Here is a 114,779-nt window from a genome sequence, read left to right on the forward strand (position 1 = left end):
CACCGCCGCCTCCCCCACCCTCGCTCTGCCCACTCCCACTGCAGGCCGCGGCTCCCGGCCCTCTGCGCTGCCATGAGGCCCGCACTTTGCAGGGCTGAAGTCCAAAGTCCAGGCCCTTCGCTAAGCACACGGATGAATATGAACCTTGGAGAATTTCCCCAGCTCCAATGTAAACAGAGCGGGCAGGGGCCCTGATTCACTGGCCGCTGGGGCCAGGGTTGGGGGTTGGGGGTGCCCACAGGGCTTGGCTAGTGGGGTTTGGGGGGGTCGTGGGTGCAAGGAGCCTGGTCTGTGCCTGCCTGCTGGCCGGCGGGCAAGGAGACAGCCCACGCGGGGGAGGCGGCCAGCTCGGTGGCCCCGGGCCGCGTGGTCCAGCGGCAGAGGAGCCATGGTTTCTAAGCTGAGCCAGCTGCAGACGGAGCTCCTGGCGGCCCTGCTCGAGTCGGGCCTGAGCAAGGAGGCGCTGATCCAGGCCTTGGGGGAGCCGGGGCCCTACCTTCTGGCTGGGGATGGCCCCCTGGACAAGGGGGAGTCCTGTGGCGGCGGCGCCGGCGGCGGCCGAGGGGAGCTGGCCGAGCTGCCCAATGGGCTGGGGGAAACGAGGGGCTCCGAGGACGAGACGGACGACGATGGGGAAGACTTCACGCCGCCCATCCTCAAAGAGCTGGAGAACCTCAGCCCCGAGGAGGCGGCCCACCAGAAAGCCGTGGTGGAGACCCTGCTGCAGTAAGGCCCCTTCCCTGTGCCCGGCTCCCCAGGGGCCCACCCGCTGCTCCTGGCCGGGCCTTCTGAGGCCAGAGTTCCACGAGTGTGGCCTCGAGCCTAGTTGTCAGGAAGGGGACAGGGCCCAGGAGAGCTTGCGTGGGTGGGGGGTCCTTGCTTGAGGTTGGAGCCTCCAGGCCCGACCTGGCCTCTGCAGAGTCTGAGTCCCCACGAGCCGCGGCTTTCAGCCCAGTGCCTGGGAAGTGGGGACATGCCCCAGGGGAGCTCCGAGACGGGGAAAAGAGGGAGAATCCACATTCAAGTGCCTGGAGAACCGGGGTGGGGGGTGGAATTTTTAGCTACCACGGCCATTTCCACTCCCGAAACCCTAACTGCCCTGCTAAGCGACAGGATGCACCGCTGGGGAGGAGGGGCTGAGGCTGGGGTTTTGGGGACTCCCCAACCACCCGGCGACTCAAGCATTCAGCCAGGAAAGCCCAGATCTTTCTTACCTGAGGGAGATGGAGCCTTGGGGTGGGGGCTGCTCCTCTTTCCTGCACAGCCTCAGGCGCCATTAGAGTCCTCCCCGTTCTGTACCCCCATCCATTGGCTGGCTCCCCATCTCCCAGAGAACTGGGTGGGTCTGAGCCAGATGCTTCCCCTCTCCTCAGCAGAGCTAACCTGGTTACTAATTACCCGCAAGCTTTATTATTTCTCTTTTGTTTTATAAATTTATAAACAGCAAAAGGCTCTGATAAGGCCTGTGATCATTAACTTGGAGGGATGGTGGCCTGGGGAGCCCTGGGCCAACCAACCTCCCACTCAGTGGGGGTGGGGGATGGGGAGTGTGGGGGTGGAGGGAGGGGGGCCTGGGGGCTCAGGGACCGCCCCTCCCCAAAGGCTCCCTAACCTCCATCCTAACAGCGGGACGCTGTGCTGAAGTTTCACATGTATCATTTTGGATAATGTTGAGGTGAACCCTGGGAGGAAGCTATGGATAACTCTGCTTCGCAGACGAGGAAACTGAGGCCCGGAGAGGGGAAGCAGCTTGACTAAGGCCACCCAGCTGGGACTTCACACCCACTCTGCTTGGTGCTCTCAGTTGCCATGACTGGGGGCCAGGGACCGGCCGGGGGTGGCTGGGGGAGCTGTCTGAGGAAGAGGCCTCTCCAGGGGACCACGTCTTTTCTGTCCAAGGTCCTGATCCCAGCTTGGGGTGGGGGAGGGCTGGATCCCGCCTCAGGGAGCCCTCAGGGTCTGCCAGGCCTCGTGAGGGCCCGGGCAGCGGGCAGGGGAGCAGCCAGGGCCCCCTGACTTGGCAGGAAGAGGAGGGCAAAGGGCCCCGCTGGGCTGCAGGGGAGGGGCAAAGAGTCAGGCATCGCCAGACCTGGGACGAGGGCCACCGGGACAGGGTGGGGCTGGGCCAGACTGGCTCCGGGCCCTAGCCGGGATTGGGGGCTCTTGAGTGGGAGCGGAGGCAGAGGGTCCAAGGGCCTTTCTTACCTGGCGGGGTGGGGCCTCTTGATCAGCAGCCCCTGTGGTGGGATGGTGGGTGAGGGGGGAGGCTGGATCCACAGCGCTTGAGGGGGGAGCAGAGGTCAGAGTGCTCCCTGGGGACCAGCAGAGACCTGGAACCTGAGGGAGAGAGGGGAGGCAGGGAGGAAGAGAGAGGATGTCGGGCGAGATGGAGAGAGAGGCCTGGAGTGGCAGAGCTGAGCAGAGCAGCGGGAGGGGAGAGGGGCTCGCACCCAGCTGGGAGAAGGGGCTCGGGAGAGACTGAGGCGCCCCAAGCTGAGAGGAGGCTGGAGTGCTTCCCGCCCGCCCCGATTGGGTTTTCTTTAATGCTAACAGCATGCTATTTACTTTCCATTTAAATTTGAGATGTTGCTATAAATTATCAACCAGCTCCTTGTTCCTGCGGAGTTTATAACTAACTACCTGGGTTACTTATTGTTCAGGTAACAAAAGGGATCTGAGAACGCCTCGAGGGAGAAAAGTGGGGCCTCTAGCCTCGGGGCACCAGAAGGAGAGGGGTGGAGGACCCTCGATGAAGGCCTGGGCACTGAGGAAGGTTAAGGCTGGAAGGGATGATGCAGAGGCAGGACTGCCAGTGGAAGCCATTTCTCTGCAGAAAGTGTCTGGGAAGAGGCAGGGGTGGGTCTGGATTCCAGGCCTCCCCAGGGTGCCCCGTGCTTGAGGCCACAGCAGGAATCTGAGCTCTTCCCTTAGATTGCCACCCTTAGTTCACCCTGTGACCTTAGGCAAGTTTCTTCGCCACCTTCTGCCTCAGTTTCCCTACCTGGACAGTGAATAAAATTCAAATTCCCTGCCCTGGTTCCCTGACCTCGTTCTGAGGGACCTCCCTGCCTCACTCTCTTTCCATCAATTACACTGACTTTGCTGATTCCCACCTCAGGGCCTTTGCATGTGCTGTTCCTTCTGCCTGGAACCCTCTTTCCAGATCTTCCCATGGCTGATTTCTTCTCCTCCTTTTGCTCAAATGTCACCTCCTCAGGGAGGCCTTCCCCAACTACCCCATCTAAAGGTAGGCCCACCCCCGTCACTCTCTCGTCCACTACTTTCATTGACTTTCTCCTGTCCCTTATCATTATGTAGGATGATCTGATTTGTTTATCTGTTCATTTTCTATCTCCTGCTATGAAAATAGAAGTTCTTCAAGAGCAGGGCCCTTGTTCACCTCTCCTACCCCGATACCCAGCCCAGTGGCTGACACACAGCATGAATGAATGAATGACTAGGATTCTCTGAGGCCCTGGGGACATCTGCTGCTATGGTGGAAGGAACCTGTACCCCGGGCTCCTTCCTGGGAGTCCTCCTAGGGCCTCCCTGTCCCTCAGCAGCTCAAACCTCAACCCTGAGGTTCTCTGATCCTCCCCTTCAGGCACTGAGACCCAGGAGGACAGTGGCCAAGATGGGACAATCTGACATCCCTGACTGAGGCCAGCCTGCCTGGGTCGGATCCCAGCTCTGCCCTATTCTAGCTCGGGCTAGGATTTCACTTTTCTGAGCCCCTGTGTCCTCTGCAAGGTGGAGGTGATAATTAACACTTACCCACAGTATTAGCACGTAAGTGTGATAAACGGTTGCTATTATCAGTGGTCCCGTTTTACAGAGGAGCAGACTAAGGCTAGGAGGGACAAAGCGACTCGCCCAAGGTGCCTCTTACAAAGTAATAAGACCAGGACTTGGATGCGGGTCGTCCTGATCCCACAGTCTGCACGGTGCCCTTGAGATTGCATGCCCGTCCTTGATACGTTTATCTCCCCGGTTAGCCTCCCCAGTCCTTCGTGCTGTTGATTTCATCATCAACTCACTTCTGCGCAGGGCTCTAGAGCTGACGAAGGGCCTGCAAGTGCATTCAACTAGTTTTCTCCTCCTGACAACCTCTGAAATATTGCTAGCCCCACCTCACAGTTGAGGAAACTGAGGCACGGGGAGGTTAAGCAATTTCCCAGGGCCACCTGGATAGGGAGCGGCGAGCTGGGGTTCCAATGGAGATGGGAAGGCCCCACACTAAGAACTCGGCTCCCCCTCCAGATGAGGCCCTGGAGGCTGGTCTCCCAGCTCCACGCCCATGGACCCCCTGAAACCCCAGGGGCCAGTGAGCAAAAGGCTCAAACCTGCACCTCTGATTTGACTCCAGAACGGGTAGGAGGCGGGAGGAGGGGGATGTAGGCAGATTTTCCCCTCTCCTGGGCCCCCTTCCCTCTGCTGTGGGGCTGGGGGTCCCAGGACCACATCGTGGATGATGATGAGGATGATGGTGATGATGGTGATGGTGATGATGATGGTGATGATGGTGGTGATGGTGATGATGGTGGTGGTGATGGTGATGGTGGTGGTGGTGATGATGATGATGGTGATGATGATGGTGATGGTGATGGTGATGATGGTGGTGGTGGTGGTGATGATGGTGATGGTGATGATGATGGTGATGGTGATGATGATGGTGATGGTGATGATGGTGGTGGTGATGGTGATGGTGGCGGTGGTGATGATGATGGTGATGATGATGATGGTGATGATGATGGTGATGGTGATGATGTGATGGTGATGGTGATGGTGATGGTGATGGTGATGATGATGGTGGTGATGATGGTGGTGGTGATGATGGTGGTGGTGATGATGGTGGTGATGATGATGGGGTGGTGATGATGATGATGATGGTGATGATGATGGGGTGGTGATGATGATGGGGTGGTGGTGATGATGATGGTGGTGATGATGATGGTGATGATGATGGTGATGACAATATTGTTCCACTCACTGAGCAGTTACTGGGTGCCAGGCCCTGGGCTATTTTCACCCCTATTTGAAGCTCATTCATTCTCCCAATAGCACTGCAAGGCAGGCGTGGGTTTACCGCCGTGTTACAGGGAAGTTGTGGGGTTTGCACACATCAGGTGTGAGGTCGCAGTGGTGGGATTTGAACCTAGGTCGGTTTGACTCTCAAACCCACTAGAGTGGAAGCAGGAGATACCTGGAGACGTGGCCTCTGAGTTCTGAGTTGGGGAAACTGTCTTGAAAAGAATCTGGTGCTTGGAGACTGAGTGTGTGTGTGTGTGTGGTGAGGGGCGAGTGGGAGAAAGAGACAGAGCGAACAAGAGACACACACACACACACACACACATGCACACACACAGAGGCAGAGAAAGAGAAACCACGGCAGATAGACAGACACAGAGAGACACCCGGACTCAGAGGGACGGTGACAGATGGTGAATCTTTAGTCTGAGCCAGGAGAGGCCCTGCTGAGAGGCAGACTGAGCTCATTGTCTCTGGAGAAGAGAGATGGAAGGTAGGGAGGATTGCTCCCGAGGGTGACGGCTGCAGTCAAGGGAGGGGGGCGGCCATCGGGCGGCCCGGCTCCAGGATCAGATAAACATGTTTGCCACGAAGCACAAGGCTGGACTTTGTACTGCCCTTCCCTCCTCGCTCTGACTGGCACCCAGGGAGCGGGGGAGGGGGAGAGGAGAGAGGATCCTGGGAGCCCTTGAAAGCAGAAGAGAGAGGAGCTCGGGGAAAGGTCTGGGGGGCCTGGGCAAAGTGAAAGATTCTTGAGTCCCAGCCAGGTCACCTTGGAGCAGGGCTCACCTTTCTGAGCCTCAGTTTTCTCCCCTGTGAAATGGGCATACAGGTAGTACCTCCTTCCTAGGGTTATTGTAAGATTTATGTGACCAGCCTGTAGCACAGTGCCTGGCTCACGTAAACACTCAGGAAACATTCATCCTCACGGCCCACACTGTTGCACCAGTGGGACTTGGCTGTACTGACTGCTGACCATATAAATGTATGTGTCCCCACCCTCTGTCCCTCCCTGCTTGTAAGGGAACTGCTGATAAAAAAGGAGGAAGTCAGAGGGCCGAAGCTGGTGAAAGCTCCGTGCATGCCCTTGTGTCCTAGAAGAGCACTGTCGGGGGCAACGCAAGGCTGGTTCTCTGGGGAGGCAGAGAAAGGCCGGGGGAAGGCAGTGCGGGGAGCTTCAGAGCACTGGGGGGTTATTTGCTTTTAGTGTTTTACAATTCAGTTTTAAATATTACATATGCATATGTAGTGTATTATATAATATTATGCTATATTACATCATTTAAAAAGTGTAGAAAACTAACAGAGATCACTGTCTCTCTCACCTTGTCCCCAGCACCTAATTCCCCTCTTGAGGCAGCGTCGCCAATTCCTTCTGTCCTTCTGACATTTCATGGGAACACAAGCAAAGACGTAGAAATCTTCTTTTAACCCACTTTAAATTTTATGCAAATAGCAGCACAGCAAACCCCCAGACAAACTCGGTTCTGTCTGGGCGCACGCGGAGCTTCTCAGTGGGTTTTCACGGCTGCATCGTACGGAGCCACCGCAATTTAGTTATCAGCGTCCTTTCGCTGGACACTTAGGTTGTTTCCAGTCTTTTGCTGGGGCAAGCAACATGGCACGAATCACCTCCTCCAAGTGCCACTTGTCCCACATGCCAATATCGGAAGGCTCAAATTCTAGAAGCAAATTGCTGAGTCGAGGGGGTGAGAACACAGGGTCTGGAATTGTGCAGACGTGGGTTCAAATCCCAGTTCTGCCTGTTTCAGCGCTGTTGTATCAAGCTGCATTTATCTGACACACATTTGTACTATAAACAGGAGAGGATGGGGAATACAGGGTTGAGACAGAGCAGGAGAGGGACAGAGAGAAGAGTTTATATAGTACAGGCAATCTGACCCCACAGCGAGCAGAGGACAGGATATGAATGTGGATGTACCCAGGTCCCTGAGTCTCTCTAGTGAGAGACTTTCAGCCCAGAGTGGGATTCTGGGGCTCAAACACTCACGTATTTCGTACAACAAAGCCTCTGAATGCCAACCCCTAAGCCCTTCACCTGGGACTTCACCTGGTTGAAAAACCAGCCGCCTGCCCCAGTGCTGTGGGGAAGCTGGTGGGGCCACTGCCCAGGGTTCAGTGTGGATTTTCAGGAGGCGTTTTGACCCTCAGTGATTTTTGCCTGATAGGCTGGCTTAGCACTGAATCCCTCAGGTGGATGGGGCTCTGCTGGGCTGGGTATGTGACCTTGGGCAAGAGATACAATGCAAACACTCTTAGCCTCAGTGGCCCCGGTAAAGTGGGAGAATCATGTTTCTCTCCTTGTTTTCAGACTCAACTTTTTTTCCAGTAGGTCTCCCTCATCCATTCACCCTACCATCCATCCATCCAACCATCCATCTACTCATCCATCATCTACCATCTACCATCCTATTTATCCATCCATCCCTCCATCATCCATCCATCCATCCATCCATCCATCATCCATGCACCCACCCACCCACCTATCCATCCACCCTACCATCCATCCATCCACCATCTACCATCCTATTTATCCATCCATCCATCCACCTGCCCACCTACCCATCCACCCTATCATCCATCCATCCACTCATTCATCCATCCTTTCCATCCATCCGTCCACCCACCCACCTACCCATCCACTCTACCATCCATCCATCCACTCATTCATTCGTGCATTCTTCAAGGGCGTACTCTATGTCAGGGCTAATTTGGGTGCTGAGAACCACACAATTCCTGCCCTCAAGGTGTTCACAGTCTCTCACAGTGGCTATGACGTAGCTACAAATAACATTTCCAGGTAGGATGAGGGGAGGATCTTTACAGGAGGCACAAAGGTGAGGACCCTCCCCATCTGGCTTCTGCAGCTTCCAGTGGGAGTCTGTTCATGTCTACATCTGTGTCCATATGTCTGTGTGTCCATGTGTCTAAACTTTTATCTGTTCCTATGTCTGTGTGGGACTGGTTGGGGCCTGTGACCACATGTCCGCCATGTGTCTATAAGTTTCTGTCCCCACATCCATGTGTCTGCATCCCGTGTCCTGGCATGAGTGCCCATACCTCCCTGTCCCTGAGCAAGGGGCAGGCCCCCGGGCTCCACACCCACTTTCATCTGCAATCCCCACCCCCAGGGGGGGACAGGGCTCGCAGCACCTGGGCACCCTGGCCCTGCCTGAGCAAGCCCTGTCCTTGTCCCCTCCCAGGGAGGACCCGTGGCGCGTGGCGAAGATGGTCAAGTCCTACCTGCAGCAGCACAACATCCCCCAGCGGGAGGTGGTCGACACCACCGGCCTCAACCAGTCCCACCTGTCCCAGCACCTCAACAAGGGCACCCCCATGAAGACGCAGAAGCGAGCCGCCCTGTACACTTGGTATGTCCGCAAGCAGCGAGAGGTGGCCCAGCGTAAGTAATGACCCACTGCAGCCCCGTCTTCCCTGGCGGGGCTCGGGGCTCTGCGGCCAGAGGGTGGGGGCTGGAAGCTTTGCCACCCCATTACTCGGATGGGCAGACTGAGAGGAAGTCAGCGGGATTCAGCCAGCATTTATTATCTTTGATGCCCCAGGCACTCTGGAGGGGAGGGCTGGTCCTGGGCATCCAGAGATGGACGAACTGGGCCCCTGCCTTCCAAGAGCTCTCTGTGTAGAGGGGGAGCAGGAGAAAAAATCATTAGGATACAATGAGACGTGCATGATAATGTGATAACAACAACAACAAGAGCTAGTGTTTGTGGAGCACTCACTGTGTGCAGGCCCAGTGCAGCGTACTACATAAAGTCTTTCAAAGTGTTGAGCTGGCGGCAGAGGAGAGAGTGATCTACTCTTCCTCAGGGAGACAAGGGCATCTGGAAGGATCACACTAGAAGAACGTATGACCTTTTGACTAAGTCTTAAAGTGTGAGTCAAATTTTGACCCACGGAGATGCAGGGAAGGGTGTTTCAGGCAGAAAGAACAGCATGAGTAAAGGCTGAGAGGCGAGGTGGACGCTCAGGGAATCCTCCACTGCAGACCCGGGAAGACCTGGAAACCCACTATTATTTGGGGAATGGTGGGTTTCCTTACTCAGGCCTCGCACCCCACAAAATCCCAAGGGCACGTTCACACTTTTGAGCCTATGTATAAAAATTTTTTTGCTATTTCTTTTATGAATTATCCAGGTTTAAAAAACAGCAATATATACTTAGTTAAAAAAAATAGAAGAAAATAAAGATTTTACAATAAAACTTAGGTGTCCTTCTCCTAAAGCAGCCACTTGGTATTCCCAATCACGTATGAATCCTTTCAGAGATATTTTATGCATGTACTAGCAATATATAATATATATATTTTCCCTTGCTTTTGGAAGGGCTGCTAGCTATTCTGTTATTCGGAGGCACCGTTATTTGTTTAACTGGCCCCCTACTGAAGCACTTCTAGGCTTTTTCCAATCTTCTGTTATAACCAGCTGCTTCAAAGGACATCCTTCTCTGGATATGTTTGTGCTCACATGAGGGTGTGTGTATAGGATCAATTCCTAGAAGTGGAATTCTGGGTCACACAGTAGCTGCTTTAAAATCTTTGATAGATCTTCCCATCTTTGTTCCCACTACAAAGATGTGGTGACAATTTACACTCCCACTAACAGTAAAAATCACTGTTGAAAAAAAATAATGCACGCAATAGACATCTCTAATCCTGACTCCACACCTAGTCCTCACCCCAATGATGGAGATGTTCACTTCCTACTGGACTGAAATACACTCTTGGAAAAAACTTACAAAAAAAGTTCACTTCTGTACTGATTTAATTTGTATGAGAACATTAAAGATTTATTTTGAAAATCTGTTGGAACTAGGTTTAGTTTCTGAGGGGACTGTCTCCTCCCCAAACCATCACTGGAAGATTGTATAATATTAAATGAAATGCATATGTATTATTGAGAGAACTGTAAGGAATGTCATCAAGGATTTCAGCCTAGAGCTGGGAATACAGAAGCAAACTGTGGCCCAAAGAGCCTTCCCCCGAGAATTTTTAACTTTACAGGAGACATTGGAGAAGTTGAGATGCAGAGCATTCAAGATATGACTGAAGTATTAGCACTGTTTGGTAACAAGGGACAGAACTCCAACTCAGACTGATATAAGCAAAAAAGGGAACTTACTGGCTCATGGATATGAAGAGTCCATGGCTGTTTCAGGTATAGCTGGATCCAGCATCTCTTGGCTCTATTTTCTTCTATGTTGGCTTCATTCTCAGACAAGCTCTCCTCACATAGGCAAAGACAGCCCTGGGAGCTCTGGGCTGCCATCCTGCCAGCTTAGCAACCTCAGAGGGAAAAGTGCACCTCTTTTTAGCTATTTCTGGCTGAATGACTCTTTTTTTTTAAATAATGTAAACTTTTAAATGATGTATAACATATCAAAAGTGCACAAATCCTAAGGATACAGCTCAGTGGATTTTCACAAATTACCAGCTGCCCAGAAGCCCCCCTCCCACTGGCAAGAATAATCACTATCCTGACTTCTAGCCCCGTAGGCTAATTATGGCTGTTTTTGAAGTTTATATAAATTGAATCATACAGTCATACAGTGCCTTCTTGCATTTAACACTATGTTTGTGTGATTCATCTGTGTGGTTCCATGTCATTGTAGACTGGCCATTCTCATTGCTGTATGTGAATATTCCATTGTGCGAATACAATGTATGTATGCTTTCTTCTTTGATGGACGTTTGGATTGCTTCTGAGTTTTTGCTATTGCCAACAGTGCTGCTGTGAACATTTCAGTATGTGTCTTTCACTCGATGTGTATATACATTTCTGTTGGGTGTGAATCACTGAATCAAAGAATAGACATAAGTTCGGCTTTAGTAGGTGCTGCCAAATAGTCATCAATTTGCACTCCCACCAGCAGTGCTGGAGCATTCCAGGTGCTCTGCTTCTTTGTCAGCACTTGATAATGTCAGTCATTTTTATTTTAGCCATGGTGGATGTGTGGCGCTATTGCATTGTGGTTCTAATTTTTATTTCCTTGATGACTCCTTATGTTGAGCATCTTTTCGTATGGTTACTGGACATTTGGAAACCCTCTTTAAGAAGTGCCTATGCAAGAAGGTCACCCATTTTTCTTTCGGATTGTCTGCTTTTTTCTTATTGATTTGTAGGAGTTTTAAAAAATATACCCTGACTATAAGTCCTTTTTCAAATATATGTACTGTAAATATATTTTCCCACACTGTGGATTGCCTTATACATTCTAAATGATGTCTTCTTTTTTATGGTTTTATATTCTTTGGTGAAATTATGTCTTGTTTTTCAGTTATCTTATTGTGGTCATATTGGTTTATAACATTGTATAATTTCAGGTGTACATTATTATATCTCAGTTTCTGTATAGACTGCATCTTGCTCACCACCAATAGTCTGGTTTTTATCTGTCACCATATATATGTGCCCCTTTACCCCTTTCACCTAACCCCAACTCCCTTCCTCTCTGGTAACTACTAATCTGTTCTCTTTATCCATGTGTTTGTTTATCTTCCACACATGAGTGAAATCATGTGGTGTTTATCTTTTTCTGTCTGGCTTATTTTGCTTAACATAATACCCTCAAGGTTAAATGATGTCTTTTGATGAACAGAAGTTCTTAATTTTTTTCCTTATGATTAGTGCTTTTTGTGTCCTATTTAAGAAATCTTTGTCTAATCCAGGGTCATGAACATATTCTCCTATATTTTGTTCTAATAGCTTTGTTTTACTTTCCACATTTAGGGCTGCAGTCCAGCTGAAATTGATTTTTGTGTATGGCATGAAGTAAAGAGTCAGGATTCTTTTTTTTTTTTTTTTGGTGAGGAAGATTGGCCCTGAGTTAACATCTGTTGCCTTTCTTCCCCTTTTTCTTGAGGTAGATTGTCCCTGAGCTAACAGCTGTGCCCATCTTCCTCTATTTTGTATATGGGAGGCCACCACAGCATGGCTTGATGAGCTGTGTGTAGCTCTGCACCTGGGATCTGAACCTGCGTACCCCAGGCCGCTGAGTGTAAACTTAACCACTACGCCACTGGGCTGCCCCCTACCCCACCTTTTTTACAAGTTGCTTTGGCCTCAGTTTACAGATGGAGATACTAGTGCCCAGATTCATTTCTTCTCTTGTGTTAATTGACTACCAAACACCATTTATTGAAAGATGATCCATGAACCAATCACAGTGGCCAGGGGTATGTGGTGTTCTTGTTGGCCACAGAGAGGTCGCCCCACCTTAACCAGATGGGCTGAGAAGAGGGGAGAGGGACCCCCAAGGAGAATCAGTGTGCTGTTTCCGAAGGAGGAAAGGATGCTATGCAGGCAAAGCAGGTACCTACCGCTGGGGAGTTCTCGGAGAATGAACAGACGTTTGACTGAATGAGTGGGGCCCTAGTCGAGAAGGAGCAGGTGTGATAAACACTCCCCACTTGTGAGAGGCAGTGCGGTACAGTGGCTAAGTGCAGGGTTCTGGAGCCACACTGCCTGGGTTCAAATCCTGGCTCTGCCACTTGTCAGCTGTGTGGCCTTGGGAAAGTTGTTTACCCTTCTTGTGACTGTTTCCCCATCTATATAATGGAGATAAAATACCATCTACCTTGTGGAGCTGCCCTGAAGGTGAAATTTGTAGAAATGCCTGGCATTTAGGAAGCAAAAGCATCAGGTGCTGTTGTTATATGTAATTTTCCTGCCAAGTGTTCTCTGAACTCCTCCTGTCCAATCCCCAATGGGGTAAGTAATCTCCTTTGCATGTTTGGCAATTAAAAAAATAAACTTTTGGGCCGGCCCCGTGGCTTAGCGGTTAAGTGCGTGCTCCACTACTGGTAGCCCAGGTTCGGATCCCGGGCGCGCACCGATGCACCGCTTCTCCGGCCATGCTGAGGCTGTGTCCCACATACAGCAACTAGAAGGATGTGCAACTATGACATACAACTATCTACTGGGGCTTTTTGGGGGGGGTGGAAAGGAGGAGGATTGGCAATAGATGTTAGCTCAGAGCCGGTCTTCCTCAGCAAAAAAAGGGGAGGATTAGCACAGATGTTAGCTCAGGGCTGATCTTTCTCACACACACACAAAATAAATAAATTAAAAAAAATAAAAAAATAAACTCTTAACTTTAGAATAAATCTAGGTTTTCAGGACTACTGGGCAGATAGTACAGAGAATTCCCATATACCCCAGACCTAGTTTTCCCTATTATTAATATTAGTATGGTACCCCCATTGATACACTACTGTTACTAAGTAAAGTCCATACTTTATTCAGATTTCCTCAGTTTTCCCCTAATGGCCTTTTCTGGTCCAGGATCCCATCCAGTTGTAGACATATTACATTTAATTGTCATGCCTCCTTAGGATCTTCTTGGTTGTGACAGTTTCTCAGATTTTCCTTATTTTTCATGACATTGACAGGGTAATTTTTTTAAGCTGAAATATTTTAGTTTTTTGGGCCAAGTCATAATGTCCTGTACTCCAGATCTTGGGACAGTCCTCTGCCAGGCAAGATGGCCAACGGAGGGTCAGTGTGAGTGGGTACTCAAGCCACAGCTGCTGAGAATGATGGAATCTGAGCCAAGTGGGCTTCTAGTGGCTTCTAGGTTTGGCTTTTGATGGGTCTAACCCCACCTCTCCCTGGAGCACTGGCATCTGCTTCTGCCTCTTGGCACTCAGATGGTAAGGACACTCCCGCTGCTGTGCCCCTGACTCAGAATCTTCCTTCTGTTCTGGCACTTGTCTGTCCCATACCCTAGGTGGCCTGCTCAGAGATAATCTGATAGACTAGTTTCCATAAAAGTGGAACCAGCTGACCAGGGCTAGCTGGGTCTCGTCTCTCCTGGCTAACACTTACACTTTAAGCTTGATTTCCAAGTCTGGAATGTTGAAAATAGCTCTGAATCTACTCAGGAGATATGGTTCAAGTTTCTGCTCTACTATGTGACCCTGGAAAAATATTTAACCTCTCTGAACCTCAGCTTCCTCATCTGTAAAAGGGGATGACATATGTGTCAAATGTGAACAAATGCTGATGCTTACCTGGAGCCTTGTATTGAGAAGGATTGTCAGTTTATATCTTGGCTCAGTAGAAAAGTGTGCAGGGGTTGATTAGTGATGTCTGCCTTGGACACAGGTTAAGAAAGGGGTGGCACGTGTGCTGTGTGTTTGTCATTACTGGATTAGATGATTTTGAAGTTCTAGCTGTAAGCTCCTCTGGCTCAGCACCCTGGGAATGAGGAAGAATCAGGGGCATGGTCAGGTGAACTGATGTGGGAAGGTGGGAGTGGCTGAGGCCCTGCTCATGGTTCTCTGTGCCTACAGAGTTCACCCACGCAGGGCAAGGGGGGCTGATTGAAGAGCCCACGGGCGATGAGCTACCAACCAAGAAGGGGCGGAGAAACCGTTTCAAATGGGGCCCAGCATCCCAGCAGATCCTGTTCCAGGCCTACGAGAGGCAGAAGAACCCCAGCAAGGAGGAGCGAGAGGCGTTGGTGGAAGAGTGCAATCGGTAGATCAGCTGGCGGTGGCAGGGCTGGTTTGGTCTGGGGTTGGGCCAGGCTGGGGAAGGGGAGGGTGGCTCTGGGTCCTGAGGGAGGCTCCTCAGTCCTTGAGAGCTCCTGCTGTTGGCCCAGGAGTTCTCAACTCCTGCTCAGGGTCTGGAACCCAGCTCCATTCCTGGCACCCACGCCCCACCGACCCAAGCAACCCTTGAGTGGCTGCTCATCTCTTTCATCCTCACTACAACCCTATGACTATTTTGCTCACTTTGTGACTGGAGAGACTAAGAGAGGCTAAGTCACCCACTCAAGGTCACACAGCAGAACTGGGATTGGAACCCAGGTCTGCCTCCTCAAACACTCAGGTGGAGCCCGACTTCTCAGAACCCTCCCCGCAGCCCCCGGAGAGGGTTCCACTGTGCCTGGCCTGGAGGCTCACGAGTGGCCATTTCTGCAGGGCGGAGTGCATCCAGAGGGGGGTGTCACCATCGCAGGCACAAGGCCTGGGCTCCAACCTTGTCACGGAGGTGCGTGTCTACAACTGGTTTGCCAATCGACGCAAGGAAGAAGCCTTTCGGCACAAGCTGGCCATGGATACATACAGCGGGCCGCCACCGGGCCCAGGCCCGGGCCCTGCACTGCCCGCCCACAGCTCCCCTGGCCTGCCCCCATCTGCCCTCTCCCCCAGTAAGGTCCACGGTGAGTGCTTTGTGGGCAAGGGGATTGGGACCATGGGTAGAGGGGATATGGAGGTAGGTGGGAGAGTTAGGGAGCACCACCCCAGTGGTAGCAGCCACTCAAACTCTTAGTACTTCAGTTTGGTTCTGCTCCACTCTGTTTACACTACTCTATGCACTCCACTGACCACTCCACTCCATCCACTCCAACCTAGCTTGATTTGGGTTACTTCAATTCAATCCATTCATCTCAGATCAAATAAATTCTATTCATTTCAGTTCAACTAAATTCAATTCAATTCTGTTCAACTCACTATAATCCAATTTAGTTCACTTAAACTTGGTACAGTTTAATCCAATCCAATTTCCAATTGATTCAGTTTAACTAAATGTAATTCAAGAAAATTCAGTTAATTTTGTATAGCTCAGTTCAATTCAATCCAATTCAATTTGGTTCAATTTATTTCAACTCAATCAAGCTCAATTCATTTCAGGTTCAATTCAACTAGATTTAGTTTCATTTAACTAATTTCATTTCATTCTATTCAACTCAGATCACTGCAGTCTAATTTCATTAGCCTCAATTCAGTTCACTTCAGTTGTCTTTTATTGAGTATCTACTGCATGCCAGGTGTAGCACTAGGCAGTGGGGGTAGCGGGGTGGGGCATGGAGCTAATAAAATACAGCCCTTGTGTTCAGGCAGTTGGAAGCAGCCAGGACAAGGTCTGGCAGGAGGTGGACACTCAAGCAAAGTTTGCTGGCTGCATAAAGAAAGATGGAGTGAGCAGCCTAAGCACACTGATGCAGTTTGGGGTGATGGGGGCCATGGTGTTGAGGCTGGACACTGCTCCCACTCCAGGTGTGCGCTATGGACAGCCTGCAACCAGTGAGGGGGCGGAAGTGCCCTCAAGCAGTGGTGGTCCCTTGGTGACAGTGTCTGCACCCCTGCACCAAGTGTCCCCCACAGGCCTGGAGCCCAGTCACAGCCTGCTGAGTACTGAAGCCAAGCTGGTGAGTGTTCCCACCTGGGTGGGGAAGACCCTTCCAACCCCATCTTCCCTTGGCTGGGAGATTCTGGAGCAGTCCCCAGGGAGACAGTGTGGGGGGTCCCCCCACCCTGACTCAGCTTGGCTTCTCCTCCAAGGTCTCAGCAGCTGGGGGCCCTCTGCCCCCGGTCAGCACCCTGACAGCACTGCACAGCCTGGAGCAGACATCCCCAGGCCTCAACCAGCAGCCCCAGAACCTCATCATGGCCTCGCTGCCTGGGGTCATGGCCATTGGGCCTGGTGAGCCTGCCTCCCTGGGCCCCACGTTCACCAACACAGGCACCTCCACCCTGGTCATTGGTAAGCTGGTGGGGATGGGGGGGCATGTGTGTGTGGGCACTCATGGGGCTCCCATAGAATCTAGGAGCTGGAAGAGCCTCTGGGACTCATTCATTCATTCATGTATTTATTGAGCGCCTACTCTGTGCCAGGCTCTATGCTACTTTAGTGATATACAAGTGAACCAAACAGACCAAAATCTCAGTGACCCAAGTGGGGAGGCAGACGATGAACATAATACGTACATTTTATAGTGCCTTAGAAGGTAAAATGTCTGTGGGAAAAACAGAGCTGGGGAAGGGGGATTGAAGTTTTCTAGTTTTTTATTTTTACAGCCCAGAAAGACTTTATTGGCAGCGACTACTATGCAGAAGCTCAATATGTGAGACAGATAGGGAGCTGCTGGGAGAGGGGAACAGAGTTAAGCCCCAGGGCCTTTGCACTGCTGTGGAACCCCAGGGCTCCAGGGAACCTAGTTTGACATACCCCTTGCCCATATATGAGCTAGAGGCTCAGAGAGGGGGAGTGACTTGCCAAGGCCATGTAAGTTAGTGACAGGTCCTAGTGCAAAGGTGTTTCCTGTCTGCCTCGCCCCCTCCCCTAACCCACTGGCTGGGGTGGGGGGGAGGGATGGTGCCTCCAGGGGGTCTGCGCTGGGCCTGGGGAGGCAGTGGAGTGGTAGAAGCCCTGGCTCACTCCTGCCCCTCCCACTGCAGGCCTGGCCTCCACGCAGGCGCAGAGCGTGCCAGTCATCAACAGCATGGGTAGCAGCCTGACGACCCTGCAACCGGTCCAGTTCTCCCAGCCGCTGCACCCTTCCTACCAGCAGCCACTCATGCCCCCTGTGCAGAGCCATGTGGCCCAGAGCCCCTTCATGGCCACCATGGCCCAGCTGCAGAGCCCCCACGGTGAGGGCCCAGCCCACGGTGGGGGAGGCAGTGGGAGAGGCTGGCTGTGGAGGAGCACAGGGGAGGGGTGGCTCAGCTGATGCTGTGGCTCTGTGTGCGTCTGGAACAAACGTGAGTGCTTCTGCGACGGCGGGGGTCTGCGGGTGCTCAGATGAGCGTCTGTGGCTGGAATATGCTTCAGCGTGTGAACACGTGTGGCCGTGTGTGTGTGCACGTTTGTATGAGTGGATACACATCGGAGTGTTTATCCGTGTTTGCACGTGCACACTCACGTGTGGGAGTACTGGTCACAGTCCTTTCTCTGAAACCCTTGGCCATACGTATCTCAGGATTCACTATTTTCAGTTTAGAAAGGTGATGTGGTGGATGGACCATATATTACATAACACTCCCAGCAGGGTGTGGGGCAACACCCTGTCATCAAAGCACCACGACCGCTACAGGAAAAGGCAGAATTCCATGAAGTAGGTTCACAGAGACTGACCTCACCTCACATCAGGTTCAGGTTAGATTTTGCCACCATATGAGCTCTAGTGCCAACCTTACGAAAAGCTCTCGGTTTTCAGACCTTTTTGGAATTTGGAACTGGGGCTAAGGGATTGTGGACCTGTATCTCTGTGTGTGTGTAACTGCTTCAGTGCACATATTATGTGTGTATGTGCATGGTTACGGATTTATCCGAGTCAATGTGAGAATATGTGCTCTGTGGGGTTTTCTGCGGTGTCTGTGCGTGTGTGGGAGTGGGGGCTGTAGGTGGAACTCTGAGTTACATTTCGGAGAGGAGTCCTGGAGGTGGGGATATGCTGCCCTCCGCCCTGCCCACCCCTAACGGGGGGCACCGGCCCTTCCCTCCGAGGCCTGTACTTAGCACAACAGCACCTGTGCCTCCTCTGCCCTTTCACATCTGTCGTCTCCAGGTGACAGGAAGAGCTGGGTTTGGGTTCCCGGCCTCCCCCAGGCTTCTCTCCACCAAGCCACGCTGAGCAGGCCCCTGTAGTTGGGGAGAGGGTGCAACTCCTCTGTCTGGAGCTCCCAGTTTTGGAAATCAGCCCTGAGTCCCCAGCCACTGCCCCACGCCCCACATCTCCCAGAGCACCCAGCCCTGAGGCCCTCCTGGGAGGGGTCCAGCCTGGCCCACAGTGCCATGTCTGTATCCTCTTTCTCCTCCCTCCTGGCCAGCCCTCTACAGCCACAAGCCGGAGGTGGCCCAGTACACCCACACGGGCCTGCTTCCGCAGACCATGCTCATCACTGACACCAGCAACCTGAGCGCCCTGGCCAGCCTCACGCCCACCAAGCAGGTAAGGCCCAGGCCTGCCCTGACCCCTTCCTCGGGCCCTCCCCAGAGCACAGCCCGGGGGCTCAGGAGGCTGCTGTTTCCCCAGGTCTTCACCTCAGACGCTGAGGCCTCCAGCGAGTCCGGGCTTCATACGCCGGCGTCGCAGGCCACCACCATCCACATCCCCAGCCAGGACCCTGCTGGCATCCAGCACCTGCAGCCTGCCCATCGGCTCAGCACCAGCCCCACTGGTGAGCGGCCTTTCCCTGCTCCCTCCTTGCGGTGCCCAGTCGGGGAGGAAGGTGTGCAGCAGCCCAGGGTCAATGGGAGGGGGCACGAGGCCGGCACTGGAGGGCACCCATGCTCCCCTGAACTGAGCCAAGACGGGGGTGAAACCACAGGAAAATGGGCACATCTTACAGGAACATCTCAGTGAGTCGGTGAGGAAAAAGATGAGGGAATGGGAGAGGCAGCGGGGGCTAATGAGGAGGAGGAAACAGGGCTTGCTGTGGCCGGAAGCGGCTCCTGGAGGCGGTGGTTTGCTCAGGACTTAGCATTCTTTGAATTCGTTGCCAACATTTAAAACTAGGAGCTTTCCTAAAGAAATCCAGATCTCTGGCTTCTCTTGGAAAATTGGAAGGACTTGTGTTCCCACGCAGCAACAACAGAGCGTGGGCCCTCCAGGCCCCACGTCCCATTCGGCCCATTCACCTCCATGCCCTGTGACCTGAGTCTGCGACCCACAATGTCGTGGTGAAGGGCGGGCACTCTCGAGTCAGGCTGCTGGGCTGAGGCCGGGGTGGCCACTTGCCAAGTGTGCGGCTTCGGGCAAGCTGTGCCCCCTCCTTCAGCGTCAGGTTCCTCCATCCGGCCCTGGCGGCTGCAGTGACAGCTGCTGAGGGCTCCATGGTCCAGGCTCCATGCGCACCGAGGCGCACGTCATCGTCCCTTTATAGATGAGACAGTGGGCACTCAAGGAGGGGAGGGACTTGACCTTGCCTCCGACAGCTACCAGCTCCAAACTCAAAGCCCATTCTCTTAACCATCTCAGTCAGGGTTCTCCTGAGACACAGAACCAACAGGAACATACATATATTTAAGGAATGGGCTCACATGACCGTGGGGGTGGGCTGGCAAGTCTGCAAGCTGTAGGGCAGGCCAGCAGGCTGCCAACAGAGGCAGGAGTTAATGCCGCAGTCTTGAGGCAGAATTCTTTCTTCTCTAGGAAACTTCAGCTTTTGCTCTTAAGGCCTTCAACTGATTGTATGAGGCCCACCCACATTATCGAGGGAAATCTCCTTTAAAGTCAACTTACTGTAGGTGTAAACCATGTCCACAAAATATCTTCACAGCAACACTTAGATCAGTGTTTGCCTCAATGACTGGGTACCACAGCTTAGCCAAGCTGATGCTTAAAACTAACCACACCACCCGACCAGGGCTTCTCTGTTTCTGCTAAAATGTCCTGAGGAGGCCACTCCCTGGGTGGCCCTGGAGCCTGGCTGGGGGTTCATAAGACGCAAGGGTAGAGGTCTGACTTTGGGGTTCCTGTTATCTGCTGTAATTCAGGAGGTGGCGAGTCCCCCTAGGGAGGGTGGGGTTGGGGGGTTTGGCGGGCGGCCAGCAGCCTCGTTTGCCTCTGCAGTGTCCTCCACCAGCCTGGTGTTGTACCAGAGCTCCGACTCCTCCAATGGCCACAGCCACCTGCTGCCCTCCAACCACAGCGGCATCGAGACCTTCATCTCCACGCAGATGGCCTCTTCCTCCCAGTAACCATGGCAGCCGCCTCCCAGGGGCTGGGCCCTGGAGCCTGCTTGGGGGGTGACGAGGACATTTGAGCCTGTGAAACTTTCGCTGCCACGGGGCTGCTGCCTTTCCCTGCAAAATTGTGCCTCAGTCCCCTCCCTGTTCTGCCTGCGTCAGAAAGGGAGGGTTCTGGGGCGCTCCAACCTGAGGGCTGCTTCAGTTGCACAAGAGTGGACCGCTGAGAGCTGGGAAGCAGAGCTTGTTCCTGGCAGGACGTGGGAGGGACTGTCCCTGCTGCTCAGGTAAATCCTGTCACTCGGAGCAGAAAGGGGCAGCCTTTGGACTCTGGTACCCCCAGCTGGGGCCTGTGGAGAGCCCTGGGACCCCGAAGGGAACTCTGGCAGCCACACCTCTCAGGACACAAGTTTGCGTAGCTGTGACTTGCTGAGCTCCGAGGGGCCCTAGATCAACGTGAACCGTTCTGTCACCTATGCCCCAACCAGGCCACTCCACCCTGCCCCCTTCAGCTACTCACCCACACGCCCATTTACAAACCTACCCCGTCCCCACTCACTGAAGCATCCCGAGTGGCTACTCTGTGCCAGGGCCTGGGCCTCCCATGCCCAGGCCCTGGGAGAGCTCAGGCTGACAGAGAGGGCATGCGGGGCTCTCCCAATTTCCCTCCTCTTGAACCATCCACTCTTCTCCGCCCCCCTGACCTCCAGTTTTCCGGACATTTGTTTTCCCGAGCATCATGCCTTCTTACACCAGCCTGGCATCTTGCCTCTACTGGAAAGCCCCCCTCAGGGCCGGGAAGTCGTCCTTGCTCCTGTGGGAGCTTCGTGACTCTGCGCCCAGGTTCCAGGGCAGCAGCTCCTCTGGCCTGCGGGGCCCTGCAGAGCCTTGCCTGGTTTGGGGGAGAAGCTGCTGAGCGCAGAAGACAGCAAGGCCTGAGCAGCTGCAGAGCTGAGGTGCCCAGAGCGAGGAGAGCCACCTGTGTGGACAGGACTGACGCCTGAAGCTTGGGAGCCCAGCCGGCTGTGGACGGGGACGGGTCCAGGCGGTCTGCAGCCACCCTGAGGAGCCTGAGGCCCTGAGCCACTGGGAGGGACAAGGCAGCTTGTAAACCCAGGGCACCTGTGACCTCATCTCCCTGGGGTGCTGCAGATAACCTGGCCCTCTGTGGCCACCCTCCAACCTGGGATTGGGGAAGGGGCTGGGGGCGGAACCAGCACCCCCTGCAGCTTGCAGCCAGCTCAGGGCGAGCCTGTACATTTATTTAACTTTTACTAAAGTAAATGAGGAAAATACTGGAAACTTCGTGCTTGTCCACACATGGCCCAGATGGTGTTGGGCAGGCAGAGGGAGGCTGAGGCGGGCCAGGCGCCCAAGGAGAGACGGGCTCCAGCACACACTCTCACACCGCCTCTGCCTTGCTCTGCTGAATCTCTGAGGCAGGTGATGAAGCCAGACTTGCACCTTAACCTTGAGCTTCTGCTCCCTTCTTGCAGAACACCCCTGAGGCATGAAACCCAGGCCACAGGTGCTGTGAGCGCCCTGAAGCCTGAAGCTGAGGTGTAGGCACACCTCTTGGGGTGTAGGCAGGAAGACCACCCCCTGCAATGCTCACTTAAAATGTCTCATCCAGACTCAGCTCGGACCAGGAGGCAGCATCCAAATCACTTTGTCACGTTTTGGGTCCCTCAACAATTCATTTTCAATAACCTACTTGGCTCAGAGACATGATCCTGTGTGGTATATTCACAAATGTGGAGAAAGAAAATTCTGGAAAACTAGAGGGGAAAAAAAAATCTCTCCTTCTTTTTCAGATAATGTTATACCAAGTCTGTGTGGCCTGGAGGGAAAAGTACAAAACTCTTTCTGGGCCTTGGCATCTCAGGGACCCCTTCCCTCATTTTTCTTAAGACTGTCTCCCACACCAGGCTGAGGAGATGGAGGCGAAGGAAAAGGTGTCCCTTCCCTTGCTCACCTCAGACAGCACTGGGGAGATGGAAGCTTTATCACTTGGCCATTGGTCTCGAATAACTCGAATACTTCCTCCTTCCTGAGGCCATGGAATGTTCTGGTACCACAGGTCTGCCCCAGCCCCCAGTGGGAGCACAGAAGGGTAGGCCTTGCTTAGGCTTCTCACCCAGCAATCCCGTCTCTGCCCCAACCCCTGGGCAAGCCCCAGTCACAGGCAGAGTCTGGATTTGCCAGCCAAGTCCTTGAACTTGGAGAGGGAGGCGGGGCCTGGAAATGCCCTGTCCCCAGCGGGCCCCTCGTCCTCGGGGTAGTTGGGCTGGGGTCAGTTTGCAGGCACGGCTGCTGCATTCTTTGTTGGCGGGAACGGGGAAGCCTCATTGCCCTTCTTTGCCTTTTTCTTCCTTTTCTTCTTTTTGGTCCCAAGTGACGCCTGGTCTCCCTTGAGCTCGGTTGACTCCTTTTCCTGCTTGCCGACTGTGGCCTTGCTTGCGGAGGTGGCTGCAGCCAAGTCGGGGCTGGCATCCTTCTTGGCTTTCTTTCTCAGCTTCCTTTTCTGCTTTCTCGCCTCCTTCTCCACCTTGACAGGGCCGTGGATGGCGGACTCCTGGAGAATGTCGGAGGCTGACACAGCTGCCTCCCGGCACCGCTGCCACTCCTGGTCGCTGTCCTCGCTGCTGCAAGGGGAGGGCAGCCTGGGTCAGCTGGAGGTGGGACGGGCCCCCAAAGCTGCTCTCACTGCCTCAGTCCAAGCCACCAGAAAGAGGCCACGGCGGGAGGCAGTGAGAAAGCTCAGGCTTGGGAGTAAGGCGGACCTGGGTTCCAATAGTGGCCTCTCTGCTTCCCAGCTGTGTGACCTCATTAAGTGACTTAACCTCTCTGACCCTTAGTGTCTTCTTCTATAAAATGGAGAGCTTAACTGAGCCCAGGCCTCACAGGGATGTCCCAGGAGTGAGGTGTCTGGCACAAGATGGGTGCTCAAAAAGCAGTAAACATCCACCGCCAACCCCCAGTAGAACCTCTTCCCCTCCCATGAGTGTAGTCTCCCTAGCTACCTGGCAGGACTCCTTCTTGGCCTGGACCTGACTGGAGTCTGCTTGGCTATTCCAGGGGACCGGTCAAGACAGAAAGCGGGCAAAAAGGAGGGAACTGCAGGAGAGAGCGTGCGATCTCACCTGGAGCTGGAGGGCAAGCGCTTCCGGCGGGGCTGGGGAGAAGCTCTCTTCTCAGGGCCTTCGGGGACGGACGTGAAGAAAAGGCGGAAGCCTAAAATGCAAAGGGGCAGAGTCAGCGCTGCCAGGGGCCGACCCCTCCTCCCGGGTGCTGAGGCTGCGCTGCCTCTGCCCTCAAGTGACTCCTAGCCTGGAGGCGAGATCCGGGAACTGCTCGTCCAACTACACAACGATGCCTGTGTGATGAGAGGCACGCCTGATGCCTGCTGGGGCCACAGGACAGGCTGCTGGAGCGGATGCCAGCTGCCAACAGGTCAGCAAGCCCTCAGAGGCTTCTGGAAGCCAGCAGTTCAGCCTCCTGCCTAAGGCAGCTTCCTGCGTGAGCCGGGAGTGGGACAGAGCAGCCGGGAGAGGCCGACGGTGCTGTGGTACGGAGCTCCTGCTCAGGGTTGCACAGGCGCAGCCACTTCCCACAAGTGACTTCCCTTCTCAGAGCCCCAGCTTCCCCTCCAGTGTCCCCTGTAAATGGGGGTATCATCGCAACACCCGCCTCATAGCGGGGCTGTGCGGATGAAAGAGGACACACCACGGCTGTGCTTCCCAGCCCCAGACTCACGGCAGGCGCTTAACAAACGGAAGCTGGCATTAATAGAGTAGCTACTCACCGTCGTCCTCTGGGGCGACCCTCTGTACCTCAGCCTCTGTCGGCTCCCTCACTACTTCTGAGATGGTAATGGAGCTAAGGGAAGAGGAGATGGTTGATTTAGGATAAGATTTTGGGTAACAACAAAAAATAAAAAAAAAATTAAAACAATTTTTTTTAAGTGGAGGGGATGGAGCATGTGGTCTTAAATGCAACAGCAGACAGCACACTGGCCTGCGAGAAAGGCCAGTACCAGGGCCGGCCCAGTGGTGCAGGGGTTAAGTTCATGCACTCCAATTCAGTGGCCTGGGGCTCGCAGGTTTGGAGCCTGGGCACGGACCTATACTACTCATCAAGCCATGCTGTGGCAGCGTCCCACATACGAAATAGAGGAAGATGGACAGAGATGTTAGCCCAGGGACAATCTTCCTCCAGCAAAAAGAGGAAGACTGGCAACAGAAGTTAGCTCGTGGCCAATCTTCCCCACCAAAAAAAAAAAAGAAAAAAAAAAGAAGGCCCATACCTACAGCCATAACATGCTGAACAGCCTCTGCCAGCTCAAACTGTACTGCTTCATTTGTTTAAACCCCACTTTATTCCAGAAAGTGCTGAGGAAGTTTTAAAGATATTCACAGTACAACAAAACGAATGCAATTTCAAATAGGACAAAGAGAAGATAAGGGCAGGAGGGACAGAAAGAGCCGGGAGTGTCGTCAGGAAGTCCTACGTACTTGCTAGAGAGAGCATATACCTTTTCCTCTGAGCTTCCTGGTTGCAAGCATGAAAAGGGAAACACGACCAGTCTAGAGAGATTGTTCAGAGCTCGCTTCTAGAGCAGCGCAGACCTTTTTTTTCTTAATTTTTTTTTAAAAAATTGAGATAATTATAGATTGACATGCAGTTGCAAGAAGTAATACAGAGAGATCCCATATACCCGTCACCCAGTTTCTCCCTATGGTAACACTGCATAACTGTAGTCCAGTATCACAACCAGGAAACTGACAGACAGATAATCCATTGGCCTTATGCACCTTATTCAGAATTTGAGAGACTTGCATTCTGAATCCTGGCTTTGCCACTTCCTAGCTGTCCCCTTTGGCAAGTGACTTCATCTCTCTGAGCCTCTGTTACCCATCTGTACACTGGGGATGCCAAGAGTCCCTACCTCTGAGGGTCGTGACAAGGATTAAATGAGACCATGGACATCAAGCACTTTGCACAGAGCCAGGCCACAAGCAGGTGTTCAGGGAGTGGTAGCTCCGATGGGGATGAGGATGACTACTTCATCCAGATGCGCGACAGGCTTCAGAGGCCCTCTAACAGAAAAATCAACCAGATCTCTCCAGAAGCACAGAGAGCAGGGAGAATGCCGAGACCTGGAAGCGTGACTCTGGAGAATGCTGACGGAGACGTCACCACCCCCCGCAGAGCACAACGCGCTCAACACCGTCCTCGCGGCAGACACGGCAACGCGCCGGGCACTTCCTCCTGACTGCCCTCCGTCCATGCCAAAGGCCTCCCTCACAGCCTCGTGCAGGGATGCAATCCGGGAGAGAGCGGGGACGATGCTGTCCAGGCCTGACTCTGACCCGAGTATCTGGACCCGGTTCAGCGTCGGTCCACAGGGGACATTCGGCCATGTCTGGAGACACTGGTGGTGGTGGTGGGGATGCTACTAGGGTCTAGTGGGTGGAGGTAGGGATGCTGCTAAACATCCTACAATGCACCGGACAGCCCCCACAACCAAGAACGATCCAGTCCAAAACGTCAACAGTGCCAAGGTAAGAAACCCTGATCTAACCAAGGGACCAGCTGGAGTGTCATTATCTCTGAAGAGAAACATGGAAACCCTGCAGGGAAGATCCTGACCGTGGTTAACCAGCCGGGCAAACGTCCGCTGTGGATCCCTGCAGCCAGGCAGCCTTGCTCCCCCTGGAGCCGAACAGGCACGATGGAAAACTGCTCCCACAGGCTGAAATGCCAACTGACCTTCCTAAACACACTCACCACACTCTCGAGTTGGGGGTCTGCACTAATGCCGTGGTGGTTCAGGCTGCTGAGGTCTGGCCCAACACTCTGTCTCAGAAGAGCAGCTGGTTTACACTTTGGGAGGACTCATCTGTCCTTTTTGTTGCCTACTTCAAATGGAAGGACTACCACCCGAACACTCTCATCCCCTTTCAAAACCTGCCAGGCTTTGCCATCAGGAATGGAGCTAGCCCAGCACATCCCAAAACGCGTTCCCTGCTACGTTATCAGTCTTCCATGAAACAAAGGCGCCATGGCCAAATGAGTTTGGAAAATGCTGGGCTAACCAAAGTTACACAGGTCTCTTTACTGCAGGCCTTCTCAGAGCCTTGAATATACCATTATGAATCTGAATCCCCAAGAGCACAGGGGGTATGCACACTGCAGTGTTTCCCAACTTCTTTGCTCTTGGACCTCTTTTTTCTAGAGCCACTACTGTGGACTAGTACTCCCCGGCACCTACTCTCAGAACGCCGGCCTGGATCTTTACAGACTGTATTCCCACTTGTGAGAAGGTGCACTGGCACAGTGCCTGGGATACAGAAACCTCCCAAGAAATAGTAATCCCGCCTGTCCCTTGCCCTCTGCTGGTGGGAATGCGCTCCTGCTTCTCCGGGTTCCTCTCATTCTCATGGCAGCAGGATAACGCAGCGGTTAGGAGCACGGCCTTTGGAGCCAAACACACTTGGGTTCGAGTCCCAGCGCCGCTCCTTGCTCCCTGTGACTTCGGGCAAATGCTTCTTCTTGGGGGGAGCCTCTGTTTCCTCCTCTAGAGAACAAGGACAGGATCTATGTGGTAGGGTGACCACGAACACAATGGGGTGACGTACGCCACGTGCTCGCCACGGAGCCCACCCGCGCACCTGGAGCCCCCAGCCAACGTGAGCCATCACTGTCCGCATTCCTGAGGGCAGGAGAAGAGAAGGGGCGCTGCTGGGTACCTGTCCAGTAGGGCTCCCAGCTTCTTGGCCACGTGGGCTCGGAACTCGGGGGTGGTCTGCAGCTCGTTGCCGTCTTGCTCGTGCTCATCCACCTTATGCCTACAACACACACAAAAGGCCCTCACTGCCTGCCGGCTCGGACGCAGCCCCATGAGGGCAGGGACTACGTGTGTCTCATTCACCCTAATATCCCAGGGTCTGACCTAGCATCCGGCACACAGCGGGGGGTCAGTATTTGTTGAATGAATGCATAAAACTTGAACCAAAAGTGCACAGTACCTGAGGCTCGGCTGGGTGGCTGGCAACCGATTATTTGCGGCATCTGTGGAAATAATGAGTTGAGGCATTAATAGAGGAAATGCCAATAACAGTATCTGTTGTGTGCCACGCACGATTTTAAGTGATTACATGTATAACTCATTGAATCTTCCCAACAACTCCACTAGAGGCCTCACCATTATCTCCATTTTGCAGAAGAGGAAACCGAGGCAAGGAGATGGAAATACCTTAGCCAGAGTCAAACAGTTAATAAGTGACAGGGTTGGGACGAGGACCCAGGCCATCTGGCTCCAGAGCCCCCCTCTTAACCACCACGCCAAATGGGCAAGTCCAGTGTAATTCGATTCTAGCATTTCCCGAGCCCCTGCTATGCATCGGCTGTGTGCTGGGTGCTGTGCAGGAGAGAGGAGAAAGTGCTCAGTTATGCTGATCACATTTTCAAGCCAAGACACGGGGGATGCCTGGCCTGGTGGTCACTCACTCAACCAAATCCTGAAGGTCTAACATTAGCCGGTGGTGCTCCAGGTGCTGAACAACATAGATGGAGATCCCAGCCCTCAGGGAGCTTACATTCTAGTTGGCGGAGACAGATGACAAAACACACACACTTCAAACATAAAATTAGATAACGGTAGGGCTGGCCCTGTGGCTTAGCGGTTGAGTGTGCGCGCTCCGCTGCTGGCGGCCCGGGGTTCGGATCCCGGGCGCACACCGATGCACCGCTTCTCCGGCCATGCTGAGGCCGCGTCCCACATACAGCAACCAGAAGGATGTGCAACTGTGACATACAACTATCTACTGGAGCTTTGGGGGAAAAATAAATAAATAAATAAAAATTATATAAAAAAAAATTAGATAGTAAATTTAGGGAAAAAAACAAAGCAGGGGAGGGCAGTGGGGAGTGCTGGGTGGAGGGTCATCCTATAAAGGTGGGCAGGGACAGCTTCACTGACAGGTGACATCTGAACAGATCTGAGAGGTGAGGGAGCAGGTCAAATGACATCTGGGGAAGAGTCTTCCATGGAGAAGGAAGAGCATCTGCAAAGGCCCTGAGGCAGAAGCCTGTCTGGTGCGTTTTAGACCCAGCGAGGAGGCCAGTGTGGCTGGAGCCCAGTGAGCTGGGGGAGCAGCAGAAATGGGGGACTTGTGGGGGCCAGACCACGGAGGGCTTGGTGGGCCAATGTAAGGACCTGGGCCTTGAGGGAGGGGAGGAAGGACATACATGGACGTAGGATTTACAGCCCCTCTGGCTGCTGTACGGAGACAGATGGCAGTGGGGCAAGGGCAGAAGCAGGGAGCCTGCTGCAGCCCTGACACGGTGAGAAGTGGCATGCTCTGGATGTGTGTATTCTGAAGATGGAGTCAATAGGATTTTGCTGACGGACGGTGTGAGAGTTGAGCGCAAGATGGGGTTTCTGACTTGAATAGTGGGACAAAACGTGCTTGTGTAATTGAGGGGCCAACTGAACAAAATGGACACTTGGTGACTCTGGGCCCAGTGCAGGGCCACAGTATATTAAACAACTCCCGGGGACAAGTTTGCTTTGTGGTCCGTGTCACCATGCTCTGGAGCACCACACGGAATGCCAAGCGCCCGATGCTCCTGGAGTTGGGGAACGTGGAGGCCCAGCAGGGACAGTCTTTAAAGACCTGGCCCTTCTTGCTGAGCACGCCATCACGAGGAACAGGAGTCTTTCCTCCGCCACGCCTGCAGAGCCGTGAACAGGTAGCGTCAGGGAACAGATGCAGTATTAGACCCCAGGCCCCCGAACACAGAGTTCAGTTAAGCCCCGGCTCTTCCACTGACAAGCTGTGTGATCCTGGGCCAGTCACTCTACCTCCCCGAGCCTTTGTTTTTCTCATCTATAAAATGGGGACAGGACTACCAACTTTCCACAGTTAGTGTAAGGACATCATGAAGCGCTATATTGTTTGGGCACTTGGTTTGCGTGTCCATCTCCTCCCTGGATTGCAAGCCACTGGAGTACGTGGTCTGCCTCTTTTTGTCTTTGTATCTCCAGCTCTTGGCATAGTGCCTTGGTGTGAAATAAACGTTGCATAAAGGCATCAAAGGGTACGTTGCCCTAAAATTAAAGTGGTTTGAGGGTCTGAGTGATCAGTTCCTCATCACTGGATCTAAGAGCTGTATCAGGTTTCGCAGTAATAAAATAGTGACCCACATTTCCACACAGTCATGGACCAAAGGGTAGGAGTTCTTCCCAAAATAGGCACTTGTCTGTGGCAGGGAGTGGCTAACAGCAGTTAAGAGCACAGACTTGGAGTCAGCGACCCAGATTTATGCCTGGTTCTGCCACTTACAAGCTGGATGACCTTGGCCAAGTTATTTCAAGTTTATGAGCATCAGCTTTCTCATCTGTAAAATGGGGCTAATAATTCCCTCTTTGTGGTATTGCTGGAAAAATTAAACCACACAACAAATGCCAAGTGTTTAGAACAGGGCGCACAGTGAGTGCTCAATTCATAGTGGCTATTATTACTGGAATTGCCCAAGAAAGTATGTCAAGTGTCCAGTATCTCGTCTGGCACATAGTAGGTGCTTAATAAATAAAAGCACTTATTATCAGTAGCTATGTCTGCTTTGATCAGCAGGGGATTTATGATGTCCCAAGAACAATGAGGGGCAAAGCTGATCCCTTGCGTGCCACTTCTCACATGTATATGTCTTCATATGTTGGTCAAAGCTTGTTCATGTTTGAGACTCATAACCACCCTAGGAGTCAGGCATTTTACAGATGAGGACACTGTGGCTCCCAGAAGTTATGTTACTTGTCTAGGACCAGCATCAGAGCTGGCACTTCATATCAAGTCCTGCTTCCACTGCCACACAGGAATCCATTCTGCCAAGGCAGAAGAAAGTGCGCTGGGAGTCTGGCTGGAGCCTCAGCCGCCTCATTCACTAGAGAGGTGCCTTTCTGGCAAGTTCGTTCTTTCAAGAACTATTTTCCTGAGCACTATGCTAGGCCCTGGGGATACCAGGGTGAAGGGACAGGCCAGATCCCAGCCTTCACGAAGTTCACATCACGGAACCTCTCACTCAATAAATATTTGTGGAGCAAGTACAGGCCAGGGTTGATTCAAGGTGCTGGGGATGCGGGGATGAAAGGAAAAAAGTCAAGGCAAGTAAAGAGGCAATTGGAGGAAGAAAGGAAAGCACTTATGAAGGGACTCACACAGAGTATGATGGTGGCACAGACAAGGCACATAACCCAGCTTTCCTGAAGAGGTAGGGTCTCAGCTGTATTAAAGGATGAGGGGGAGTTAGGCAGGAGGGGGAAAGCAGTCCACGTAGAGAGACCAACCACGTAACTGCTGCCATTTATTGGGCCATTAACATGTGCCAAGCACTGTAGATGCATCATCTCAGTTACTTCTCAACTTTATGGGGTGGGGACCACCATTATTCCCACTTTACAGATGAGGAAATTTAGGTACAGTGAGATTTAAGTACCTTGCCCAAATTCTCACTGCTAGTGAGTGATGAAGAGGGAAAGGCAGATCTGTATATAGAACCTGAAGAAAAAACTGCAGAGTTATGGTGCCCAGAGATCAGAGGGCATGGTATGGTCTGGAGACTACCTATGGGAAGTGCAGTGTGGCAGGAGGGCAAGAAGGGAGAGGCAGGCAGGGAACGGATTACCAAAGGGCTTGTAAGTCCTTTTAAACAAAAGCAGGGGTTTTTGGACGGACCTGGAGGGTATCATGTTAAGTTAAATAAGCCAGAAAGAGAAAGACAAACAGGGCATGATTTCACTCATATGTGGAAGATAAACCAACACACGCACAGATAGAACTGTTTGGTGGTTACCAGGGGCTAGAGGGGTGAGGGGTGGGCACAAGGGGTGGAGGGAAGCACTTATATGGTGACTGAGAAACAATAATGTACAACAAAAAATTCACAATTAAAAAAAAAACAACAACAGGAGTTTTTAACCTTGCTTTGTCATGGCCTGCTCTGGCAGTCTGGCAAAGCCTAGATCCCTTCTCAGAATGTTTTAAATGCATAAAATACAACATACAGGATTACAAAGAAAACCAACGATATGACATCCAGTTATCATTAACAGAAAAAACCAAACTTGGGATATTAATAATATGTGCTTATTAATGCATTAAATAAGATATACTGATGGGTCTAAAAATTACTGTAATTTTAAAGGGGGGATGAATGTAAACAATTTTTTTCCAACATTTTATTGTGAATAAAATGATATTTGGGTATATCTGCAAAGACTGTAAAGAGATATGAAAATCTGTGACTTTTGTTAGGACAAACTAACAAGTATTGCCAAAGCTACCGCGGCTTGTCGCTTACGTGCGTGATGCAGAGAGATGCTAAATTTCAAACAGAGCTTAATGCAAGTAAAGATGAAATATTTTTCCCATTCCAAATTCACGGACCCTCTGGATTCTATCCATGATTAGGTACCCCTGTGATGAGGAGTTTGGGATTTATTCCCAGGGCACGAGAGTCACGGTCAGAGTCATGCGAAAATGTGCTGGAGGCGGGAAAAGGCTGGATGCGAGACTCCAGGAAGCGGGATGCCGCAGACGTCTCGGAGACGTGGCGGGCTGCCCAGTGTGCGGCAGTAAGGATGGACCGAAGGAAGCAGAGTCAAGAGACATTCAGGTCCTCAGTTTCCCTGACTGGGATACCGGAACAACCCTTTCCGCTGCACCTGCTAGCACTTTGAATCTAAATCCCACCCAGTCCCTGGAGCTCTCTCGGGCAAAGAAGTCGAGTCCCGGTGACTCCGTTCTCATCATCCATCCTCTCAGGCCCCAGGGGAAGATCCGACGCCCTTCGACCAGACTCCCCAACACAGTCCCCTACCGGCTCTTGGCTTCTCCGGCCCCCTCGGGCGCTGCTCCAAGCCCCAGGCCGGCATCGCCGCTTCGCGGCACCGTGCCAGCTCCTCCGCGTCGCTACTGCTGCTGCTCTCCTCATCACTCACGGCTCCACTGGGCGCCGCCATCTTGAACCCTCGCAAAGGATTGTTGGGAATCGCCTCCACGACCCCACGTGATACCGGGGCAGCGCAGGGCATTGTGGGGATTGTAGTTATCAGACTCAGGTCGCCATTGTCCGTGAGCTGTCCTGGGGATTTCCTCAAACGTGAGAGCTGAAGGGGCATAAGAGATGAACTTTTCCATCCTTTACTTAATGAGGAAAATGAGATCTACAGAGGGGAAGGAATTGCCTAAGGCCACGCAAGGAGTTAATGAAAGAACCAGGATTGGTTCCCAGATTTTGATCCAATGTAGTTTCAGTATTGTTTATGTATTCCAGTAATTCCGAAGTCCATCTGCGCGTCAGAAACAGCTTAGGGAGCTTGTTAAAATGCAGATCGTTGGGTCTAATTAAAACTTAACCGAATCGGAATCTCCGAGAGGTGGGACTCGGGAATCTGTATTTGCCCCAATATCCTAGGGCCTCGCTACTACTCAGCATAATCCGTGAACCAGCAGCATTGGCAACACTGCGGAGCTTGTTAGAAACGCAGAGCCTCGGCCCCGGCCGACACCTGCGGAATCAGACCCTGCATTTAAACAAGATCTCCAGGTGATCTGCGTGCGCATTCAAGTTTGAGAGGCACTATCCTAGGAGACTCTGATGCACAGTTTGGTTTGGGCAACATTCTGCAGTTTTATAGCTCAGGACTTCTCCATTCTGCCTGCGCATTGGAAACATTTGGGGAATTTTTAAACACTGACTCCTAGGACCCACCCAAGGCCAACACGTTAGAATCTCTGCAGTTAAGGTGCTCCACATGAAGGAAGAACAAAATCACCTTTGTCTTTGGAATGCTTTTCTTCATGTTTTATCTTTGAAGCTGAGTGTGTCAAAACTTTCTTAATAAACTCTCTGATCTTGGTCTTTTCTATTATGAAAGAGAGGAAGGTGACTGTCTCCTTTTTTTAGACAAGAATTTGCCCACTACCTACAAGGTGGGCTCTACCCGACATTATAAAGGATACAAAGAAGTAGGATGGGCTATCCTGTCTACGCCGTGGAAAGGAGGCACTCTTTCTGTCCCTGAAGGCAAAAGGAGGTGAGAAATTTGTTACCACTGATAAATTGCCCAGAGGCTGTTGAGAACCAATTATAAAGTGCATTTTATATTCTATGGTAAGTAAGTAGTCCATCAGAAAGCAGGGCAAAAGGGGAGGGGGAAAAAGGAAACTTTTTATTGGTTGATTGGAGTAAACCTGATAACATGATGTCCTTTGATAATTAAAGATGCTGCTATTTTCCTAAAGTCTGTGGACCATTAGGTACTGTTTGTGTGTTTCAGGAGTTGAGGGGATTTTTCACACTGCATCAGCCTCGCCGTCCCAGACTTTGCCTTCGTCTTGGTTTCCCTACAGTCCTCACTTCCCAAAGTTGAGGGGCTCAAATGATTAAGCAACAGCCACAAGGATAGCATTAGCACCTGTGGAAAGACATGAAGACCACTCAAAAGAGAACGAACAAACGTTATTCATTCCCAACTTGCTGTAGCAAGGGAGTCAGCCACCATCCTTTGCATTTGTCAGAGACTCAAAGGCAGGCAGGGTCGTGGGAAAGCTTTATAGTGGAGAAAAGAGAAGGCTTCGGGGATGCCCTAACTGAGGTTGTTGGTGGGGAGAAACTGGAGGTGGGCTACCTAGAAGCAGGGCATCCTCTGTGATTGGTTAGGGAGCTTGTTTGGCCTTTTCTGGTTGGTCCTAACTTGGAAGGGGCTCAGTTAGGGAAGCTCACAGTTATTGACCAAGTCCTGATGGTTTTGAGTTGCTTGCTGTACAGGTTGTGGTTTGGCTTCCCAAGCTGGTGGCTGCAGAGATTGTGGGTCAGAATTCTCTTGTCATATATGGTCTGACCATTGTCCATTTGTATGTCTAGTCTCTCACACCCCTCTTTAGTGCTCCACTGTCAGGGCTAGGATAACTGTTTACAAAGTTGGTGAAGACACAGGACCTCCCAGCAGAGAGCTGGAGGGAGTGGTTGACAGAATGAGCCCTGGATTAAATGGCAGAAATGCACAGAGAAGTTTGCCAGAGGAAACTAGCTGAGTGGAAACGGAATTCCTCTGGCTTTCTTCTTGGAGAGGACAAGGGTGTCGCTGTCTTGGACACCATAGCTCCCTAAACCCAACCAATCCTGCAGGACTTGGCCTCGAAACTCCAGCTGTTGCTGCTGCCTAAGCAGCCCATGCTTGTCTTCAATCTGTTGCTTCAGGCCCAGGATGGAGTCGTTGGGGTCGACGGCATAGGCGTGACTCCCACCGTCAGGATTCTTCACGAAGACCTGGATCTCAGGGGAGACAGTCTCCAGCAGACAGATGCGAGTGTTGGAGAAGACCCCGTAGTAGGCCAAGGAGCAGTGGCTGCTGAGAAGCTGCCGCTTGCCGTTGGGATCCTGGAAGGACAGACGTTGCAGGCCCAAGTAGCCTCGGCTCTGCCGGATCTTCTCTTTAACCTGCTTTATGGGCTCATAGGGGTTCACTGTGAGGATCAAGTCTGAGTAACCCCACTGCTCCACTGTCACTTGGATGTCTCGTGCCCTCTGGAAGGGAGAGGAGAGAAAGGGGTTGCATTAAGTCCACACTCCCCTGTCTGACGTGCAAAAGTTCCCTTCACCCATCCCCACCTTTCCAACAGCAGCAGCAAACATTTAGGGAGTGTCAGCCACCTTCTAAGGCCTGCGCTGGGCGCTGTTCATACTCTTCTTAATGCCTTTTATTCTCATAGCAGCCCTATCAGTTTGGTTCTCCTAGTATCCCATTGTACAGGTGAGGAAATTGTGGTTGAGCAGGTTTAGGTAATTTACTGACCATCACAAAGGTGGTGAGGAGCAGAGCAGGTATTTGAACCGAGGTCAGTCAGACTCCAAAGTCTGCTCCTCACCACCACCAGAGGCCACGCTCAAGGGCGCAAGACACCCAGGTGGCTGAAGAACGCCACCTGGAAGATGCTGGGGAGGGCTGGACCTCTAGCTGATCCTTTCAAGCAGGACTACAGGCCCAGCATGGCAAGTCTTCTGATTTTTTAAGATAAAAATCTTTACACGATGCTTTTAATATTCAGGAAAAATCCGGAGGCATATACTTTTCCGTCCAATTGTGGGCTTCATTTGGCTGGTGGGCTCTGTTTGTAATCTCTGCACCGTATCAGAGAGCCTCTGATTCTGCTTCTGCCTCTGCTCCGAGCAGGTCGGTCTTTTGTGCTGGCACACACCTCCATTCCTTCGCCCCTCACCCCGTACCCAACCCTCTACCTGGGTGGAGTGCCCTCTCCTCTGAGAGTCTGTATCCCTCCCTGGCTTTAGGGCCCACCTCAAGCTCTACCTTCTTCAAGGAATTTTCTCTGGTGACTTCAGATAACATTTTCCATTTCCAGAGCCCCACAAAGACCTGGGTGTGAATCCTGCTGCCTCTTAGCAGTGTGACCTGGTTAATTAACTTAACCTCTCTGAGCCTCAGTTTCCTTATCTGTAAAATGCGGATGATAATGATAAAGATAAAGATAATGATAATAATACTTGACCTTTCTACTTTACAGAATTGTCCCTGGACAAGCGCTTTGCAAATCATAAAGTACAATGTGAATAAAATAGAGTATTATGATTTTTGCCTGTACTATAGGTTTGGCATCACATTATACTATTATTTAGCCTTTTTTGTTTTCTGAGTATCTTCTCCGATAATTCTTTCTAGCAGTTTTGTGCAAATTTGTTTCAGGGACTTGCTTCCTAGCAAAATCTGGTGAATTTCTTGATGGTAGGGGTCATGTCTTATTTCTGTACCACCACTGCCCCCTTGGCCACCCTGCCAGCCCCAAACGCAGTGCTGGCACAAAACAGCTGCCGAACTGACTTGCTTGAGCTCAGCTCATGCCAAGAGCGATCCGGAGCATGGAACTGATTTTCAAGTGGGTTATGGAAAGAAGGAAGAAAAGGAGGTTGAGAATTTGAAGATAAGGAACCTGAAGCTCAGAGAATTGAATAATTTCCCCAAGTTCACAGAGCTGGTGGGTGGTGCAGCCAGGCCTCAAACTGTCTGACTCTGATACCCTGTTGGCTCCACTGACACAGAAATAAATACGGAAATACTCTGCCGTTATCGCATTCTGAGCTTCATGCCCCTGGCAGCCGGGAAAGGAGCCATTACCTTAATGTTCCAGCTAGGGACTGGGTTCTCCTTGTTGTCATAGCAACAGTCCTGTTTCAGGCACTGGCAGGCCCTCTGAGCGACTATGTCCCATCTGTACCCTTCCGCCACATTGTGGGTGGGGTCAGCCGGATCCAGGATGATGGGCCTGCAACACAGGGAGAGTGTGCGCAGGCTCTTTGTGGTTTTGAGGCCTGCAAGCCAGAAAGAAGCCTTCTCAGAACCATCTGTTCAAGCCACTAGCATCTGCCATGTCCGGAGTCCTGAACCATCAGTCCAGGAGGGCCCAAAACATTGCTGGAGAGTAACAAGATGGAGACGAGTACGTTTCCAAGAATTCCTCTTGGGGAAAGTACTCTAGGTGTTTGCAAGGAATTTTTGGGGTGGGGGTGGTGAGACCCCAAAAGACATGCTGAAGCAATAACAGATGCCCACTCAGGGAGATTGGCCTCTTAAGTTCAGAGCTTTTGTTTTGCTGAGCGGGCTACTTAAGTAAGTTTGAGGCTGGAGCTGCTGAATTACTTTGGATAATAGTAACAGCACCACCACCAACTATTGATATTTATTGAGGCCCTGGGCCAAACCCTATGTGAATGAACCTATTTTAATCCTTCTATAAGGTGGGGACTATTATAACTGTTGTGATTGTTGTCCCCATTTTATAGATGAGGAAACTGAGGCACAAACTTCTCTAAGTTCTGACAGCCAGCAAATGGGATTCTTACCTATCTCCCCTGCCTCAACAGAGGACAGGTTGGGTGCCTCCAAATGTCTCCCCTCTATACAAATGTTGAATGAATATTTTAAAGAATATTGGCTTGGGGGCCGGCCCTGTGGCATAGTGGTTAAGTTCATGTGCTCCGCTTCGATGGCCCAGGGTTCACAGGTTTGGATCCCAGGCGAGGACCTACGCACTACTCATCAAGCCATGCTGTGGCAGCATCCCAAATACAGAATAGAGGAAGATGGGCACAGATGTTAGCTCAGGGCCAATCTTCCTCGACAAAAAGAAGAGGATTGGCAACGGATATTAGCTCAGGGCCAGTATTCCTCACCAAAAAAAAAAAAAAGATTATTGGCTTGAAGAGGGTCTAACAGCCTCCTTGGGTTGCTTGGGGTGACCAGTGTGTTGGATGCCAAGCCCATGATTCAGACCTGGCCCTTGCCCTCCAGGAGCTTTTGAGTTAGGAGGGAGCTATGACTTTACCTATGTGGCAGAATGTGATAGGCTACTGGAGTGAGCTGGACACTTTAGGCTCCATGCTTGCTACTCCCAACATCCCCGGCTCCCTGAAATAGTCCTGCCTGAAATAATCAGGGGACAGTGCCAGGCTGTTCTATGGGATGGGGTCACCTGACCCAAAGTGACCCACTAGGTTACCTGACATGCTGGGCCTGTGCCCAGTGATCAGACTGGAGTTTGGACCAGCAATGATGGAGGTCCTTCACTAACTGGGAGTAAGAGGGGAGCAGGGCAGATGTGGAGAGAAAAGCAGAGGCAGTGGGAGGGAAGAGAGCCTGGGGGCAATGAGGAAGAGTGACAGAGAGAGTGCGAGTCTGTAGGTTTGCCTCAGGCCCAACCTTGGTGGTTTTCCAACCTCAATTTTCTGGGCATCCTTATAAATCTCTTTCCCTAAGTAGACCGGGTTTTTCTTCCTTGTGAAAAAAGACCTGACACTCACATAAGGGAACCATAAACATTCTTGTGATATTTGCTGCACTGACCTAGAGCTTCTAATATGAAGAATTGTCTCAGACTGGGTTCCCCCACATCCCAAGATGAGGATTCGAGTGCAAGTGGTTTATTCGGAAGGAGAAGCCAGGAAGCACCAATGAGGGCATGAGAAAGTGAGACGGGGAAGGGAAGGGCGCCAATAAAGGGTGTGTATCAAGGTGATTACCACTGTGGGCAACTGTTAGCCCCACTGGGGGGACCTGGGAAACAGTGTGGCACACGTCACCCAGAGAGAGCTCTTGCATCTGAGATGGGAGGGAGCTGGGGTATTTATCCACCAACTTCCACCAGTCTTTGGAGGAGGCTGAGAACCCGCAGGCAAAGGGAGGCAGGTGCAGACAGCGGAGGTTGAACCAGCCTTCACTGAAATGGTGAAGGCCCAGGGGACGTGGGTGGGCACTGGCAGCTACAATAGTGAGCATTTCTCCAGCGTCTATCGTGGGCTAGATACTGTAGGCCCTGTACGTATGCTTTCTCCACCCCTCACAACAGTGCTGCATTGTGGTGCCGGTTACTCCTGTTTTACGGATGAACAGCCGAGGCTCACAGACATGAGAAAATGGCAGAGCTGGGGTTAGACTTGGGTCTCCGTGATTCTTTCCCCTTTCCCGTGCTGTCGCTAAAAAGCACTGAAATGGTCTTCTGAGGGCAAGAGGGCTGAGATAGGGCGGAGTGGTGGCTTGAGGAATAAGGAAAAGTCTTCTAGCCCCTAAGGTCCCTGGTGATTTTGAAAGGCGGCTGACTTGGGAGGTCAGCTGTGTCAGTATGAGATTTCAGTGCAGCTTCACTCCTTGATAAAGCCCACCTGTAAAACACCCACCACTTTTCCCTCAATTCTCTTTCTTTTCTCTGTGAGACGTGGTGGGCAAGCAGTGGCCCAGTACCTGTCTTTTTTGAGCTGTCTTCTGACAAAGTCCTCAATGACTGGGTTCTGGAACGTGTAGTACTTGGTCCAGTAGATGCAGATGAACTCATACTGCTGGAGCAGCTCCATCACGGTGGTGAGGCCTTCATCCAACCTGAAGTTCTCATCCTCCTGAGTACCTAGTTCCCAGGTGTAGATGGTCAGTAGCTCCAGGGCATAAAGAGGGGGCAGCGCGGCCCTGGGGCACTTGGCTTTCACATACTGTTGAAAGAGATGGGAAGAGAGAGAGAGACCCCAAGATCCTGTGTAAGGATGGCACTGGACCAGAAACTGGAAAATCCAGGTTCTTGTCTCAGCTCTGCCCCCCACTGGCTGTGTGATCTCCCCCAAGTTACTTTCCCTCTCTGGCCCTAAATGGGTTTTCCCATTTTAGAATTAAGGGGCTGGGATAGTCCAGTGTGTTTCAAACTGTGCTTGACATAACTCCCGGAATGGAGTTATGAAGAGGTGTCCCAAGGAGCGAGCTGGATGGGCTCTGACACCAGCATTCCAGCCTGAGAAGCTCCATTTTAATCTATTTTAATGTATTGGACTTCTGAAAGGTTTCCTTTAAAGAAAAGGCTTCTAGCTAAAGAGAAAAAAAGGGGTGGGAGGAGGGAACTATAGGACTAGGTAATAGCTGAGATTCTGTGGTGAACGTTGGGGTTGCCTCTCTGGCAGCCATTTCTTCCTTCTCCGTTGTAGAGTAGCCATGCTGTTTGGATGGGATTGACCCCACCCTCAACTCCAGGATGGGCCCCGACTGGACAGGGCCATCAGTATAAACCTATTTGCTTTGCCAATTGATTGATTCAAGAGAAGCCATGTGACCTAAATTGGCTCAAGTTGGGTAAAGCCTAGTTCTTTTGTTCAGCAGTTGAAAGAAGAGAAGTCGTCTCTTATGTGTGGATGCGAGGGCAGGAAGAGCTGTAGCCATTTTGCCATCATGAGAGAAACCAGCCTGAGGATGAAGTTGACACACTGAGTTGAGAGAAGCTGAGAGTATTATAGAGAAACAGAGCTGGAGCCCTCACCAAACAGTGCCTGAAGCCCCCTACCTCCTGTTACGGGTTTTCACACATGAACTGATAATTCTCTTTATTGGTTGAGCCATTTTGAGTTGGTTTTTCTGTTAGTTGCAAAAGAAAGCATCTTAACTGAGACCAGTCACTTCCTATCTTAAGAACCTCTTCAATATTCAGCTAGAAAGTGAAAATTTCTTTCAAACATCCAGCTATTTGGTTTGTGGAAGCAAAATTGACATCTTGTCCTGTGGCCATTATAAATAAGAATTATACCACAACCCACAAGTCAAAGGGAAAAAACCTCACTTCGACCTTTAAACAAACAAAAACAGGGTCATCTTGTCTAGTTCTAGTCTCCAAAATAAATGAAACCTTGAGCCTTTCCTATAAGTCATTGGCTCACTAACAAAAACAACTTTATCCTTGACTTAAAAAAATTTTTTAATTGAATTCAAATTTATTTATAAATTAATGAATTTTTTTTGGTAACATTTTGTGAATTCACACTTAATACTGTAAATCTTTAATAATATTATAATTTTTTTAAGACTGTAAGCTCATGGCAATACAATTTATTTTCTCCAATTTAGTGAGATTGTACTAGTAGGATTCTTAAAACTTAGATGATAAATAAAATGCAGGATGCCTGTAATGCTAAGAGGTAAGGCTTAAGAAAAATGAGCACTTCATTTCTTTTAGGATCTTCAATTTAATGGTATACAAAAAAACAAACCAGAAGAAAAGATCTATGTTCCCTTCCAGTGCTGATGTTCAAGGATGCCCTGATTTCTTCACGTTCTGGATTTCTCTGAATTTTTTTTTTTTTTTTTTTTGCTGAGGAAGATTAGCCCTGAGCTAACATCTGTTGCCAATCTTCCTCGTTTTTTGCTTGAGGAAGATTAGCCCTGAGCGAACATTTTTGCCACTCTTCCCCTACTTTATATGTGAGTTGCCGCCACAGCGTGGCTGAGGAGTAGCGTAGGTCTGAGCCCAGGATCCAGGCCCAAGAACCCAGGCCGCCGAAGTGGAATGCTCCGAACTTAACCACTATGCCACGTGGTCGGCCCCTGGATTTCTCTGAATTTTGCAATGTTGTTGTCTGAAGACGTCATGACCTTTCTAGATGTGATAAGCAGGTGAGAAAATCGCTATTTTTCTACCACCAACCGAGACTATAAACCTAGTAATCTTGGTAATCATTTTTTCTTTAAATACCTATGGATTAAGCCCTTAACCTCTGCAGTCTGATTCCCTTGCAATTTCTCTGCAAGTTCTTATTTAATAAATGATTTTTATCTCTTAGTTTTTTGTTGCAGTTGGGAGATCCTACTGAGATTGTCCAAGGGACTTATTTCCAAAACCGACTAAATTGTGCTGCTGAAGAAATGCACCCCATGGCTGTCTACACTTGGATGTGACCCTTTTTCAACTCCAAAGGTGAACATTGTATGGCAGCAGGTTTTACTCCTGCTGCTGTTTCTCTCCTCCTTCCCCATCACCAGCTCTCTTTCTATTTCTGATTCTGGATTGAATCTGATTCTTTGCCAAGTCTGATTATGGTTCTTGTTCTTATTTGCATAGGGCCACTTATGTCCCTGTTGGTGACAACACCCTGTGAATCTTGTTTTATGGTTTGACCATCTGCTAGTCTCTGTTGGGAGACAGATGACAGGAGTTTATTCTCTTCTGGGTGGCAAACTCAGTTGATGACTGAGTTTGATCGTAGTTTGTGTTTTTCTCTCTTTCTCTTTTGGTCTGTTTGTCTTGAGAATTCTGATATCTCCCGGGAACCTCACTGCTGTTGTCTTGCATGCCGTTGTGAATTTAAATCACTCAAAAATTTGTCTGTGCGTGTGTGTGTGTGTGTACGTGCCCGTGTACGTGACTCCTGGAAAACAGCCCTATAAGATTAGGAGCTGATGGGTGGATTTTATGCTGTGTTTATTTTGACTCAATTACGGTAGTAAAACCAAAGCTGCTAATCTATGTGTGGGCAGATCCCTTTCTCCCCACTCCACTATAGGAAATTTATGGAGTGTAATTGGGAATAAATTTATGGGTAAAGGCTCATATCCTCATCAAAGGGAACTGGGTCAGAATTTCACCAAACTCTTTTTTTCCAGAAGTAGATGACTTCATAAAGGTGGATTGCTTAACAAAAGATCAACAAAATGAGAATTAATTACCCAGGTTAATATTCTATTTTTGTTGTCAATGTGAGGAAAAAACCCTTTCTTTCTTCTTAATCTATCTCCTATCCTCAATATGGGGCTATAATTGTGCAAACTAAGATTAAACAGTCTTTATTCTTTTATTATTATTATTATTTTATTATTATTATTATGTTTTGTGAGGAAGACCAGCCCTGAACTAACATCTATTGCCAATCCTCCTCCTTCCCCTCCCACCTTTTCTCCCCAAAGCCCCAGTAGATAGCTGTATGTCATTGTTGCACATCCCTCTAGTTGCTGTATGTGGGACGTGGCCTCAGCATGGCCGGAGAAGCGGTGCATTGGTGCACACCCGGGATCTGAACCTGGGCCGCCAGCAGCAGAGCGTGTGTGCTTAACCGCTAAGCCACAGGGCCGGCCCCTAAACATTCTTTAAATGATATATTATTTCAGCTGACACCTCAGAATAAAAAAATTCCTATAAAAATTCCCTGCTATAGATTATAAACTAACAAATCCTCAGAAAAACAAAGATAATCATTCTGTAAAATAAGAGCATATATAAATAAGCTCTGCTTACAAACTATTCAGAATGTCAGTTAAATATTCACAAAGCGAATTTATTAATTTCTTTTTCATGACTATGTAGTATTTACATAAGTTCAATAACAATTTGTCCTCCTTCCTACCAGGATAGAATTAGATAAACCAATTTATCAATAAATCGATAATAATAAATCAAATTTGTAAATAAATTTGTATTCATGCCAGAAATCTCATTCAATTAGGTATGATAATCCCAATATTAAGAATCGAGGACAAAATAAGACAGACCAAAAAGACAAATATTGTATGATTCCACTTATAAAAGGGACTTAGAATAGGCAAATTCATAGTGTTGAAAAATGAAATTCAACTGAGTAAATTTGAAGATCTAATTGGCTTTATTTAATGATTCATGAATTGGGTGGCATCCCATCCTAGCAGACAGAAAGGAGCTCTGAGGAGCTGTACAAAATGGAAGGTTTTTATAGGCAGAAGGAGACGGGGCAAGGAAGTTATTCCAGCAAAGAGTGGATTGTTTCAGGCAAGGTCACCTTCCTTTGGGGGAAGGTGGGGGTCTTTCAAGCAGATTACCTCTGACCAGATAATTCCAGATTGACTGGTTAAAGGTTACACTCCTGGGAAAGGCTGACACTGCAATTAGGTTAGGTGTTAAGTCCTAGTTTGCTGATGTGGGGCTTAGCACAAGTGACTCCATTTTGGGCCTGTTGTTTCTGTTTTTAACAGTAGAGACAGAAAGTAGAACGGTGGTTGCCAGGGGCTGGGCAGAGGGTAGAATGGGGAGTTATTTTTTAACAGGTACAGAGTTTCTGTTTGGGATGATGAAAAAGTTCTGGAAATAGATAGTGGTGATGTTTACACAACAATGTGAATGTAATTAATGCCACTGAATTATACACTTAAAAAGGCAAAAAATCCCCTAAAACAAACAAATAAAAAACTTATGCCAAAACCTCAACCAAAACACTGGGGAAAGCCCCATCTTGTTCCCAGAACTGCATTGAATTAAATACTTCAAAATAGAAAAAATAAACATTAGTTTGTTGGGAAATAAAAAAAAAAACATCAAGGACAGCTCTTGATTTGTGGAAACGATGCTTATCAAGTCCCTCCTGGAATCTGACCTGGTTTTGCTGTAGGGCTTAAGAACGCCCAGCATCATAGTAGTAAAAATAACACTTTTTTGGCAGGCGACAGCGTTAACAGATTTTGATATCTCTGAGATCTGTGATATCCTTACAGTTAAGATTCGACAGACGAAACCTAGAGAAACTAAATTGCATATGCCTTGGTCCCTGACCCCAGGAGTGGAACTGATAAGAACAAGGAAATACTTCTGAACCGTGAAAGTAAAAGACAACTCCAGGGACCTGACAAAGCCTCTAGACAAAAAGGAACTATTAACCTTCTTAGCATCATGGGACTCTGGTCTTGTTCACCATACGATACAACTTCTTTATGTCCTTACATATTGATCAGTGCATCTTGTAACACTTAGCTGAATAAAACTTGTCAAATAAGACATCAAATTAATAATATTGAATCAAAAACTGTTTCAAAAAACCATATGCAGTCAAATCCTTGTCTCAGGGGCAGAGACTTGAACAAAAGGAATGGCTAAAGCTGGTATGTTGTCCAGGGGACATTACAAATAAGTGTGCATATCATACGTGGGAAGAAACACTTTGTACCCTCAAACAAACAAAGCAAGGAAATGGATCAATCTGCTGAGTTCTAGTTCTCCAAATCTACCAAATCTGGGATCATTTCCTGTAAGTGACTGGCTTAACCACAAAAACAATTTTATTCTTGGCTGTGCCAATGCTAATGTCTGAAGATAAATCACAACCTCAGTTGAGGTGATAATCATATAAGAAAATTGCTGTTTTCCCACATAAACAAACTGTAAACTCACTAACCTTGGTAATTTTCTGATTTTTATCTTTAAATACTTTTTTTGTGTGTGTGTGAGAAAGACCAGCTCTGAGCTAACATCCGATGCCAATCCTCCTCTTTTTGCTGAGGAAGATTGGCCCTGGGCTAACATCTGTGCCCATCTTCCTCCACTTTATATGGGATGGGGCCACAGCATGGCTTGACAAGTGGTGCGTCGGTACACGCCCGGGATCTGAACCTGCAAACCCTGGGCCTCTGAAGTGGAACGTGTGCACTTAACCGCTGCGCCACTGGGCTGGCCCCAATATGTTTTTCTTTTTTAACTGAGCCAATCTTTCTAAAATCCAACTCTCTTACCATTTTTTAAAATAAAGAATTTTATTTTTTGTGTTTGTTTCGGAGTCTTCTCTTCATAAGTTTAAATGACTCGGTTCATCTGGATATTTTGAAATATACTTGGTACCCTGCAGACATTACATGTGAAATCTAAAAAGTAGCTACTGTGGATGTATTCACTCAGTAATGGTCATGACACTCAGGAACTCAGTCATTTGGAGGGGGTATTGGTGCAGGGTGGAATTAAACGAATCTTCCCTCTTGTTATTCCTTACCAGCTAAGATGAACGTCCACCAGAGAAGCCAGTGAAATTGACACTAGCCAGTACGGAGCATTACAAGCTCTTGTTTACTGAAATACTGTGTGGTCCTTATTTTTCTCCTTCCTTCTCTGTTTCTCTGTCTCTTCTCCCTCCTCCTCCTTCTCCTTCTCCTTCTCTGTCTTCTTCATTGTTTCACTTGACAGTTCAAAAGACTAGCATTCTCTCCCCGACCTCCATTTCCGTTTGATGCAGTTTCCTGAGATGATGACTCTGGCCCCTGCCTTTTCTTCCCCTCCGTCCTCGGTGCCCCACTTGTGCCCCACTCCTGCCCCCCTCCTGGCAGCCCCCTCACCTGCAGGTACCAGTGTTTTACCAGCCGCAGGAGGCTTTTCAGCTTGGTTGGCCGATGTTTCACAAAGTTTCTCTGCAGCTCGCTGAAGGATGCGGAGAAATTTCCAGGGTAACCGCTGGCCTCAATCAGACTCACGTAGACCTCAGGGTGTGGCTGAGAGTTGGGAGGAGAAGGCCCTGGGGTGAGAGGAAGCAAAGGGAGAGAGTGGGGATTTCGGAGGCCCCATGTTGATGAGCAGTCTGTGGGGAGAGCCTGCTAACTCACTGGAGAATCTCTCCAGGGGAACCTGAGACCTCATAGCCTAAGAGAATAAAAGTTTGCCCTGCTTGATTGTCCTTCTGGAGAACCAAAAGTAGGCTTTCCAGACCTCAGGCCACTCAAGGACTGTTGTCTTCTCTTGATGTCCCTGATACCCTCAGTTTCCCTTACTGTCTGTTTTGGATCTCTTTCTGAGCGATGTATTCCAACCTCCTGACACCTGAAGAGGAGAACCAGTTCCAGATAAGAAAGCTGGGTTCCGGGAGCGCATTTGCTGACAGGTGTGCTTCTGAAGGCTACGCACCCCTAATGCATCCTGGCAATGTCTTTCTTGCTCAGATGGCATCCCATTTCCGACTCCTCCCCCGAGCAACTCCCTGTGGCCATTCTAGGTAACAGGATCTGGGACACGAGATGAAACCTATATGGACCTGGGCTTGTAGCTGATGCTTCTACAAGCTGTTTACTTCAAACACCCAGGACTCTGCCTGAGGACAAACCTGGCAAGTTAATGCTCCTGGGAAGCAGCCCTCAGCCAGTGGCTGGGGAGAAGTTGGTGGATAAACACTCTAGTTGAGGCATGCTCTGCACTGTCGCCTAGAATTCTCCAGGGGCATGAAGCCCAGCTGCTCACAATGGTGGCTTTCTCACTATGCACTATTTTTTTTTTTAAAGATTTTATTTATTTATTTTTCCCCCCAAAGCCCCAGTAGATAGTTGTATGTCATAGCTGCACATCCTTCTAGTTGCTGTATGTGGGACGCGGCCTCAGTATGGCCGGAGAAGCGGGGCGCGCCCGGGATCTGAACCCGGGCCGCCAGCAGCAGAGCGCGTGCACTTAACCGCTAAGCCACAGGGCCGCCCTCACTATGTACCTTGTGATGCTTCCTTCCTTCTCTTTCTCACCTCCCTACTTCCCTACCAGTGTTTCCTGGGACTCCTTGTCCTCAAACCCTTGTCTCAGCGTCTGTTTCTGGAAAAGCCTGAACCGTGACAGACCCCTGCACCCATGGTATAGTGCTACAGAAGCACCCGAGGTTACTCCCTACCTTTTTCCCCTCTGTGGGTCTCCCCTCCTCTTACAATCATGCATTTATCTGCATGATTCTTCGATAAATCTGTTTCCCAAGTTGAGCCACATGACAGCCAGAGTTGGCGCAGTCCTGCGCCCTGCGGCCACCCAGTGCCCAAGCACAGGACAGGGGTTGAACGGATGAATGCAGGTGTCTGCGTGTGACCATGAATGAGAGGTGAGGGAGTTGCAAGCCTCCCGGAGGAGAGCAGGTGTGTGAGTCCGCTGGGCTTCCCCTCTCCTTACCCAGGGCCTTGTAGGCAGGCACGATGGTGACAGTGATGGGCTCCGCCGTCCCCCAGGTCTGGATGGTGAAGACGAGAGCATCGGGGGCCCCCTGGTCTACCCGCAGTTCCTCGAGCCCGAGGCCCAGCAGGTCCTGGCAACTCCACAGCTTTTTCCGCATCAGGTGCAGAACGGTTTGGTGGTGCCTGGCCTCCTCCTGGAAGCTGTGGAAACAGCTCAGAAACACCACCAGCTCCACCTCCATGGTGCTCCTGAGCGCTGTGCCGTTCCCAAAGGAGCCCACCTGCAGAACACAGAGCCCATCACCCTGAGGCCACTCCCTGTGCCAGGCAGTCCCCGAGGCTCTTTACGTGGGTTATCACACACAGCCCTGAGCGATGGGCGGGTAGGACTAATATCTCCTTTTTACAGGTGAAAAAACTGAGACGTTAATCAGTCACCCTGGGTCACACAGTCTGTGCGGCAGAGCCTGGGTTTGAACCCGGCAGCCTAACTCCCCAGCCCAAGCTTCTTATTTACTACACTGCATTGCTCTGAGACGTAGTCTTCTCATCTGCAGAGTAATGCCTACTCCAAGGAAATAGTAATGTCTAGTCCACAGGGTTGTGTGAGGATTCTGGGGGGTCTGAGTCATTTTTTGACATTAAAAAGGGTGGTGCGGAATTGCCTGGTGGATGAGAGCCAGGGGCTGTGGAATGAGGCAGCCTAACTTCGACCTTGACTCTTGCCCTTGGCTCTTAGCCAGGTGATTATTCTACACCTGAAGTTCCTCATCTGAAAAATGAGAGTAATGATGGAGCATGAGTCATTGGGTTATTGGGAGGGTTAGAGGAGAACAAGTGTGGCAAGGGCTTCCCCGGGAGCCTGGCACACAGGTGCCAGCAATTTATTTCTCTTCCTCCTCTTCATCTAGTTGACTCGGATCATCCCTCCGGCTGTCTGGGATTCAGTTTCCGCATCTGAATGAAGGAGCCTGAGAGGGATGATTTTGAAGGGGTCTTTTTGATGTTCTAAGGTTCTGGACTTTCTCTCCAGCCCGTATGAACTCTGGTGTATAAAACCCCACAACTCTCTGACCTTCCCTCTTTCTCACTCCGGGTCGAGAAGTGGAATTGCTAGGGATCCATCGGACCTCAGGCCAGCTACCGCTCCTGGGGGTGGAGTCACTGCACGTTGATTATAATCCAGGTGTCACGGGTTGAGCACGCAGTGTGTCTGCGCTACTGAAAGCCCTTTATGCATATAATACGCTTTAATCCTCACACCCACTGACTGAAGTATAATTATTCCCAATGTACACATGAGAAAACTGAGGCAGTGGGGGGTTAATCAACTTGCCGTGACTCATAGCCAGGAGTCAGACAGTGAGTCAGAACACAACGTGTGAGCCATGCCCTGCTTCTGAGGTGAGGAGTCCCGCCATCTTTTTTCCCCTTTTTCTCCGTTCTCTTCTCCACCTGCGTTCAGACTTAGCGCTTCCGCCCCAGTGAGAGGGTTGGAGATAGCACCGTGTGTGTGTGGATGAAGGGCACATCCCCTTGAAGGCAAAGCCTAAACTGCCCTTCCTGCCTTTCCCGGTGGTAAGACCCCGGCAGAGAGGAAAGAACATTCTAGAATAGGCTTCATGACTTGGCTTCAGTTCGAACCCATTTAAACCCAACTCATTGGAGGACAAGCATTCACTCAGGTGGACCAGCCCAGCTCACCAGATTTTCAGGGTCGGGGGAGGGTTTAGAGCCTGAGTATTATTTCTCATTGACCATTCCTCCTTGGGTACTCTAATATTATCTCTAATATTTAGTGGCTTCAAGGGGAGAACCCCAGACTTTTCCCATTCCATCAGCTTCATTCTCAGGTTGTCAGAATGATGGTCTGGGAGGATATGCCTGCCTCAGACTGGTGTTCCAGACCCAGAAGAAAGCTCGGGCAAGAATTTATAACGATGCTTTTTGTTTTTTTTTAACGTTTACCATTAGCTAATCATTTAGCCGGCATTGACCCATTTGCTTGACGAGGGAGAGATGATGATGATGATGATGTTGCCCTAATTACAGAGAGAAGATAAGGGCTTGAGAGCTAAGACAGCAATTCTAAGGTCACACAGCCAGGAAGGGAAGAAGCCAAGACCCAAACCCAGGTCTGGCTGATGACAAAACTTGTGGTTTCTCACTTCTAAATCATATGACATCAGGTTACAGAGGCTGGGGATGGGTGTGAAGAAAGGATGGGGCCTGAGGCTGCTAAATCCTTCCTGGGCAGCTGCCCCTGGAGGGAGAACTAGAGCACTGGGCTGGGAGTCAGGACTCCTAATTCTGGTTTTGCCTTTGCCACCAGCTTGCTGTGTGAACTTGGGACGTCTCTCACCCTCTCTGTGCCTCAGTTTCTTTGATGTTTAAGTGAGGGATTGGCTGAGACTGTCGGATTCTCCGGGGCCTTAGTAGCTTTGACCCTCTTGAATTTTGATCCTAGCTAGGATAGGCAGTGACATGAGGCAGCTGGAGGAAGGGCTTGGGGGGAAAATCTCAATGGGGACAGCCTGGAGCCCTGGCTGTGGAGTCAGATAGATCCTGGTTCAAATCCCAGCTCTACCACTAGCTGCGTGACCTTGGGCAAGTCACCTTACCTCTCTGAACTTCCATTAAAAAACCTTTTTATTAACAAAAATTTAAAACATAGAGCAATAGAGCATACAATGAACACTCATATCTCCAACCGGTTAGATTCCACAAGTCTAAACTCTCTGCCACATTCACTTCACCTAAACCACTTTAAAGTAAATTACAGACACCAAGGAACTTTATCCTGAACTACTTTAGCATTTATGTCCAACAGAAGTGAATATTTCCCCCCAAAACCGCAAAAGTATTACGCCTAACAAAATCAACTATGATTCCCTTGTATTTCTGATATCCAGGCCATATTAAAATTTCCCGAATTGTCCACAGACTGTATTTTACGGATGGTCTATTCACACCAGCACCCAATCAAAGACCTTGCGTTGCATTTGGTTGTTATGAATTTTAAATCTCTGAGCTTCCATTTTGCTCATCTGTAAAATGGGAAAAGCATAGTACCTACTTCACAGAGTGCATGAATTGGAGGTAATATATGTTAAGGGGTTAGGCTAGTGCACCCCCAAAAGTGAATATTATTGTTGGCTTCATTACCGGACTTTTCTGCTCAAGGCAGCAGTGCGGTGGGGTGCAGGCAGCTGGGTGGGGTGTCCTGAGATGTCAGCGGTGTGGGGTAGAGATAACAAGCTGAGGAGTCCCCAGCGTCCTCAGGGGCGTGGACCCTCGTGGCGGGTTTTGCCTGGCCCTGGCCTGGGGATGGAGGGAACCAGCCTCACCTTGACCACCTTCAGCACCCGAACCTCCTGGTCCAGCCCACGCTCCCCGCGGAAGTGCTGCTCCCTCAGGAACTGCTCCAGGGTCCTCACAGCCTCTAGCACCTCGTCCTTCCATTCCCGCCTGGGCTGCAGCCACTGGGCCACAAAGGAGTCCAGCCTGGAGGCAGGAGTGTTGTACAGCTCTGAGGTCAGTGCCATCTCTGCTCTGAGAGTACCGCTGCTGGACAGATATATAAGCACACACCCACCCAGCTCCTGGAACACACCCCCTTCTTTAAGGGGGCTCCTCCTCTTCTGCTGACCTCCAGCACCCTCTGGGATAAAGGGCCAGAGCAGAGAGGAAACCAAGGGTGACTGGTTAACCTAGGGCTCCCCTTCTTGGAGACCCTTCACTGCAGCAGGGACACTGAAAGACACTGAGGCAAGGCTGGAAGGTCTGGGGCCACCTTAACAGGCCTGGCTTCCAGCCAACCTTTCTGTTCTTGGTTTCGATTCTCAACTATTAGAGTTTCCTTTTTATGACGTTTGGAAACTGAAATTGGCTTGAGTTTGGCTTGGTACCTCGCCCAGCAGGTCGGAGATGGAGGGTATCTGTCAGTTCCATCACCCCACCTTACTGTAAGAAACTGAGGCTCAGAGAGAGAAGGGACTTGCTCATGGTCGGGGTGAGCAGTGGGAACTCTGGAGTCTGACAGTACAGACTTTGAATTCCAGTCGGCCCTTCGCCAGACTCTTAACCTGTCTGACTCTCCCATAATTTACCCATAAAATGGGTTTCATAATAATACCCGACCCCATAGCTTGTCGTGTAGATTAAGCATGAGAATGTTGAGCAGAGAAAGCATTCAGTAAATGTGAGTATCATTATTCATTCACTAAACATCTATTAAGTGACTGCTAGGTGCCAGACATTGTGCTAAGAAGACAAGACATGGTTCCTGCCCCAAGGGGCTCCCAGAGCAGTGGGGGGACAGATAAGAGACTCTGAGAGTCCAGTGTGATATGTGCTAGGTAGAAAAAAGGGCATAGAAACCTGGTGGAGAGAGGGCAGAAGAGTTTCTTCTGGGCCACCTGTGTGTTAATGGGATGAGTCTTAAAAGACTGGGGTTGCGGCCAAGAGGAAGAGGGTACAACATGGGTAAAAGTTGGTAAGTGTGGACCATTCCGGTGTGTGCCAAGGACTCAGTTGTCAAATATGCCTTGGCATGGAAGGGAAGGAGGGGAGAGATGTGCCTGGACAAGTGGGCAGGGGTTGAATCTTGGAGTGTCATTCATTCACTCATTCAACAAAAACGTATGGAGTACCTACTGTGTGCCAGGCAGGTGCTGGGGATACGGCAGTGAAGAGGCAAAAATCCCTGCCTTGAGAGGGCTTACATTCTGATGGTGGAGACAGACAATAAACAGGAGAAACAAGTAAAATTATAGTAAATAAGATGGTTAAGTGCTAAGCAGAAAAATGAAGCAGGGAAAGAGGTTAAGAGGTACCGTGTGTGTGTGTGTGTGTGTGTGTGTGTGTGTGTGTGGTGTTTTTAGGTGTTTAGTCTCAAATAACCATAGGGAAGGCCTGAAAAGGAGACATTTGAGCAAAGACATTAATGAAGGAGGCAAAGAGTGAGCCACGTGTATGTCCGAGGGAGAGGATCATTCACGGCAGAAGGAACAGCAAGTGCAAAGGTCCTGCAGTGGCAGTGTACATGGTAGGTTTGAGGAATAGCAGTGTGACTGGAATGGAATGATCAAGGAGGGGAAATGGGAGGGGATGAGGTTTGAGCAGTAAAGGATGGGGGGCAAATGGTGTAGGATCTTGAAGACTTCTAAGACTTTGACTTTTACTCTGAAGGAAATGGGGGAGACATTGGAGAGTTTCAAGCAGAGGAGGGACATGGTCTGATTTTTGTTTTAACAGAATCACACTGGCTGCTGGGGGAAGATTAGATTAAAAGCAGAGGGTTGGCGGGGGTGGGGTGAGAGCACGTGGCAAGAAGCCAGAGCTGGAGTATTGAATTATGAATATTCGGATTATGACCTGCTGAAAGAAGATGCACAAGCCACCCACACAGGGGCGGCAGGGAGCTCCCTCAGCATCCCAGCTCCCACTTGGGGGAAATGAAACCCACACGGTCGTTTCCATTGAAGGTGCGGTTTCAATAGACCCACACAAAGGAAGCAGAGTCACAAGATTTATTACTTATAGATCCCAGAAGTGAGGGGGCACAATTGAGCTGGGGAAGTCCTCTCTCCCAGGTCACAAGTGAGCAGGAGATAGAGAGCAGGGTAGCAAGCATCCACTACTTATAAGGTGGCTGGGGCAGAAGTCAATAACTTTTTGTGGGCTCAACTCTAAGTCGTTATTTTAAACGATGACCCGGGAAAAACCGAAGTGGGAATTTACGGCAGGCATCTAAAACTCATGTACTTATCTAAACGTCCAGACTCTAGGTGTGAGTAGGGTTATCATTGCCTAGGCAGCAATTCAGAAAAGCAAAAGTTGTTTTTCTTATCACAGAGGGGAAGCAAGAGTCCAGTTAAGAAGCTACTGCAACAGTTCAGACAAGAGATATGGCGGCTTGGATTGAAACCAAGCACGAAGATGTTAAAAAATCTTCCCTAGAGCAAAAACTTTGAGATAAGCTTTGCTAAATGCAGCTGTGCATATTCAGCATAATCAACTGTGGTTTAAAACTAACCGGGTCTTTCTGCCCCTCCTTAGTATATGAGTGAGCTGTCTTTCCCAGGAAGTCAAGGTCCAGACATCAAGATTCAGTCTTCAAGGCCAAACACAGGCTGAAGATGAAAACTAACCAGAAAAGTCCTGACAGTCAAGGGAAAAGAAATTCAGTCTTCAAGGTCACACACAGGCTGGTGGGAAGGCACCAACCAGTATGGCCACATGCTCCCTTTCCCCTACCTAAAACCCCAGCACATGCTCTCCCTCTCCTACCTAAAACCCCAAATAAAAACCCCTACCTTTTTCCCTTAGAGGAGGTGGATCTGAGTTCTAACTAACTCCCGTCTCCTCGTCTGGCAGCCTTTTGATAATAGTAAACCTCTTTCCTTGCCACAAGCCTGGTGTTTCGTGTTTTTTTTCTTTAATGGCCCTACTGTGCAGCAGGTAAATGAACCTGTGTTTGTGTTTGGTAACAGGATCATGATGGTGGCAGTGAAAGTAGGGGGAGGGGGTATGATACAATTTTTTTTATTATGGAAAATTTTGAACATAAACAAAAGTGGAATAACATAATGAACCTCCATGTACTATCACACAGCTTCAACAATTATCAACCTGTAGATGATATTGTTTCAGTTATACCCCCATCTACATCTCCTTTCCTGTATTATTTGGAAGTGAATACCAGGCATCATATCATGTCACTGGATATATTTTGAATATAAACAGGTCTTGCTAATGATAGGGTATGATGTGAGAGAAAGATTGGAGTCAAGGACTACTCCAAGGCTTTTGGCCTTGGCAGCTGGAGGGATGGAATTGTCCTTCACTGAGATAGGAGAGACTGGAGAAGGAGTAGTAGAAGGCTGCAGTAGAGGCATTAAGACCAGGAGCTCAGTTTTGGAACTGAAATTTGAGCGTCTATTAGAGATCCCAGTAGAGTAGGGACTTGGATGTGTGAGTCCGGATTTCAGGGAAGAAGTCTGGGCTTGAGATACAAATTTGAGAATCACCAGCATAGAGATATTTAAAGCCACAAGACTGGATGAGATCACCAACAGAGCGAGTACAGAACAAGAGAAAAGGACCAAGGACTGAGCCCTGAAGCACTTGATAGTATTAAGAGGTTGGGGAGTTGCAAGAGTCCAGCAAAGAAAAATGAGAAGTAGCCAGGGAGGTAGAAGAAAAATCAGGAGTGGTGTTTTAGAAGCCAAGTGAAGACATGGTTTTAAGAAGTGATCCACTGGGTCAAATGCTGGGTCAATCTGCTCTGACTTTGTCCTGAGGGCAAATCAGAGGAGTGACCAGTGGTGATGTTAGCATTCTGGAAAGATTGGTCTGGCTGCTTCTGTGGTGAGGATGGACTGTAGGAGGCAAGAATAGGTGCAGGGAGATGTGTTGGAATGTATCAGGATACTGTGAAGTGGTCCACAGTGGTGAGAGGCAATGGTGGCCTGGACCAGGCTGGAAGCAGTGCAAGTAGAGAGATTCTGGGTTCTAGGTCTATTTTGGAGGAAGCGTAGACAGGACTTGGTGATTACAGGTAGAAGGTGAAGGAGAGGGAGAAGGCAAGGATGGTTATTGGCTCTCTGGCTTGGGTCCTTGAGTAACTAGGGGGAGGAGGGGCGCTATGCACAAGAGAGGAAGATAGAAGGAGGCACGAGAATGGTGGCAATCGAGAATGATGACTTGGAGGTACCCATGGATGATAAGGGGAGTGAATAGCTCCATGTGAAGACAAATTTGGTTTTCCTCAGCACACAGATGGTCATTGATGCCTTGGAGAAGGATGACCAATGCCAAAATTCAAGTGATGAGCAGAGGAAGTGAAACTCACAGAACCAGATGGGGTGGCCAAAGAGGTGGGACAAAGCTAGAAAGCGAAGTTGTCCACATTGCCTAATGCTTCTGATAAGTTAAGAAATATAGGTCTGAGAAGTACCCAAGAAACCGGTGACCATGGTGGGTGCAGTGCAGGGGATAGCTGGGAACAGAAGCCAGATTAGGGTGGGTCAACAAGTAAGAGTGGTGAGGGGCATGGAGACAGGAGTGTAGATGACCCTTTCATGAGAGGGAAGAGGAAGACAGGGTGCGAGGTGGAGGAGGTGGTAGGGTGGAGGGTGTTTATTAAGTATCATTTTGGGGGGGAAAAAAACCCTCAATCATGATACATTTCAATTTAAACTTCCAAACTGGCTAACCCCAAATGGAAAGCATCGCATTTTTTATCACATAAATTTGAAAAGTCCCCATGTTTCCAATGTTTGGTAGTGCCTGGTCCTTAAATAGCCCCACATTACAACAGTTTACAGAGCAGTGGCAGTGTCACAAACCTAAGTCAACAATAAAGTAAGACTCTAGGGCCGGCCCTGTGGCTTGGCAGTTAAGTGCACGCACTCCGCTACTGGCGGCCTGGGTTTGAATCCCGGGCGCGCACGGACGCATCGCTTCTCCCACCATGCTGAGGCCGCGTCCCACATACAGCAACTAGAAGGATGTGCAGCTATGACATACAACTATCTACTGGGGCTTTGGGGGAAAAAAGGAGGAGGATTGGCAATAGATGTTAGCTCAGAGCCGGTCTTCCTCAGCAAAAAGAGGAGGATTAGCATGGATGTTAGCTCAGGATTGATCTTCCTCACAAAAAAAAAAAAAAAAAGGTAAGACTCCAAACATTTGCAATATGTTCATGATGATAGATAATGAACTTCAAGGCAATATAAAAGTTATTCCAACAATTAACAGACCTTACATATTAGTTTTTATTCAGCTTCACAAAGTCTGAGAGTTGAGGAGCTTTCAATTATTTGATCACTAATATGGTGGATGACAATTTGAAGATTTAAAAAGGGAACATGGATTAGGGAATGTCCTGGCTTCACGGTTTGTCAAAATGCCACCCAGTTGAGTGCGTTTCTATGGGGAAGGAGAAGAGCCAGGGAATAAGAAGGGAGTGGGCTAGGTTTTGGGCGGGAGGAAGATACATAAAGTTGGATGTTGCCTTAGCTTGGGTTCTCCCAATAGCAGAGCATGAGACAAGGGCTTGTATGAAGGTGACTTGTTTTGGGAAATGATCCCAAGGGACAGGTGTGGGGGACTGAGAAGCAGGGAAAACCAATCCAGTGAATATTATTAAATTGATCAATACTGTGGGCATCTGGGGTTTGATTCCACTGGGGAACCTTTGAGAAGCAGTGTAGAATGTGCCTCAAAATTATCCACCTGAGAGGTGGAAGAGAGGAGTACACATTCACTGGTTTCTGTCTTTTCATTGGTCAAGGGTTGCCCTCTGGAGTGTTAACTCCCTTGAACTTCCTTATCTGCTCACGCATCATAATGGCTGAGTGGGTGCCCACAGATGTTCCGTATGGGGCAGCAGAGAATGCCCTAGTAGACAGCAGGGCCATTTTCCTTGCCACATGGAGCGAGATTACCCAAGAAAATCTAAAACAATGCTCTCAAATTTTTCTCATCCCCCATATGTACACTCCTCTGCAATGCTGACTTTGTGCTTCCTTCCTTCAAGAGGTAAAGCCTATTTCTTCCTTGAAACAGAGCTTGGGCATATGACTTGTTTTGACCAATGCGACATTAGCAAACATGATACAAATACAGGTTGAAAAAGTGAGTGCATATTGGGGCTCACCTTTCCTCTTGCTACTTTTAGAACCCAGTAACCATGTGAACAAGCTCAACCAATCTGCTGGATAATGAGAAACACATGGTTAAGGCATTCCTGTTTTTCCAGCTGATATTGAGCCAATTGCCAGACATGAGTGAGGATGCTGTAGAACTCGAGCTTCAGATGAGCCAGCTCAGACCAGAACAACTGCTCAGCCAATTCGCAGAATCACGAGCAAATAAATGGGTGTTTTGGGATGGTTTGTTACATGATGTAAACTAACTGACATAACTTCTGGCATCATTTGGATTCCTGGATCCAGCTGTGCCTGACGTTAGCTATCCCTGGACTCTTATGAGCCATTACATTCTACTTATTTTTGCTTAAACTAATTTGAATTGTGTCTCTGTCACTTGCAACAAAAAGGGTCCTTGATGATCCAAGACTGAATGGACTGTATGGACAAATGGCAGGAAAGATGAAGACATTGACTAGTGAGTGACTTGTAGACTTGACTTTGGGGTCTAGGCTGGATAGAAAAGGAAGTAAATCCACAGTGGAGAGGAAATGGAAGCGTCGGTAGTTCAAGGTCCTTCCTCCTTAAAACCCTAGGGTTTCCTTCTCTGAGTCTCTTCTCGGAACTGGGTCAGATTCATTGGTTTCCTCCTGGTCTCCCTCAGCGATGCTGAACTCATGTTACCTCATATCAGCCTGTTTCCCACAGGCCCCCAGAAGTCCACAGAGCTGTGAACACTCTCTTGTTTAAAGGTGTGCAAACTAGGGAGACCCTTCCCTGATCACCATCATAATTCACCTTGTATTCGGGCAAGACAGAGCTCAGTTGGGTTTGTGGATCTTAGGAGTTTTCTCTTGGTGATATCTGGCGTACCGTGGAAGAAAGCTACATCCAGTCTTAAACCTACCCAAAGGACAGAAACTTTCACAAAAATGTCACCAAATGCCTAACATTACAACATTTTCTCCATCCCCTTTCCTGGATATAAAGCAGGAGGGAGACAACTCCTGAGGATTCTGAACTCAACAGACGAATCAAGGTTGTCCAGGATGAACATGCAAATTCATGCATAAAATATAAATGAACTCCGTTGGTCATAACTTAATCATATGGCCACACTCAGCTGCAAGGGAGATTGGGAAATGTAGTCTTTAGCCTTTGACAATATGCCTAGCTAAAAATTCTGTTGCTATGGAGGAAAAGGAGAAAGGATATTGGGGGAGATAGCAATTGCTGCTACAACACGCATTCTCTGTTTTTGCCATTTTGGCCCTGGCATAGGACTAAGAGTGAGGGAACTGCCAGGATCAGAGAGGAGACAGCTCTTTTTTGTGTGTGTGAGGAAGATCAGCCCTGAGCTAACATCCATGCTAATCCTCCTCTTTTTGCTGAGGAAGACCGGCTCTGAGCTAACATCTATTGTCAATCCTCCTCCTTTTTTTATCCCTCAAAGCCCCAATAGATAGTTGTATGTCATAGTTGCACATCCTTCTAGTTGCTGTATGTGGGACGCGGCCTCAGCATGGCCAGAGAAGGGGTGCATCGGTGCGCACCCGGGATCCGAACCTGGGCCGCCCGTAGCGGAGTGCACGCACTTAACCGCTAAGCCACAGGGCTGGCCCAAGACAGCTCTTTAGAAATCCCTCTACCTCTACCCTGGGATGTGAAGGAGAACTTGGAGAGGTAGGGGAAGGAGCTAATAACAGCTGGTAGCTGCTACATTTCTTGAGTACTTATTGTGTGCCACGTACTGGGTGAAGCATTTCACATACATTCTGTCATTCCAGTCCTCGTACAAGACCCCGCTTAATTCCTACTAGATTCATCCATTCAGTCAACACATTAACTGAGTGCCTATTATGTGTCAGCCCCTATACTAAGCATTGGGGAGAGTGGTGAATAAGACAGAGTCCTCCGTTCTTTCTGAGTTTACAATATAACAAAGCGGTTGCAAGCACAAGCTTTGGAGCCAGAGTGCCTGGGTTCAAATCCTAACTTATTAGTCACGTGAATGTGCAAGTCACTTAAACTATCTATGCCTCAGTTTCCCCACCTGTAAATGGGAATAATAACAGTACCTACATCCTAGGGCTACTATGATGCTCCAATGAAATGGTGGATAAAAAATATTCAGTGTGTGGTACAAAGTTTGTGCTCAGTAAATGTGAACTATTATTATAATAGGGGAGATAAATCTCAAATCATAATTGCTAATGAGATGAGTGTGCATAGCAAGAAGTACAGGGTACACCATCCACCAGAGGTGGCTAGAAATCTGAGCATCAGTCTTTTTCCTTGGTTATTCTATTGAGGTATAACTTACACACAATCAAGTGCTCAGACCTGAAGTGTGGTGGATACTGTCATGCGCCACCCAGATCCCCCTTCAGGACTGAGGTTCTCGTTTCCCAGCTGCTGAGGGTGTTGCTCTGACAACTCCCACTTGAGTCCCTGCTCGAGCATTGCCCTCAGACAAAAAGAGCTTGCTTCGCCCAAGATTCCACTCTCTTCCATGGGGCTGCTTGCATTCAAGGACCGATTGATGTAGGGTGCGGGGGATAGAGGCCTGGTCCCTTGCTTCAGCTGGGGACAACTCTGAGGGCCATCACAGCTCCAGAGCTCCCTAAAGAGTTTGCTGAAGTCTTTATTGTGATTACATCACAGTTCAGCTTTTCTCTCTATTCAGTCCTAGCTCCTTCACTTCTGTCCAGATGTTGCTCCTGGGAACTACTCCCTAATCAACTTCCTGTACGGACATTTCCATCTCGTAATCTGTTTCCCTGGGAACCCGATCTGAGACAACTAAATGTACGGCAGGATGAAGTTTTTGCATTTGCATATGCCCCTGCAACCACCATCCAGATCAAGATAATAGAACATTTCTAGTAGTCCAGCAGTGTCCCGTAAAACCGCTCCCCATCAATAACCCTCTAAAGGTAACTGGGAGACAGCTTTGACTTCCCTCCTTCCCTCATATCCCACATTCTACCCATCAGCAAGATGGGCCTTGAGTCCATCTACTTCTTTCCACCTCCTCTTGCATCCCCAGCCCAAACCAGCATCACTTCTCCCTGGATGATGGCAACTGGCTTCTAAAGTGAGTCTCGCTTCCTGCCCTCCTGCCCCAAAACCCGTTCTGTCTGTTTTTGACCATGTCAAGCTCTTTCCTCTCTCCTGGGTTCTCAGGATCCAATCCCCTCCGGGCCTACCCTTCCCAATCTGCTTCTTTTATAGCCTTTATCAAAATTGTGCTCTTTTTGAGCCAAAGCCTGTTTTGTTTTTTTGTTTTTGAGATGAAGCCTATCTCTCGTCCTAGAATGTAGAACAAAACCAGATCTACCACTTCCACACAGCAGCTGTTTCTCTCCTGTAAGTTCCTCTTCTCATCTTAGCCCCCAGCCATCCATCGTTTCTGTGCCACGTTAGCTCCTGTTGGCACAGAGCTTTACAGTTTATAAAGTGCTTTCCCACTCATCATGTGAGCCTGACAATGACCTTGTGAAATAAGTGGGACAATCCATGCATTTCCCGTTCTATACACCAGGAAGCTGAGGTCAACGAGACTGAGAAACTTGCCCAAAGACCCACGGCTAGGAAGTGGCAGTGAGGTCTGCTAAGTGAGACTGCATCACATAGTAGTGAAGACCACAGTCTCTGCTCAGACACACATGACCTTTAATGTCAGCTCTGCTACTTAATGGCTATGTGACCTTGATCAAGACCCTTAACCTGGATGAGCTTCTGTTTCCTCAGCTACAAAATGGGGAAGGTGGTTATCAACCTAAGCTCATTGTGAGGACAAAATGGATGCCAAGTGCTGTGTGCTATGCCTGACACATAGAAAATACTCAGAAATATATAGCCCCCAATGTCCCGAACTCAAAATCTGATTGGCTTAGCCCAGCCAATGGATTGATTCTGTCCTGGGTCAGGTGATCATCCCTGGTCCAATCAGCTGTGGCCAGAGGGTGAAGTTATTTGCTGTGGACAATATTATTGAAGGGATTGGAGAAGGCTATGGGTGAGGCCCAGAGAAAGCAAGAGAGAAAGGCATGCCTTCTAGACAATGTATGAGAGTTCCAGGAAGTCCCTGCTGAGGTTATCCTGGTTCCTCTTCCACAGAAGTTGCCCTCTGAACATCAGTCCCTATCCTCTAAGCCTCAGTATTCTCATCTGTAAAAAGGAGGGTGTTAATTCTACTCATCTATCTAATTTCTGGGGCAGCTGTGAGGATAAGAATCAAATGACATCATGTTTATGGAGACTTTTGGTGTAAATGCCATGTAGATTATTAGAATTATCAATTTACTGAGGAAGAGAAAAAAAGAATTTTTCTTGAACTGCTGAAGCAGATCTTAGTCAAGGCTCTTGGGGCAGGAAAGACATCCAACTCACTCTGATTCACTCACTGAGTGGCTGCTCATTCAGTTTAGGTCGATACGGGGGGAATTTGATAGAAAAAGGGGCAGACCTAACAACATCCGGCAGCTTCTCTCCCTGAGGCTTCTTGAGGATTTTTGATTCCGTCTCTTGCTATGTGTTTCTCCACTATCTGTCTGGAGGGTTCTCGCTTTACTAATGTGTGGACTTGGGTGGGGCTCTGACTTGGGCTGCCCAGTTCTGACTGCATTTCTGCATAGACATTCACCCTCATGTAACCCCTGTGCCTGGTCCCACCCTCCCAGGACTCAAAACCTGATAGGCTAAGTACAACCAATGGATGGATTCTTCTCTGGGTCAGCTGATCACTTTTGGTCCAATTAAGTGTGGATAGGGGGGCAAAGCTATTGCGTATGAACATGGTATAGGTCTACCACTCCAGCATGGCACTTGTAAGGGTGGGTGTAGGCATTTTCAAAGGATGAGACATGGCCTGGGGGGCATCCCAAACAATGTGGTCTCCAAAATGGCATTGGCCTGAGACCCTCAAGAAGATAATAGTGAAGGATTCAAAGCCATTCCTTGGTTCATTCATTTATTCAACAAGCACGTGCCAAGCATTTGTAACAGGCAGGCACTGTTCTAGATCATTTCTTGTCACAATTCTTGTCAAGTCTTATTAGACCAGGGAGACAGATGATCCAACAAAGGAACACAATGAGGGTCCCAAGTGCTTTCACAGAAGTCTGAGCTGGGTGTATGGAGAGGGGAGGGGCAGAAGATGACTTGGTCAGCTGTATGGGGCTTATAGCAGTGGTTCTCAAACTTGAGTGTGCATCAGAATTACTTGGAAGGCTTGTTAAGACACAGATTGCTGAGTCCCACCACCCGAGCAGCTGACTCAGGTAAGTCTGGGATAATTGCTGAGAATTTTCATTTCTAAGAAGTTCCCAGGTGATGCTGATTCTGCTGATCTGGGGTCCACACTTTGAGAATCGATGACCTTGAGGTTTGAGTGTCGAAAGATGAAAACATGTGAGGAAAGGGTAGTTGACTCACCGTCATGGAGTTATGACCTGGCATTCAGTGTTCTGGAATTGCTAGCGTTTGGGCACCACATCTAGCGTGTTTTGAGAGTGGTGAGGAGAGATTGAGGGGTAAGCAAGGGCTAAATTGTCAAGGTCCCTGATGCCAAGCAAAGGAACTTGAACGTTATTCTGTAGGTAATAGGAGCCATTGGAGGATTTTAAGCAGGGGAGTGGAAGGTTCATATGCTTCAGAAGGAGCACAGTGGTCTGAGTAGAAAGAGGTGGGCTAGGAGGACAGGACCAGAGAAGTCTACATCATGAACTGCGTGATCATGGCATTCCTGGAGAACTGTGGCCTCTCCTAACGAGCATGATGGTGTCACAGTCCTCGATCTGCAGGTCTGAGAGGCTGCGATGATTCCAAAGCTTCCGACCCTGGAACCTTAGTATCTGATTCTCCACGTAAGGTCCTCCAGCCTCCTCAATCTTCTCTTTCAAGTCACGGATGGTGTCATCAGGGTCGATGGCATAAGTCTTGGTCTGGCCGCTGGAGTCCTTCACGAAGACCTGGATCTCAGGAGAGAAGGTCTCCAGCACCCAGACGCTCACTTTAGAGAAGATCCCGTAATCTGCCAGGGTCCGCCTGCTGCTGAGCAGTTGCCGATCTTCTCCTGGCTCCTGGAAGGAGAGACGCAACTGCCCGAAGAGGCCACATGTCTTCTTGATCTTTATTTTCATCTTCCAGATGGGGTTGTAGGGATCCACTGAGAGTGTCCAGGACTCCTGCCGCATCTGTTTCACCATCACCTGGACATCCCTTGCTGGCTGGAAGGGAGGGGGGAGCAGATAAGGGTGCCTGGTTGTCACGGCTGTCTGTTGTCTCAAAATCCTCCCCCTTCTGGCTACTGACGATATAATTGATTGCCTACCGAGATACTTTTAAAAGTACAAGGAGGTGCTGTCAATAATTATCTCAGCCAACAGGCAAAAACCAAGATTGTCCCAGGTAAAGCAGAACATTTGGTCACGCCAGGACCATTGGGTCATCCTCTTTCCTCTGACTCACCCCAACCAGAGTGACAACTGGCAACAGCTCTCCAAATAACCACTCCTCCTATGTGGACCTATTCTGAGTCCCCACCGGTCACGTGGGGATAACATTAGCACCTACTCCATAGTCACATCATAGATAGGGCTGTTGTAGGTTAAATGATTTAACGTATGTCAGGCACTGGGACGTATGTTCAAGGATATTCACTGTAATAGCCAAAGTCTGAAAGCATCCTAAAAATCTATCTGTAGGGCACTGATTACATAAGTTAAGGTACTTTTATTCATTGGATTATGATATAGCTATTGATCCAGGATGACTTGATGTTCCCACTGGTCTAGGGCGGTGCTGGTGTATGCCCCTTGTCCTGGCATAATTAACATCATGCCGTTTCATGCTCACAAATATCGTGGTTTGAACTGTATGTTATATGGTTATGCCTTTTAAGTCTATATGTGTGGATATGGAATTGTCTTGGAGATAATTTGAGTAAGTGAATGACCTAATAATTTAAGAAAATAAAAGTAAAAACTCAAAAAATAGGATGTACAGACACAGGCACGTGCTTGTGTGTGTGGCGTATCCACGGAAGGAGATGCAAGAAATTGACAAGTGGATGTCAGGGAGGGGGCAGAACTGAGAGACCGGGCATCAGGATGGGAGGGAGACTGACTTTAATTGTGTGCTTTTTTTCAACAGGTTGACTTTTTTTTTTTTGCTATGAATGTGTGTTATCTTTTCACAAAACATAAAGTAACAATAATAGTAATTATGGGGAGGGGGCTTGGCAAGAGTTGGAAGACTGTTCCGTGAATCTTGTCTCCCAGGAGCCCCCAGTCTGCTGGACATTCCAGCCAATGGGACATGGCTGAGTAGTGGGTCCCTCTGGTGCGTTAGTTATCTACCTTGCTGCAGGGTCGCCTGGGGCCAGACTGAGAATTTCCCTGCAGGAAATGGAATGTGGGACTGGTGATGAGTTTTCTCTGAGAGCAGCAGGTTGGGAAAATCAGATTTCTCAGTGAGCTCGTAGCAGAGTCCTGGTCTTTGAACTCTGGATTTCTGTGTAGTGTTCAGCTTCAGGACAGCTGTGATCTGTGTGGGAAAAGCCGTGTGCAGGGGGCCATGTGGTGGGGGTTGCTGACTGGAGTGGTATCCTCTGCTCCTCACTGATCGTTTTTAGACACATCTATTAAATCTCTTGTTTTAAGAGCAAGAAGTTGAGCTTTCAACAACCCCATCATAGAGGAAACGTTACCCCACAGGATGGATGTATACGAGTTGATTCTTTGACTGTATCTGTCAAATGGCTACAGAGTAGGGCAGAAATTGCCTGCCCATTATACAGATGAAAGAACTGAGGCCCAGACACATCAGAAGGGGAAGAAATGCACACCTCATTGGCTGGGACATCTCCATGGGAGGTGTTGCCTGTCCTAGGGACTTATAGGTGCTGCGGCAGGAGTGGGGAAGATTCATGGGGGGTTGAAGTGAGGTCATCACTGAGTCATGACTGTGGGCTGGGGAAGGGTTGTACCTGTACATGCCAGCCTTGGCTGGGGTCTTCAGTCCAGCAGCAAGCCTGCCTCAGGCAGTAAATGGCCTCCTTAGCCACCAGGTCCCACCTCCTTTCCCTTCCCAGGTTGTTGGTGGGATCAGCTGGGTCCAGGATAACAGGCCTGGGAGAGAGGAGGGGGGAGGTTCTCCATCACACCCAGAACTCTGGACTCTGTCACTCAGGGCTGTGGGATTGTGCATACCTCTGCGTAGGAAGGCCTCCCTGCAAGCTGAAGCTCTTGGTTCAGGATTGGAGGTGTAACCTAAGCTGGCTCAATCAGAATGAATCTCAGGGATTCTGCTTGGAATGCTAGGGTGAAATGGCTCTCCCTCTTGTACTAGAAGGTATGAGTCCAGATGAGAAGCCTGGAACTGATGCAGCCATGAAGGAGTTAGCCTGAATTCAAAGGTAAAAGCTTGGGAAGGGCAGAGCTGAGCAATTCATGGATGAGACCCTGATGACATAGCAAACATCTGGATCACACCATACCTGAAACTTCATTTATCTTTGGACTCCTCAGTTACAAAAGCGAATAAATTCCCTTTATTTTAAAAACAGTTTGAGTTGGGTTTTCTATTACCTTGCATCTGAAGGTAATGCAACCAACACACTCACCTGCGTTCCTTCAACTGTTTTTTGATAAAGATTCTGACAACCTCATTTTTGAAATCATAGTACTTGGTCCAATATATGCAGATGTCTTCATAATTTCTGAGGAGTTTCATCACAGCTATAAACCCTTCATCCAGGTTGAAATTCTCATTTTCGTTTGTACCCATTTCCCAGGCATAGATAGTCAGTAACTCCAATGCATATTTTGGGGGCAATGCTGCTTTTCGATATTTACGTTTCAAGTACTGGAGGGGGGAAGAGAGAGAGAAAGAGAGCGAGAATAAGAGATTGTTACCGTGGGAATTGGGAATTTCCAGGTCTCTTTTTCCAGGGCCCAGTATTACTTCGTTTCCATCTGTATTATGTGGCATATCCGTGAAATCTGACGTGGGCCCAGCAGCTTGGGGTCAAGATGAACTATGTCCTGGGGCCATCAAAATTTCAACAAAAGAGGAAGTTGGGGCCTCTTGTGGACCTTCTGGTCGTCAACAATCGTGTTATTCAGTTGGAATGGGAGAGGCAATATAATATAGTGAATATAGGACATAATTGAAGAAAACTAAAACACACAGACATACTGAAAACATAAAACAAAATCAGAACAAACTGAAAGATGAAGGAGAAAGACTAATAATACGAAATTTTCAATTCTTCAAAAATTAATTTAGAAACTTACTGCAATTTCAATTAGAATCACAGTGGTGTTTTTAAGGGGATAAAATGATCTTAAGATTCATATAGAGGAATAAATGCCTAGGAAATCCAAGAAAATTATGAAAAAGAAAAATAGAGAGATTGGTATTTGTCTTTTCAGACATGTCATATAAAGCAGTTGTAACAAAAACAGTATGTGTTTTGGTGTCAGAATAAACAATACTCAAGTGTAACAGAACAGATAGCTCAGAATTAGTTCCCAGTAGATATAAGAATTTAATAATTGACAAGAGTGGTATTTCAGTTCAGTGGGAAAAAGATGCATAATCCATTAAATGATGTTGGCACAACTTGTTAGCCATTTGGAAGAAATTAAAGATGATCCCACTGTCACACCAAATACCAAAATAAATTACAAATGGAGTTAAAATATATATTAAATATATTAGAAGAAAAGTTAAGAGACCACATATATATGTGGGTAAGATAGGAAACCTATAATCTATAAAAGTCAGACATATTTGCTTATCTTAAAAATTAGAAAATTTAAAAATTAGAATTAATTATGTCAAAGATACTATAATTAAAGTTGATAGATGAGTGACATATAGGTAAAAATATTTGCAACACATGAGAAATTACGGTAAGTACCTACAATTTGCAAAGAGGTTTTACAACCGATAAGAAAAAGATAAAAAACCCAATGGAAAAATATGCAAAATACATTATTAGGTAACTCTCACAAGTTCAAGTCCAAAGGTCAATAAGCAAATGTATTTTTTTTAAAGGGGGGACTACCAAGAGGATGCATGATCTGACTCCACTGACGTAACCTCTGTGCGGGAGGTGTGTTATAAAATATAAAGAGAGGCATGAAGAAATAGTCCCTAAAAATGTTATTGATTATCTCAGAGATTTTGTGTGAATTTTACCTTCTTTCTTATGCTTTTTTTTTTGCATTACTTGAATTTTTGATAATGAGCCCAATGTAATATTCAAATAATCAGCAAAAAGAACTATGATTACGAAAATTATTTAGTGTTATTGATTAAGGGCACACATTCTAGAGTCAGACACTTTTGTGTTTAAATCTGAGCCCCACTTTAGCTTTTGAGCCTCTATGTTCTCATCTCCAAAGTGGGGCTAATGAATAATATGCACATGACAGAGCTGTTGGAAAGACTAAATGAGAAAAGATATGCAGGGCACTTAGTCTAGATCACGGAACATAATTAACACTCAATAAATGGTAGCTTAATTATTATTGTTGCTGCTGTTATTATTATGTGAAATGCCTGAGGTCTGAAGCCTGTGGAAAATCATGTTTGTGCACGTCAAGAACCATTTAATTGCCCTTGACGAATATGTCATTGGAACCAGGAGGCTATGACCAGGACATTAGGCTTCAGAAGCGAACAGAATATGGCAAGAACAGACAAAGGCCACAACAATAATGCAAAACATTGTCCAGTGCTCTGTAGTTTACAAATAACTTCCAATTATGCTATTCCACGTACATTATTGAACCTGCTCCCCATTCTGAGAGTTAGGTTGTTTCTGTTTTTTCTCTTTAAAAAAAATGCTAGGAGGGGCCCGCCCTCCCTCTAGTCCCTGCATCTCCCAGCCCGGCACCCAGCCCCGTACCTTCAGGTACCAGTGCTTCACCAGCCGCAGCAGGCTCTTCAGCTTAGCAGGACGACTTTTCACAAAGTGCCTCTGCAACTCCGTAAAGCTTGGTGAGAACTCCCCAGGGCAGCCGTAGGTGGTTATCAAGTTTTCATAGATTTCCGGTGGTGGTTTAGAGTCCGGGCAAAAATTTCCTGGGAGAGAAAGTTACCTGGTCAGGAAAATCCACCCTTTCAGGTGAGGAAGATGGGAAAAGGACTACTGTGTGTAGAGTGGGCATAACTTATCTCATGCAATCCTCACTATAGCATTATTTTCCCATTTTACAACTAAATAAGTGGAGGCCTCAACAGTTTGGTAGCCCTCCCCCAAATCACATAGATATTAAATAACTCGCATTGACCAAAGACTTACCATGTGTCAGCCCTGGGCTAAGCCCATGGAATCCTCAGAACAGCTCCATTAGGTAGGTAAAATTAAGTGGAATCATAGGAAATTGCCATTTTTTGTGGGTCAAACATTGTCAAATATTGTCAATTTCCTATGGTTCAGCCTGATATTATTATCCCATTTAACAGGTTGGAACATTGAGTCTTGGAGGCGTTAGGTAGCTTGCCCAAGGTCACACAATTAGTAAGTCTTGGATCCAAAATTTGAAGACATTAAGAGCCCTGCTTTTAAAATGATTCCAATCCAGTTCTAACCCCAAAGACCTTGAAGGGCTTGCATGCCTTGGTGTTTCCCAGAGGGTCAGAGAAGAATCTTCTCTTTGGGTTAGGTGGGAATCCATTATCTGGGATTCCTCTCTGCAGTGGGACATGGCAACACAGGCATTTATGGAAGAACTTAATCTTCAAGGTATAGATCCAGGCCCATACCCCCCAAAAAGAGCAAACACCACTCTCTCCCCATTTGTTTCTACTTTCCCAAACCTCCCCCAAGGCCAGGTTGGTGAAGGGCCCCTGACTCGTTTCTCTGGACCTGACCCATCACTGTCTTTACTCAGAGCATCGAAAGCGGGGAGCACATCCACTCCAATGATTTCACTGCTCTTCCTGGCCTGGACCTGGAAGGACAGGGAGCGGGGGACCCTGGTCGTCTCTCTCTGCTGGGCCAGGGTGATGTTGTAGGCCAGGCTCCTGCTACAGTGAGTCAATTTGTCCTCGATGAGGCTGATGATGACTCCACGGAGCTGTGCCTGGTCTTGGAAGCTGGAGAAGCAGTTCAGGAACAGGACTAAATCCACATCGGAGCTGTGGTTCAGCGTCGTCCCCTTCCCAGAGGAGCCACCCTGGGGAGGACATCAATGTTGAGCTTCACTTCCCCTGAGGCATGATTTTGAAGTGAGGAATGAAGTCAGAGGCACCCATGTTAGGCTGTTTACACAGATCCCAAGAGGAGCCCTTGGTCTCCATCATACATGGTGGCCTTTGCTGTGGCTCTTACCACATCTTTTCATTCATTAGAAAAATTAAGTACATGGTAAATAATTCAAAGGATATAAATGAAATGTAAAACTCCATTGCACCCCAGGCCTTAACCCCCTGCTCCAGAGGCAACCACAGTTACCAGCTGCTTATATATTATTCAGCAAATGTTCAATGCCTAGACCTACGCTATCCAACATGGTAGCCAAGAGCCACATGTGGCTATTTAAATTTAAATTAGTTAAAGTAAAATGAAATTAAAAATTCAGTTCTTCAGTCACACCAGCCTAATTTCCTTTTTTTTAATTTAATTTATATATTTATTTTTCCCCCAAAGCCCCAGTAGATAGTTGTATGTCATAGTTGCACATCCTTCTAGTTGCTGTATGTGGGATGCTGCCTCAGCATGGCCGGAGAAGCGGTGCGTCGGTGTGCGCCGGGATACGAACCCTGGCCGCCAGTAGCGGAGCCCACGAACTTAACCGCTAAGCCATGGGGCCGGCCCACACTAGCCTAATTTCAAATGCTCAATAGCCACCCACAGATAGTGATGATACGTTGGATAACACATATATAGAACATTTCCATCATTGTAGAAAGTTCTATCGGATAGCTCTGGCCTAGACAAACATACTTTTGTGTACACATTTTGTACATATATTTTGTGTGTGTATGCATGTGTGTGTGTATGCACAAGTATATTTTTTAGACGTGTGTGTGTGTGCGTGTGTGTGTGTGTGTGTGCAGGGATACTGGAAATTCTAGTTCAGGGGTAGCATAAGTGTTTATGGAAGGAGGCCCAGCTGTAACCTTGACAGGCGCATCACAAATCTTTCCCCCTGGATACGAAACAAGCAGGAAAGGGAATTCGGAGGTCTTGAATAAAGATCCCAGGAGGATTAAAATCTAGGTAGAGGGGCCAGCCCTGTGGCTTAGCGGTTGAGTGCGCGGGCTCCGCTGCTGGCGGCCCGGGTTCGGATCCTGGGCGCGCACTGATGCACCACTTCTCCGGCCATGCTGAGGCCGTGTCCCACATACAGCAACTAGAAGGATGTGCAACTATGACATACAACTATCTACTGGGGTTTTGGGGGGAAAGACAAAAGGAGGGGGATTGGCAATAGATGTTGGCTCGGAGTCGTTCTTCCTCAGCAAAAAATGGATGAGGATTGGCATGGATTTTGGCTCAGGGCTGATCTTCCTCACACACAAAAAAATAAATAAATAAAATCTAGGTAGAGTGATCATGGAGTCCTGGGAGGGGGCCTGAGGAGGGAAAGTCCTGGCTGCCCTTAGTCCATTTGCAAATGGTCTTCCTCTGGCTTTGTCCTCTCCACCTGTGCATTTTGATCTTTTTACATTTTTTTGCCCACTTAGCACTGATGCAATTCCAGAGATTGAACTAGAAAACTACAAGTTATATTTGGTCAAAAGAAGCCTCAATAAGAGAAGCAGAAAATGTTTCCTCTTCCTCCGAAGTGTAGAAAGCCAGCCACTTTCCTGGGACAGGAAATGGTCCTGGCAAGTGTCATTTTTAAAGACACCCAAATTTCAGTGGTTGTTGCTGTACCTATGAAATTACCTTCAACCTCTAAATCCTGGGAGTTCTGAGGGGCTGTCTCTGCTCCTTGTCCGGGTGAACGACACTAAAATGAACATGCCCTCTGCGGAAGGGGGACTTGACGGTAGCCAGGGTGGGGGGAGGGGGCTGGCCCTTCTCCTTTCTCCCACATACAATAAGCTAATTTTTATTTTGAAATATAGATTCACAGCAAGTTGTCAAGATAGTCTAGAGAAGTCTGGTGTGCCTCCTACCCAGTTTCCTCCCAATGGTCACATCTTACATGAATATCGTAGAACACCAAAACAGGAAATCGACATCGTTACAATGCATGTGTTTAGTTCTATGCCATTTTATCATGTGTGGATTCCTGTAATCACCACTGAAATCAAGATACAGAACTATTCCATTCCACTTCCTCACTCAGCTCCTTTACAGTCACATCCACTTCTCTCCCCTCCGCCATCCCTGAACACTGGAAGAACCACAAATCTGTTTTTCATCTCTATTATCTTGTCATTTCGAGAATTCTGTTAATGGAATCATATGGTATGTGATCTTTCAAAATTGGCTGTTTTTTCCACTCAGCACAATGCTTTTGATATCCATCCATGTTGTTGCATGTATTAATAGTTTGCTCCACCACAATCACCCTTGTGAGAGCTTGTTATTCAAGGGTTGACTTCACCCCCCAACCTGCCTACTATTGTTAACTTTTCAGAGTGCTCAAGCACTTGCTTTTTCATGTCTGCCCAGAGTTTTAGTTGTAATTTGTGAGAGAGAGAGTTTGTAAGAGCCTGACTCCATCTTGGCCAGTACCAGAAATTTACAATCTCTTTAAAAATAAATGTACTTATGAGTATATATGAAAGAAAATGTTTTCTAGTTATTTATAAACATATAAAATGTAATCATAGTATACTAAAAGGTTAATAGTGCTTATCTATGCTGAGTAAGGTCATTCATTTTGTAATTTGTTGGTATTTTTCTATATTTTTGTGATTAAATGTATTAATCATGTAATTGAAAAAATCGTGAAGCAATTTGACCTCAGATTCCTATGTAACATCAATTTTGGTGTTGGTTTGGCATTGGCATTTTTTTTGTGTGTGTGTGAGGAAGATCAGCCCTGAGCTAACATTTGATGCCAATCCTCCTCTTTTTTCTGAGGAAGACTGGCCCTGAGCTAACATCCGTGCCCATCTTCCTCTACTTTATATGGGACGCCGCTGCAACATGGCCTGACAAGCGGTGCGTCGGTGGTCGCCTGGGATCTGAACCAGCGAACCCTGGGCCGCCGCACAGAGCGCGCGCACTTAACCACTTGCGCCACCGGGCTGGGCATTGGCATTTCTTGATTTGAGGAAACAGAATTAGTAGAAAAAGGAAGAATATGGGAGGATGGCAGTGATCAAGCACAGCAATGGGTGTCTTTGCAAAAGTTACTAGGGGTCCCAGAAGACTCTCTAAGCCATTCATGGTAGGAAATCAGTACATTTAACTCTAGAAAAATACAGCATTCGCACCACAATATAGATGGATGAAACCAGGAAAACTAGATTCATCTCAAAAAATCCACAGCTTAATAAGGTCAAGAAAGGCAGAAAGGAAAGAAATGTTGAATCACGCGCAATGTGCAATGTACCCTCTTCCTTCCTCCTAATATAGAAACGGAAATGTAATGAACATGTGTCCTTTTTGCTATTATTTGTTTACCAATGTTTATCCAAGTAGGATGTTTAACTCCATAAATGCTTTGTTCTAGGCTGCTCAAAATAGTTGGAGATGGTTATTATAGAGATGTGGAGACTTCCGGAAACAGAGATCATTGAGAGAACAAGAAGAAGGGAAAATAACTTTTTCTTCTTCTATAGACAAATAGTCTCCACTTGACACATGCTTATAAAGGTGAGAATGGGAACTTCAAGAGATGGGTATTTGGAGTAACATAAATGACATGTCTCCAATGGAAACACAGCACATTCAAATCCATAGAAGAGCTTTATTTAGAACATATATTAAAATACTTCAGCACTTTCAAACCCATCCTTCTGAGAATATGCATCCCATTTCTGGTTCTTATGGGGATTTCTTTTTTGGTTTTAGGTCCTGAAAGCAAAGATACTGATGCAGCTCTAGAGCAGAAAGCAGGAGTTGCAAATTTCTCCAGGAAATTGAGATATGTAGAAGAGTCAGAGCTCAAAAGTGCAAAGCTGTTATCTTTTTAAGCAACTACAGGAGCTTGAGTTTCTTTAATTTCTGTTTGGAATCTCATGGTTTGCTAATAACACCTGAATCGTTGGTTTCAACTCTTTATTTCAAGATTCTGTAAAGCCGCATATCCTTTTCAGTCTTACCCTCTGCAGCCATTACCACCCCGGGGGGGGGGGGGTACAGCCTGATTTACTTAAGTTAATGTTAGATGTCTTTCATTCTAGCAAAATCTAGACTTATGGTCAAGACACTTTTGATTTAGGGTGATATGTTAAAAGTTGAATTACAATTCAGTACTTTCCCAGGAGAAATCATGCTATAAATGGGTGATGAATTATTTGGTCAGCCCCTAAAAATCCACTTAACCCATGAAGTGCTCTCTGGTATTGAATAATTGCTAGTTTCTAATATAACCATATAATCTAATATAGCATCATTTTAGAAGAAAAATATAGGAGATTATCTTTATGACTTTGGGGGTAAAGTAGGTTTTGTGAAAATTAATAAACGGAAACCTCATTTAAAATGGAGTTGGGAGGCCACAAGAGGGAGCCTTCAGGCACAACATAGAGATCAACAGAAAGAAGCCCTCCACAGGAAGAAACCTTCAATTACAGAACGGACAGGAAGAGATGTACATTGTATCCCCAACAAGAAATCGATTGCTCCAGCAACTCAGCCAATGAGAAACCCTCACCGCCATGAACTCTCCATTTCCACCAATGGACTTTTGTTCAAAACAACCCCTCCTTTTTCTCTCTCTAACAGTTCTCCTCCTTTGCTTACTGGACTTGCCTATGGCTTTTGCTATAACTGGCTTGTCCCGAATTGCAATTCCTTTGCTATTCCCGAATAACTCATGTTGCTTGTAAAATGACTGGCTGTTTTATTTTTAGGTCGACAGTTTTTTCAAACAAAAGCATAAATTTTATAGAGACCTGTTACCTACATTCCACCTGCCTCCCTGGCACTCAGAGAGCTGGATCCCAAATAATTATAAAATATGATGAATACAGATTAAAGAGGAGATTGAAACTCGGAGAGATGAAATGACCCCTCCCCCAAGGTCACACAGTCCCACAGCATCAGAGCTGCCATTCGAAGCCCCAGCGTTCCCATGTGCCCACCTTCACCACCTTCAGCACCCTGACTTCTTGGTCTCCAACCAGCTCATCCCGGAAGCAATGATTCCTCAAGAACCGCTCGCTTCTCTGCCAGGCATCCTGCACTTCTTCCTTCCATTCCGGGTGGGGCTGAAGGCTCTGCTCCACGAAGGCATCCAGCCTGTCTGCAGGGGTTTCATACAGGTCCTGGGAGGGCTCCATCTCTGCCGGACCCGGCTGCCTCTCGGAATAAATCCTCTCTGCTTCTGCCCACCTATTGAGGGGGCTGGCGTTTCTCCAGCGGGCTAAAGGACTCGAGAGCACCTTCCACCCTTCCCCGGGCTCCCTTAAGCTCAGATGCCAGCTCTCCTGCAAGCTCCTCTCTGCTCTCTTGATGTTTGGAAACGGAAACCGAGTTTGGTGAGCTGTAACTTTCTCTTTCGATTTCAGGCTGCCAGGCAAAATGGTTGGGGGATGGAGCCAAGCGCCCCCTTGAGATTGCTCACAGACTCTCAGTCTGGGCATTTCCCAGTGTCCTGGAGCTGGTCTCCCCCTAAGCCCCATTTCCTGCGTCCTGAAGAGGAGACCTCGACCTCTATTGGAACCGACCGCGTCTGCCCCTGGGGTCGGGAGGTGCTGATGCCTGAGTGAGGGGGTTTGATGAGAAAAACAGCTATTTTGAGTTGCTGTCTAGGCATTTTACAGCATGACAACGCTGCTCACGCCCAGAGTCTGGACGTTTAGACAATGACTTGAGTTTAGGATTCCCGCCATAAGTTCCCTCTTTGCTTTTCCCAGGGCACCTTTTAGAACACCACCTGGAGTTGAGCCCGCAAAAAGTTAGTGACCTCCGCCCCAACCACCTTATGAATAGCAGGCGCTCGCCACCCTGCTGTCTCTCTCCTGCTCCCTCGGACCGCCCTTTCCCTGGCTCATTGCGCATTCCACCACCTTCCATCTTCTGCGACCTGTAAGTAATAAATCTTGAGACTTTATTTCCTTCGTGCAGGTGTATTGAAACTTAGCCTTCAATCAAAATGACCCTGGGCTTTTCCCTTACCCAAAGTGGGAGCCCAGATACTGAGGGAGCTCCCCGCCAACCCCGCGTGGGTGGGTTGTGCATCCTCATTCAGCAGGTCATTTTCTGCATATTCTTAATTTAATACACCGGCTTCTCAACACGGGGAGGTAGGGGGTTTGGGCTGAGCCTGAGGGGTCCTGGGGCTTGGGATTGACCTAGCTCTTTCTTTTTTAAGAGCAAAGGCAAGCACAAATTTTATTTGTTGTTTCATTCCTTGTATTTAGGTGAGCTGCTTCCTCATCCTCAAGAACCGGTAGGAAAGAGAAAGTTTTAAAAAGTTTTCTTCCGCAGGGGTTGATTTTGAAGAGCAAAGAACAGTTTGGGAAAGACACAATGGCCTTAAAATATCTCAATGAATGCGAGTTTTGGAGGCCTAAAGAGGTGACCCTATGAAATCAGTGAGCAAGTGGCAGAGACATTGAACTCAGATTTAGCAATTATTCCTAGAAAGAGGGCCTTACATTTGCATATATGGGTGGTGGTGTACGCAAGTGGGTTTTTTTTTTTTTTTTTTTGGTGAGGAAGATCGCCTCTGAGCTAACCTCTGTGCCCATCTTCCTCCATTTTGTATGTAGGACGCTGCCACAGCATGGCTTGATGAACGATGCAAGCGTCCACACCTGGGATTCGAACCTGTGAACCCTGGGCTGCAAAAGCAGAACATGTGAACCTAACCACTATGCTACCAGGCCAACCCCTACACAAGTGTTTTAACAATCGTTTTGAATAGAAATCTCACACTGACATTGTGAAGGTCACAAACATACATCTACAGGATGCATTTTTTAAATGTCCTAATGCCACACGAATGGATCACTGTGATTTGTCAAGAATGTCAAGATTCGAAAAGGCTGCCTCTCATTCTGCTTGATGGAAGAGAAGGTGCTGGAACCTGGGAAACTGGCTTAGAAGACTCAAAAACTGCCTTGGAGATGAGAAAACCACTGATGTTGGAGATGCCTGTGAAGAGTTGGAGTAAAAAAAAAGTTTTTGAACAGTGAAAGTGGGAAAGAGCAAAACTTATCTATTACTCGTATAACATACGTAAATATGTAGTTGTATCTAAACAAATAAATTAAATATTATAAGTGCATGTTTCATTTCTCTAAAGTTTATAAAAGCAGGACAACTCCGCCAAATTTTCATTTTCTCACTGGGAAATATTTATCAGTCTTTTGGAAAAATTGACTTAGATTTGGGATCACCTTGTATTGGGGCATTTTTGGTGTGTGTGTGGACATATATTCATATTTTTAAAATTGAGACATCTTATATATACCCTTAATATGTCGCTGCAACGTTTGGACAATTTTCCTTTCTCCTCTGCTAGGTGGTGCTCTACACCTACCTAAAACAGCCATTATTTCTAATTCCTAGGATCCTAGTTTGGTAGAGACAGAGTTCATGTGGTCAGGCCTTCTCATTTTCCAGAAGGTGAATGGAGAGCAGAGTGTTTATCAGGGCTCTTTGGCATCATGGTGACAATATATATATAAATATTTTTTGTGAGGCAGATCAGCCCTGAGCTAACATCTGCCCATCCTCCTCTTTTTTGCTGAGGAAGACTGGCCCTGGGCTAGCATCCATGCCCATCTTCCTCCACACTTTATATGGGATGCCGCCACAGCATGGTTTGCCAAGCGGTGCGTCGGTGCACGCCCGGGATCCGAACTGGCGAACCCCGGGGTGCTGCAGTGGAGTGCACGCACTTAACCACTTGCACCACCAGGCTGACCCCTTTGGTGACAATATTAACTCCAATAGCTGTATCTTGTCCAGCACCCAGCATGTGCCAGGGGCTCTTTTCATGAATTAGCTCCTGCAACCCCAACCAGACCCTGTGATATAAGTTCCCACCCTACATACGAAGAAACTAAATCTCAGAGAGATAATGTGACCTCACCCCTCAGGGGTTAATGGGGGCCCAGTGAGGATCCTGGATGTCTGCACTCACCTGGCAGTAATGAGGCATGACCCTCATCACTTGAGCAGTGTCAGAAAATCCAGCTGAAACAGAACCTTTAAATAAGATCCAGAGTCTCGTAACATAATGCTCAAATGTCCGAGTTTCAATAAATAATTACTTATCACATCAAAAATAGCAAGATCGCAAATGGACTGAACAGTGACAATCAATAGACGCCAGCACTGAGATAACAGAGGTATTGGAATTATCTGGCAAAGATTTTAAAGCAGTCATCATAAAAATGCTCAAACAAGCAATTAAGAATATACTTGAAGGGCCGGCCCCGTGGCTTAGCGGTTGGGTGCGTGTGCTCCGCTGCTGGCGGCCCGGGTTCGGATCCCGGGCGCGCACAGACGCCGCTTCTCTGGCCATGCTGAGGCCGTGTCCCACATACAGCAACTAGAAGGCTGTGCAACTATGACATACAACTATCTACTGGGGCTTTGGGGGAAATAAATAAATAAATAAATAATTAAAAATAAAAAAAGAAAATGGAAGGAATCAGTCACCTGATTTCACAACTTATTTCAAAGGTATAGTAATCAAGACTATGTGGTATTGACAGAAAGATAGATACCTAGATTAAGGAAAAATAATAGAGAACCAGAAATAGACCTATACAAATATTTCCAACTGATTTTTGACAGAGGGCAAAAGCAATTATTGGATGAAAGATACACTTTCCAAGAAATGATGCTGGAGCAATTGGACACCCATAGACAAAAAAAATGGACTTAGACCTAAGCGTCACATCTTAACCAAAAATGGATCACGGACTTAAATGTAAAATATCAAACTACAAACTTTTGGAAAAAAAATCATAGAAAGAAATCTTCAGGATCTAAGGCTAGGCAGAGGCTTGGAACTGATACACCAAAAAGCACGATCCTTAAAAGGAAAACTGATAAATTGGACTTCATCAAAATTAAAATTTTTTGCTCTGTGAATGACCTTGTTAAGAGAAGGAAAAGACAGAGTTCAGACTGGGAGAAAATATTTGCAAACCACACATCTAGATAGTAGTATTTAGAATATGTAAAGAACTCTCTAGACATATAAAACATTGCATCCAAGAATTGAAGAATACAGATTCTTTACAAGCACATATGTTTATAATACAAGATTTGACAAAGTTTTAAGCCATAAAGAAAGTCTCATCAGATTTCAAAGACTCAATATCATACAAACAAATTATCTGACCATAAAAAAAAAGAACTCTCAAAAATCAACAGTAAAAAATAAACAACCCAGTTAGAAAACTGGCAAAAGACCTAAAGGGTCATTTCACCAAAGAGGATATATAGAGGGAAATTAAGCACGTGTAACGATGTCCAACATCATTAGCCATCAGGAAAATGCAAATTAAAACCACAATGAGATACCACTATACATCTACCATAATAGCTAAAATAAACAACAGTGACAACACCAAACTTTGGTGAAGTTGGGGAGGATCTGGATCATTCACAGATTGTTGGTAGAACGTAAAATGGTATAGCCACTCTGGAAAACGTTTTGGCAGTTTCTTACTGGTAAACTAAACATGCCAATTCACTATGCCTCAGCAATTGCGCATCTGCTCATTTTTCCCAGAGACGTGAAGACATGTTCACACAGAAACTTGTACATGACTGTTTATAGCAGCTTTATTCATAATAGCTAAAACCTGGAAACAACTGAGATGGCCTTCAGCGGGGGAATGGTTAAATAACTGTAGTACATCCATACTATGGAATAGTAGTCAGCCATAAAAAGGAACGAATTATTGATAGACGCAACATCCTGGATGAATCTTCAGAGAATTATGTGTGTGAAAAAACACAATCTCAAAAGGAACATCCCACACTGTGAGTCCATCTACACAACATTCTCGAAATGACAAAACTATAGAGATGGAGAAGCAATTAGTGGATTCCAGGGGTTAAGGAGAAGTGGAGGGAGTGTAGCAATAAAAGGGTTAACATGAGGGATCCTTGTGGTGATGGATCCATTCTGTATCTTAACTGTGTCAATGTCAAAATCCAGGCTATGATATTGTACCATAATTTTGCAAGATGTTATCATAAGGGAAACTGAGTAAAGGGTACATGGGATCTCTTTGTGTTATTTCTTAAACTGCATGTGAACCTACATTTATCTCAAAATAAAAAGCTTAATTACCAAAAATAAGGCATCTCATCCATAGCAGGATCATTCAGTACTTTTCCAGCCCCCTACTTTCCAGAAAGCACCCCCATTGGGTGAGGATCAAGATTTATTAAAGTAGGATTAATTTTAGTGTTCTCCAAACTTCGTCCACTTCTGTGACTCAATGGGGAGTCCTGCCTACTCAGATTGCTCTAGGGACTTCTAGTCTCTCATTTATTTCATATTATTATTTGTTAACGCTTCCAAATTCATTCAGCTTCCAGGTTCCAGGATTGTTGAGGGGATTTCGGGGGATTATGCATATAAAGCACTCAGCATAATGTCTGGCATATGTAAGGAACGCATACGTGGGTAATAAACGGCAACGTCTGGCAGGGGAAAGGGTGCTGGATCCCACCTTGGGCTCCGCCTTCCTCCTCGGCACACTTGCATTCCTTGGCGTGACCAGAGGGGGCGCTAAGAGGAGTGGGTCGTGCCGTGGAAATCTGGCTTCTCTCCTGGATGTGGGCGGGGCTCGCCCCAGCCAGGCGGCCCTGGTTGGACACAGCGCCGAGAGGGCGGGGACTCAGCGTGGGGCGGGGCCTTCACTGCCCCCGCCACTCCCTCCACGCCCTGAGCCTCCGATGGAGAAGGTTGAGGTTGGAGGGGTCACCTACATGGCTGAGCAGCCGGGACTTCTGTGGCACCGGCGCCTCGGGCACCTTGGCCCTGGTGAGCGGCGTGTGCACACGGACAGGAGTGTATTGTGGTCGGTGATAGTAATGTGAACTGAAGGTTGAACAAAGATTGGTATAAAGAACAGGTACACAGCTTTTTGACAAATCCGGAATGTCTTTGTTTTTGATCACAAGTGGAAGGTACATTAAAGCCTGATGGATTTTAATAGACACATGTCCGTGAGATAGCACTACACACAGCACTGAATTTTTCATGACCCTTTCTTACTTGCCTGCAGGTTGCTCTGATCCGCGTTTATGTCTATTATCTTATATCGAGTTTAGGATTCGATTCAGGTCAACAAATAAGCTTTTAAAAACAGTGTTGGATTCTTTTAAGTTTTAACCTTATGGCGTCTGTCACTTCTGGAATCCACTCCAACCCCGAGGAGAGTCGCTTCAATGCCTCTGAAATGGAATCTTCAGAACTTTTTAGTTTTAAAATTGGGAATCTGGAAGATTCAATTCTTCATGATTGCAGATATGTATTTCTTAATATTTTGGTTTTAACAAACTGATGCTTTTGAAAAAGATGTTGTTAATTGGGCTGTTCGACTTTTGACGTCATCTTTGGGGGTGAGGCAATAGTAAATGTGGGTCCACTTTCGTTTTCAGGGTGCAGATCCATGTGACCCAAACTCTTACACTTCTCCATTTCATGACTTTCCTGTGTTCCCCTCCCCCTGAGTGATGATGATTCTTTTCTGACACTTGTCAATATGTTTTTTTTTAAACTTTAGGTGCCTTTAAAAAAGTTAGAACATGGAAATCCTCATGAATATTTCAGGATGTCCTAGTAATCTAGAATGTTAACTAATAGAATTCCTCTGGGTGTTCACCCTAGTTCAGGTCCTTTCAAGTGAGTGAATAAGATTCTGTTCTCCCTTCTAGGGGCTTCCTTTCTATTTTGACGATGCATAATGCAGTCTTTTAATCATTGTCACAATTTTATTGAGATATGGTTCACATGCAATACAAGTCACACTTTAAGGTGTGCAAGTCAGTGTTTTTTGGTATATTCACAGGTTTGGGCAACATCACCACAATCAGTTTTAGAAGACTTCCATCTTCCCTCCAAAAGAAATACCTTACTCATTAAGAAACAATCCCTAGTTCACTTAACCCTTAAGGCCTAGGGAAACACTACTTAACTTTCTATTTCTAAGGATTTGCTTATTTTGAACATTTCATATAAATGGAATAATGCAGTGTGTGGCCTTTTGTGTCTGGCTTCTTTCACACAGCATAGTATTTCCAAGGTCCATCCATGTTGTAACGTGTGTCAGTACTTCACTTCTTTTTATTGCTGAATAATATTCCGTTGTGTGGCTATAGCACAGTTTATTTATCCACTTTGCACCTGATGGACATTTTGGCTATTATGAATATTGCTGCTGTGAACATTCATGTACAAGATTTTTTGTGGACATCTGCTTTCATTTCTTTTGAGTGTATACCTAGGAGTGGAATTGCTGGGTCACATGCTAACTCTCTGTTTCACTATTTGAATACCTGCAAGACTTTTTTCCAAAGTGACTGCACCATTTTACATTTCTGCCAGCAGTATGTGAGGGTTCTAGTTTCTCCACATCCTCACCAACACTAATCATCTGTCTTTTTGATTACAGCCATCCTATGGGTGTGAAATTATATCTCAGTATTTCTCTGATGGCTAATGATGTTGGACATCTTTTCGTGTGCTTAATGACCATTACATATCTTCTTTGGAAAAATATCTGTTCAACTCTTTGCCCAATTTTTTAATTGAGTTATTTTTCTTTTTATGACAGAGTTGTGATAGTTCTTTATATATTCTAGATAGGTTTCTTATCAGATATATGAGTTGCAAATTTTTCTCTATATCGGATGTTGTCTTTTCACTTTCTTAATGGTGTCCTTTGCATCCCAAAAGTTTTACATTTTAGTGATTGTTTAATTTATGCATAATGGAGTCCCACTAGGTGAAAATTATTTAGACATTAAATCATATCTTCATCAATGTTTGGTTATATAATTTAAAAGCCAAATGTGAAAAGGTTAGGGAAAGACTTGAATTAGTTCTTTTCAAGATTTGCTCTAGATCCAAAAGAACTCATCAGGGGACATGTCATTCCCCTGTTCAAATATTTCGTTATTATCCTTTTAATGTCCATGGGATCAGTAATCATAGCCCCTCTCTCATTTCTGGTATTAATAATTTGTGTTTCTCTGTTTTTTTCTTAGTTAGCCTGGCTAGTGGTTTATCCATTTTTTTTTTTAAATCTTTTCAAAGAACTAGTTTTGGTTTTATTGATTTCTCTATTGATTTCCCACTTTTAACGTCATTAATTTCTGCTGTAATTTTTATTATTTCTTTTCTTCTGTTTACTTTTGGCTTACATTGTTCTTCCTTCTCTAGCTTAGATTATTGTTTCAGATCTTTCTTCTTTCTAATCTGTGCCGTCAATGTTGTAAATTTCCCTCTAAGTACTGGTTTCACTACATTCCACACTTTTGATGAGTTGTATATTCATTTGCATTTAGTGGAAAATATTTGAAATTTCTCTTGAGACCTTTTTTTGATCCATGTATTGCTTAATCTCCAGATCTTTGGGGATTTTCCAGCTGCCTTTCTGTTTTGGTTTAATACTTTAACTATTTTTTTTGGTATGAGAACATACTTTGTATGATTTCTCTTGTTTTAAATTTGCTGAGGTGCAGTTTTTTTTTTTTTACCCAGAACGTGATCTATCTGGCGAATGTTACATGTGAGCCTGAGACTGTATTCTGCTGTTGTCGGGTGCAGTATTTTACATATGTTAATTAGTTCCAGTTGATTGACAATACTGTTCAGTTCATCCTTACTGATTTTCTGCCTGCTACATCTATTGATTTCTGAAGCAGCAGTGTTTAGATCCATAATAGTGGATTTGTCTATTTCTATGTCTATGCACTATGACAGTGGATTTGTCTAGTTCTCCTTGTAGTTTTGTCAGTTTTTGTCTCACATATTTTGATGTTCTGTTGTTAGATGCACATATGTTAAGGACTATTACGTCTTCTTGGAGAATTGGCCCCTTTGACAGTATGGAATGCCTCTCTTTGTCCCTGAAAATTTTCCTTTTTCTGAAAACTGCTTTGTCTGAAATTAATATAGTTACTCTAACTTTCTTTGGATTTGTGTTAGCCTAGCTTAGCTCGTTCTGTCCCTTTATTATTAACCTATCTGTGTCTTTATAATTAAAGTGGGTTTCTTATAGACAACATATAGTTGGGTCTTATTTTTGTAATCCATTCTGATGTTCTCTGTCTCTTAATGGCTGTATTTAGACCATTCCTATTTAAAGTGATTATTGAAATAGTTGGATTAATATCTACCATATTTGTAACTATTTTCTATCCATTGTCCTTGTTCTTTCTTTTTTTTTTTGTCTTCCACTCTTTTCAATTATTTTTTGCCTTCTCTGCTTTTAGTTGAGCATTTTATGTGATTCCATTTTTCTCCTCTTTTAGCATATCAATTATGCTTGTTTTAAAAAAATTTAAATGATTTCCATAGAGTTTAAAATGTAAATTTACAACTAACCTAAGTTCACTTTGAATAACACTGTATTTCTTCATGGTTAGTGCAGGTATCTTATAACAGAGCCTTCCCAATTCCTCCCTCCCATCCTCTATAAAATGGCTCTCATACATTTCACTTATCCATAAACTATTACCACCAAATGAATTTTGCAATTATTATTTTGAACAAAATGAACCTGTTAGATCAGCTAAGAATAAGAAAAGTAAAAACTGAACAGTATTTTATTTTACCTTCATTTATTTCTTCTCTACTCTCTTCCTTTCTTTCTTAGACCCAAGTTACTGACCTACATCATTTTCCTTCTCTGAAAAACTTCTTTTAACATTTCTTGCAAGGCAGGTATACTGGAAACAAATGCAGTTTTTCTTTATCTTAGAAAGTCTATTTCTCCTTCACTTTTGAAGGAGAAATTTGATGGATACAGAATTCTAGGTTGGTGGGATTTTTTTCCTTTCAACACTATACACATTTCATTCCATTCTCTTCTTGCCTGCGTGGCTTTTGAAGAGAAATCCAATATAATTCTTATACTACTTCCTCTACAGGTAAGATTTTTTTCCTCTGCCTTCCTTCAAGGTTTTCTCTTTGTCTTCTATTTTCTGAAGTTTGAATATGATATACAAAGGTGTTGATCACTTCGTATTTATCCTACTTGGTGTTCTCTGAGATTCCTGGATCTGTGATTTGATATATGTCAAATAAAAGTTTTCAGCCATTATCACTTCAAATATTTCTTCTGCTTATTTTCCTCCCTCCCTCCCTCCCTTCCTTGCTTCCTTCCTTTCCTTCTTACCTTGTATCCTTTTACAGAGATGTTACATCTTTTGTAATTTTTCCACAGTTCCTGGACATTCTTTTCTATTTTCTTCTGTCTTTTTTCTCTTGCTTTTTAGTTTGAGAGTTTCTGTTGACATATCTTCAAGCTCACTGATTCTTTCCTTGGTCATGTCCAGTCTATTCATGACCTTATCAGAAGCATTCTCCATTTCTGTTACAGTGTTTTTTATTTGTACCATTTTCTTTTGATTCTTTCTTAGAATTTCCATCTCTCCGCTTACACTGCCCATCAGTTCTTGCATGTTGTCCACTTTTTCCATTGACGCCCTTAGCATATTCATTATACCTATTTAAAATTCCAAGTCTAATAATTGCAGAATCTCTGTCATATCCCAGTCTGGTTCTGCTGCCTCCTCTGTCTCTTCAAACTGTGGTTTTTTGCTTTTTGGTACACTGTGCAATTCTTGACTGAGACCTGGACATAATGTGTTTGGTAAGAACAACTGAGGTAAATAGGCCTTTAATGTGAGTCTTTGATGTTCTAGGAATGAGGTCATGTTTATTGTTTGCCGCTACCACAGGTGTCAGAAGCGCTGATTCCTCTGAGCTCCTTTGTTCTTTGCAGGGTTTTTGTTGTTCGTTCTGTCCCCCTGGTTCTCTTTGGGTTTGCCTTCGTATTTCTTCAGTCAGATCTGAGACTTGACATTCTTCCCATTGAAATCCCATTTTGACCCCAGAACCCTTTAATGCAGTGGGAAGTTGCAGGGAACCTCTGGAGAGGTGTTCTGTAGTTCTATGATTAGATCTCAGTCTTTTACTGAGGCTCTGTCCCTGGGATGTGACCTTACAAGTGCTTCTCAAACTTTTTTTCCCCATTAGGTGAGAGAATGCTCGAGGGAGCTGGAGTTGGCCATTTCCCCTCCTCCACATGGAGACATAGACGGACTAGATTTGGGCATTTCCTTTCCCCCAGAGCAGTGATGCTCTGGTAGAAGCGAAGGTGGTTGCTCTGGTAAAACAGTTTCCCTTGAGGGAAGGTTTTCTTTAGAAGAGCAGCCTCTGCGGGTGTTTCAAAATGCTTGCTTTTCTTCTCCCCTGCCAGAAGCGTGAGGGCCTTTTCTTTGACCTTTAACTTCAGAATGTGGTGGGGATACTGAGGTAAGACTCATGAAAATGTGGAGGCCCCCATCACACTGGGCTCCCCAGGAGTTTTTAACTCTTGGGATTGTCCACGCAGAGCCTCCAGAAATTCATCAACTACAGTTAAGTTTTGCTGCCCAGATCCTGCCTCCAGCAGAGGCCTCTGCTCCTTTAAGCTGTGATTCTCTGTATTCACCCGTCTCTCCAATCTCTGTGGTGATAGTTTGCCCTGTGGCCTCAATTCTCTGGGGGATTTAAGAAGAATTGTTGGTTTTCAGTTTGTCCATCGTTTTTCTTGTTGTGATGACAGGAGTGATGATCTCTAGCTCCATGCATATTGGACCACCAACTGTGTAAGTCTTTTAATTTTTTGTAATTATAATGAGCTAATTTTAGTTTGTTTTCTCTGCAAATAGTTCCCTTTCATCCCTATTTTTGGAAAAGGGAAGAGATGTATTCAGGGAGTCCTTCTGCTTTTTGAAAGCAGAATGTCACTAATTGCTCAGGGATGTGTCCAACCCTAGGAGTAAATCTTTCCTTGTTTGCTGGGGCCCAGAAGCTTTGATGCCAGGCCCATACTCTCCAGGTGAGATGTATATGTAAGTGATTTGCCTAGGACTTTAAAAGCAAAACAGTCCAAAAAGAAATTGCTCCATTGGAAAAGACTAACCGTGCAGAGTGTGGGCTCCTGGTGTCCACCAGGGATGATCCAGCTGCTCCAGGTCAGAGAGGAGGGGAAGCAGCAGTTCCAATCAGCAAGGATGAGTCTCCTGTTGATCCTCCCCTGGGTCCCTTTGATCCTGGGCTGCATTGTTTCAACTCAGCACACACCTTTAATATTCAGGGGTCAGACCTTGTAGCCACCAAGTTGTGCTCCTCTCCACACCCGTTAGCTGGGCCTCAGGAACCTCTAAACAGTTAGTCTGGCCTCCCGTGTCACCACACACACTGTCAGTGCTTCTGCACACTTGATCTCAGAGCACGGACACAGGAGACTGTGCACAGGAACAGGAACAAGGCTGTAGTGTGAGTTATGGAGAGACACAGGGTTCTGGGAGGAGGACGGGGAGAGGGGAATGGACAACTGGAGGCAGCAGGGGCCGCTCCCGCTGCCCCAGGACTGGAAGGAAACTGGCCTCTGTCTCCTGTCCTGAGGATTCTGCCCACTGGGATGGACGAGAGGCTCAACCATCCAGCTTTGGGGAAACGACAGGGCAGGGGTGGGGATGGATGCTGTGGCTGTGGCGCCCCGTGTGCTTCAGGATCACCGAGGTCAGGGATGGACTTGGTTTCCCATCTCAACAGGCGCGTGTGGTCCAGCCTGGGGGGAAGATGGACACTGGCTACTCGAGGAAGCAGTTCACTCAGGCAGCATTCGCCTCTTAGACCTCGGGGGAGTGGACTCCGACCTGGAGGAAAACTACTTGGTTGATGGCTCAAAGGTTTTCTGTCCAACCAAGCTCTGGACACGTGATGAGATGGCCCTAATGGCAAGGCTGCTTCTCGCTGTGCCCCCCACAGGGGCAGGGCTGCTAAGATTAGAGACTGGGACAGACATGCCCCTAAAGGCAGCCTTGCTGGCAGTGGTACTGGGCCCTTGGCGGGAAATGAGGGGGCTCTGCCTGGGTGAGCCCCTGGGGACATGACTTAAGGAAGGGGCAGTAGAGCCTCCAAACCCAGGGTTCTTCCTAGTGATGGTTCCCATGGTCACCGTGGGTGCGCTCTGGCGAGGGGGCCGCATGTGTTCAGGCCCAAGCTTCCCCCGTAGTGGTGTGTGGTGCTCGGGGCCCCACTTGTCTGTGCTGTAATGCTGAGAGCTCCAAAGGAACAGCTCAGATCTGACACAGCCTCTCTGCTCCCAAAGCCCAGAGGTGCTGCCGAAATCCCCAACCTGAAGGAGGCTGGGCTCCTGCTGCCAAGTGTTGAGCGGTGCTGCCATGTGGGGCCCAGCAAAGGTCACAGCGCTGGGCATGCAGGTGGCAGCGGCAAAGCCAGAGGCAGTGGCTGTGCCAGAGGGGAATACAGCGGGGGTGGCAGCAACAGCTGGCCGGGTGCTGGCGTGGGTGCTCAGGGTGGAAGCTGTGGGCAATAAGCCCCCAAAAGCTGCCTGTGTGGTGCTGCCCAAGGCTGGCTGGCCTGGAGCAGAGGTTGGGGCCCAGGCTGGGGCTGAGCCACCTGTTTTCTGTACTAGGGAGAGCTCTAAAAGGTGGTGGCTCTGTGCTGCCCATCAGGGGCCCCAGATATGGGCTGGGCAGGGGCTCCAGGGTTAATGGGAAGATTCAGAGATGGCGTGGGGCTGCCGAACCTCAGCTCAGGCAGGCTGGTGGTGACTGTGGCTGAGGCCGTGCTGTCACTGGGGAGCGTCTGAAGGGCCTGGGTGGATGGGAAGAAGCTCTCACTGGAGCCACGGGGAACCCCAGGAGGAGAGGCTGGGAAGGTGGAGTGGTGTCCATAGGGGTGACCGCAGTGTCAGAAGCTGGCTGGGGAGCCAGGCCTGCAGATGTGCTGGATGAAGGGCTGGAACTGATTGGCAGGCCGGTGGAGGGAGGGGCACTAGGACCAGTGATGGGAGGGGGCTCTGTGAGGGGGAGACAGAAGGGTCTATGCACGTGGGTGAGGGGTCTCCATTCTGGGGGTGCCGGGAGCTGCAGGGAAGGCAGCGCTGGCATCTGCTGCAGCTGGGACTGAGGCCTTGCGTTGCAGATGGCCTCCTCCCCCTGTACTTCAGAGGGGGCCCCCAGGTGGGCTTCCACGTGGAGGCGAGAGGGGACGCTGCAGCAGCTGCAGGGGTGGGCCAGTCAGGAGTCGGGCTTCTGACTGCACAGTCCATGCCTGGTGCAGGGGAGGGAGCAGGGGTGGAGGGGTTTGGGGGCCTAGCAGACAGGTCAGCCCTGCCTGATCCTGGGGAGGAAGCAGGGCTCAGCAAGGTGACAGGGCTGAGGGCTGTGAGTGTGACGAGGTGCCTGGAAGGGGCTCTGACAGCGAGAAGAGAGGCCTGGTGAACTGTGCTTCCTCCCAGACAAAGGATGCCCTGAGGTGGCCCCTCCTCAGGGGCCCCTGGGCCTGGGGAGTCCTGGATCTTCCTGCGTTTCTCCAGGTGTGCGATCATGCTGGGGGCTGGAGGGACAGCTGGTGGAGGGGCAGTCGCTCAGCAGGCAGGGGGACAGAATAGGAAGGCCGGGTGGTGATGCTGTCCCAGATGGCTGCAGTCTCACCCCGCAGTGCACTGTGGATGCACTGGAGCGCTGCTTCCTTCTCGGAGTCTAGGTTTTCAGCAGTGACTCAAAAACCTACCTGAGGGGGTGGTGGCAGCCTCAGAGGGTCCCCACGCCTGTATGTCAGTAGAGGAATCTTGCGTTTTCGGGGCCTGGAACTGTCAGATGTGGGTGAGCAGTTCCTCCGGGTTTGTTTCTGGCCTGTTGTTGCCTCTGCATCCTTTCCATGCTGAGTCTTCCTCTGGAAAAGCCCCAAAACTGCAGAGGGAGACCCAGGGCCCTCCTCGGTTACTTTTTTTGAGGATCTCTGGGGCAGCTGGGTGTGGGATGTGGCCCAACCCCTCCTCCTCTGCACTGGCGGGAACCCTCAGGGGAGCTCTAGGAGCTGCTGATTGCATTTCCTTTGGGGCGGGAGCTCATATACAAGGTCTGGGATTTGTTGTTGGGTCCATCTTCTGAGCTCGTGGGGTGCAGGTTTCTCTGCAGAGGCCCTGGCCTGGGCAAGAAGGAAGAGAGGCCTCCATGGACCCCCAGGGGCCTGAAAGCGGGCTGTGCACCCCCAGTCCATCAGTGTCCCTTCCCTTATGGTCCTGCCTCCCTATGACTGCAGGGTTTTCTTCCTGCGTGGCCATCTCTTTCCCACTCTTTCCCAGGGTCCTCAGCATAATCTTCTCTGTGCAGGAGTCTCGGGCACCCCTGGGTATTGTGGGTGGCATCAGAGTGACTTCCTGCTCCTTGACCACACAGAGTGACTTTGCCAACTGCAGACGCTGAGCTGCAGGACCTCTTGGAGGTGTGAGCAGACGCACTGCCTTCCTCTGCTGGCCAGGCCTGCAGATGGAGGTGAGGACTCCCAGCAAGGAGGGCAGGGTCTGCCGGATCACAGCATATCGTCTGGGAGTTGCTGTGCCAAAGCGAGGATGCAAAGTCGCTGGATACTTGTAGGATGGCCTGCGAGCTGACAGCTGAGTGACCCCTCCCAGCCTAGGGCCGTTGGCCGGCGTGGTGAGCGGGTTGCAGTTGGTGGAGCCCTGTTGGCAGGTTATGATGCCCCCCCAGTGGCCAGGCGGGGGTGAGGGGCAGAGCCGGCCCGGGTAACCGCGCATCGCATCGAGCACGCCGGTGAGGTCTGTCCCTCGACAGAGAGCTGAGCTCAGAGCTTCTTCAGCTGCCTACTGGGCCAAAGGCGAAGTGGGCACCGTTTGGCCTGTTGCTAGGATGCAGCTTTGGAGTGTATGAGCGAAGAATGGGCGCGCGCGCACGTGCCCGCGAGGGAGGGGCGCGCGCAAAGATTCTAGACAGAAGGGCGCTTGCGCAGAGGATGCGCGAGGTCCTGGGATGAGCAAAGGTGCGGATCCACACCAACCCTCGGCGGTTCCCGATCTCCTGGGGTCTGAGGGTTGGAGGTGTTTGCCTTGAGGGTGATCTTATTGGCAGGGCAGCGGCCCCTTCTCCCCCGGCCGGACCCCGAGCTGTCAGGGAGCTAACTGTCCAGGACGGGGTTCTCGCCCAGCGGAGGGGGAGCTGCTGGGCAGCACGTTCCTGGCTCAGCAGCCCCTGCAAGAGGTGGCAGCTTTGGGGTCAGCACCTCTATGTCCTCCTGCCCTTTCCCCTGGGAACACTGGAGGGGAGAGCCGCTAAGAGCAGAAGTGCCCACGCCACCCACATCCTGCAGGGGTGACCCCTGAAGAGGCAGCCAGGGCAGACTGGGAGGGACATACAATGACCCAACCATCCCACTGCTGAGAAATTAACCAACAGAAATAAAACTTATGTTCTCAAAAAACCTGTATGTCAATGTTTTTGCTGCCTTATTCTTAAATACTGTATAGGACTATTGAGGTTTTCCCATTTTTCAAGTGTGAGTTTTAATTATTATTTAGTTGAGTTCTGGGAGTAACACTGTGTATATTAATCATTTCACCGTCTAATTAGAGTTAACATTTCACCAGTTAAATGCAGAAGCCTTACAGCCATATGGATTTTTCTACCTTCCATTCTGTCCTAGTCATCAAGTGGGTCACCTTTATAGGACTTGAACACCACCCTCTGAGACTGTGGTGTCCTTTTTCACTCAAAAGCCATCCATATATTAAATCATTTAAGAGGAGAGCAATAGGCCACCACATTTACCCAGCGACGGCCACTCCTGCTCTCTTCCTCTGTTCCTGAGGTTCCAGGCTTCTCTCTCGTGTCATTTCTCCTCGGCCCCAAGAACGTCCTCTCACAGAGTATTTTGTAGCCAGTTGTCTGAGGATGAATTCTCCTAGTTCCCTCATCTCCATCAGCCTTTGTTTTGGTTTGGTTTGGTTTGGCTTTCCATCCTGAAGGGTGATCTTTGCTCCCTGTCGTGTCCTGGGTTGATCTTTTCTTTCAGGACTTTAAAGGTGATAATCCATTCTCTTCTGGCCTCTATGCTTTCTGGGGAGTAATCACAGCCCTTCCAACTGTTGTTCTCTTGTAAATGACATGTCTTTTTCCCTGACTGCTTTCAAGACTTGCCTTCATCGTGGCTTTTTTATGAGACTGATTGTGTGTCAGGCTGAGGCTGTCTGAGCTTAGATCTGTGTTTCATGAATTTGTGAAGTTTTCAACCCTTCTTTTCCTCATATATTTTCTTCTGCACCAACCCCTTCCACCTTCCTTCAGACACTGCTGTGGCTCACAAGTTAGAACTTTTGATATTGTTTCACCATCTCTGAGGGTCTCTTAGTTTTTGTTCAACCTTTTTCTCTCTTTCTTCTTCAGATTTGCCGTTTCTATTGATCAGTAAGTTTTCTGATTCTTTCCTCGGTTTCTCCATTCTGTTATTGAGCCTATCCAGTGAATTTTTGATTTTGGATATTGTATGTTTAAGTTCTACAATTTGCACTTGATTCTTTTTCATAGTTTTTTTTTTCCTGTGCTGAGAACATGTTTCTTTCCATTAGTTTCAAGAGTTTTTCCCTTCCCCTCACTGAGCATGGTTAAGATAGCTGCCTTGTCTGATCATTCCTTCATCTGGGCTGTTTCAGGGCTGGATCTGTTGATTGTCTTTTCCATTAAGAATTGATCAGATTTTCCTAGTTCTTTGTATGTTTTGTTGTGTGATTTTTGGATGGTATCCTGGATGGTTTTCCCATTATGTTGTGAGACTCTGGTTCCTGTTAAAATCCTCTGGAGATGGTTCATTGTTTTTTCCTGCTGTTTGATGAAGCAATCAATACAGTCAATAGCAATCATGGCTATTGTGAATAATGCTTCAGTCAACACAGGAGTGCAGATATCTCTTTGAGATCCAGATTTTGATTCTTTTGGATATATATAAAAGTGGGATTGCTAGATCCTGCTAAGTGAAATAAGCCAGTCAGAGAAGGACAAATATTGCATGATTCCACTTCTATGAGGTATCTAAAATAGTTACACTCAGTATAATTGATAACATTGCATTGTATAATTGAAATTTACTGGGGGGTAGAACTAAAAAAAAAAAAAGGTGACTAGGTGAGGTGATGGATATGTTAAAGAAGTTGATGGAGGGAACCCTTTCACAATGTATCAGATCATTACATTGTAAATAGCTAACAATTTTATTTACCAGTTATAACCCAATAAAACTGAAACAAAAAAGGACCATAAAAGCAAAAAAGCAAAGAGAAATGTCAAACTGGTAGAAACAGAAAGTAGAATGGTGGTTGCCAGGAGCTGGGGGAGAGGATATAAGGAGTTGCTATTCAACAGGCGGAAAGTTTCAATTATGCAGGATGAGTAATTTCTAGAGAGCTGCTTACAATATAGTGCCTGCAGTTCATAATACTGCAGCATGCACTTAAAAATTGGTTAAGAGAGTAGATCACATGTTAAATGTTCTTACCGCAATAAAAAAAAATCACACAATTTCTGTTGGCCACAAAATGCTTAGAGTATATAACTGAAGGAGCAGTACCCCAAATATCATACTCTATAATTAGGTAATTCCAAGAAATGAAAACTAGAATTGTTTGACAATGAAAGAATTAATACCTCACTAAATGCGTGCTCTGAAAAAGATGGCTAGTATTTATAAATGCATATGGAAGAAAATGTTTTATAGTCATTTCTGTTTTAATATGATCATAGTACATTAAAATGTGTTAGTGCTTGTCTGTGAATACTAAGGTTACTGGATTTGTAATTTTCTATATTTTGTGACTAAAGGCATTATTTTCAAAAATTAAAAACATCTTGAAGCAGTTTTAGCTTTTGGTCTGCCACTAATTCCTCCTTAACCTTAGGGATTGGATTCTTTGACCTAAGGAAACAGAATAGTAGAAAAAGAAGGAGTATGAGTGTCAGATGGTGGCAGTGATTAAGCCCAGCAAGAGATGTCCTTGTCAAAGTTGCTGCTGGTCCCAGAAGACTCTCACCGGCTGTGTGACTCTGGGCAAGTCACTTCACCCCTCTGAGCCTCTGTCTCCCACATGAGACTAGTAATTCTTGCAGGAGAGGGTTGTGGTGAGGATGAGAAAGTGACTGGGCATGGTGAGCACTTAGAAATAGTGGGTACTCCATAATGTCAACTCCCTGTTCCTCGGCCCTTTGGAACTACTATATTAGTACAATTTACACTTGGCAGTGTTTTTACATTTTCCAGTGACAAATCAAATTTCTAAGAACATGCCAATGCTCTTCTTAGAAAAAGGGATCTCTTGCTCCTCTCACTGGGGATGATGATGGAGATGCAGTCATGGCTTCCACTTCTCGAGCACTCGCTGTGAGCCTGTGTGTCATGCTCTACATGGCTTCTCTCAGTCACCCCCACAACTCTAGGAGGCGGTCCTGCCCGAATCTCCACTGCAGACAAGGACAGCGGAGAAGACTGGTTTGCTCTGAATTCTTTGGAGAGAAGAAGGAGGGAGGAGGGCTGTGGGGAGGGTCTTGAGGGAAGGCAGGAGGATGGAGAAGGGGGAGGGGCAGCATGGTGTCTGCCCCGGCTGAGCAGAGACCAGTGGAGCCAGAAACCAAAGGACTTGATGTCAGAGGGACACAGACCCACTGCTGCCCTGACTTGTGTCCCAGAGCTATGGAGGACCCCTTGGCTGCACCCTGGCACAGAGCCAGGTTCTGCGGGGCTGGAGTTCCACGGAATAGTGGCTGAGGGGTTGTCTTAGCCAGGGGATTTTCTTCTTCATTTACACGTATTTGGTAATGTCTCTGGGGTGTGTTTCCCGTGACCCTGAATTCCCAGCACTGACCTAGCACCATGCCTGGCAGTGGCTCCACACAGGGACCAACTGGACTCTGACTCAGGCTTGGGCTCCTGCCGAGTGCATGTCCCTGCACAGCCACAGCACTTCTTGAAGCTTCAGTGTCCTCATCTGCTCAGTGGGGATAATAATTGTATCTACTTCAGAGGAGCAGGGAGGTTGCATAGGTTAACACGTGTATCACAGCACAGCCCCTGGCCCAGGAAAGGCGTCCAGTAATGAGCAGGTATTCTTATTATTTCCATTACCCACAATGTTATTATTAGCTTTTCTTTAAAAAGCATATGAAAGCAACACGTAGAAGGGAATAACTAACCAAGCTGGGAAATGAGGAAAAGCTTCCAGTAAGATGTGCTGTTGGAATGGGATCTTTAAACACATCCCACAAGTACCATAAATTCTTTGCAGAAAAATCACAAAACAGACATCAGCACGAAGGAGGAAAAACTCACCCCAGTATCAGTGTGGGTCAGTTCAGGACACAGAACAGCACCATGTTTTCAACAGGGAGGTTTCACATAAAGCATTAGTGAGCTTTGCTGGGAGAGTACCCCGAGACGTAAGGAGAACTCGAAGGGTACCTGGGCCCAGGGAGAGGACCCCAGGATGGAAACACTTGTAGCAGCCCCTCCCCAAGGATGGGCTTCAGCCCACCCAGGAGAGGGTGTAATTGCAGAGAAGGTCTGTGGGTTGTCAGGGCCAGATCTGGTGCACAGTCCCTTGGCTGCAGGAAGCCACCCTCCCGGGAGCAGATGAGATGTAGCCAATCGGCTGGCGCACGGGAGGGGTCGAGGTGCCACTGTGAACAGGAGGCTTGGAGCCTGCAGTGTTGTTGGGAGGGCTGGGGTGGCTGTCACCAGGCCAGGTGGGGGCTGTGAGGTTGCCGAGGGACTGTGCATTCTCTGTGTGTGGCTGGGACAGAGCACAGCTGGGAAGAGTGTGGCCTGTCTGCAGATGTGGCCCCTGGGGCTGAGGGTGTCTGCACTCACAGAGCATGTCCATGCACAGCCTCTCGAACCTGTGCCCTGATCTGCACCTGCAGTGCTTCCATCTGATCCTGCCACACACATGCCTGGAACCCGCCCTTGGCTCCCAGGTCTGTGGAATCAAATCCAGACTCCTTCCGGGTCTGCGGGTCCTGGCCCACCTCCCTGTCTGACCTTCTCTCCCACACCCGCCCCTCTTCGCTCAGGCGCCTTTTTCTTTTCTCCTTTGAGACTATCCTTTCAGACTCAGGGCCTTTACCCTCCCTGATCCCCAACCTGGCAGCTCTCCCCCCTCCAGCCTGATCACAGGTGCCTCCTTTGCTGTCCTTTCCACGGCAGATCCCTGGGTCCAGCTCCCTCCCAGCACAGTCCTTCCTTCAGAGCCCACAGTCCAGCCGCCAGTCCACACTGATCTGCTCAAGTGTTTGCTTGGTGCCTGGATCCCCACTCAGTGTAGACCCCAGAGGAGGTCAGACAGACCATGGCTGTCTCGCTCACTCCTGGGTCCCCAGTCCTGACGCCAGCTCTGTCACAAACAGATGCTCAAGAAAGATTATTTATTTGTATTTTCTTTCAAATAAACTCTTTGTTTTGGAATAATTTTAGAATTACAGAAAAGTTGCAGAAATAGTACAGAAAGCTCCCATACCCTCTCACGTAGTCTCCTCTGTTGTTAGCACCTCACACCCCATGTACATTTGTCACAACTCAGAAACCAGCATTGGTCGATTTCCATCAGCTCAACTCCAGACCTCATTGTACCAGCTTTTCCGTTAATGTCCTTTTCCTTTGCAGGTCCAGCCCAGGGCACCACACTGCATTTAGTTGTCATGCCTGCCCCATCCCGTCTGGTCTGGGACAGTTTCTAATTCTTGCCTTGTTTCTCATGACCTTGACAGTTTGGAAGGGTACTGGTCAGGTGTTTTGTACAATGTGCCTCAATTTGGTTTGTCTGAGGTTCTTCTCATGAGTAGACTGGGGGTATGGGGTTTTGGAAAGCATTCCACAGAGGTGAGGTACCTCTGTGCCTTCTCATCCCATCACAGCAGGGTGTGCATGAGATCCACGTGACATGACTGCTGCCTTTTGTCACCTGGGGAAGCTCATGTGTGCCAGGCTGCACCACTATGAAGTTACTCTCTTTCCCTCTCTATACTCTGTTATTTGGAAGCATGTTCTAAATCTGGCTCATCTTTGGAGAAGGAGGAGGAGAAGATCAAACTTCACCTCCTGAAGTGGGAAGTCTATTATTTGGAATTCTTTTTAAGGAAATTTGTCTCTTCCTTCATTTATTTGTTTATTTATTCATTTATTTATATCAATATAAACTCACGCATATTTATTTCATACTTTGGCATAGTCCAATGCTGTGTATTAAGAAATCTTTTTGAGTGGGAAAACATGAATGAATTTAAGCATCACCAAAGCTCCCTGAGGTTGGTACTATTATTATGCCCACTTTACAGGTGAAGAAACTGAGTCCTAATGTCAAAATGGCGGAGGTAAGCTTTGAGTCCATCTGGGTCAAGCAAAAATTGTCCCACCTCACCTGGAGGAGTTGCTCTCTGCTGGATACTAAACCAGCTTTCCTCCCTCTAGAGTTCAGAGTCCAAACCCTCTAGGCCTCCCCTCCCCAACTAGCTTCTGTCTGAGCCCCCATCCCAATTGTGCTCTTTATGCATTTGCCCTTTCATGAAGCCTCTCTCACCAGAATGGAGACAAAATCACTTTGACCAGTTCCACGCAGTCACTGTTTCTATCTCGTGAGTTCCCTCTCTGTCTTAACTCCCAGGCGTCCATTGTTCTGTACTCTGGTAGCTCATGTTGGCGTAGGGCTTTACAGTGTATAACGTGCTCTCAAACATCATCTGGTCCTCACGATGACCTTGTGAGGTAATGTGGCAACCAATATGTTTCCCGTTCTGTACCTGAGATGGTTGAGGTCAATGAGCCTGAGAAACTTGCCCAAGGACCTGCTGCTGGGGAGTGGCAGATCTTGGAAGGGTGTGAAAAGCAGAAGGAACAGCATGTGGAAGGGCTCAGAGACGACAAGCAGTGTAAGACATTTGTGCCAGTGCCTGCTGTTCCTTACAGAGTTGAGTACTAGTGTGTAGAGTATTGGGGACATTTAAGATTGTCTGTTTCTTTTAATTCAGTCTTGGTAGGTTGTTTCTAGGAATTTCTCCATTTCTTCTAGGTTATCCAATTTGTTGGCATATAGTATGTTGTACTTTCATGAAGCCTGTCTCACCAGAATGTAGACAAAATCTACATAAGGTATGTTCGTAGTCATCTCATATGATCCCATGTATTTCTGGACTATCAGTTGTGATGTCTCATCTTTCAATCCTGATTTTACTTATTCGAGTCTTCTCTCTTTTTTTCTTGTTTAGTCTACCTAAAGGTTTGTCGATTTTGTTTATCTTTGAAAAACCAGCTCTTAGTTTCATTGATCTTTTCAACTGTTTTTCTGGTCTCTATTTCATTTATTTCAACTCTGATCTTTGTTATTTCCTACCTTCTGCTAACTTTGGGCTTTCTTTTGTTCTTCTTGAGATATAAAGTTAGGTTGTTGATTTGAGATCTTTCTATTTTCCTAATATATGCATTTATTGCTATAAAATTCCCTCTCAGAACTGCTTTTGCAGCATCGCATAGGTTTTGGTATGTTGTGTTTCCATTTTCATTTGTTTCAAGATATTTTTTGATTTTGCTTTTGATTTCTTCTTTGACCCATTGGTTGTTCAGGAGCGTGTGATTTAATTTCCATGTATTTGCGGATTTTCCAGCTTTCCTCTTGCTGTTGATTTCCAGTTTTATACCATTGTGGTCAAACATATACTTGGTATGATTTCTGTCTTATTAAATTTGCTAAGACTTGTTTTGTGTCCTATCATATAGTCTATCCTGGAGAAGGTTCTGTGTGCACTTGAGAAGAATATCTATTCTGCTTCTGTTGGAAGGAATGTTCTAGAAATACTTGTTAGGTCGATTTGGTCTAGTGAATGCTTCAAGTGCAACGTTTCCACTTCGATTTTCTTTCTGGATGATCTCTCCATTGCTGAAAGTGGGGTATTGAAGTCCCTTACTATTATTTTATTCATGTCTATTTCTCCCTTCAGACCTGCTAGGATTTGCTAAAGATATTTAGATTCTCCAATTATGAGTGTATATGTATTTACAGTTGTTATATCTTCTTGATATATTGACCCCTTCATCGTTATAAAATGACTGTCTTTGTCTCCTGTTAGCATTTTTGGCTTAAGGTTTATTTTATCTGTTGCCTCTCAGCCTTTTGGCTGGGATCAAGTGTAGTATCTATTATTCAGTTAAAGTCTATTTTGTCTGATATGAGTACAGCTACCCCCACTTACTTTTGGTTTCCACTTGCATGGAATATCTTTTTCTATCCCTTCACTTTGAGCCTATGTGTGTCCTTAAAGCTGAAGTGAGTCTCTTGTAGGCAGCATAGAGTTGCATCTTGTTTTTTTATCCATCCATCCACTCTATGCCTTTTCATTGGTGAATTCAATCCATTTACATTTAAAGTAATTGAGGTGAGGACTTACTAATGCCATCTTATTATGGGCATACCTCATTTTATTGTACTTCCCTTTTATTGCACTTCACAGGTGTTGCATTTTGTAACAAAACCCTTCACCAGCAAAATGATTCTGACTCTCTGAAGGCTCAGGTGATGGCTAGCATTTTTTTTAGCAATAAAGTATTTTTTAATTAAAGTACGTACATTGTTTTTTTAGACATAATGCTATTGCACACTGCAAAGACTACAGTGTAGTGTAAACATAACTTTTATATGCACTGGGAAACCAAAAACTTCATGTGACTTGCTTTATCGTGACATTCGTTTTATTATGGTGATCTGGAACTACACCTGTAATATCTCCAAGGTATGCCTGTAATTATTTAATTATTTTCTGGTTGTTTTGTGTTTCTGTTGTTTCTTTTTTCCCTCTGTTTCTGCCTCCCTTTGTAAATTGGTGATTTTCTGTGGTGATGTGCTCCGTTTCCCCTTTCTTTATCTTTTGTTCCTCTGCTCTAGGTTCTTGCTTGGTAGTTACTAGGAGGCTTACAGAAGACATCTCATAGATAAAATAGTCCATTTTAAGCAGACAGTCCATTTTAATCTTAACTTGAAAGCGTACACAAGCTTCATCCTTTCCCCCCTTTTCATGTTGTGGATGTCATTATTTACCTCTTTTCATATTGTGTATTTGTTGATACACGATAGTAGCTCTAGTTATTTTTAATACTCTTTTCCTTTGACCTTTATACTTTAGTGAAGTGGTGAACACACCGTCCTACTGCAGATTTAGAGTTTTCTAAGCTGGATTGTATAATATTTACCTTTACCAGTGTGTTGTATACTTTCATATGTTTTCATGTCACTGATTAGCATCTTTTCATTTCGGTCTGAAAAACTCCTTTCAGTATTTCTTGCAAGGCAGGTCTAGTGGTGATGAACTCCCTCAGCTTTTGTTTGTCTAGGAAAATCTTTATTTCTCCTCCATATCTTAAGGATAACTTTGCTGGATAGAGTATTTTTGGCTGGCAAATTTTTTCTTTCAGCACTTTGAAGATGGCATTCCACTCTCTCCTGGCCTGTAGGGTTTCTGCTGAAAAATCCACTGATAGCCTAATGGGGGTTGCTTTGTAGGTTACCATGTTTTTTTCCCCTGGCTGCTTTTAGAATTCTTTCTTTATCCTTGATTTTTGACAATTTCATTATACTGTGTCCTGGAAAAGGTCTTTTTGCATTGAGATTATAGAGTGATCTATTAGCTTCGTGAACTTAGATGTTACTAAAGTTAACCTGATATAAATTCAAGTTAGAGTGTTAAAACTTTAGGATGTTAAAGATAATCCCCATGGTAACCAAAAAGAAAATAACTATAGAATATTTACAAAAGGAAATGAGAAAATAATTTAAACATTTCACTATCAAAAAATCAGCTAAACACAAAAGAAATCAGGAATGCAGGAAATGAGGGACGTAAAAGCTAGAGGGCAGGTAGAAAACAAATAGCACAATGACAGAAGGATGTCATTCCTTATCAGTAATTACTTTAAATGTGAATGGATTAAACTCTCCAATCAAAAGACAGGGATTGGCAGAATGGATAAAAATGCATGATCCAACTCTAGCTGTCTACAAGAGACTCTCTTGAGATCTAAAGACACAAACAGGTTGAAAGTGAAAGGATGGAAAAGATATTTCATGCCAATAGTAACCAAAAGAGAGTAGGACTGGCTATCCTAATATCAGACAAAATAGGCTTTAAATGAAAAATTGATCAAAGACTTAAAAGTAAGAGCTGAACTCTTCAAATATCCAAAGAAAAAAGGGGATAAATCTTCATGATCTTGCATTCAGCTATGAATTCTTAAGTATGATACCAAAAAAACACAAGCAACAAAAGGAAAACTAAATAGGACTTTATCAAAATTAAAATCAAAGAACATCATCAAGAAAGGTATAACACAACCTACAGAATGGAAGAAAATATTTGCAAATACAGATCTGATAAGGTCCATTATCCAGAATATATAAAGAACACTGGAAACTCAACGGTAAAATGTCAAATAACCAAATCTTAAGAATGAAGAAAGGATTTGAACAGATACTGCTCCAAAGAAGAGACACAAATCACCAGTAAGCACATGAAAACATGTTCAAAATTTGTCATTAGGGAAATGCAAATCAAAACCACAGTGAGATACAGTGGTATCACATTCACTAGTATGGATATAAGTTTTTGAAAAAGCAAGTGTTGGCAATGATGTGGAGAAATTGGAACCTTCATACGTTGCTGGTGCAACATAGGAAATATAGTTTGGCAGCCCCTCAAAAAGTTAAACATGGGGGGCCGGCCCGGTGGCATAGCGGTTAAGTGCGCACACTCCGCTGCTGCGGCCCGGGGTTCGCAGGTTTGGATCCCGGGCGTGCACTGACACACCGCTTGTCAAGCCATGCTGCGTTGGCGTCCCACATAAAGTAGAGGAAGATGGGCACGGATGTTAGCCCAGGGCCAATCTTCCTCAGCAAAAAGAGGAGGATTGGCATCGGATGTTAGCTCAGGGCTGGTCTTCCTCGCCAAAAAAAAAAAAGTTACAAACGGAGTTACCATATGGCCCAGAAGTTCCACTCCTAGATATATCCCCAGGAGAAATAAAAAACATATGTTCATACAAAAACTTGTACATGAGTGTTCACAGCAGCACTCACTATTCATAATAGCCAAAAAGTGGAAACAACTCCTGTCCATCAACTGATGAATGGAAAAACAAAAAATTATTATAGCCATACAATGGACATGATTTACCCAGAAACATGGTAAAATTACTGATACATGTTGCAACATGGATAAACCTTGAATACATTTTCTTATTGAAAAAAGTCAGACACAAAAGGCAACACGTTGTCTGGTTCTATGTATATGAAATGTCCAGAACAGGAAAATCCAGAGAGACAGAAAGAGGGGAGGGGTGGAAGAGCCTGAGGGGAGAGGGGTGGAAAGAATGAGACTGACTGATAATAGGTATTGGGTTTCTTTTTGGAGTGATAAAAATGTACTAGAATTAGATAGAGGTGATGATTGCAAAGCCCAAAGATACTAAAAACTACCGAATTGTACACTTAAAAAAAGATGAATTTATGGAAGGTGAATTATATCTCAATAAAAAAAGAACATTTTTATAATTGGTCTCTCAACATGGTGCACCTAATAAACTACAGTCATTACTCTTAAATCAACTTAATGATGGAATTCCCACAGTGATGTCAGTGGAGTAGCTTGTACGGATGACATTTGAGGCTGAACCCTGTTTGTCCAGAGCCCATTCTGACGCTGCTGAGTGACTGCAGGGGCCAGTGGGAATATTGTCTTCACTGAGGATCCATCCCCACGTGTATCCTTTGTTTGAATCCATTATCTTTTTCTTTTCATATTCCTGATGCAACATCCTGGGAAATGCATTCACAACAGTGAGAGCTGTTGACATCTTCGTGGCAAAAGTATTAATAATTTATTCCTCGGTCAAGCTTCTGATTTCCTTGTCACTAGCTTCCCAAGGGGCCACCTGAATCAAAGGAGGGCTTAGGAAGATGGATCTTGCAGTCTGGTGTGAACTTAGAACACCCAGCAGACTGATGACACGGGATAATAACTTTATTTATGAGACAAGTAGGAAGTCAGCACAACATAGTGACTGGGGCCTGGGTGCTGGTGCCTGGCGGCCTGAAATCAATCCCATTTGAAAGCCACAGGTACCTGGGAAGGTTACTGAGCTGTTTCTCAGTTCCCTGGTCTGTCATATGGAAATGTTAATGGGACCTGCTTCTTAGTATTGTGTTACGAGGCTAAAAATCAGTAAATACAAAGCCTGAGGAAAAATAATGGTGCTTCGTAAGTGCCACCTACATCAGTGTTCAGGTATTAAAGGTCTGGAAGAACAAGCGAGAAATGCGGTACTAGCTGCCTCCAGAGAGGGCGCATGGAGGGCTATGAGACAGGAGGCTGGAAGCTTCCTTTTCCACACTAACATAGAATGTTTCAGAACTCATGGAAGCATCTGTTCTTTCCTGTAAGGCTCACATCAGCACTATGGGTGGGCAGAGTAGGGGCTGTTACCCGTCTTTTATGGTCCAAGGCACCGAAATGTAGAGAGAGTCAAGGACTTGCCCAAGTTACAACACTGATGAGTGATGGATCTGAGGCAGGGGATCCAGATGGTTCCCTGGGGATAGAGATCCCTGAACACCTGGACCTGATCATGCCCTGGACACTGGATCCAGGAGCTCTCCTCACTCCCTTCCCCACCTCCTCCTGCCCCAAGGTTGCTGCAGGGAGACAGCTGGTCCCCGAGAAGGTAAATGGCCCAAGAGAATGGCTCCAATCCTGACCCAACTCCTGGCTATGTGTTTCATTCCCTGACCCAAAATGCAATGCCTTTCCCCCAAATAAAGACCCCCTGATGGACTGGGGGGGGATCCAAACAGGCGTCCATCTCTCCCTCACTTGCCCTGCAGCCGTGGGTTCTATCAGCTGCCTTGCAGTGAGACTTCCTGGTGGTCAGGTGACCACCCTGCATGACCAGTAGTCTGCCTGACTCCCACCTGGCTCAGAACCCAGGACAATCCAAACCAACTGCCCACATGACAGTTGCACAAAGACAGTAGCTTCATCTTCAACTGAGCAAAACTGGTTGATGAGCAGTTAATGTTAATTAACTGGGAAAGGGGTCTGTAGGCTGGTGCTCAGGTGGCTTAATTAATGAAATCTACAAGCCCCCAGTGTCTCACTGACTCTTGATCTGAGCAACCGTCTGAGCAGCCGGACTAAGCCCTGGCTGAGAATGGGCAGTGGCTGCACTGGCTCTGAGTGTGCCCCTTCCTGCCCAAGTCCTTCCTTGCCAAAATCCAGTCCCTGCTGTACGAACTACAGTTGTTACTCTTGAATCTACTTACTGATGTTATTTCCACAGGACCTTCCATGGAGGGGTTAGTGGGGGTGGTGTTTGTGGCTCTACCTGTCGTTTGGCCAGATGCCCCCTTTGATGTTGCTCAACCACTGCTGGGGATGGCTGGTAGATTTTCATGTGAATGCTATGTTTCAATCCCTTATGATCTTTTTCTTTTTGTAACCCGAGCCCTGATCCAGGAAAATACACTAAAAATGGAGAGAACTGTTGCTTTGTCGCTGGCAGAAGACCGTGGGAAAGCATTCATTCATTCCCAGGTCACACTTCTGTTCTCCTTGTTCACCAGCTGCCTAGGGAGCCAACTGAATCAGAGTCGGGCTCAGAAGAGGGATGTTGCAATGTGGTGCGCACTTAACGTACCCAGCAGACTGACTGCGTGGGGACGTCACTTTATTTAGATGAGACAATCTAGAAAGGCAGCACAGTAACAAAGAGTATGGGAGCTGTGTCTGATGACCTGTATCAAGTCATTCTAGAAGCCACGTGTACCTGGGAAAGTGATTTAACCTCTCTATCCTCAGTTTCCTGTCCTGTAATAGGGACATGTGAATAGGGCTTACTTATTAGTATTACATTATGAAGATTAATACTAGAAAATTCAGATAAAGCCTGAAGACAAATGACTGGTACCTCATAAGTGCCACCTAAGTGTTCAAATATTAAATGTCTGGAAGAATAAACAAGAAATGTGGTTGTGGCTGCCTCCAGGGAGGAGATTTGAATGGTGACAGGGCAGGGAGAGTGGAAGCTTACTTTCCATCCTTCACATGGCTGTGATTCTTCCCAGCTCGTGGAGAATTTCTGTGGTCATCTCCCGTGATCCCACGTCGGCCCTGTGGGACACACAGAGCTGGCGCTGTGACCCATATTTTGTGGTCATGGCAGTGAAATTCAGAGATTTTTAGTGACATGCCTGGAGTCACAATGCTGATGCAGATGGATCTGGGGCAGGAATGTAGTTGGTTCCCTGAGGGCAGAGGCCCCTGAACCTCTGAGTCCTCTGGATCATGCCCTGGACTCCTGAACCAAGGGCTCCCCTCCCTCCACTCTCCACATTCTCCTACCCCAAGGTTGCTGTGGGGACACAGGAGGTGTCTGAGCCAAGAGAGGGGCCAGCTGTGACCAACATCCACCCTCACCTTTCAATCCCTGACCCAAAAGCTGTGACATTTCCTGAAAGGAAGTCCCTTGAAGGGTTAGGGAGTCCAATCTGTGTCCCTCCTCCCCCAGCATCCTCACAAATCAGCCGCCTCCAGGTGAGCCTCCTGAGGGGCTGACCAGTGCGGCTTGGCTTGCACGTGGTTAGGACCCGGGTCTTTCCAAACCGCCTGCCCACATGGCACCTCTTTAACAATTAGCTTGGCCTTCAATGACCACCCTGAATGAACACTTAGCGCTAATCAGTGAGGACAGTGAGCTGCTGGGCTGGCGCTCTGGTAGTTTAATGGATGAAGTTGGCGTGCCCCACTGTCTGCTGACTGTTGATCTGAGCAACGTCTGAGCAGCCTGGACTGAGTACTGGCTGAGAGCGGGCAGTGGCTGCCGTGGTTCTGAGTGTGCCCCTCCCTGCTCACCCAAACTCGGTCTCTACAAACCCCTCATACCCCGCTAGAACCTGCAGTGGCAGGGGGGAGAGTCCCATGTCCTCCATGGCCACAGCTGGGAGACCCCACCCCAGGACTCCCCCTGAGGATCACCAGTCCCTCCGTCCCTCAGTTGCCAAATGTTCATTCCACCAGCCCGATGGCCCTGTCCCTTCTTGCCGTGCTCCTCGGCAGCACCCACACACCCAGAATCCTGTCCACGTCAACCCATGGAATTCCCACCATGAAATCCCAGTTTCCTTCCTTTCTAACTCTCTGGCTTTAAACTGCTAATGTTTGGTTGTGGATTTTGACATCTACATTCAGGAGAGTTGCCCTGTCATTCCCCTTTCCTGTAATGTCTCTTCTGGAGTGGTATCAAGAGTCTCCTGATCTGAAGGAAGCAGTGGGTGTGCTTCCTCTCTGTCTGATCTCTGGGAGAGTGTGGAGGACATTGTTATCATTTCTTAAATATTTGGTAGAAATCAGGGGAAGCCATCTGTGCCTGAAGTTGCTTTCCGGAAATTTTTTTTGCATTTCTTGTTTTATAATTGATGTTTACTTTACATATTGTAAACTACTCAAATCTTAAGTGTCCATCTTTATGGTTTCTTGTAAATATAGGCCCATCTGTTGCCAACACCCAGTTCAACATACAGAGAACGTCTCCAGCACGCTGGCAGCCTCCTGGAGAAACAGATAATAATAATACCTATCTTAGTAGGTTACCAGAATGAAATCAGTCACCATGTATATTCCAAGCACAATGATTACACCTAATTAGTGCAAAATTAGAATGACAGCACCCTCGGAAGGTAGTGCATTGAGCCGGAGAGCTGGGAGGATCCAAGGAGGCCCTTTGGGATTTGCTGTGGAAATGCGGGGGCAGGACAAGGAGCTGAGAGAAGCTTCTCAGAAGCATTTGGACTTTCACAGTGAAAACCACTGCTCCCCAGAGTGTAGCGCCCAAAGTAATTCACTGAGCGCTGCCTTTGTTTAGGGGGCTTGTGTGTATTTGTGTTTCATTTTACATAAAAATGTTTTCAAAATAAATCTAACGGGAGATAAATCTTCTTTAATGTAAACCCTCCAGCTTTCAGTATAAAACCCATCTCTAAACGCAGGCTGACTCTCCACAATCCCCCCACATGGTCGCTGCACTAATGCGCTGACATGGGAGAGGAGGAGCAGGGAGGCGGCCCTTGCTCCTTGGCCTCGTGTCTCCTTTAAGCTCCCAGACACGGTGAAGTGCCGGTCCTCTGAGGCCCAGGCTGACACCTGCACATCACAGCCTTCACTGTGTCAAACCAGAATGTGCAACACACACACAGGTGCTGGAATCCCTGGAGAGGGGCAGAGATGGAGGGGGGAGGGCTCCCTGGGGGGGGGGTGGGACCCAGAAGGCTCCTTGGCCCTGGAAGTGACCTTGGGGCCTGAGATCCCAGGGGTCAGATCCACAGGGCACTGGGGCCTGTTCATTGTTCTTGCTGAGAGTGTTGTCCGTTAGCAGAGAGTGTCTGTAAATGTCCCACAGGAGCGATTGCACCTGGGCATTTGGCCGGGCAGCCCTCAAGTGAGTGGCCCCCTGGACAGTGAGGGTGATGCAGAGGAGATGGGCGGCTCTGGGCCTCCAGGAGGAAAAGGCAGAGTTCCACCTCCTGGGCCCTGTGAGGAGCAGGAGGTCTGAGGACGGGGCGGGGGTGGGGGGCGTGGGGACCCTGCCCCTCCACCCGCACTCACTACGACCCGTGATGAGACCTGCACAGTCTCATCATGTCTCACCATGGGACATGGACAGACCTGGAGCTCCTCCCTTTCCCCCTGAGCATGTTGTTTGTCTGTCTGTTTCCTAACATCCCCATGTCTTGTCTGTGCCTTTCAATTTAAAGAACTAATACGCTGGGGGAATAAAAACATAAGCTTTATAGCTGAATGTACTCCAATGTGAAAAAGTTACAGAAGACACTGCTGTTTAAAATATAATGAAACCCATTTAATTTGTTTTATTCATTTACAAATTTGGAAAATAAACGAAACGTAATAAAATATAATGAAACCGATTCAATTTGTTTTATTCATTTACAAATTTGGAAAATAAAAGAAACGTAAGCAACTATAATCCTACCCCCTTATTATATCCCAAGTGAGCACTGCACTGAGTTTCCTTCAGTTTTGGGGGGTTTTGTTTGATTTTTGTATATATATGAAAAGTCTCTAGAACCTCAGCCTAAGAACAGATGCCATGAGGGGACCCGGGCCCTCCACAGGCTCCATGGAGACTGAGGGGCTCCCAGGGGTTGGGCAGCTCCCAGCCGGGTTTGGATCCTACATAGTCCCCTACTTGATGCCGGGACTGCTAAGGGCCCGCAGGGATGCAGAGCTGGGCCAGGTGAGCTGTCCTGCCACATGAGAAGGGTCCCAGTGCCTCTGTCCTCTTCACGCTTGTCCCAGGAGGCCTGAAATGGGGGAGGTCAGGGCCACCCACACTGTCTCATCACACCCAGTGATAAGGGCTCCAGTGTTAACCCTCCGACTAGGGGATGCGCCCTGTTGATCTGAGGGGGGTTGGTGCAGAGTTGGGTCCTGCAGGGCAAGACAGGAAATAAATCCTGGAGGACTCTTCACAAAGTACACAATGTTGACTACACACCTGGAGTCATGCACACGGTGGCCTTACAGGAACCTACAGCTCTCTGCTCTAAATGCAGGAGCCATTGGAGGGTTTGGCCCAGCAACCTTAAAAGTTTATATGGATGGGTATGCGTTTAGAGGAAAGATGTTACCGGGACATCCTTCATTGCCTGCACCAATTGTTACCATCCTTTGTCCCCTTGCATGGTCACATGCAATAGTCCCCCCACCCCGCCTCGCCCCAGCTCTCCTTGGTTTTGTTACTTTTACTGAAGTGCCAAAAAGAAAGTTAGGAAGCCACGGAGAACATGTGCACTTACTTGCCTCCCGTCCTCGCCCACCCGCTCCACACTCACATTCCCTCTTATTCTTCCACTTTATCTCCTTTTACTTCCTTCCTCCCTTCTTTTGAGTCCAGGACAAGAGAATTTCTGGGACCAGACTCCTGTTGGAACAGTCCTGACAGCTGGAGGAAGAGAACAATTGTGCAGGTCCAGAGCCCCCGAGGGCAGGAAGGCACCGTGTGGGGGTGCCCAGGGCAGAGCCAGACCTCACGGGGCCCCCAGCAGGGTGAGCCCTACTCTTCTGACTCCCAGGCCAGGTCCTTGCTCAGGCCATTCAGGGTTGCTGAATACGGTTCAATGGTGTAGACGGGGGTCAGAGCCTGGGTAATGCTAACAAAGTGCGTGAGGAGGGCTGCAGAGAGATTTATAGACATTGAGGATCCAAGGACCTCAAGTGCGCGGATAAGACCAGGTCCTTCAGGATGAGAATCATAAAAAGAGGGAAAGAGGAGATGGGGAAGAGCTACAAAGAGGAGTTTATGAATAAGAAAGAGAGAAAATGAAAAAGAGATGAAAGAGATCAATTACATACTCATTGTTGCTCTCTCCCTCGGAGTCTTCAAATTCTGGCTGCTCTCTGGGGACTTGGGCACCAGCTCCTCTTCTGGCATCCCCTCTGCAATGTGTGGATCCTGAGTTCTGGATAGCCACCCAGCCTCGGAGCTGGGGGCTGGCAGGGTTAGCCCTGGCTGCTCTAGGCATGTATGGGGGTGCAGGGTCAGCACCAGGGCAGGAATGGGCTCCTGAATGCTGGGGCCGACCTCTGTAGACACTACAGTGGGCGAGGCCACCCTGCCTCCCTCTCCAAGGAGCCAACCACGAAGAGTCTGGGGACAGCAGAGAGGGAGGACAGGGAGGGAATGGCAGTGGAGGCTGCACGGCACGCTGGGATCAGCACTGACCGCTAGTGGGGAGGGGTGAGTGGCCGCTTCTGGGGGCGACAACAGGCGGCCGGGCAGTGGTCGAGGTGACAGCCGGTCAGCGGGGGCGCGCTCACCGAGGATCAACAGCACGTTCCGGGGGGCGCACCGGCAGAGCCGCAGGACCAGCAGCAGCGCCCAAAGGCCGGCCGGGGCAGCGCCACGCAGCGGCTCCCGCCTGCAGCCCGGCCCCCCGCGTCAGGTTGGCTCCAGGACCCGCCCCGGCCCCGCCCCCAGGTCCCGTGCGTGCCAGGCCCTGTCCCGGTAGTCCGGCCCCGCCCCTCGCTCCCTTACTGTCTGTGGTCCCTGGGGACCCCGCTGTGGTGACACTTGGAGACCCCGAGCGGCGGCGCCAGGTGAGTCCCCGGCGGGCGGCGGGCTGCCAGGGTCGCCGCGGGGGCCGGGGGGCGGCCGGCGCAACGGCCGGCGGTGCGGGCTCCTCTCGCGGGGACCCCGCGCCCCCCACCCACCGCGTCCCCACCCAGGTCCGCGCCGCCCTCGGCCTTGCTGGGCCCAGTGGGACCATCAGCCAGCCTGGGTCCTCCCACCCCCCCTTAGACCATAGGTTTGGGGGCAAGTGGCCTCGGGGGTGGGGACCGGGTTCTGTCCAGAGCAGCCTCTCTGGGGCTAGCGGTGAGGGGTGGTCTGGGGCGGGCTCTGCGCGCAGGGGTCGCCAAGATCCTAGAGGATGCTGCGCACCCTGGATTAATGGAAGAGCCTCTGACCTTCTCCCAGAACCAACTAGAACCCCTGGGGCCCGTCTGGGGATGCGAATGCCACACTTGGGGGTTGGCGTAAGGCACTGCCTCAGGATGGGAGACGCCCCCTCCAGCGCTGAAGTCCTCCTTAGTGGGGGATCCCCCCATGGTGCGCACTTGGAAGGTCTTTGAGGCCTCAGGGCCTCCATCCATCCCCCCATATACACCGCCCTAGCCAGACAGGGTCCCCCGTGGACCTTGCTTCTCTCTGCACTGCTCCAGGTTAAATTCCCCCGCCCCGGGGGAGTGAAAAAAAAAAAAGCGAACAAATTGTCCTGGGAGGAGTAACCGTGAGTCTAGTTAGTGTTTAGGCTTGTCGTTGAGAAATTGTTTATCATATTCTTTCGGCCAGGGTGGATGGAGGGGAGAAGGCACCTAGGGCTTGGGTAGGTGGGATTCAGGCAGAGAAGTGAGCAGGGGAGAGGGGGCATGCCGCCTTTGGTTGAGGCCCCCTCTGCACAGGTTGTTGGCTTCCTCTCTCAGACCAGCAATGGGGGTGGAGGATTTAAGCTGTCTGGCTCAGACCCCCTAGGGGGGACAGATTGTGCCTCTCCTGATGCCCCTGGACCCCCGTCCTGTTGCTGGATTCTCTGAAGCCTGGACCCTGACTGCTGGTCTGTGTTGTCCCCACGCCCACCCCAGGCATGCCCTCTTCTGTGAAGGCCGTGGGTCAGGCCAGGCCCTCGGAGGGAAGGTACGAGCTGGTAGGCCCTCTGCTGCTCCCCTGCCACCATGCAGAGAAGACCACCCATCCAGGCCTGGCTTCCCGACTACTCCCCACAGTATCTGAAAATGGACTTCATCGCTGGGCTCTCGGTCAGGCTCATGGTCATTCCCCAGGCGCTGGCCTATGCTGAGGTGGCCTGACTTCCACCCAGGTGAGATGTCCACCCAGGCTGGCCATGTTCTCTCCCCACGGCCTGATTCTACTCTGGGCCTCAGTGCCCTCCCCGAAGCAGAGTAGAACTGCACAGTATCCCCTCCAGACAAGTGGGGCACCCAGGGCTCCAGCCCCATGGAGCCCAAAAAGCCTTGGTTTATGATATAGAGCTGTGACTGCCTTTGGGCGGATACACATCCCTGTAATTGCTCGTCACATTTGTCACATGTCGCACACAGGCACCCATTAGTTCTGGATTGCCTGATGGGGGCCAGCAGGATGACTCGCCATAGCCTTAAGAACGCTTTCTCAGACACGCAGACTCACACACAAGCACACAGGCCTTTGTGCTCCCTCAGGTAGCACCTGAGGCCCCAGCTGGGTTTGGGTAGAAAAGAGGTCCCCTGATCACTGCACGTGCCCCCGTGAATAGTAGAGGGTGAGTGGTTTATCCTGCCTGCGTGCGCTGATGTGTGCAAAGTACACAATGGACACAGATCCCTGTGCTCAGACGTCTACACCAGGGACACCGTGAGCCCACTCTCTCCCCCACAGTACGGACTCTGCTCTGCCTTCGTGGAGTGCTTCATGTATTTCTTCCTGGGTGCCTCCCGGGATGTGACTGTGGGCCCCACATCCATCATGTCTCTCCTGGTCTCCTACACCTTCCATGAGTCCCTCTCTGCTGTGCTGCTGGCCTTCCTGTGGGGCTGCATGCAGTTAGCCATGGGGTTCTTGCGCTTGGGTAAGACTCTTGAGTATTCCTGCCGTGGTTGGGGGTGGGCTGTGATTCTGCTTTTCCTGGGGTCCCCAGGCACCTGCCTCCTGGGGATGCCCCTGCCCTCAGCATATCTTTCTTTGCACTCCAAGGCCTATCTCTGTGGGGGGTGGGTGCTGGGGGTGCCTTCAACCCTCAGCCCTACCCTATTCTGCTTAGAGGCCAGGACACTTGGAGAAGTGCCCAGGGCCTCAGACCCCAGCCTCCCTTTCCTGTTCTCCAAACCAGCCCAAACAGGGCGTGTCCCCCACCAGTCATTAGTCCCAGTCCTACCCACACCACGTCTCCCAGGCCACGTCCACTCATGTCTTCTGGACCAGACAGAGCTGGGACCAACTTGCGATATTGCCTCTTGGCTGTCAGGGTTCCTGTGGACTTCATCTCCTGCCCGGTCATTAAAGGTTTCACCTCTCCTGCTACTGTCACCGTGGGCTTCGGGCAGATCAAGGTAGGCACGCTAGGCACCAGGCACCTGCTGGGTGGCAGGACCAAGGCCGGCTCCTGAGATGTGGGGGGCCAGTCGATGCCTTGCTATTCCAGAGCTTGAAGGATGCAGTGCTCACATGGGTCCCCATGAATAAAATGACTGGGGAGATGTTGGTGATGGTCAGATTGTACAACAGGTAATTTGGGGGATTGGTAATGACAGCCCCCACTCTTGGCAGAGTTTTCCCACCAGTGAGCTTGGTTCACCTCACAGAGTGGTTCTGTTCTGCTGCCTCTGCTGCATGCTCAGCGAGCAGATCCCAGTCTTTAGTGAGCCTGTGTCCCTGGGATGTGACCTTTACAAGTGCTTCTCAGACTTTTTTTCCCCATTAGGCGAGAGAATGCTCGAGGGAGCTGGAGTCAGGCATTTCTCCTCCTCCACATGGAAACCTAGAGGGACTAGATTTGGGCGTTTCCTTTCCCTCAGGCCAGTGATGCTCTGGTAGAAGCCAAGGTGGTTGCTCTGGTAAAACAGTTTCTCTTGAGGGAAGCCTTTCTTGAGGACAACAGACTACTCTGGGTGTGTTTCAAAATGCTTGCTTTTCTTTTCCCCCTGCTGGAAGCAAGAGGGACTTTTCTTAGCTCTTTACCCTGAGAATGTGCTGGGGCTACTGGAGGGAAGACTCATGAAAATGTGGAGGCCCCCATCACACTGGGCCCCCCTGGAGTTTTTAACTCTCAAGCTGGTCCACACGGAGCCTCCGGAAGTTCATCAACTACAGTTTAAGTTTTGCTGCCCAGATCCTGCCTCCAGCAGAGGCCTCTGCTCTGTTAAGCTGTGACTCTCTTTATTCACCTGTCTCTGCAGTTTTTGGGGTGAGACTTTACTCTGTGACCTCAATTCTCTGAGGGATTTAAGAAGAATTGTTGCTTTTCAGTTTGTTCAGCTTTTCTCTTGTTATGACAACAGGAGTGATGGTCTCTAGCTCCACGAATATCAGACCACAAACTGGAAGTCTTTTAATTATTTATAATCAAAATGAACTAATTTTAGCTTGTTTCCTCTGCAAATAGTTCCCTCACATCCCTATTTTTGGAAAAGAGAAGTGAGGTATTCAGGGAGTCCTTCTGCTTTTTGAAAGCAGGATGTCACAAATTGCTCAGGGATGTGTCTCATCCTAGGAGTAAATCTTTTCTTGTTTGCCCGGGCCCAGAAGCTGTGATGCCAGGCCCATACTGTCTAGGTGAGATGTGTGTGTAGGTGATTTGCCTAGGACTTTATTTATTTATTTATTTTTGTGAGGAAGATCAGCCCTGAGCTGACATCTGCCAATCCTCCCCTTTTTTTGCTGAGGAAGACTGGCCCTGGGCTAACATCCGTGCCCATCTTCCTCCACTTTATATGGGACGCTGTCACAGCATGGCTTGCCAAGTGGTGCGTCAGTGTGCGCCTGGGATCCGAACCAGCGAACCCTGGGCCACTGCAGCGGAGCGCGCGCACTTAAGCACTTGCGCCACTGGGCCAGCCCCTGCCTAGGACTTTAAAAGCGAAATAGTCCAAAAAGAAATGGCTCCATTGGAAAAGACTAACCGTGCAGAGTGTGGGCTCCTGGTGTCCACCAGGGATGATCCAGCCGCTCCAGTTCAGAGACGGTGGGGAAGCAGCAGTTCCAACTGGAAAGGATGAGTCTCCTGTTGATCCTCCCCTGGGCCCCTTTGATCCTGGGCTGCATCATTTCAACTCAGCACACACCTTTAATATTCAGGGGTCAGATCTTGTAGCCACCAAGTTGTGCTCCTCTCCACACCCGTTAGCTGGGCATCAGGAACCTGTAAACAGTTAGTCTGGCCTCCCGTGTCACCACACACACTGTCAGTGCTTCTGCACACTTGATCTCAGAGCACGGACACAGGAGACTGTGCATAGGAACAGGAACAAGGCTGTAGTGTGAGTTATGGAGAGGCACAGGGTTCTGGGAGGAGGACGGGGAGAGGGGAATGGACAACTGTAGGCAGCAGGGGCGTCCCCGCTGTTCCAGGACTGGAGGGAAACCAGCCTCTGTCTCCTGTCCTGAGGATTCTGCCCACTGGGATGGACAAGAGCCTCAGATCATCCAGATTTGGGGGAAACAGCAGGGCAGGGGTGGGGATGGATGCTGTGGCTGTGGCGCCCCGTGTGCTCCAGGATCACCGAGGTCGGGGATGGACTTGGTTTCCCGTCTCAACAGGCACGTGTGGTCCAGCCTGGGGGGAAGATGGACACTGGCTACTCGAGGAAGCAGTTCACTCAGGCAGCATTCGCCTCTGAGACCCCAGGGGGATGGACCCTGACCTAGAGGAAAACAACTTGGTTGATGGAAAGGTTTTCTGTCCAACCAAGCCCTGGACGGGATGGGGCGGTCCCGATGGCAAGGCTACTCCTCGCTGTGCCCCCCGCAGGGGCAGGGCTGCTAAGATTAGAGACTGGGACAGACACGCCCCTAAAGGCAGCCTTGCTGGCAGTGGTGCTGGGCCCTCAGTGGCCCCTCAGTGAGGGGGCTCTGCCTGGGTGAGGCCCTGGGGACATGACTTAAGGAAGGGGCAGTAGAGCCTCCAAACCCAGGGTTCTTTATAGTGCTGTGTCTTGTGGTCACCGTGGGGGCGCTCTGGTGAGGAGGCTCCAGGTGTTCAGGCCCAAGCTTACCCCATAGTGGTGTGTGGTGCTCGGGGCCCCGCTTGTCTGTGCTGTAATGCTGAGAGCTCCAAAGGAACAGCTCAGATCTG

The 114,779-nt window shown here is 48.1% G+C and overlaps 4 protein-coding genes across 5 annotated transcripts; 1 reads left to right on the forward strand and 3 right to left on the reverse strand.

Moving 5' to 3' along the window:
* Positions 1-350: 350 nt before the first annotated feature.
* On the forward strand, positions 351-21,265 carry HNF1A (HNF1 homeobox A). The gene is made up of 10 exons (XM_058531592.1): positions 351-726; positions 8,253-8,452; positions 14,360-14,546; positions 14,993-15,234; positions 16,073-16,224; positions 16,358-16,559; positions 17,255-17,446; positions 18,626-18,747; positions 18,832-18,976; positions 20,371-21,265. Exons 1-10 carry the CDS (start codon positions 389-391, stop codon positions 20,496-20,498), a joined length of 1,908 nt encoding a protein of 635 aa, XP_058387575.1. The 5' UTR covers positions 351-388; the 3' UTR covers positions 20,499-21,265.
* Positions 21,266-22,775: 1,510 nt separating this feature from the next.
* Positions 22,776-32,545, reverse strand: C35H12orf43 (chromosome 35 C12orf43 homolog). Of its 2 annotated transcripts, none has more exons than XM_058531591.1 (6): positions 32,370-32,545; positions 27,518-27,560; positions 27,239-27,337; positions 24,292-24,365; positions 23,630-23,720; positions 22,776-23,128 (listed from the first exon to the last, which is right to left on the reverse strand). In XM_058531591.1, the coding sequence occupies exons 1-6, from the start codon at positions 32,509-32,511 to the stop codon at positions 22,780-22,782; spliced, it is 798 nt and encodes a 265-aa protein (XP_058387574.1). In that variant the 5' UTR covers positions 32,512-32,545; the 3' UTR covers positions 22,776-22,779. The 2 variants fall into 2 exon arrangements, with proteins under 2 accessions (XP_058387574.1, XP_058387573.1); XM_058531590.1 differs by having other exon boundaries at positions 22,776-23,131; positions 32,370-32,544.
* Positions 32,546-33,533: 988 nt separating this feature from the next.
* Positions 33,534-51,053, reverse strand: OASL (2'-5'-oligoadenylate synthetase like). Its single transcript, XM_058531589.1, has 6 exons — positions 50,856-51,053; positions 47,507-47,789; positions 45,931-46,106; positions 39,304-39,545; positions 36,685-36,832; positions 33,534-35,081 (listed from the first exon to the last, which is right to left on the reverse strand). The coding sequence occupies exons 1-6, from the start codon at positions 51,051-51,053 to the stop codon at positions 34,581-34,583; spliced, it is 1,548 nt and encodes a 515-aa protein (XP_058387572.1). The 3' UTR covers positions 33,534-34,580.
* An 11,069-nt stretch (positions 51,054-62,122) lies between these two features.
* Positions 62,123-74,853, reverse strand: LOC131398261 (2'-5'-oligoadenylate synthase-like protein 2). The gene is made up of 6 exons (XM_058531593.1): positions 74,400-74,853; positions 69,073-69,361; positions 68,089-68,264; positions 65,794-66,035; positions 65,158-65,299; positions 62,123-63,397 (listed from the first exon to the last, which is right to left on the reverse strand). Exons 1-6 carry the CDS (start codon positions 74,595-74,597, stop codon positions 62,903-62,905), a joined length of 1,542 nt encoding a protein of 513 aa, XP_058387576.1. The 5' UTR covers positions 74,598-74,853; the 3' UTR covers positions 62,123-62,902.
* Between the last annotated feature and the right edge of the window lie 39,926 nt (positions 74,854-114,779).

This window comes from Diceros bicornis, chromosome 35 (assembly GCF_020826845.1).
Source record: "Diceros bicornis minor isolate mBicDic1 chromosome 35, mDicBic1.mat.cur, whole genome shotgun sequence".
In the NCBI taxonomy this organism is placed as follows: Eukaryota; Metazoa; Chordata; class Mammalia; order Perissodactyla; family Rhinocerotidae; genus Diceros; species Diceros bicornis.

Bases quoted from the DNA above. Each gene is read 5' to 3' on its own strand.
- HNF1A (XM_058531592.1), top strand. From the start codon at position 389: ATGGTTTCTAAGCTGAGCCAGCTGCAGACGGAGCTCCTGGCGGCCCTG. The intron at 15,235-16,072 runs GTGAGTGCTTTG...CTCCCACTCCAG, and splicing joins CTCCCCCAGTAAGGTCCACG to GTGTGCGCTATGGACAGCCT. The intron at 16,225-16,357 runs GTGAGTGTTCCC...TTCTCCTCCAAG, and splicing joins TGAGTACTGAAGCCAAGCTG to GTCTCAGCAGCTGGGGGCCC.
- C35H12orf43 (XM_058531590.1), bottom strand. From the start codon at position 32,511: ATGGCGGCGCCCAGTGGAGCCGTGAGTGATGAGGAGAGCAGCAGCAGT. The intron at 27,338-27,517 runs GTACTGTGCACT...TGTGTGTTGTAG, and splicing joins GCCACCCAGCCGAGCCTCAG to GCATAAGGTGGATGAGCACG. The intron at 24,366-27,238 runs GTACCCAGCAGC...CTCTTCCCTTAG, and splicing joins CTGGGAGCCCTACTGGACAG to CTCCATTACCATCTCAGAAG.
- OASL (XM_058531589.1), bottom strand. From the start codon at position 51,053: ATGGCACTGACCTCAGAGCTGTACAACACTCCTGCCTCCAGGCTGGAC. The intron at 39,546-45,930 runs GTGAGGGGGCTG...CTCTTTCAACAG, and splicing joins TAAAACACTGGTACCTGCAG to TATGTGAAAGCCAAGTGCCC. The intron at 36,833-39,303 runs GTACTGGGCCAC...CCTGTGTTGCAG, and splicing joins AGACAGCTCAAAAAAGACAG to GCCCATCATCCTGGATCCGG.
- LOC131398261 (XM_058531593.1), bottom strand. From the start codon at position 74,597: ATGGAGCCCTCCCAGGACCTGTATGAAACCCCTGCAGACAGGCTGGAT. The intron at 69,362-74,399 runs GTGGGCACATGG...TGTCCTCCCCAG, and splicing joins GGGTGCTGAAGGTGGTGAAG to GGTGGCTCCTCTGGGAAGGG. The intron at 68,265-69,072 runs GTAAAGACAGTG...TTTCTCTCCCAG, and splicing joins CCCCGCTTTCGATGCTCTGA to GAAATTTTTGCCCGGACTCT.